This window comes from Microcaecilia unicolor, chromosome 13 (assembly GCF_901765095.1).
Source record: "Microcaecilia unicolor chromosome 13, aMicUni1.1, whole genome shotgun sequence".
Taxonomy (NCBI): Eukaryota; Metazoa; Chordata; class Amphibia; order Gymnophiona; family Siphonopidae; genus Microcaecilia; species Microcaecilia unicolor.
In genome coordinates this window covers 59143153-59282055 of record NC_044043.1, presented here as the reverse complement: position 1 = coordinate 59282055, position 138903 = coordinate 59143153, and the positions used below count along the sequence as shown (strand labels likewise).

Here is a 138903-nt window from a genome sequence, read left to right as displayed (position 1 = left end):
AAAGGTTACATTGATTCTAACTCTTTGCACATAGACTACTGTAATGTTGTGTCTTGCCCAAATCATTATTACGAAGACTACAGACTCTTCAGAATTCGGCAGCATAACTGCCATGCAGGGCACGCAGGTGTGATTGTGCCACTCTGCTTCTGATCAAATTTCATTTGCTCGCTATTTATTACCGATCAATTTTCAAAATTCTCTGCCTTGCTCATAAAGTTCTCCATTTTGGTTCATCTTTATATCTTTCATCTTTGGTTATTCCATACTCCCCCAGCCACGCACTTTAGATGCTAATCATTTGACCCTTCCTTCACCCCGTGCAGCCCACTATGAATCCACAAGACCCTTTGCTTTCTTCTTTCTTGCACCAAATTCCTGGAATGACCTTCCACCATCAATAAGAGCCGAGATCTCTTTTTTCCAGATTCAAAAACCTTTTTAAAACCCATTTTTTCCAACTAGCCTTAGGTCATACAACCCCATCACAATGAAAAGCCTGGCACACTATGCCTTATACTTGTAACCCTGGGTTCTGTCATTGTGTTCGGCATTATATGGACCCCTTCTTGAAGTTTATGTCCTCTCTCTGTATGAATGTTTGCTGTCCTATTAAATAATGGCATGCCTTTTCGCTTTTATTGTAGTTTTATCTTTTGTTAACCGCTTCTATATGTATCATGCACATTTCACATACCGATATATATGGATATAAGCAAAAGAAAGGGAAGGAATATGGATACACTCTCACAATACAAATTTAGGCACTAAGTGATGGACACGATTTATATCACCTTTTTTCCACATTTGGACATATATTTATAATACTTAACGGTATCACATATTTATTGATATATGTACTCACCATTATCACATATGCATGGTCCCTTTCTTCACATTCATGTTTTTATGAAAACATTTTGATCTTAGCATGTTGACACCAATATGCACTTATATATTTCATCATTATTACATGTACATGGTCATCTCCTTCACAATTATTTTGTGATTTAATATCCTAAAGTACATTTTCAACTTGAACATTTATTTATATTTCATACTTTAAATTTTAATTCACAAATATATGTCCTTTAGATTTTTTTTATGTTGAATTTATAATTGTTTTTTAATATGATTTTATCATGTTTGTCAAAATTGTTTTTTTGTATGTGTTCCAGAACCCTGAGGCAGGTGCAGTTGAGTGCTGAAACACAGCCCATGTCAGGTCATTTACAATAAAGACTGTACCATTGTTCCAGTTCTGGAGGCCCTTTTGTGCTTCTTTTCTTTGTATTTTGCGTACTATTGGCCCCTCTCTTCTTTGCTGCTCATAAAATGTGCATGCCATTAGCTTTCTGCATGACACAGTATTATGGAAGAAGCTACATGCTCAGACATTAACATGTGGCTCTACCGCAATCCTTTCTGCATCAGCCTCTAAGTGGTGACTTCTAATGTGGAACCATGCATCAGGGAGCAATAGCTTAGGTTCCTCTTTCCCACCCACATACATCACTTTTCACATTAAACATCATCTGCCATCTGGATGCTCAATCTCCCAGTCTTGTAAGGTCCTCTTGTAATTTTTCACAATCCACTTGTGATTTAACAACTTTATTCCAGACCAGGAGGCAATACAATGAGCTGAGCAGGCGCAGAGAGGGACTGGCAGTAGTCCCAGGCCAGCTGTAGAGGTCCAAGTTCTATGAGACTAACAGGGCCGAGAATAGCAGAACTTATAAACGCATCACCTTCCAATACTTTTTAAGACTCCTCGTTAACATTAATTACTCAACCCGCAATCAAAGACGACCACCACAGCCCCCGACTTTTGCGCAAATATCCTGCGACGGCGCACTATACACGTGTTTTTATGTCAGGCTGAAAGCTTTGCGCATGCGCACTCAGTCTTCTGCCAGCCTGGCGTCTTGCATCATGGGCGGGACCTGGAAGTGTTACCATGGAGACGGCGGGACGTTTGTGCTCCCCTAAAGAAAGATGGAGAAATACGAGCGGTTGCGTGTTGTGGGCAGAGGGGCTTTTGGGTAAGGGTGCAGATTGCAGAATAGAATTAGGAAGGATGGGAGAGATGAGGACGAGGAGGCATGGTGTTAATGGGATCGTAGGGCTAGGTAGATGGCGGTGTGGTGAATTGGACGGGAGTATTTTAGAAGAGAGAGCAGCGTTTATACAGTGTGTTTGGGGAGGGGTTGAGGAGTCTTTGGGTAGTAATGCAATGTTAGGAGAGGCACAGGAGACTTGAGGGGGAGCACCTTCCTAGGCTTCCTAACTGACTCCAGATTTCCTTCACAAGGTTGAACCCGTCTTGGGTTTACTTTATTGCGTACAGGGATTTGTGCTTTCTGATTTCTTAAAATAATTTCCCTAAGAAAATCAGACTGCAGGTCCTCTATGTAGTGGGGTAATTTAGTACTGGATCAACCTCATAAAGTGAATCTGGAGTCATTTGGCAACCCTAGGTGCTGAGCTAATAGGGGGCCTAATGGTTCTTGATTTGAAGTGCAGTGCCTTTGCCTGATTTCTTCTTTTCTTCCCCTTATTCATATGCCCTGCCCAACTGCTTGATAACACTCTCGCTGCTACCAGTATTTAGCTTACCCTGGGCTAGTGCTACCATGTTATTAAATATTACTACTACTACTACTACTTAACATTTCTAGAGCGCTACTGGGGTTACGCAGCGCTGTACAAATTGACATAAAGGACAGTCCCTGCTCCAAGGAGTTTACAATCTAAAGGGCGAAATGCCAAGTAGGGGCAGTCCAGGTTTTCTGAATAGAGGTATGATGGTTAGGTGCCGAAGGCGACATTGAAGAGGTGGGCTTTGAGCAAGGCTTTGAAGATGGGCAGGGAGGGGGCCTGGCGTATGGGCTCAGGGAGTTTATTCCAGGCATGGGGTGAGGTGAGGCAGAAAGGGCGGAGCCTGGAGTTGGTGGTGGTGGAGAAGGGTACTGAGAGGAGGGATTTGTCTTGATTATTAGTATTTGAATATTAGTATTTTAATGCCAGACTCTCCTTTGTTGGTTTGCAGAATTGTGCATCTGTGCTTACGCAAAAGTGACCAGAAGCTAATGATAATTAAACAGATCCCTGTGGAGCAGATGACTAAAGATGAAAGACAGGCAGCACAGAATGAGTGTCAGGTGTTGAAACTACTCAACCATCCCAACATCATTGAGTATTATGAAAACTTCTTGGAAGATAAGGCCCTCATGATTGTCATGGAATATGCTCCAGGTGTGACCTGAAGACCCAGTTGAATTTGTAAACTTTCACAAAGCTGCTGCACTCTTAAGCTATACACAGTTCCTTAGTCAAAAATGTGTAATTTGAAAATTAATATACAAACATTCTACAATAGTTCTTTCTGGGCATTTTATTTACAGTTCTTGTAATTTCACTGACTACTACTTACTACTACTACTTATTATTTCTATAGCGCTACTAGACGTACGCAGCATTGGATATACACCCCTCAAGGTGTCTGAAATGAATGTAGTGAATAAAATGGTTTAACACAAGTATCAGGGCTTTTGAGCCAAAGGAAGCTGCTCATGTAGTGTTCTGTGTTGCTGTTCATTCACTTTTTTTATTACATGGAATCTGGGAGCATGTATTGGAGAATGGGAAATGTTGTGCTCCAGGATCTCTTGTGCAGTAGCCTCTGACAGATGTTCCTTCTTGGTGTTCTGTCTATAGGGGGTACATTGGCACAGTATATTCAGAAGCGCTGTAACTCCCTGCTGGATGAGGACACTATCCTACACTTCTTTGTACAGATCCTGCTTGCCCTCCACCACGTCCACACAAAGCTTATTTTGCACCGTGATCTCAAGACTCAGAACATCTTGCTAGACAAACACCAAATGATTGTCAAGATTGGGGACTTTGGCATCTCCAAGATCCTTAGCAGTAAAAGCAAAGCCTATACGGTATGTATCTCTGCAGGATAGCTCAAGGGTTAGTAGAAGGTTTAGAAGGCAATGTCCTGTGATACATGACTTGACTCTTGGCCTTTGTTTATCATTTGTCATAATTAGAGTAATTTTGGAAAACATTCTCCAGATGTAAAGCGTGTTTTACTTGTGGAAAATATTTATTGGGATTTGTTAATCACTTTTATGAAGAGATTCATCCAAGGTGGTGTACAGTTTAATATGAAACTTACAATTTTGTTAACAGGATAACAATATTAAAATGACCAAGGATAAAAATAAATGAGGTAAATTTGAAAAGAGCAAATTGAAACCTAATAATAGGACTACTCATGAAACAGGATCAAAAATATACACACTTAACAGCACTGAAATTCAAATAACAGAGATTTAATTAGTAGTTTGCTGACATTGTATTATATCTAATAAGCATACATTAGAACATTCAAATAACATAGCTACGATATTAAAGTTTTTCTATAATACAGATTACCATATAACTGAGGGGCCAAATTCAGATATATAGATTGGGACAAGATGCATGGTACAGTCAGTTGGGATAAATAAATGGGTAGCTATACTAAAGGCAATTTCTTTATACAGTTAATCAAGATATAAGGAACTGGTGTAAGTTAAAATGTGTGTAGCAAGCTAGTCCAGGTGCAGAATGGGTGTATAGTCAGTCACCCTATGTATTAAAGGCTTAGGAGAAAAACCAGGCTTTTACCTGCTTCCTGAAGTAGAGGTAGTCTCAAGTTATTTGTAGCCTCTCTGGGTATATGTGTGTAAGTAGTAAGTAAATTTAAAGATGTGCATGTAGGCATTCCTGGGGATGTAGTTTGGGCAGGGTTGGGTGGAATTGCAATGTACAGATTTACATCTTCAAGTAGAGTGGCCTAGTGGTTAGAGCAATGGTCTGAAAATCTGGGGTTCAAATCCTGCGTTTTCCCTTGGCAAGTCCCTTTATCTCCCGTTACCTCAGATAGCCATGTAAATCTTTGGGGAAGGGACCTATTGTATGGTGAATATTTATTACCACTGCACATGTCCAGTAGTGTTATAAAACTGATAAATATTTGGAGCAGATGTAGATACACAAGAGAATTTGTGTGCTATTGGGGGTCATTGTGCAAGCCTATTTTATGAAAGCACATAGTCGCCTATGTTGACTTGATAGGCATCCTTTGGACATTTCACATGGGCATCCTGTGATGAAATGACCCCAATCAGGGTCATTTATAAACTTCTTCCTTGTGTGAAAAGAGCTTTTATAGAATTGTGCATTTACAGCTTTTGTCACCACAGGCTTGTAGCTTCATACTTAATACATTAGTCAATTTTATAATGGTTTGAGTTCATTTTACTCCCTTTATTATTTGTTCATTGGAATGGTACAATCCCTTTGTTCCTTAATGGGGAGGAGGGAAGGTAGAGGGTGGAGAGGGTTGGAAATTGGGGGGGGGGGGGGGGGATTTTAGTGGTTTAAGTGGGAGATTATAAGAAAGCAGACCTCTCACAGGATTTTTAGCTCTGATTCTGTATTGTTGAAAGGGGAGGGGGAAAAGGAGGGGGATTATAATATTGTTCTGTTTTGGTTGTTCAATTTGTGTTTTATTCTTAAGAAACAATTATGCGACTGTACACCTGGCATAAAAAGAGTGTGCCTAGTTTACGCAGGTATTGTGAGGGGGGTGGTGGTATTTTGAGCACAGAAGAGGTGAAGATAAGAAAGATGTACATAACATATTTTATAAAATATACATGTAGATCAGCAGCCAGGCTGGACGGCTAACTGAAGAGCTACATGCTGAAGACTAATAATAAGGTTGTAATTACCCACCCCTGAAAAAGAAAAAAATCACTCAAAGCAGCAGCAGCAGCAAACAGCAGCTGAAACAAATATAGAACTTACTCATGTAGTCCACGTGAAGTAGAGCAGCAGATTTAAAGGATTTTGTGTTTGGTGTAAACAGAGGAGTAATGCTTGTGGTTTCCACAATGCCATACTAGGAGATAAAAGCAAAAGAAGTGTCTGCCCGAGAGACAGGGACCAGTGGTAGTGCTGCTGTGAGCCTGGTGCCAAGAGCCAAAAGAAGAAATTTTGGTGGTCAGAGTGAACCTTAAGGAGTTGATGTACGAGTTAAGGTCTGATGTAGCAGTCTTTGGCCAGCAGGTGGAGGAAGTGGATGGGCACATGGAGGACATAAGAAAATTACTTCAAAAAGTGGCAGAGGTGGAAAATGCTGATAAGCTCAAGAATCTAGAAAACAGGATGAAGGAAAGGGAAATGGGACTTGATATACTGCCTTTCTGAGGTTTTTGCAGCTACATTCAAAGAGGTTTACATATATTCAGGTACTTATTTTGTACCAGGGGCAATGGAGGGTTAAATGACTTGCCCAGAGTCACAAGGAGCTGCAGTGGGAATTGAACTTAGTTCCCCAGGTTCAAAGTCCACTGCACTAACCACTAGGCTACTCCTCCACTTAAGATTTAGAGGATACTGAATTAACATAGTATATGAGGATTACATGTAGGTTGTGAGGAAGTGTGAGACTCTTCTGAGAGTGCATATAGAGCCCTGGGGAAGGTGAGAGGTAGCAGCCTGTAGAACATTATCCTCTGCCTGCACAGCTATACAGTCAAAGAAAAGATTACAAACAGAATGCGGGCTTTGAGAGTTTTTGCCTGGTAGGGTCATAAGGTTGTGATGTATTCTGATGTGGCCTCTATGATGCTGATCAAGCAAAGAGACTTTAAAGAAATAACGTTTGAAGCTGCAAAAGGAAGGAACCCGGTATTGGGTGTTTTCCTTCAGGTTGGCCTTCGCCATAAGTAGAATTACAATTAAGGCAGAGGCCTACTCTGAAGGAAGATCAGTTGGGGGGGGGGGGTGTTGGTGGGAAGGAGAAGAGAAAGGGTCGGTAACTGTTTTATGCTAGCTGTGAATTATTTGAAGAAATTATACAGACAAGGGAAAGGAGGGAGTGAGGACCAATCAAAGAAGGTTTTCAGTAAGTGGCACAAATGTAATAAAAAAGAGCACAGACAGAGCCAGAGGGGATAGGGGGTATTGCTTTTCTTCTTTAAATAATTGCAATTGAATGGGAGAGTTGTTGGATAATTATTAGTAGTAATCTGAATATACCACAATGAACAACAATTATAATCGTAACATATCGCTTCTGTACCTTATATTCTAAACTGATTTCTTCCAAGATTTGGTTGCATAACAGTTTAATTCTATTAAGTTTTTTTTCTATGTTCTCAATGTAACACCAAGTTGTATTCTTCTCACTCTGGAATGGCGAATGCCATAACGGAGCATTATAAGCCACATTGAGCCTGCAAATAGGTGGGAAAATGTGGGATACAAATGCAACAAATAAATAAATAGATTTAGGGGCCCTTTTACTAAACCTTAGTTCATGCTAAGTGCAATGTGATCCATAGGTATAAAATAGGACCCGCAGCATTTAGTACACACTAAACTTTAGTAAAAGGGACCCTTAGTATTTTGTTCAATTTGTTGACCTCATTGTTAAGAAAAAATAAATTACACTGTATACATGTAGAGCACATGCACACATTTTACACCTTTTTTTTAGTGCAGATGTAAATTTGTGCATGGGCTAGTGGGGTTGGTTCTGGGAGCCTGTTTTCTAAAGGCACATAGGCCCCATGCCTGTATAAACCAGTTGCCTTTTTGTACGTCATACTTAAGGTATTCTCTTATAAAATTACCTCCCATGTGTGCACAGTAAAAGCTTATGCTGATATCATATGGTTTAGTGTAAGCATCCCTTGCCTCAGTTCTTCTGATTGTTGATATGTTGGTTCACCCGCTTCTGTTCCTCAGGTTGTTGGCACTCCATGCTATATCTCCCCAGAACTGTGTGAAGGGAAGCCCTACAACCAGAAGAGTGATATATGGGCTTTGGGTTGTGTTCTTTATGAACTGGCTAGCCTCAAGAGGGCATTCGAAGCTGCAGTAAGGATCATCTGCTTATGTTTATTGCTGTTTGTAGCAGAATAATTAGGAAAAGCTTTAATTTGTACAGAAAGTAATGCATCAATTGAATAATTTGTCAGAAATCAATACAGTGCAACAATTCATACTGGGATAGAAAGGTTTGTGTAGAATGTGGCCTGTGATTCTGTATTTGTTGGGTAACATACCTGAGATGCCGAGATTACTATGTCTGAGATAACATGCCTGGAAGGGACAGGCTGCATGAAGTTCCTGTATCTTTGGGTTACTTACCTGGGAGAGACAGGCTGGTTGGGGCCTGAGTCTGTTTATCTGTTGGGTGTCTGATCAATAACATCTGGGAGGGTCAGTCTTGATAGGACCCAGGTCCCTGTTTGTATATTAGTATACCTGGGGAATAGGTCTTCTCTTCTCCAGATGACATTTGGGAGCAGGGTTCTGAAGAGAATTTAGCAGCACATCAATCTTTCTTTTTGCCCAGAACCTGCCTGCTTTGGTTTTGAAGATCATGAGTGGGACATTTGCACCAATCTCTGACCGTTACAGCCCTGATTTGCGCCTCCTTATCCTGAGCATGTTGAACCTGGATCCATCCAAACGACCGCAACTCAATGAGATCATGGCTCAACCAATCTGTATCCGAGCATTGTTGAACCTCTATACTGATGTGGGCAGTGTCAAAATGAGAAGGTGAGTTTGTTCTCCTCCCAGACCTTCTACACATTCACATCTCCTTACATCACCTCATACTACTCTCTTAGAATTATTGCACATGGACTTCAGGAATCTCCTTCTTCTGTCCCGCACCCACTTTCTCATATGCAATAGTTTAGATGCTGCAGGCTAAGAGAAGGATGTATGTCTTTCAGAATTTCTCTCTGCATCGAATAGGTATCATGATTAGTTCAGTTCTTGACTGTCTACCCCCAAGATTTCTGATGTGGCTGTGAATTTCTGCTTGGCAGAGTGGAGAAACCATTAGCTGCTATACCACCTGTTACCCATGGCAGAGTTGGAGGGAGAGTTCCCAGTGCCAGGTCAAGAGGTGAGTGCAAATGCAATTTCCATCACTTGTCACACCATCTAAGTTCATGTGTCATTTTGGGAACAAGGTATTTTTCTTCCTTTTGGGGGGGGGGGGAGGGGGGGAATTGTTTTTTGCTTATTCATTACACACACTCAGTTTCTTAAGTAACAGGGACATATCAGATGATTGTGTGTGTGTGTGTGTGCCTCCCCCCTTCTTTTTCTAAAAGGTTCGATCAGGTTAATCCATACTTTGCAGGTAGGCCCTGGGAGGCTACTTCTGTCTTTGTGCCTTTCAAAGTCAATGAGTGATTTGGGAAGGAGCACAGAAAGGGGGGGGGGGGGCAAAGCTGGCAATTTGCCCATAGGAAATGCATGAGATTCAACTTCAGTCCATTATATCTTGAGAATGAGTAGTCTGATTTTTCTCAAAATTTTGTATTTGGGTTTTGGTACAAAGTCTTTAATTGGGATGACTGGCAATTTCAATCACTTTAACTTCTATTGTGTAGCAAACATTGTTCTTTTATTTCATTGCACTTTTAGTTTGTAATTTTTACTATGCTAACCTCGATTAATATTGACCATGTGCAGTGAAAGGTCTTATAATTTGTATGAAATATGAAGGAATATGTTGTTGAGAATGATCAATGGTGATGTTTTGCTTTCTAGAATGTATTTCAAATTTGGATTCACATCAAAAGCTCCAATTATGTCTTGATAGCAATTAGCAATATTGCTTACAGATAGAATAATAGAAGCTGTCTAAATTGTCATACTTTCTACTGGTTTTCTCTCCTCTTTCCTTCTCTCTACATGATGTTTGCTGTGTGATGGATTGGAGTGGAGGAGTAGCCTAATGGTTAGTGCAGCGGCCTGAGAACCAGGGGAACCGAGTTCAATTCCCACTGCAGCTCCTTGTGGCTCTGGGCAAGTCACTTAACCCTCCATTGCCCCAGGTACATGTATGTACATCGCTTTGATTGTAACCACAGTTGCTTAGTTCTCAGACCTTTGGTCTCAATGTTGTAGGTGGTCGTAGTGGCTGTGCAGGGAAACCTGGAGTCCCTCCCTCCTTATCTTCTGTATATACCTGGGGGGGTGGAATCACTTCCCCATTGCGACTGCCCATGCTTAATACTGAGGTTGTGCAGGTGTCTGCTGGTAGGACCCAGAAAGCTGGCGTTACTAAATCCGGGAGGCTCATCATGTGGGAGGTGAGGAAGCATGTGCACAGCATGACTCTGTCGATTTGGAGATGGCAGTACGGTAGTCAATAAATAATATTTAACCTGTCCTCTTCTTGCATAGGCTTCTCCTGTTGGTGCTGGTTTCCCTTCGCTTCCAGGATCTGTAGACCAGCTGCAGCCTCAGTTTATCTCCCGTTTCCTGGAAGGTCAGTCTGGGGTGACGATCAAGCATGTGTCCTGTGGAGACCTCTTCACAGCATGCCTCACTGGTAAGGACAGGCACAGGAATGTTATACTCTTTGTCCTCTGCTTGACATCCTCTCCTGGAGTAGACTCAGTCAATTTTTTTGGTTGAGTGTAAGGAAAGTCTCAGCCGTTCTTGTATATGATGATTTCTAGCTTGTTACTGGCCCAAGGATTCTCACTTATGTTTGTAGATATCTTTACAGTATATATAATATGGCTATCTCCATATCTGTTTCTAATTGTACCATGGTATCATATCTGTACAGGTACAACATGTGTGTGTGTATTCAGTAACCTTGTTTTTCTTTCTTCTAGATAGGGGAATTATAATGACTTTTGGCAGTGGCAGTAATGGTTGCTTGGGACATGGCAATTTTAATGATGTCACACAGGTTTGTTCATTTAAAGGGTTTTGTAGGTTGAAACATAAAGTAATTATTATGTATTGCAAATAAGGTGCAACTCTGTTCGGTTCTCCACCAGGGGGAGAGGGGTAGAATAAAATCAGTGAGGTTAATATATCCAAAAGACAGACTGCTGAAGGTCTCTTATTCTACTATAAATTGCTCTGTTACGTGCATTGGAGCTGTAAAGCTTTGAATCATTTATAAACAGCAGGTGTAATGTTACTTGTGGGTCCTTAGTGTCTTTAGGGTTAAGGCTAAACCCATTGCCCAAAGAGTTCCTAAGAGTACCTAATGGCTTTATTGCTACACAAGAGCAGTGGCATGGACCCTTCCGAAAGCTGCTGAAGACTTACCTCTTCAAGCAAGCCTACCCAAACGACCCAATTTAATCCTCGAACCTAGACCACACCACCAATACTACCCACACTCCAATCCTTTCCCCACATCTTTTACTATTGTCCCACTCTATATAACTGTTATCTCTGTGATACATTGTAATATACTTTGTACTGTCTTTGTGATACTTTGTAACATATTTTGTATTGTATCTGTGATACTTTGTACCATACTCTGTAAGCCGCACTGAACCTGCTATCGAGCGGGAAAGAGCGGGGTATAAATGCTACAAATAAATCCTCTATCACCATGATCTTATTAGAGTTGATATGATCATATATTCTGTCGGCACCTAGTTGGTGAATATTTTGTAGATTATGAGCTGATAAGTGGTTGGGAGGATAATTTTTGGAAGGAGATGCTTTCTTCCTGTTACCAGCCATTGTGGTGTTAAGTCTGGCTGGATTGATTGAGCCAAAAATTGGGTAGCCCTTCAGGACCAGGCCTCTTCCAGTTAGAGGATCTTCTTAACCTGGTTTCTAATTCCTTTGTGGTTATTTCAGGCCATTGTATTGTTTTGAAGTTTACCCTTTGTCAGAATTGTCTAATCGTTTTGCTTTCCAGTTGTGTGCTATGGAATCTTCCTATACATTTCTCCCAAACTAGGTGGTATTTTAACTGTACTAATATTCTTCCCCAGATCCCTATAAAACTGCTTTGGGTTCTCTCTAAATGTATTATTTGGATGTCCCTTTCCTATTTTCATTGTATCATCGCAGTTTATGGACTTCTGCTGCCTCTGCGTTCAGATTGTTTTTTTCTTTTTTTTTGAATTGGAGTATATGAATTTAAGGTCCTCTTCTGTTAGCTCAACATGTTTTAACTTGATACTTTGAATCTTTCTCATTAGTATTAATGATTTTGATCCTTAGGCCATTTCTATTCTGCTTTTAACCTTGTAGTGCAAAGTAGATTACAAAGTAAATAAAAGAAAAAAACCCCAAACAGGTTGAAAAACATCAAAATAAATAATATATTGTCTTAATATTTCTAGTTTAAATTAACATAAATCAAAATCACTAAAATGTAAACAAATGTGTTTTAACAGTTTTGAGAAAAAGAATGCAAGGCGTAATTAAACAAAATTTCAACAGGTATACTATGCCATATTTTTGCTCCCTGGAATGTAAATGAATACTCCCATACAGTTTTTTAAAGTCACCTTCTTTACAGACAAAGTCAAAGTTTTTAAAATTTCTCAAATGGTTCGTACTAATCAAAAACAGAAGAAGTTTGCTGACCAGTTCAGGATTCAAACCATAAAAGCTTTGGTACACCAAACAAGCAACTTTAAAGTGAATTCTAGACTAGTCCTTCAACCAGTGCAAATTTCTTAAATGAAGACTATCTACACCACATTTTCCCACATTAAAAATTAATCTAGCTGATGTGTTTTGTAGCAATTGAAGTCTATCCTATATAATAAAACGCACCTCCAACATTCTGAAGCTGACTGCATGGCTGAGGAATTCCTGCTCTCTGTAGCCATCTCCTGAATTGACATCACGTACTTCCGGGTTCGTCACAAACAGAAGTGACCAACCACACAAGGTTTCTTGGCTTCAGAATGTTGGAGGTGCATTCTATTAAATAGGATTGGTCAGTTCCTTGAAGCACAGCCAGAGCTCAGCGTCCTGCACAGTAACACTCAGACACCAGAGAGAGAGGGGGGGGGGGGCTGACACCAGAGAGAGAGAGGGGGGCCTGACACCAGAGAGGGGGGGGGTATCTCTGTCACACACACACTTTCTCTCACACACACACTTTCTCTCTCACACACTCTCTCACAGTCAATGTCTTTCTCACACACTCTCTCTCTCACAGTCAATGTCTTTCTCTCTCTCTCACACACTCTATGTCTCACACTGTATCACATTCACTCTCAATGTGTCACACAGTAACTCACACACTCTCTTGGTCTCATACACTCAGTCTCACAGAGAGTCTGTGTCTCACACACACTCTCTCGCACACACTATCTGTGTGAAACACACTCTGTCACATATGCACTTGCACACACTCTCATTCTCACACACACACACTCTCTCTCTCTCACAGACACACTCGCACCCAGACTCATTCTCTCTCTCTCTCTCTCACACACACACACTCGCACATTCACTCTCTCTCTCACACACACACACTCGCACATTCACTCTCTCACATACAGTCACTCTCACGTACACTCTCTCAAACATACACACTCCAAGGAAAACCTTGCTAGCGCCCATTTCATTTGTGTCAGAAACGATGCTTTTTTTACTAGTATATATATAATTCTCACCTCCAACGTTCTGTCCTGCCTGGGACCGTGGCTCCTGTGGTCTGCTAGGCACCATCATGACGTGTGCCCCTCACGCTCACCCCACCGAGTTCCAGACTCCGCCCTCACTCTGATTTCAACCGCCCCCCCCCCCCCCCCCGCGTTACAGACCCCTGGACCTCCTGCCACGACCCCTGGACCCCCCCCCCTTCCAGACGAAAACACTCCCCCGCTGCCTTCACGTAACCGTGCTGACAGGGGACCACAACCCCCGACAGCCGAAGTTCTGTTCTCGGCTGCGCCGGGGCGTTGCTTCATGAATGATCAGCTGTTCAAGTTTCTGTGCGTGCGTCTGACACTCAGTCTGTTCAATAGTAATCCATGATCTGTAGCGTCAAAAGCCACTGAGATATCAAACTGCAAAAGAACCACTTCTCTTCCCATAGCTAAAAATCTTCTAATTTCAGTTACTGAACAAAAGCATTGTTTCTGTACTATTCATTGAACAGAATCTATGCTGTGAAGGATGTAAATACATGGATTCCTCTAAATATACTGAAAATTGTATATTAACAACAAACCTTAAGAGATTTGCCATCCATGGAAAACTAACTACGGGTCTGAAATTTTCAATTAGAGAAAGATCATCTCCTACAACTTTAGGAATTGGTGTCAATGCAATTGAAGCTATTTCCAACAATGTTGGTAAAATCTGTAAGCCAGCCTCAGATACTAATAGGTAAAGATGGACATGTATCCAAGGAACATCCTTTCTTTTCCACTCTCTCTTTAAAAGTTTTGAAATTATGGTTGAAGTAACAAGTGAGAAATCATTCCAAGGTCTATCAGCAAGTATTCCTAATGTCTGATCTGATATTTTTGCAATTAATCTTGTATCATTATTCATAGAAATAGATAAAATGAATTTTAGATTGAAAATATATAGCGAGTTTCTCAGCAGAGGGTTGCCCTGATTCAGGAATATGCATGGCCCTGTCTGTACAAGTCAATTCCTTAAAAATTCTAAAAAGTGTTTTGGAGGAATTATCTGCTTCTTATATCTTACTTTTGTTCAAGTGTTACACTGAAAATCTTTAACAAATTTTACATGGAAAAAACCCCCCAAAACTTTCCTGTCCTTTTTTATGCAAGGGTGCTAAACTATCCAACACTGATGATACAGCATGATTCCATACCTGTACCAGTGATTTGAGTATCAGAAGACTTCAAATCCAGTGTACTTGTAACCTCATTGCAAAAAAGATCACAATTTGGAAATTTCTGACCCAGAGCATCTATTCTTTGATTTAAATCATATTCAGATAAAACCAAATTTTCAGGAACCCTTACAAAAAAGTTAGGGGGTTGTTTACTAATACTTAGCTCGAGTTATCTGCAGGAGGGCCCATAGGAATAAAATGGGCCCTGCTGCAGATAACTTGAGCTAAGCTTTAGTAAACAGGGGGGCTAGAAAGATAATGGTCTGACCAAATTATTGGTTCCCAGGAAATATTACCTACCAATGAGTCAGTGCCATTTTCATCAGAAAATGGCGCTGAATCATCTAACATGTGGCCCTTAACATGTGTTTCACTTATTGGATATAATATCAGTTTTAATGACAATAAAAGCTTCTTAAAGTTACAAACATTTAAGTTAGAGTCATCCTCTAAATGAAGATTCAAGTCACCCAGTATTATCAATCTAGCAAAAAACAATGCATAATGACTAATAAGCTCAATCAATCTATCCTGAATAAAACTCCAAGCACCAGGTGGTCTATATAACAAAAGAAACCCAGTGGTATGCCTACGTCCATTATTTAAAAATTGACAAATCGTAAATTCCAAATTTGTTGCTTCTGCTTTTTCTATCAACTTAAAACTACAAAAATCTTTATAAATAAGAGCAAGGCCTGCTCCCTTTCTACCTGTCTTATTTACTTCTGTGTGTGAGGATTTTATATTTCATTCAATGTGTTTTTACCAAGGAGGAGTTGTTACATCTCCTTTTCTTCTGGCCTTATGTGCTTATTGATAGGATTCTCTTAATAATGATTCTTACTGCCCAATGCTGTACATGATTTATTTCTGTGATATGAAAAAATGATCCCCTTATACTGGTTATGGCTTTATTCATGATAGTTCTTCGTTATAGTGTTAAATTTAACTTGGGTAGTTTTACCTCCTGAATCCTAGAGTCTAGGAGATCAGTTTTCAACTTCTTCATTTCCTAGTCTTGCTATTCTTTCCTCGGCCTCCTGGCCTATCCTAAGTTACTCTTGTCTTCCTGTATTAGGAGCCTCTTACTTGATATGACCTCATAAAAACAGAATCGTAGAAAATGACGATAGATTAACCATTTGGCCTGTCCAGTCTGCTTGTCCATACTATCTGCTATGTCTTCCTTTCCCATAGAGATTCTATGTGCTTGTCTCGTGCTTTCTTGAAATCACATACAGTCTTTGTCTCCACAACCTCTATTGGGAGGCCGTTCTACGAACCCTTTCCATAAAAAAACATTTTCTTAGATTACTCCTGAGTCTTCTAGATTGCTTTGATTGTTCTGGCACCTTTTGATTTTATGCTCTTCAACCATTCTGGTACCTTTCTTCTGACTCCCCATTGCTTCCTCTTTCAGTTGTTTTAAGGTATCATCAGTCAAGTATTTCTTTGATTTGTTGCATCAGAGATCTTAAATTTCCATCAGTTGCCCTTTGTAGCTTTTTCATTGATATCTTTACTAACAGTTTTTGGCAAGCTCTCTTTGTATACCCTATCTTTGGAAAAATAGGAGTCCACTTTACTATAGTTAGTTGTCTCAATTTTTCCATTAGTCTTGTGCTGCAGCTGTGGATGGTAGTGTACGCTTTCCTGGGGGGAAGATGTAGAATAAAGTCAGTGAGGTTTATGAATCCAGAGGATGGACTTCTGAAGGTCTCTTTGTTCTTTGACAGCCTAAGATCGTGGAGGCTTTACTGGGTTATGAGATCATGCAGGTGTCCTGTGGTGCTTCACATGTTCTTGCCGTCACCAATGAACAGGAAGTATTTGCCTGGGGCAGAGGAGACAACGGTGAGAGGTTCTCTGCCTTTTTTCATCAAATCAGGTGCAACAAGTATTTGTTCTTTGCATTCTGTGCTGTTGATCTCCAGTTTCTTTAATGACCTCGCAGTTGGTATTCTGTACCATTCCCTAAAGCGCTTCTTTTGGGGAAAGCTAGAACTACAAGAATTGTGAACTACCCTGTATCCAATGCTCCTGAACCATACCTTAGAGCACCAGCTGCTGAAAGAGGCTTGGACTGCAAGAGCAGCAAGCTGGATTTCAAGAGGTGCCGAGTGCATATCCAGGAGATATTTATTCTTTCAAGTTTGATTTTCCTTCTTAATATTCTTGAACTCCATTTTGAGTTATAAGCAAAATAAAAGCGATAAATGAGCAGTTTAATCAGTCATTATAATAAAACTATTTAGAACACAATAAAAAGAAGAATACATTGGGGCTGATAGTCAGACTGCAGGAGCTAGCCTGGCTAACTCCGGTGGTCAACAATGATGCTGGATATTCAGTGCCGGGCTGTTTATGATGACCGGCATTGAATATCCGGTTTATTTTTAGCTAGTTTGAATATCACTGGCCAAGCCGATATTCTGCGCTAGCCGGTCAAGTTCAAACCAGTCAAAGATATACCAGGTATGCACATGGCCAAACATGGCTCCCAAACTCACTCTGAAAATTGTCAGATAGCCGGTTATATCTCGTGATATAACTGGCTAGCTGCTAACCGTGAATTTTCATTGCATCATGGCCGGCCATGTCCCACTGAAAATTCACAGATAGCCGGCCAAGTACCATTTAACTGGCCATGGTTTTGAATATCAGGGGGATTGACTTAGTGTGACGTAACTAGTGGACAAGCCTGTTTAACATATGTAAAGGGGGGAGGGGCATTGAATTGGGGTGGCTGCTGCAGATTGTACAGGGAGTTAATGCACTATATCAGCACCATGGCCTGCTATTGAAGAGCATGCTGACAAAGCTGGAACGTTTCACAGGTGTATTTATTCAGAGCTGAATGGGCAGATGTGACATATGGTAGCCAAGTTTGGTATTGGTGTGTAGCAGCACAGCGTATTGTTGGCCAGGCGAGGTGGTGGCCTTTGGCATTCAGGGAGAGGTAGATGTATAACAGTTCAATGCACACTTGAGTAGCAGTGATGGGAGCATTGTAGTGGCACAGTGCACGCTGTTAGGGCTTTGGTGATGGGTGGACGCACGCAGCACCATGTATTCTGTGCATCCAGCCTCGCATATGCACACAATGGCCTCGGTGACAAACATCAGCTGAATAAACAGAACTGGCTTTTTATATATGGCAGGACAACCAAATAGCAACAGAATCACTGATACCCCCTTCCAAATTTCCAAGCTAATTTCCATAGTTGGATGATCCTGGAGCAGCCAAAATTAAGCTACAAATTTCTAACGTTGTTTAACTTGCATATATGCATGAATAAATAACACTATTTGGGCATCCTAGAAACCAGACCTAGTGATTTGATTGTTTTCCTATTAACCACAGGCCCAATGTGCTTTGTTTTTGTTTCTACTACTACACCTTATTGTTTCTATAGCACTATGAGACTTATGCAGCACTGTACACAAATATGTAGGGTAGAGGCCCTGCTCAACAGATAATCAGGACAAATAAGGGATTAGAGAGTTTCATTTATTATGGGAATGATTAACAACATGGGTTTTAAACAGGCGAATAAGCAGAAGAATTAAAGCAGCCTCCAGAAGGTGAGCTTTTAGCTTGGATTGGAATAGGGACACAGAGCATGGTCTACTGACTCAGGAAGTCTATTCCAGGCATATGGCACAATAAAAAGGAAAGAATGGAGTTGGTGGTTGAAGAGAAGGGTACAGATAAGAGTGACTTATCTGATGAATGGAGTTGCTGGGGAGGAGTATAGGGAGAGATAAGAGTGGAGAGATACTGAGAGCTGCAGAATGGATGCATGAAGATCAGTAAGAGGAGCTTGAACCGTATATGGAAACGGATAGGAAGCCAATGAAATGACTTGAGGCGAAGGGTTTATGTTAGTGTAGTGACACTAGTGAAAGATAAGTTTGGCAGCAGAATTTTGAACAGATTGAAAGGGAGAGAATATGATTTAGTGGGAGATGTGTGAAGAGCAAGTTGCAGTAGTCTAAGCAGGAGGTGGTGAGTGTGAATACGAGAAAGGGATGAATTTTTGATATAGAGAAAGAAATGACCAGCTTTAGTGTCTGTTGGATATATGCAGAACAAAGAGTCAAAGATGACCCTAAGGTTATGAGCTGAGGAGACATGGAGAATGTTGTTCATAGAAGTAGAGAATGGGGAAAGATAAGAAACTCTTTGTCATGTTCAGTTTCAGATGGCAATGGGACATTCAGGTAGCAATGTCAAATAAACAGGCTGAGACTTGGGCCTGGATTCCTGGTGTAATTTCTGGTGTACAGAGGTAGATGTGTAAACATAGTACTGAAGTTATGAGAGAAGGTCAGAGCACCAGGGGAAAAAGTATAGAGAGAAAAGAAAAGAGGACCCAAGACCAGTGGCGTAGGAAGGGGTGGGGCGGTCCGCCCCGGGTGCACGCGCTGGGGGGGGGTGTCGGCTCGCTGGTTCCCTGCTCTTTCTGCCCCTGAACAGGTTACTTCCTGTTCCGGGGCAGAGAAAGCAGGGAAGCAGCAGAGCCGATGCAGCTCCCAGTGACGTGCACTGGGGGCGGATCGGCCCTCCCGCCTGCCCCCCGCTGAAAGGTAGGGTGCGTTCGGGGGGGGGGGGGCGCTCCGGAGGGGGGAGCGCCGTGCCCTGCACCCGGGGGGGGGGGGGGGTGCACAGCGGCGACCCGCCCCGGGTGTCAGGCACCCTCGCTACGGCACTGCCCAAGACAGAGCCCTGAGATATATTAATTGAGGAATAGGAATAAGATTGAAGAGGTTGTGGTTTGGCCTGCACAGATGGAGTGAGAGTTGATTTGGAGGGCCAGGATTAGGATTGACATCCCCATCAGAAAGGAGGAGGAGCAAGAGAGTACAGAGAAGAGTAGGGAGACGTGTCAAAGATTATATTTATGGCTGAATGGAAAGAAAAAAAGCATTGAAACTTAAGAGCTAAGGAGAAAGTAGAAGACAATTTAGCTGGTGAGGTGATGAAAGCAAAAAATGAGTAATGTGGTCTTGAGGTATGCAGGGGTTTATGAAGGAAATAAGATTCAGAAGAGAAAGTGTAGTGGAGTCATACGAAATAGAAGTAGGGAAAATATAAATCTGTTGCAATATCATGGAGGTACCTGGGAGTCTCCCCATAGGAGTGGAAAGAATATGCAGATGGACTGCAGAGCCTCCCCAGTACTGGCAGGAGGAGGAGCAGAGGATGCCTGAGCGATTCAGGGTGGACCTGGGAGTCACCCTGGAGGATGCTGGGAGGAATATACAGATGAGCTGCAAAACCTCCTCAGGATCTGGAAAGTAGCTGGAAGTAGCATGGTGTGCACAGAGGTATAAAGGGATGCAATATTTATACTGCAATCCAGTGCTGACCCTTCATACTGAGGGTTTCATCACAGCCTTCATACTGGCTTTTTCATACTTCTGTGTATTGCTCATTTATTTGGAGTTTTATTTCGTACTGTATGCTGGGGAGTTTGTTTTTGATGTCCACCCTTATTTCCTGTGGGATCCTTTACATATCAGTTCCTTTTCATTTTGTCTGTTTTGCTCTTCCAAGGTCGGCTTGGACTGGGGAATCAAGAATCCCATAATACACCCCAGCAAGTAGCCCTTTCAGCAGATCATGAGGCACAACGTGTTCTGTGTGGTATTGACAGTTCCATGATTCTGACGGGGAATCAAAACATCCTGGCCTGTGGCAGCAACAGGTGAGGACCCTCAGGATGCTTTGCCATTCACCGTTTGTTTTTTTAGAGTGTCATCCTGTTGTTAAAAAAGCTTGCAAACCATAACATAACCATGTTTTCTGTTTTTTTCACATGTGTGCGCATGAGCTGTGGAGTAAGGATCTATCTCCTTGTGCACTCTAAAGTCTGAGACAAGTTGGCTCCCCTCTCTTTGTAGGTTTAACAAGTTGGGCCTGGATAAAATTACTAGCAACTGTGAGCCTCCTCAAGAGAACCAAGTAGAAGAGGTCTATAGCTTCACTGCTGTCCAATCAGCCCCAATAAGTGAAGAAGTCATTTTGTGTACAGATGTTGGAACAGCCCATTCTGCTGTAGTCACAGGTACTGTTCTGTGAAGAGAAGCGATGTGTGTGACCATAACATGGGATGGCAGATTTCAGAATATGGATTAAGATTCTAAGGGTCTTCTCTATTGTCTTTATCAATTCTCTCCTCAGTGTCAGGGCACTGTTACACCTTTGGCAGTAACCAGCATGGACAACTGGGTGCCAACAGCCCCCACAGTAGTCGTGTACCTCACCTGGTGAGGGGACTGGAAAGAGTAAAGGTGGTCATGATAGCTTGTGGGGATGCCTTCACAGTAGCCATTGGAGCAGGTGAGATTTACCAGAGTCAGACGTGCTGTTAGCAAATGAAATTGAAACCTAGTCCCCAGTCTGGGTCCTGGCATCCTTCACACTGAAGGACAAGCAAACTGTTGGGCCAGTAATCTCATAATTAAGGAAGGGGTTGTAAAGATTAGAACGCTTAAGTATGAGTCAAGAGAACTAGGATTGACCTGTTTATAGATTGGGTGGTATGTCAAAATAAATGACAAATAATGTCTGGTTTCTAATCCTGGTCATAGATTTCACATGGCCTAGAGCAAGTCCCCTATTATCCTATGCTTCTTCCTTCTAGTCCAGACTCTGCTATTGTCCTTGAGTCAGTCACTGTATCTTTGTCTCTTCCTAGCTGTGTTATGGTAAGAAAATAAATAGTCTTATTTTTTCTCAATGTTTATTATGTCTAGACTAGAGACATTTGATTATAGAAATAAGGAAATATTTCTGTAAGATTAGAATGAGAACTTGCATCATGAGAGGAAGAGAGGATAAGCTTGTGTGTGTTCTTTTCAGAGGGTGAGGTATGCACTTGGGGAAAAGGGGCAAGAGGCCGCTTGGGAAGAAAGGACAAGGCTGCTGGGGTCCCTAAACTCGTGCAGCTTGAGGAGAGTCACCCTTACCTGGTGACGTCAGTAGCATGTTGCCATGGAAACACTCTACTGGCAGTCAAATGTAAGTACCTGTTGAGAAACACCGGCATGAGCACACATGAATATAAGCGTCTGTGAGCATGTGTTGTGTTGGTTACACCTTCCCTTATAGACCTTTCCTGTTGTTATGATGTCCACTTTAAGAGTGCACAGCACCTTGCCAAAACTCTCATCCAAACCTTTCACCTTATCAACTCTTCAGCATAGGATCCACGCTATTCTGTATACTGCATGTGGTGCTTTCATGGCCATCTCTTTTTAATTCATGTTGTTGGTTTGATGTTCTTTGCATTCCTGCTTAATGTCAGTTGTTCCACTTTCTGAGTGCCATGTAACTTGGGATCGCATGATACGTTTGGTTCACATTGCTGTGTAAACGTAGAGGGGCTGATGCAGTAACCTTGTGTTAGAGCCATGCACTATAGCTCAGCGTACAGTTTCCTAATACAAAAGTAATTCAAAAATGTCGATCTTCAGTGCAGTAAGCAGATAGCATGCAAGTAAGCTGAGCAGTTCATTGATACATGGGAGAGCATACTGGACTCTTGCATATACAGATCTGTGCTAGAGGCAGGGAGGTCTTGCTTACCTGACCTCCCAATTCCGTTATTCCTCCCTTCATTGATTCTCCAAACAGTCTCAGCTCTCAGTACCCACTCTGATCGCTACATATGCTCCTGATGGCCCATTTTCTGTGGCCCCTTGCAATCACTCCCACTCCCTCCCAAAAAAAATGTGATGAGGGCCCAAGTGAATAGCCCCCGCCATAATATCAGCCAGAACCACCCCCCCCACACACACACACACACACAAAAACACACAACTCCAACATTGGGAGGCAAGGGTGATGCCAACTCAATTCTGCCTCTGTGCCACCATCTTAGAAAATGATGGCATTTGATCATACATTGTTCAGCTGCCACAATTTTCTCATGGAGGCAGGAGTGATGAGGAGTGATGTCCAATACTCTAAGTGTGTGGGGGGGGGGGCAGGGGGTTCTGAATGAATCGGAGGGGTTCAGAGGGTATCTTGGGAAGGGGGTCCACTTGAGCCCTCAATATATTTATTGTGCGAGAGAGGGAAGAGGGTGTTGGGGGGGGGGGGATGTAAGGAGCCACTTGGGCCGTTAGGGAAATTTTTGGGGTGGTGAGTTAGGGGTCCAGGATTCATGAACCACCTGGGCATTGGAGGGATCAGGAAGTTGGGGGGAATGCAATAGGGAGTGTGGGGGCATCTGAAATGAAAATCTCACATCACCTTAGATGACTCTTTTGATTTTAGTTGCATATTTTACACCAGCTCTAAGCATAAACATGTAGCATTAAGGAAAGAGTAAAAACAAACACAAAGTAGATGAAAATTAAACCAAAACTGAAAGAAGAAACGAGTGCTGCTTCCATCTGCTGCTCCTGCCCAGTCTCCACCAAGCCTAGCTCAGGAACAGTCAGGGAATGGAGCTAGAGCCATTGCATCAAACATTCACTCTGTTGTGATACAGTAAGTAGTTCCCTTAGCAGTAGTAGCAGCATCTTCCAAAACTCAAGGGCCACAAAATAGAGACCTATGCTCTAACCCCACCCCCTGAGCACGGAGGCAAGTACTTTCCCCACCCAACTGGGGGGTCATATGAAGTGAGCCAGCCTCATCTTATTTAAAGACACAGTCACCATCACAAATAATTCAAATCAGAATTAGAGGGAAAGGGGGGATAAGTTATACCTGTATCATACCACAGCAAGTGAATATATAGTTGTTCAATATTTTGGGTATATTTCTCTGTTCTTGATTTGTCTTACTGAATTGTTGCTGGTTCAGTAAAGAGAATGTAAAAAAAAAATTTCCATGAGCCCTAATAGCTCTCTAATTCAGCTACTGAGATGCTTTATAAACAACAGCATAGATATCTAGACTCCCCTTAAGAGCCTGCTTCTCTGACAGTGGTAGCCCTGCCACAACCAACAGTTGGCCAGCATCTTCATTCCTCACAGTCACTATTGCCGTCCCATGTGAGTTGGTCCCTGGGCTCTGTGATCTGTCTGCTTCCATGAAGACACTCGGTTACTCCAGAGCTTCTCATGTCCCCATCAGTGCAAGCTGCTGCCAGCACAGATGACCACATCAGCTGACACCCCATGAAGATCATTTGGTCAAAGATCCAACACAGGGATATTCCTATCCTAAATTTTTGCAGAAGGTATCTAAAGCACTCTTTAACCTCCACTCACACACCAGGTAACAAGAAGGATTTTCAGTCAGTCCTTCGGTTCCTCTGGTGCACTAAAAGAAATTATAGCAATGCCAGTCCTCCAGGATCTCAAAATGACCATATGGAAGACTCTGCAATCTGTGCAACTAACTTCCAGATGTTTTTGAGCATAAGCAAGAGATATTTTAAGCTCCAGGACACAACCAGTAGCAACTTCCTCATCAATTGGTGGTGTTGGAAGCAGCCCTGAAGCATTCCAAGACATGCGTACATTTCTCCCATGAGGGAGCAAAAGACCATGGACACCATGAGAAAGATAGTGTGTCAAGGTGCCCTGTTAAACCTTGAGGAATCCACTTACCACCTCATATGATCTGCGTATGGTGCATATGATAACAGCCAGGGTTATGGAGTCGATTGGTAAAAATGTACCAACTCTGACCCCAGCTTCAAAATGTAAAAAACATTATAATATATGGTAAATGTATCATTTTTATATATAAAGCCTATTATCTGTTGGAATTGGACAGTAGAAAAATAGAGGATTCAGAGTCGATGGTTTGATGTACCAACTCCAACACCCTGGATATAACAGCTCGAGCAGCAGTGATTACCATTATTGCATACCAGATCATGTGACTCAGGGCATCAGGACTCTGAGAGGACCTGCATGATTATCTCACCAATGCTGTCTGCTTAGGAGATAGCCTATTGAGAAATAAAGTCAAGGATGTGGAATTGCAAATAAAAGACCATGTTCAACAGTTAGCTTGCTTCTCAACTTACTATCCATAGAGGCCAGCAGTCACAGTTTAAGAGACCCACAACCACCACCTATACCAATTTTACCTTTGAAGATGGTACCAAGGGTATCCCAGAGTCAAGCTAAACCTTAGATTTTGACTACCTGCCAGTGGGGGGTTGGGGGGGGGGCAGGCTATTGTAATTCAAAGAGGCATGGTAAGGTGTCATTAGGGATCAATGGGTTCTCAACACAATTTCCCGTGCCTACAGCAGATTTGTCTTTCTGGAAGTTCACCATAGCTGGTGCAGATGAACAAGGCCAGCATCCCTTACCAGCATGTGTCTATAACAACGAAAGAAATCAATGCACTTCTACATGACAAAACAATCAAAGAGACTTCATCTCACCACTGAGGACAAGGCTTTTATTTCAGATTCTTCTTCTTTCAAAAAAGTCAGGAGGCCTGAGACCTATCCTTGACCTACAGAACCTCAATCTCTACATTAAAAAAAAAGGAAAACTCAAGATGAATTCCCTAGCCATGATACTCCTTCTGCTAGACAAAAAACAGTTAGCTTGCTTCCCTAGATCTGAAGGATGCCTACACCCACAGTCCAATTTATTCGAGTCATTGGAAATTTTTGCACTTCTTTCTAAATCAGCATTTCCAATACAAAGTTCTCCCATTTGGACTCTTCTTGGCACCCAGAGTATTCAACAAGTGCCTTACAGTAGTTGCAGCCTATCTACAAAGAGGAAATTAGTATGTATACTCGTATATTGATGACTGGCTCATCTCCACTGCATCACTGCAAGGAATTCATTGGACTCTGCAGGAGATGTTTCACATCTGCAGTCCTAGGACACATAGCAGTGGCCATGCATGTAATCCTGTTGACCAGGATATACATACGTCTTAAAATGGCATCTCAATTCCATTGGGACCAACACTGACAGCTGCTCAGCGAAAGAATTCCTCTGAGGCTCTGACCCACAGTCCCTACAATGGGGGCTCAATCCAGCCAGTCTTATCAAAGAATGCCCATTTCAGATGCCACTGCCTCAAATCACTCTCACCACAGATTCCTCCACACATAACTAAGGAACTTTTCTCCTCCATCAGCACATGCAAGAAGTACGGGAATGCACAGGAAGGTATTCTTCACATCAGTGTCTTGGAACACGGAGCAATTTTCAATGCATTATAAACCTTCACACCCTCGATCCGAAGTGAGATGGTTCTAGTATGGACAGACAATCAAGTACCAGTGTTCTTTGTAAACAAGCAAGTGGTCTCGGGTCCTCTACACCTGTGTCAAAAGAGGCCTTGAAACTCTGGAACAGCACATGTTCCTTGCAAATATCCTACTGGTAATGCACCTATAGGACAGCACAATCAAATAACAGAATCTCTAAGTTAGAAGCTAAATCCCCATGAATGGTCTCTTCACCCACAATGCAGTCTCTTCAAACGTTGGGGCACTCCAGATATAGACTTGTTTGCATATGCAGAAAATGCAGAACATTCTCTCTCTTCTGTTCTGTACATCCAGGTTCATGACTGCTGAAAGACTTTGCTAATACTGCTTGGAACCAGCTGTCATAAATTGGGGAGGGCGAGAAAGTGCATTGCTTATTGTTCCAAAGTGTCAAACATTCAGCTACTAGGCAGTATGTAAGCCCATCAGCTGCAAGTTAAAACAGCTCTGTGACAATCCTCAGGACTGCTTCCTTTGAGGACATCTGCAAAGCAGCTACATGGGCATGTACGTATATCGTCAGTAAGCACTATTGCTTAGATCAGTCTTGTGCTCAGAATATGGCTTTTGGCCAAGCAGTTTTGCACAATCTCTTAGCTTATTAGCTTCTTCAGATGTTAACAGATCCTCTGCCCAGATTCTCTCTTGGGCTACTGATTACATCACACCACAGCAAGGTGGCCCTTAGCTTTCGGATCACTATGGAAGTATGCCTGCATTCCTCTGTCTGCAGAGAGAGTGGAGTTCCTTACCTGTAACAGTGGTTCTCTGTAGACATCAGGCAAATGCAGCCAAACTCCCTGTCCCTCCTGCCTTTCAAAAAAAAAAAAAGCCAAGAAATGTAACACCATAGTAACATAGTAAATGACGGCAGATAAAGACCTGAACGGTCCATCCAGTCTGCCCAACTCCATCCAGTCAACAACAAACCACTTAGCCTGAAAACTTGCTATGAAACAGACTGGAAGTGAGATGTGCTGTAGTACAGGAACCCTTACGCAGGCTGAGAAATAAAAAAAAAAGACTTTGAACTTAAGGAAGAACTCTGATGCACAGGCTCCGTCTGTGACATTACCACAGAGAGCGGATGCATTCCTCTGCTGTCTATGGAAGCTGTGTTACAGGTAAGCAAATTCACTTACCTAGAATGTGTTGCCATGAACTGGGAAATCCTTTCAGTTACTCACCCAAGGAAAGTAGAGAAGTGGGCTAGTAAGTAATGGAGTATGTAGGCCACGTGTGGGGCAGTAGTAGCCCCAGGGCTTTACTGATTTAGTAGCTGTCTTCCACTGGGTATAATAAAGTGGAGGAGTGGCCTAGTGGTTAGGGTGATGGACTTTGGTCCTGGGGAACTGAGTTCGATTCCCACTTCAGGCACAGGCAGCTCCTTGTGACTCTGGGCAAGTCACTTAACCCTCCATTGCCCTATGTAAGCCGTATTGAGCCTGCCATGAGTGGGAAAGTGCAAAGTACAAATGTAACAAAAATAAAATAGATACTATTGGAGATTCTACATGGAATGTTGCTATTCCACTAACAACATTCCATGTAGAAGGCTGCGCAGGCTTCTGTTTCTGTGAATCTGACGTCCTGCACATATGTGCAGGACGTCAGACTCACAGAAGCAGAAGCCTGCGCGGCCACATTGGTGATCTGCAAGGGCCGACTCCTACATGGAATGTTGCTAGTGGAATAGCAACATTCCATGTAGAATCGCAAATAGTAGCAACAGTGGAGGAGTGGCCTAGTGGTTAGGATGGTGGACTTTGGTCCTGAGGAACTGAGTTGGATTCCCACTTCAGGCACAGGCAGCTCCTTCTGACTCTGGGCAAGTCACTTAACCCTCCATTGCCCTATGTAAGCCGCATTGAGCCTGCCATGAGTGGGAAAGTGCAAAGTACAAATGTAACAAAAATAAAATAGATACTATTGGAGATTCTACATGGAATGTTGCTATTCCACTAGCAACATTCCATGTAGAAGGCTGCGCAGGCTTCTGTTTCTGTGAATCTGACGTCCTGCACATATGTGCAGGACGTCAGACTCACAGAAGCAGAAGCCTGCGGGGCCACATTGGTGATCTGCAAGGGCCGACTCCTACATGGAATGTTGCTAGTGGAATAGCAACATTCCATGTAGAATCGCAAATAGTAGCAACAGTGGAGGAGTGGCCTAGTGGTTAGGATGGTGGACTTTGGTCCTGAGGAACTGAGTTGGATTCCCACTTCAGGCACAGGCAGCTCCTTGTGACTCTGGGCACATCACTTAACCCTCCATTGCCCCATGTAAGCCGCATTGAGCCTGCAATGAGTGGGAAAGCGCGGGTACAAATGTAACAAAAAAAAAAAAAAAAAAAAAGATTGAGGACAATAAGAAACCCCTGCTGCCCCACTTTTATGATGTGATTGATTGGAATCTTTTGTTTTTCTTGTTTTCCTTCCAGCTGTAGGAGAAGAAACAGCGCTACAGTAATGGAATATGACGGACCCTACCACAGGCTCTCTGTCTCTCTTCCAACCTCCCTCCCATCCCTCTGTCATCTTTCCTTCCTCCCTGTCTATCTGTCTCCATCTCTGCCTTTTTACAAAAAAATCTTCATCTCTGGTGCTGACGCAGAAAAATTACGCAGTCTGGGTGAGGGGTTAGTATGATGTCTCCATGCAGTTTTATGGGCATACAATGCAGGGAAGTGTTTCATGCAAAATATAACTCTGCTTGAATCTGCAAACGGGACACCGATGTATAGCATATCAAGATGAATGTTAATGAAGTTGTTAGTTATTTGGCCCCCAATACAGAGAAGTGCATGGAAGACTTTAAGGCTGGGTAGAAGAGTCAATTTGATCTTCTGCAGTACCATCTGTTTCATTTATTAGTTCTTATATCCCACTATTATCCAAACAATGTTCAGTTCAGTGTGGCTTAAAATGTATTGTAAGATCTTCCACTTACATAGCAATAAAAATAATTTCGAGAGACAGTAGATTTCCAAATACAGTAAAGGATGAAAAGAATAGATCATGTACACAGATACATGTTACAATGATCCCCTATCGGTTCCTAAGCCCAGATCATAGTAATGTATTTTCAGCTACTAGAAATTTCTTTAAGCATTTTGAAGCAGCAAATAATTAGTTAGCCAGCTTCTCTCTTTGGACAATGAATTCCACAGGATTTAATGCCTGTTTTTTTTCTTTTTGCTGCAAGCATAAAAGTACCCACAACTTAAGACGGAATGGGAGGTAACTTTCTGTGCAAAGGTTAAAACAGAAAAAGTTTTATCTGTGTGTGTGCTGGAATGTTGTCCTGCATATAAATAGTGGCATTGCAAGAATTTTATGTGCACAAAATATTTATGATGCCACTATTTACCCTCATAATAACATTCCAGTACCGACGCAGATGTGTGCTGGCACTTTTCCATTTTGATCAGACACGTGCACAGTACCGGCTGCTCCTGGTGCAGAAGATTGTGTGCATGTGTCTAGTGTATTCACCATGATTAGCGAAAAGTTCTGTGCATATGATTGGCTTACTCCATCTGTGTCTAAAACGTTTTCATTAGAAGCCATATGCTTAGCAGTTGGCATATGAGTCTAATGTGTGGTTTTCGGCAACAGTCTCTGTGGCTGTTTTTCACCCAGTTCCTTCACCCTCTGGCTCTCTGCTATGTGGCAGACACCTTGTGTAAAGTAAATTGTTTTGCTGGCTGCTAGTGACAGTACTCTTTGAGTGCCATACTTCCACAGGGTGGAGTGTGATTATTTTCTGCAGGAATGCAGGGGTGAGACCCAGCTCCAATAGCTCTTTTGTTTTCTTAGTGAAACTGTCTCTTGTGGAATGCATCCTGTTAAACAGAGGAAGATTCTTTCCAAAAGTTCAAGAAAGGTCTTCTTGCACCTTTAAATTGGGGGATGGGAGGGTGTTTTGTTCTTTATATATTCTGTCTTATGCCTTTCTACTCCTTGTGTATTGGAAGGGGATAGTCAACTCCTTCATGTCTTTTTCCTGCCTAGACAAGTGCCGACATGTCTCTTCTTGACTTGGAGAGGTGGTTCTTCTCTTTATTTACAAGAGAGGGAGGAAGCCCAGCACTCAGGGGATAGCGAGTAGAATCTGGATAATAAAAATTAATAAATACAAATAGAACAAGGGACATAAAGGCAGAGAAGAGACTAAAAACTGCCTCAGTCCATTTCTAACCTATTGTGTGCTCACCCAGTGACACATGCTTTGGATCAGTACATAATGTACAAGACTTTTATTGCTCATTTAACATCCAAGCCTCAGAACAAGCAGAATACAGTGGACAGAGATGGTGTAAACTTCCTACACAGCCTCACCGGAGGAGAGGTATGATATGAAGTATTGTAAAAATATTCCTATAACTGGAATTTATTCAGAAGTTTTTGGCTGGTATGGACAGTAATTGATTTTCTGTAAATCCATTGTAAAATAAATGAATTAAAAAAAAATCAAGACTCATGGGAATGTGAGGTCATAAGAATACGTAACACAATGGAGGTGTGGGAGTTCATTGGGCAGGGGAAGATTTGGGGAGTCAGTCTCTAGCCTTGATTCTTTCCATAATCATCTTTGATATAAGGTTATTATGTAAGGGACAGTTTCAGTATTCACTGTCAGTCATCCTCCCTGGTTTTATTATGGTCCTAACTGAAATCACATCTTAATTGATAGGTTTCCAGTACTGAAGCAACTTATTTTATTTATAACAGGTTAACAAATCCTGTAGGGAAGACAGAGCTTGGAGGAGAGGTCTAGTAGTTAGAGCATTGGTCTTAACATCCAGAGGTGGCTGGTTCAAATCCCACTGCTGCTCCTTGTGATCTTGGGCGAGTCACTTAACCCTCCATTGCCCCAGGTACAAACCTAGCTTGTGAACACTACAGGGACAGGGAAATACCCAGTGCACCTGAATGTAACTCACCTTGAGCTACTACTGAAAAAAGTGCGAACAAATCCAAATAAATATGATCCTTTCAAAAATAAGCAAACCAGGGGCGTAGCCAGACAACAGATTTTGGGTGGGCCTAGGCAAGAAGTGGGTGGGCACCAAGTGTTCTCCACTCCCCCCAACCACCACCCAAAAAAATCTCAGCTGGTGGGAAACACTTCTTTCCACCTTGGCAGTCCACAGCAAGCATGTGCTGAAAAATGAGCATGCTCCGGTGCCAGTATTGTGGAGAGTAGTGTTTTCGTTACCATCAGGGAGAAGTCTTCAGCTGGCTGAGCTTGGGATCCCCACCAGCTACCACTAAACGTGTGCTACTGTTGGGTGGGCCCGAGACCTAAATGGCCCACCCAGGCCCACCTGTGGCTACGCCACTGAAGCAAACAGACTTTAAACTTTAATAGGCTGAAAAATGAGAGTCAATGCAGTACATAAAAAGCTTGGGAAATATGTTCCTGTAATCTGCATCCCACTAGCATCCTAGCTGTGCCATTTTATACCAATTGCAACTCATGAAGTAACCAGAAGGCCTACATAGATGGCGTTACAATAATCACGATGGTGCAGTAAGACCAAACAAAAATCACTTGATGGAATAACTAGATGCTATGTAAATGAAGGTTAAAAAAAAAAAGCTACACGCGCTGCTTTTTTGATATGCACTTGACATGTTCAATCCTCATCTAACTGCACATCCAAGTTGTAGGTCTGCAACGTAAACCCTGACTTGATTTCAGCAACTGATATAAAGTGATAAAAAGCAAGCTAGTGGGTAGGTCTGATCCAAAAGCTCTTAATCTTCTTCAAGATTAAAAGCCAATTTGCTTACTGCCAACCAATTTGAAATCTCATTCATAATAGATTCAGACTTAATTGGAAGCACTGCAGAAATATTAGCTGTGATCATCACTTGTATAATGTGCCCATATAAAATCTATATGAAAACTTCTCAGACTGCAGCAGATTTATGCAAGCAAATAGGACCTAAACCATGCCAACACCAGATGATCAGCACCAACCAAGCAAGCACAGATGCTACAGTAAACTTCCATGATCTATCAAATATAGCCAGTAGAGCTAGTGCAAGTAATATTACTTCCTGCTCACTATGCAAATGACAGTGCAAAACGCCCATCAACAAGACTGTGACCCTTGCAAAAGCCAAATATATTTATCTAACAACAATATGATTAAATTGCCATTTAAGTTGTCACAGTACATATGTTTCCAGAGTTTTACCTTGAACAGGAAAATTAGAGATTGGCTGATAGTTTTCAGATAGCATTGGATCCAAGGAACTTCCCTACATTGTTTTGGGAGCATTGGGGCAGCACCCAGCTTACAGAGAATTGTTAATAGAAAGCAATGCCAGGTCAACCACAGTATTAGTTGCCACTAACTGTGAGGGTGGACACAGGTTGAGACCATATGACATAAAGCTAGAGAAATTTCATCTAGTTGAACCATTCTAAAAGTGTACCCCCTAAGCCAGGACCATCAGTCAAATTCAACACCAAAAGTTTTGCTGCGATCCCAGCCACTTTCTGTTCAAAAAAAGGTCTGCTAATATATCGGCTGAGGGCATAGAATTGTCATCAATATCAATTGCACCTACCAGGGACACAAAAGACCTAACTAGAAAAGGATCCCCTTAGCTGATTCATTACAGTATGCAGTTTAGTGATTAAAAACCCCTTTTGGCATACTGCACAGCCAATTGGTATTGTCTGATTTGAGATCTGACTTATAAATAGTGCTGAAAAATTGGTGCCGAAAAAATAACATGCCAAGTGCTATTCTATAAACAGCGCTGAAAGAAGGCACTGTTTCTAGAATACACATAGGACAAGATATTCTATATAATCACACCTAAAAATTTGGTGCTGAAATGAATTTTACCTAAGCACATTCTATAAAGAACGCCTTAATTTAGGCGTACTTTATAGAATAAGCCTAAATTACTGTGCGATTTATAGACTATGCCAAGCACTGGTCAGTGCAACTAAATGTAATTGCAGGCAGCTACGCCAAGTAAAACCTGGTGGAAATGCTGATGCCTAAATTATGCACAGACCAGGTGTATTCTATATTCGTGCATAGATTATAGAAATGCCTCTGACCTGCCCATTCCACGCCCATGGCTACGCCACCCTCTTTTCAGCTATGTAACTTAGAATTTATGTGCAGCACGTTATAGAATATGCTTAGTTCTGTGCATAAATTCTAGTTAATGACAGTCAACAATTGCGTGTTAATTGGCAATTATCACTGCTGATTGGCTTGTTAACCAATTTGGTTATGCACATTGTTATGGAATATGCTTCAATTTCAGCATGGAAATATTCTATATGCATCTCGGTGTGATATATATAGAAGCTGGGGTTTGGTGCCTAACTTTAGACACAAGGATTTACACCAAGTAAACCTTGGTGTAAATCCTCACATCTAAATTAGGGTCAGATCCCCCTTATTCTATAACAGCATAAATTCTAGAAATGCCCCTCATCTGCCCATGACCCTCCTATGGCAGTGCATCTAACAATGTGCATGTAAATTTCAGTTAAGGCCAATTAGTACTGATTTGATTATTAGCACCCAATTGGTGCTAATTGGTTTAATTAAATTGTTAGTGCACCTAAATTTTCACATGTGATTGTAAGCACTATTTATAGAATTTTGAGGAATATGTAATAGTGTTTTGGTTGTACCACAGAAAGGCGGCGTATCAGATGTATTATCCTTGTCCACCATCTTATTTCAATAGCTTGGAAAGTATACTAGCTCGTTTAGACAAAAGTACGGCATTGTTAGCAAGGTAACATTATGGCAATACTGGATTTCCCCCAAAACAAAAGCATCAAGTCCCACTTGAGAGGAATCAGCAGCAATGGGTACAACCCCAAGCATAGACATACTATCAAGAAAATTCAACCTGTCTGCAAGATCTAAGTGTAAGTTAACAACTCCAGTAACAATAAGGAATTCACTTCATAGGGGCTATGACTATAACCTGTGTCATTAGGAAAAGAACAACAAGCAATACCATTCATTGGCCACTAAAATAGGAGATTGCAAACATTGATCACTGCGTCAAAATCCCTTCCTAGATATCTTCTACCCATTGAGCTACACAAAAAAAAACAAAAAACAGTAAACTACATTTTATAAAGTACTATAGCACCAGGGTCGAACTTACCCACACTAGTATGATGTACACTATGATAGTCCATAGCACATAATTGATTTAAAAAAAAAAATGCCACAGAGTTCTAAGATTTAGTGGTACATCATATTACAGGGTCATTAGATACAGTGAAATAGATCTATTACATAGATCACCTTCAGATCAAATGCAGGTGATGGAGAAGGAAAAGGGATCTCAACTACTTGACAGTGCATGAATGCTCACCCACCTTTCAATACCCAAGGCCCTATGCATTTCCAGGGCATATTGTCCATAGCCCACCACCACTGAAATGGTGGCACAGGGTAGTCAGACAACACGCTCTTGGTGGTATCTTGCAACTAAACAAATATAAATAAGGGAACAAGAACTAACAAAGCAAACATCCAAAATAAAAGAACTGTTACATGCAAACTATCATACACATGGGTATGGAAAGGGCATGTAGAAGGGCACCATCCTTTGACGTGCCTGTGGCAAGGTGCTGCACAGGCACTGCATTTAAGTAAGTAGACAGGTGCTCAATGATGACTTTAGCAAAGTGGTGGCGCTCACTGTCTCCACTCACAAACGCTCAGTATAAATAGCTGAAACAACTCAGGCAGCTTGGATTCACTCACTCAAGGGAAGAGTAGCAGAGTAAAGCCCGAACCAAAAGCACCACACAGGCACTCTGTTTAAGCAAGCAAGCAAGCAATGCTGTTTGAAGTTAACTGCCATACCCCCTCCCCAAACTTGCTCATTCACAGTACCACTCATTCCCTTTCTTCTAAGCTATCCCTCACCATATTCTTCCCCCTTTCCAAAGCCAAACTCCATTTCACATTCTCTCTTTCTCTCTCAAGCCAGACTCCCACTGTCTTCCCTCTACTGAACCCTAGCAAATGTAGAGATGAATATCTGGTATTGATAACAGTAGGATTTAGCGGACCCAATGTGAAATGTCCAAGTAAATGGGCCCAATCAGGCTACAGTAGCATCATGCTGTGAGGCCTCAGTACAGAGATCCAGATCAGTACAGCAAAACCAGGAAATGGTGGTGGAGAAACTCAGGGCAAGTGCCACCTCCTGCCTGTATCACTTTTTGTGGAGAGGAGAGGGAGAATGAGGTACCAGTTGTGGGGCAGCAAAAGGGTGAGGTGGGAAGTTAGGGCCCCAGAGAATAGGCTGCATTAATGGCAGTACCATTGTTAAGGCTGTCACTTTAGATTGTAAGCTCTCTTGAGCAGGGACTGTCCTTCCCCATGTTTCTTTAGATTGTAAGCTCTCTTGAGCAGGGACTGTCCTTCCCCATGTTTAAACTTGTACAGCGCTGCGTAACCCTGGCAGCGCTATAGAAATGCTAAGTAGTAGTAGTAGTAGTAAGTTTTGGCCTTTTCATGCTTAGTAACCCAACCCATCTGCTTCTAGTTGAGGTCTACTGGCAACTTCCAATGCATTCTCATAAGCTGCAGCAAATAGTCAACATTGTCCAATGTCCAGCAGTTCAACCCCAATTATGGCATGTTACATGTATGATGCTGTGGTCAGGAGTTCACAGAGTGGCTCCCCCACCCAGTGACTCGAGAAGTAAGGTGCTGTATTCCTTTTATGGGAGTATGCTTGCAAAGTAGAAAATGACTTTATAGTAAAAGATACTACGTTATTTTGATGAAGACTTTGCTTGACAATTCTGTGGGGAGGGAAGGATGATATATTAGTCATTTCTAAAGGTGTGTTGTTGGTATGGGAAGTCTCAAAACTCCTGGCTGAATACACTAGTGAGTTTGTACTTTGTACCCCTTTCTATGCTGCTTGCGGAAGAGAAGAATACAGGAAGCAGATGGCAAGCTTGTCCTCCTCCCTTTTACCTTGCCCTGTAAGGTGTCTTGCTGCAAGTGTGGCTGTCACTTCTTTCAGCCAATTCCCAGGCACTAATTTAGAATCATATGGTCACTTCTATACCTGAGACAGAGAAAATCCTCTGAAGGGAATAGCTGGGTGTGGCTAAAATACCTCAAAGGAAGGCAAGAGCCTGCGGCTTGAAGGGAAGAGTCCTGCCCGGAGGAATCCCTGGAAAAATGACCTGAAGACAAGGTGTGGACTATTTATTTATTTATTTGATTTTTTAAAGACAAACACATCTGGAAAGCAAGTCACACATGGTTTTGAAAATTCATGTACAAGAACCTTATATAAACTACGTTTACCCACTTAGAGGTGTTGCAATAAGAGTAAAACAAAGCAAGTGTGTCAGGAGCAGGTGTTGCTACTGCAGCTCCTGTAAGGGAGATGGTGAAATGTAGCCAGATCTTGTCTCCTGATAGTAAATGGCTTCAAGGTTTATCATCTTCACTATTGCACAGTTAATACTTCTCTGGCTCCAATGCTCAGAAGCAAATGAGGGCGCTAGAGGCCATTAGCGCCAGACTAGCGCCTGCATTTGCTAATGCAGAATGCTGAGAGCCGGCAAGCGCGTGAACCTGTGAGCTTGCCGGCTCCCAGCACAATGAGCATGCAAATGCTTGCCAAGGAGCCCATCTCTATTCTTCCCTAATGCTCAGAGGACAGCACGCCAAACAAGGGCATGTCTTCTGCTGAAAACCCCTATGCCAGCTTGGAGCTGGTGTTAGGGTTGTGCCGAGCCATGAGGGATAAGGGGCTGGAGGGATGGAGGAAGAAAGGAGCCCTGTCTCCCAGAAAAATACCCCCAGAACTCCTTAGCTTTCTTGTAGGTAGTGACATGGTGGGGGAGGTGGATGTGTTAGAGCAGAGGCCGGAGAAAAGCGCAAAGTTAGCACAGAGGATCTGGGGCCTGGGCACTATTTAAGGTACAGTGCTTCACGTTAGCTCAGATTAAATGTGGAGAAAACAGCAACAAGGTACCTAATAAAGGCGGTGTTCCCAGTAGGCTTGTTCGCAAAATCGGCACCTCTTCCTCCCCCTGCCTCCCCCCTCCCGACAGGCGTTCTGGACATGAACAGGGTTGCCAGGTTGAAAAAATTTTCCCCGCCCAAAACCTGCACAAAGTTAAACCCTGCCCCCAACGTACCCTCAATGTCATCAACCCCTCCTCCGACATCTTTAACCCCGCCCCCGACATAGCCGCCGACGTCACTCACCCTGCTCCCGACATAGTCACCGACGTCACTAACCCCGCTCCCGACATCATTAACCCAGCCTCTGCGGGGCTTCTATTGGACCAAATTGGACCAATAGAAGCCCCAGAAAACTGCCCAAATCCACAACGTGGCTTTTTAAAAGCCGCCCAATTTCCCACAGCCGACAAAAATTGCCCACAACGGGTCGCGGAAAGCCGCAGACCTGGCAACCCTGTGTGCTTAACGCACAACTCTTCAGCGCATGCACCTAATACTGTCCTCCTGCTGAACTCCCTGATGCTCAGCACTATGAGCGTGCCTATATTTGCATCTCATTAGCGCTGAGCATTAGAGTTGCTCTTCTGCGCTGATCCGGCAGTATTGCTGGAGTTTTGAGCATCTGGGCCTCTGTCTTCATCTAGCTCCCCTCCCCATCTTCTCTAATAACTGAGGCATTAGAAACTTACACAGCATGTTGGCAGCTACTAAATATTGCCCTTAAGACACAATGAGGTACTTTAGTTCAAGAAGGGCATTCAAGCACTTAATACCTGTCTGTGGTCAGGATTCACAGAGGCAAAACAGCCAGAGGGCTCCAGCACACAATGGCCCTTTGACAAATGAGTGAAACTGCAAGTCAGAGCCTGTTTTCTCCTCAGGCCACCAACAGAAACCTGGCAGCCTCCCAGGCTGGGGGTGCCCTGCTGTAACCTAGGCTGAGAGCATCCTGTTGCACTGGAGACTTCCTGTTTTATTGTGACCTCCCTGGGCTTGGGGTGTCCCATTACCTTGTAACTTCCCTTGTATCTTCTGTAGGCAGGGGCGTCCACCTACACTTCAGTTTCCCTGGGCCAGAGCAGCTAGCTGCTCTGCATTAGCACTGCATTATCTCCAAGCTGGGTGTGCCCCCACCATCAATAAAAACTCAGAACTGTTTCTTTCACATCCATTTTTATTACCACACAAGTGAACTAAAGAGACCACAGCTTTAAAAACCATATTAAACACACCTACAGCAATAAAATTAAGTGTTAATTTAAAAGTCTTGGCCTGAATGCTTTATGGGAATTGGAGATACATACTTGGATTTACGGTATTGTAAAGAAAGTTGTTTTATATAGTTTAACTAACTTTCTGCTTTTCAGGTGTTCAAGGTCCCTTTAAACTGCAAATCTAGGTGGGCTGGGTGTATGGAAATACTGGATGAGGCAAACCTTTTACAGTGTACTTGTGTTTGACTTTGAAAAGCTATTGTTGTCTCTGCTCTCTGCCTAGCTTCTCTCCCTTCTGTACAAGAAGCTTTTAGAGTTCTCCCAGGCCACTCCCTGCCCCCTCCCCCATCTACATGTTTTCCTCTTACACATGGAGGAACAGAGTCCTGCAGTTTTACAGAATTAGTTAAAATGGTCCTTGTTCCGAGTAAACCCTCAGCTAATCATACTGGGGTTGATATTCAAAAACACATATATGGTTAACTTTGAGAAGTTGCCAGAGAATGTGGTAAAGGCGGTTAGCTTAGCAGAGTTTTAAAAAGGTTTGGATGGCTTCCTAAAGGAAAAGTCCACTTGGGGGAAATCCACTATTTCTGAGATAAGCAGTATAAAATGTTTTGTACTTTTTTGGGATCTTGCCAGGTATTTGTGACCTGGATTGGCCACTGTTGGAAACAGGATGCTAGGCTTGATGGACCTTTGGTCTTTCCCAGTATGGCAATACTTATGTACTTATATAAGTTAACCAGATATGAAGTTAAATTTCCTGGGCCCTTCAATGGATAACTGTTGGCTGGAGAAATTAAAGGTAGGAGGAGTAAGAGGTACGGGAGGGGTGGGTTTAAACTTTAGTAACATAGTAAATGACGGCAGATAAAGACCTGTACGGTCCATCCAGTCTGCCAAACAAGATAAACTCATTTTACATGTGATACTTTATATGTATACCCGAGTTTGATTTTCCATGCCTTTCTCAGGGCACAGACCATATTAGTCTGCCCAGCACTGTTCTTGTACTAACTAAGTTCTGAAGCTAACATCAAAGCCCCTTAAAATTTACACTCCAGCCCATCCCTATCTATTCAGTCACGATCAGGGTGTAGACCGTAGAAGTCTGCCCAGCTCCTGTTTTGTTTCCCAATTACCGACATCGCCACCCAATCTCCGCTAAGATTCCACAGAACCATAGTGGGCAGATAGTGGAATATTCAGCCACTATGAGGATAATTCTGTAAAGCAGGCACAAACCTCAACATGCCAGTCACTTTTGTAAGCGATTAGAATAATGGCATATACGGAGATATGTGTGTGTACATATATGATGGACTAGAAAAAAACACAGTGCTATTCTCTCAACTGCGCCTAATATGTGCGGTTTGTAGAATATGTGTGGTGCCCAAATCCGCAACTAAATTTAGGTGCAACCATTTACGCCCATGCCTCACTTTTGCCCTCATGATCAAAAGCCCTGCGCTGTTCCAAACAGCACCCTAAAAATAGTGCCGGGACAGCGCAGGGCTTTTCTGCATCGATGATCAAAGATAATGCATGCAAATCTAAGCAGCACTATTATCTTTATTATGTTTAAAGTGCGGGAGAATTGCGCCTGAGCATGCGCTCAGCACAATCCTCCCGCACTTGTTTGACAGGTCTGGGCTGTCAAAAGCCCAAATCTGTCAAACAGCCTGCCGAGGCCCGAACAACGAGGGCTGGAGGACCGAACGTTGTCTCCAGCCACCCCCCAAACCCCCAGAAAACGTTGAGGCCGCCGCCAGCAGCCAAACCCTCTCCCACCCAGCGACGGGGGGGGGGGGGCTGGAGGTCCCCCCAACGATTCGACCCCCTCCATGCCCAGGGAGGTCTGGAGATCCGGTGGGTCTCCAGCCTCCCTGAACCCTCATAAATCGTGGTGGCCGCCTCCGGCCAAACGCTATCCCACCCTCCCTCCCACTCAGCGACGGGGGGGGGGGCTGGAGGTTCAGTGGGTCTCCAGCCCCCCAAACCCCCAGAAATCGTTGTGTCTGCCACCCTGTTATCCATCGACGGGGGGGGGGAGCTGGAGGTCCGGTGGACCTCCAGCCCACCCCAACTCCTCCCCCCCCAGCATTCTGAATCCCTGGTGGTCCGTGGTCACCCACCCTCCCTGCCGGCCCCCCCGGCTGGCCCCCCTACCTTTTGTTGGAGGACGGACGCAGCCTGCCTTGCCTCCCTCCTCTTCTTGTTGACGCCGCTGCAAAATGGCAGCGCCCAGCCCTGTCTATTGCATCCTGGGATGCGCTGGGCGGGGCTACAGACCATGTAAGGGAGCGATTCCCTTACATGGTCTGTATCCCCGCCCAGCACATCCCAGGATGCAATAGGCGGGGCTGGGCACCGCCATTTTGCAGCGGCATCGACAAGAAGAGGAGGGAGGCAGGCAGGCTGTGTCCCTCCTCCAACAAAGGTAGGGGGGCCAGCCAAGGGGGCCGGCAGGGAGGGTGGGTGACCACGGACCACCAGGGATTCAGAACGCTGGGGGGGAGGAGTTGGTGTGGGCTGGAGGTCCACCGGACCTCCAGCCCCCACCCCCCCCCCTCCATCGATGGATAACAGGGCGGCGGCCACAACGATTTCTGGGGGTTTGGGGGGCTGGAGACCCACCGAACTTCCAGCACCCCCTCCGTCGCTGAGTGGGAGGGAGGGTGGGATAGCGTTTGACCGGAGGCGGCCACCACGATTTATGGGGGTTCGGGTGGGGCTAGAGACCCACCGGATCTCCAGACCTCCATGGGCATGGAGGGGGTTGGATCGTCAGGGGGGACCGGAGGTCCACCGGACCTCCAGTCCCCTGTTTGCATTTGCTTTGGGGGGGGGAACAGGGGCCTGCCAGCATGTAACTGCATGCTGGACAGGACTCACCATTCCTCCCCAATGATCCGCAAAGTCTAACGCCAGCTCAGAGCTGACGTTGCTTTTGCCGCGGCCAGCGACCCAATCTTTGGCGCGCTGGCCGCTGATCATTGGGGATGAATACGTTAAGCGCCAATTAGCATGCATTTGCAAGCTAATTGCACTAGAAGCCCTGTTTAGCATGCATTTGCATACTACTTGCGCAGAGAGCCCTCGAGTGCGCTGTTTCAGGCGCTCGAGGGCTCTGATCATGGGTCGGCTGCAAACTCTGGCGCCGGAGTTTGCTTTTGATCATGACCCCCGTTAGGCATGGATCAGGCATATTCTATAACAATGCGCATAATTTCTAGAAATGCCCACGACCCGCCCATGCCCCTCCCATGGCCACACCCTCTTTTGAGATCTATGTATTAGAATTTATGTGCACCACATTACAGAATATGCTTAGAAAGCTGGGTGTGTAAATTCTAATTAGTGCCAATAATTGCTTGTTATTGGCCAATTATTGGCACCGATTAGCTTGTCAAACAATTAAGTTGTGAGCACAATTTGGTTTCACTGTCAAATTTGCATGCGCAGCTTTAGTCACCATATATAGAATCTGGGGGGGGGGGGGGGGAATGCCTAAGCACTATTATTTATATAGTGTGTATTTTACAGGTAGACTTACACTTGGGCAGAGCCTGGGCAGGATTCTTTGTGTGAGCAGCTTATGGAATACTCTAAGTTACCCACATATCTCTGGCACATACTGAAGGTGGAAACATACCATGGCTTGTGTAAATGTTACTGCCTAAATTATAAGCACTTATCTAACCTCTTACACTACCATATTCCAATCAGGTGTCCTCCAGGTGCCTCTATATAGATGTAGTGTTAAAAAAAATGCCACCTATTCAGATTTCCATGATGGATATAGCATGCCTAAGATCTCCAGCTAAAAATGTCCACATATCTTTATCCTGTTGGATTCCTCTCATCAAGTGGGACTTGTACTAGATCAGATGCTGTTGTCTCGGGGGAAATCCAGTATTGCCATAATATTACCTGGCTAATAATGCTATACTTTTGTCTAAGGATGTAAAAAGAATTGAAGCGGTGCAAAGAAAAGCTACGAGGATGGTATGGGATTTGCATTACAAGACGTATGAGGAGAGACTTGTGGACCTGAACATGTATACCCTGGAGGAAAGGAGGAACAGGGGTGATATGATACAGACGTTCAAATATTTGAAAGGTATTAATCCGCAAACGAACCTTTTCCGGAGATGGGAAGGCGGTAGAACGAGAGGGCATGAAATGAGATTGAAGGGGGGCAGACTCAAGAAGAATGTCAGGAAGTATTTTTTCATGGAGAGGGTGGTGGATGCTTGGAATGCCCTCCCGCGGGAGGTGGTGGAGATGAAAACGGTAACAGAATTCAAACATGCGTGGGATAAACATAAAGGAATCCTGTGCAGAAGGAAGGGATCCTCAGGAGCTTAGCCTAGAATGGGTGGCAGAGCTGGTGGTTGGGAGGCGTGGCTAGTGCTGGGCAGACTTATACGGTCTGTGCTAGGGCTGGTGGTTGGGAGGCGGGGATAGTGCTGGGCAGACTTATACGGTCTGTGCCAGAGCTGGTAGTGGGAGGTGGGACTGGTAGTTGGGAGGCGGGCATAGTGCTGGGCAGACTTATACGGTCTGTGCCAGAGCTGGTGGTTGGGAGGCGGGGATAGGGCTGGCCAGACTTATACTGTCTGTGCCAGAGCTGGTGGTGAGAGGTGGGACTGGTAGTTGGGAGGCAGGGATAGTGCTGGGCAGACTTATACAGTCTGTGCCAGAGCTGGTGGTTGGGAGGCGGGGATAGGGCTGGCCAGACTTATACGGTCTGTGCACTGAAGAGGACAGTACAAATAAAAAAGTAGCACATATGAATTTATCTTCTTGGGCAGACTGGATGGACCGTGCAGGTCTTTTTCTGCTGTCATCTACTATGTTTACTATGTCTAACCCACTAGTTTTCTGGTTATCTATCTGGATATTGTTTGGTTGAAGTTGGGCTCTGTCATTTATGGTGGATTGTTTACATTTCAGAGAACTGTATTAAGCTTAGTAGCTGTCAGTTTAAAGTGTCAAAATTATAGTATTACAGGTATTCAAACTCTAGTGTGGGGCTTCTCAACTCTCCTCTGGAGGCACTCCTAGCCAAGTGAGTTTTCAGAATTACCACATCGACTTGGTATGAGATAGGTGTGTATACAATGGATTGCCAAATGGAAATATTTTATTTATTTATTAGGATTTATTTACTGCCTTTTTGAAGGAATTCACTCAAGTCAGTGTACACTAAGAATAAATCAAACATGAGCAATAGACAATTACAGCAGTAAAAATATTCAAATAACAATACAAAGTATGGCATAGTATACTACTTACAGTACCTGTAAAAACTATGTAAACCACTTTGTTGTTGCAAAACCCATAGAAAGGCAGTATATCAAGTCCCATTCCCTTTCCCTTTCCATTAGTGCTTAGTAAAAATGTAGACAGAGCTGGCTATAGTATAGTGCTTTTGTACGCACTATAAAAGTGGGAAGGGCAAATTGTGTAATAGTAGCTATTATCAAAAGTTCTAAAACCCCTTCCAACAAATTATATGAATCCAAGTTCTGTTGCTCTGAGAAGTGACAAGCAAGGAAACAAGCCAATTATTATAAAAAATAAAGGCAATTTATTTACATATAAGTGAAACAACCATAAGTAAAAGCACGAGTGACTAAGAAGGTGTACAAGAGAAGTAGCTCAGAAAAATAAAAACAAAGGTTCTTATCAGAGAATTAGTCAGAGTTAATGTACATGAAACCCAAGGTCAGGCCAGAAATCTTAACAGAGCTGGCATACAACCTGGATGTGCGCTCCGATCCATGGATAAATCCTTCTTATCTGTTCCCTTCTCCACTACTGCCAACTCCAGACTTTGCTCCTTCTGTCTCGCTGCACCCTACGCCTGGAAGAAACTTCCTGAGCCCCTACGTCTTGCCCCATCCTTGACCATCTTTAAATTTAGATTGAAAGCCCACCTCTGCAACATTGCTTTTGACTTGTAACCACTTATACCTCTCGCTTCTACCTACCCTCCTCTCCTCTTTCCTCTACACATTAATTGATTTGCTTGCTTTATTATTATTGTCTATTAGATTGTAAGCTCTTTGAGCAGGGACTGTCTTTCTTCTATGTTTGTGCAGCGCTGCGTATGCTTTGTAGCGCTATATAAATGCTAAATAGTAGTAGTAGTAGATAAAGAGCTGAATGCAGACCGTCCTAGGCAGGTCCCAAGGAAGTCACAACAAGGAGGATATGGCTGGTAGAAATAGTGGTATTTCAGGCCGAATGGAAAAACCAACTAACTGCTCCTTGGTGCTCAGTGCTTCTTTATACAGTTCTGGTGGAGTCATTATCAAGCAAGTTTCTCCCTATGTTCTGGTCCTTCTGGCATGCCCAGCAGCAGCAGCAGTGCTGCACACAGCAACATGGGTTTGCATCATTGAGGGTGAAATTCCAAGAGGCCAGACTCCAAACAGTCTAGTGATGTGTGTGTTGTGGCCTTCCCATGCCCTGGCTTTGCATGGCTGGGTCAGCCTGACCTGAGTTCTCGGTACAATCCATGTCAGGTGATCAGAGCAGACCTTGAACAAACTCATGGGAAAAGCAGCCTTCTTTGGGACTGTAAACCTTAAGAAAACGGGGACAGAACTCATTTATTTATAGCATTTGTATCCCACATTTTCCCACCTATTTGCAGGCTCAATGTGGCTTACATTTGCCGTAATAGCGGGTGCCATTTCCGGGTAACAGAATTACAAAGGCATTGCATTAAGGTGCATACATACATGGAAAAGGAGAATACGTTATAATATTGTATATTGTTCACGAGTAATAGATTGGATTGTAACATATATTAGGTCATCTACTATAGAAAGATCATATTCGACTTAAGGATTAGATTGGTGGCGCTTTTCGTTAATATCAAAGAGGTTAATCAGTCAATTGATAGGAGTTCGGTTTTCTGGTTCATGTGCAGTCTTATTATTTATTCTTGAGGGCGAATGTTATTGGTATGCCTTCTTGAACAAATCAGTTTTTAGTAGCCTTCTGAAGATGGTTAGATCTTGCGTTGTTTTTATGGCTTTCGGTAATGCACTCCATAGTTGCGTCCAGATGTAGGAGAAACTGGTTGCGTATGTGGATTTGTATTTTAGTCCTTTACAGTTGCACTGGTACATGGTGCACTGATACATGGCTTGAAGCTTCTACTGCTCAGGTTGTTAAACCAAGCTCTTGCTGTAGTTATACAGGCAGGGGCCTTGCCCGTACAAAAGGACCCCTTAGTTTTTCCCAATCAAACTCTTACTGTTGTGACCCAAAGCCTCATAGTTGTTTTGTATCAAGCCTCATCAGCTGAAGACTCCTACCATCTCTCCCTGCCCTCCCCTCCCCTGCAGGCAATCCAGCATCTCTGAACATCCCCCCCCCCCCCCCCCATGTACCTTTTAAACACATGTGCTCTTCCTGGCAGCAATCAGTGACTTATACACGCTGTTGACTAGCCCAAGCTGTTGAGCACATGCTCAGGCACAATTCTCTCACAGAACTTGAAACAGCTCCCTAATGCTCAGCGCTGACACGCTTACATTTGCATTAGGAAGCTGTGTTGCATCACTGTTGTGGTGGTATTTTTCTGGTGCTGTTTAGGACAGCGGCAGACTTTTGAGCATCTGCACCTGAGCTCTTTCCAGATTCTGCCATGACCACAAAAGATCTTTGATGCTATTTGCCCTTGGAATTTTTTTTTTGTTACCTTTGTAACCTGCGCTTTCCCACTCATGGCAGACTCAATGTGGCTTACATGGGGCAATGGAGGGTTAAGTGACTTGCCCAGAGTCGCAAGGAGCTGCCTGTGCCTGAAGTGGGAATGGAACTCAATTCCTCAGGACCAAAGACCACCACCCTAACCACTAGGCCACTCCTCCACACCATTCCCTTAAGAACAATAAAAATTGTTGTGTATGACTCATTATCACTGATCTCTATGTATGAACTTCTACCCCCATTGCAATGGCCCATTTATCTCTTGTCTGGCAGATGAGCAACTGTTTATGCTGCCTATTATCTTGTAGAAAAGTGAAACTAGATACTTAGTCTATGGGTCTTTCTTTTGACTATGAATTGTTTTAAGCCCTGAGCCCAGTTCGACTTCATTTGTGACATTTTTTGGCAGTATGTAGATAGCATCTCATTTAAGATTTAGGTTTCTATTCTGTCAGTTGTGTGAAACTTTGAATAATGATCCCTTTGTTAAACGTGATCCCCGTTAACTCTTTTTGAGGTACTTCAGGTTTAATTCCTCAGTAAACTGTGAGTGTGTCATGGTTTATTCCAGGATTATTTGCAAAGATGTTAACTAGTGGGGTGTGGTGAAGAGGGAGGGGAGTTGAATTGATGACTGTTGTAAATTGGTTTAAACCATTATGGTTGTTTAATAAATGGTTGGATATCTGCTATTGTTTATTGTTACTTTATTGAAGACTAAATAAACATGAAAAACTGTAAAATCTAGATGCCAGGTTCTATGAAAGCTGCAGTATTTTGATTTTGACTGTGGATTTTTCTGTTCCCTACACAAATTGTGAAATTTCCTTCTGTGTTTAAACACTTTCTTGGGGCTATGATGTGGCCGACATTAGAACATATGGAGGAGAATGGCAGGATAATTGTCCTCCATTCTGCCCGTTAATGGTAGGTAATGTTATAGCTTAAACAGCACAATTATCATAGCCATTTCCATAAGTAGAAGGCATCCTACCTGCATAAATTGACTGTCTGAAAATTGCCCACCCTGACATATTCCACAACGTGTTTGAGCAGAAATGTAGGAGTAGCCTAGGGGTTAGTGTAGTTGCCTGTGACCCAGGGGAACTGGGTTTGATCCCACTTCAGATCCTTATGATTCTGGGTGAGTCACTTAACCCTCCACTGCTCCTGATACAAAATAAGCACCTGTATATAATATGTAAACTACTTTGATTGTAAACACAGAAAGGCAATATATCAAATCTCATATCCTTTCCTGGGGTGGAGTTAGGTTGGGGAGAAAGCAATACATATAATTTGTGAGTTTTAAAACTATATATGTTTTGTTGGGGAATAAGGAGATGCAAGTCTCTACAGTATGGTTTCCTTTTGCCACTCTCAAAGTATGTGTGTACTTTCACTTTTGAAAATTGGTGCAAAAAAAAATAAAAGTTTGAAAATTGCCCTCAAACCCCCAGATTCTACATAGTGCGACTTGAGTTGAGCAGGTAGTTCAGGCCGTATTTTGTATTGCATGTGCAACTTACTTATCTTAACAAGCGAATCAGTGCCAATAATTGTCAATTTACAGACACAACTTGCTAAGCGTATTCTGTAAAATGATACTTGTAAATTCTAATGTGTGCTGCCAAATTCTAATGTGTGCTGTGGAGGAGTGGCCTTTGGCCTTAGGGTGGTGGACTTTGGTCCTGGGGAACTGAGTTTGATTCCCACTTCAGGCACAGGCAGCTCCTTGTGACTCTGGGCAAGTCACTTAACCCTCCATTGCCCCATGTAAGCCGCATTGAGCCTGCCATGAGTGGGAAAGCGCAGGGTACAAATGTAACAAAAACAAAACAAAAGGGGGGGGGAGTGGCCATGGTCATTACTAACAATTTTGCATGCTGTTATAGAACACAACCACTATGTGCCTTAGTCGCTAGCATTTACAAACAGTTTTACTTGGCGCAAATTCCCATGACTAGATTTAGTCACATGGATGGGCCCTAGGCGTATTCTATAAACCACGCCTAAGTTAGGCATGGTTCATCATAGAATAAGCCTAGGTGTATTTGTTTTGTGCCGATTTTTATGGTGCCATATATAGAATCTAGCTCAAAATGTCTCATCTCTCCCTAGAAGGAACGTTTGCTATTTCTTTCCTCTGAATTTGCAAGATTTGTTCTGGTCAATCCCTGTAGAGTATGGGGCTGCTATGCTGTTGTCTTGTTACCTCCCATTGGGCTGGGGTAATTTGTGAGGTGGTGGGGCAGAGTTGGGGACAGTTTATCAGGTGTTGTGTTAGTTGCAGGTACAGTAGTCATTGGGAATGGGTAGTTTGCAGGATAATGGGGCAGTTACGGGGGTTTATGATTTTGGATTTTGTGATTTGGACGTCTTTGATTTTTGGCCATTTTCGAAAACAAAAATGTCCGAGTCTAAAACGTCCAAATTCAAGCCATTTGGACGTGGGAGAAGCCAGTATTTTTAGTAGACTGGTTCCCCAGGACAGCAATCGGGCACCCTAGGGGGCACTGCAGTAGACTTCATAAAATGCTCCCAGGTACACAGCTCCTTTACTTTGTGTGCTGAGCCCCCTCAACTCCCCCCCCCCCCAAAACCCACTACCCCCAACTGTACACCACTACCATAGACCTTACAGGTGAAGGGGGGCACCTAGATGAGGGTACAATGGGTTTCTGGTGGGTTTTGAAGAGCTTCCTGTTTCCTCCACAAGTGTAACAGGTGGGAGGGGGGGCGGGTATGGGCCTGGGTCCACCTGTCTGAAGTGCACTGCACCTACTACTAAACTACTCCAGGGACCTGCATGTGCTATAATGGACCTGAGTATGACATCTGAGGCTAGCATAGAGGCTGGCAAGTAATGTTCTTCATTGGGAGGGGATTAGTGACCACTGGGGGAGTAAGGGGAGGTCATCTCTGATTCCCTCCAGTGGTCATCTGGTCATTTCGGGCACTTTTTTTGTGCCTTATTCATAATAAAAACAGGTCTAGCTGAAAACATCCAAGTTTTAGTCCTGGATGTCTTTGCTTTGTTCCATTACGGCTCAAAGACGTCCAAGTCTTGGGAACGCTTAAGTCCCACCTCGAACACACCTCCGATATGCCCCCTTGAGATTTGGACGTCCTTGCGATGGACTTCTGAGAAAGACGTCCAAAATGCGGTTTCAGTTATACTGATTTGGTTGTCTCTGTGAGATGGTCATCCAAATGCCGATTTATGTCACTTTTTGGTCATCCATCTCTTTCGAAAATGAGCCTGATAGTAACATAGTAAATGATGGCAGATAAAGACCTGTACAGTCCATCCAGTCTGCCCAACAAGATAAACTCATTTTACATGGTATGTGATACTTTATACCCGAGTTTGATTGTATGTGATGGTGGGGCAGTTTGCGAGGGCAGTTGTGGAGCGTTGTTTTTGGGCTGTGGGGGACAATTTGGGGTGGGGCAGTTGTGAGAGGAGTTGTTTTAGGAAGGGGACAGTTTGTGTGGTGGTGTAGCAGTTGGGGGCAGTGGGGACAGTTATGGAGGGTTGGTTTTGGGCTGTAGGGACAATTTGGGAGAACAGTTATGAGAGGGGTTGTTGTGGGGGTAGGGTAGGGGCAATTTGGGGGGCTGGAAAACAGGAATTTCTCCCTTTTAAATGACCTTTCCCCTGTCCTAACTGCTACATTTCACTCTAAGTTTCTTTGCTACAGAAGCTGGAACATCTTTTCCTATAGAAAAGCATTGGGTCACATTTTTTTTTTTTTTTTGGGGGGGGGGGGCTTATTTCTGTAGAATCTCTGGTCTAATTTGGCCCATTTTCAAATTCATGTTGTTTTACTGGTTTTCCCTTCATGCCAAATTTCATTCCATTTTGTTAAATATTCAGAGTTATTTTGCCCCCAGACAGACTCAACCCCTCATGTATAATTCTTTCCAACTTTCTTTGGGTTGGAAAGAAAAACAATTCATAATTCAATTACCTTCAAAAAATACTAAACAATCTAATGAAGTTCAAAGCTAATTTTTCATACCCTCACCTCCTATTTGGATCCATAAAACGAGCCAATTGTACTGACTCAGCAACTTGAGGATTTCATTATTTATTTGTTGGCATTTAATAAACCACCATTCAAACTATAAAAATGACACAATGGCAGTTTACAATTCCAGTACTTCTACCTACAGCTGAAGAATAGAAGAGGGGAATGAACAACAGAGTAAGTCAAACGTCAACAAGTCCTTTATAACTGGAATCCAAAAGGCAGAAGGGGGAAAAACCAAGGCACCTGTCCCCAAATGCAGGAAAAAATCAGAAAGGGGTGGATTAGGTATTGGCAAAAGCAATACGGAACAATCATTCATTTACCCCTTTTTTTAAATTTCTGGACCCAGTTTTCTCCACAGAAAGCGAGTTCCACAATGTAGGGGCCAAAAAACTAAATGGAAATGAGCGGGTAGCTTCAAGCTTATACTAGGATGTCAGGAGAATAACCAAATTGAGCTGAGATAATCCTACTAAGAAAAGCAAATATCACAAGGAAAAAGAGAGTGGAGAGGTTAGTGCGGGGGAACAGGGCTTGATTCCCACTGTGGCTCTTTGTGACCCTAGGCAAGTCATTTAACCCTCTCTTGCCCCAGATAAAAAAGCTTGTGAGCCCACTAGGGAAAGAGAAAGTACCTGTATGTAATATGTAAAGGTGGTATATTTACTGGAGAAAGTGATTGTCTAGGAAGGGGAATGAGGGCTTGAGGAATAGCCCAATTCTTTAATTATGAAATAGGAAGCTAAGGTATGGAATTAAGCCAAATTCACAAACATTTATGAAGCATTATATACTGGCACAGATTCTGCCAGGGATCATAGGTGCCAGCTCTGTGGGTGCTCTGGGTGCTTGAGCATCCTCAATATTGAGAAAACTCTGACTATGTCCAGGAAGGGTTCATTTCCATTAGGTTTAGCACCTCCAATCATTTGAAACGAGGTGGAGGGCCGAAGTGCATGGAGCTAACATTAACATGGCACTGTATACCCATGAACCCACACCCCGGTGGTGGTGGTGGGGGGGGGGGGGGTTGCTGCAAAGCATCAGGGAAGTCTGGTGGCTCGAAAGCAGCTTTTGCGGCGCTAGGCTCCCTTGTGGGAAAGAAGGGACTTGAAGCAGGGGCTTAAAAGCCCGTGAGCTTAGTAGAAGATCCCTCTTTTGCCCACCAGGGCATGAAGGAGAGCTGCCTACCCTCCCAGCCACCCATCACTTTGCTTAAAATTTGCTATTTTGTGCAAGTCGCAGCTTGGAGGGGGGGAGGGAATACCCGAGCCTGGGTGAATGGAATAGCACTAATTCATCAAGCTATGACTGGTGCAGATGGGTTAACTGCACCTGGGTTGGGCGCACTGCATGGTGGGAGCACCCTGGGTACAGTGTTTAGCACATTGATCAGTCTTGCCAATGGGAGCGGACTGGCTGCATTACTTGTAGCTCCTAGGAGCTTACAGTGGCTCGGGTATCCTGTTTGGTTGTTGTGTTTGACTACAGCCAAGTTTTTATAATAAAGCTGCAGCCAAATTGTTGCCAACTAATCTACAAAGTGTCTGTGTTGTTATTTATTATATGGGTTGAGGGGAATGAGGGGCTGGGTTAGGGTGTCACAGTTGCCTATGTTATAAAAAAAGTTGGCTCCTGTGCCAGGGATCATGCCTTGTTACATAATCTAAAGGAAGAGGGAAGGGATACCTCACTGATCAAAGGATGAGGATCACCTTGTGTGCCACCACCAAATCCCACATATATAGACATTTTCTAAAATAAACTAGAATTTACACAACAAGGGAAGAGAAACACGTGGAGTGGAGGAGTAGCCTAGTGGTTAGTGCAGCGGACTTTGATCCTGGGCAAGTCACTTAACCCTCCATTGCCCCTGGTACAAAATAAGTACCTGAATATATGTAAACCTCTTTGAATGTAGTTGCAAAAACCTCAGAAAGGTGGTATATCGTCCCATTTCCCTATTTGAGATTTTACATGGAATGTTGAAACTATTTGTAGATTCTACATGGAATGTTGCTACTATTTGAGATTCTACATAGAATGTAGCAACATTCCATGTAGAAGCCTGCCCTTGCAGATCAGCAACGCGGCTGCGCAGGCTTCTGTTTCTGTGAGTCTGACGTCCTGCACGTACGTCAGACTCACAGAAACAGAAGCCTGCGCAGCCACGTTGCTGATCTGCAAGGGCAGGCTTCTACATGGAATGTTGCTAGTGGAGGAGTAGCCTAGTGGTTAGTGCAGCGGACTTTGATCCTGGGGAACTGGGTTCTATTCCCACTGCAGCTCCTTGTGACTCTGGGCAAGTCACTTAACCCTCCATTGCCCCAGGTACAAAATAAGTACCTGTATATATGTAAACCGCTTTGAAGGTAGTTGCAAAATACCACAGAAAGGCGGTATATCAAGACCCATTTCCCTTTCCCTATTTGAGATTCTACATGGAATGTTGCTACTATTGGAGATTTTAGATGGAATGTTGCTACTATTGAGATTCTGTTGCTACTATTTGAGATTCTACATGGAATGTTGCTATTCCGCTAGCAACATTCCATGTAGAAGCTGCCCTTGCAGATCAGCAACGCAGCCGCACAGGCTTCTGTTTCTGTGAGTCTGACGTCCTGCACATATGTGCAGGACGTCAGACTCACAGAAACAGAAGCCTGCGCGGCCGCATTGGCGATCTGCAAGGGCAGGCTTCTACATGGAATGTTGCTAGTGGAGGAGTAGCCTAGTGGTTAGTGCAGTGGACTTTGATCCTGGGGAACTGAGTTCGATTCCCACTGCAGTTCCTTGTGACTCTGGGCAAGTCACTTAACCCTCCATTGCCCCAGGTACAAAATAAGTACCTGAATATATGTAAACCTCTTTGAATGTAGTTGCAAAATACCACAGAAAGGCGGTATGTCAAGTCCCAGTTCCCTTTCCTCTCTGTCCCTTTGCTTTCTCTGCAGTTTGTTTGCTCCAGCAACAGCAGATTTGAGTACTGCTGGCAGCCTGGCACTATTAGTCTCTTGAAGGAAAAAGAACTTGTTCCGTTTGTGAACTTGTTTGCGTTTCTCAGTGCTACAAGAACAGGCCTGGGAACTGGACAAAGAATGTGTCTCAGAAACATTAACTGGAGTTGTCCTCATGGACACTTGGAGGAAGAAGCAGTTTCCGGACAGATGTTCCAGCTCTCAGGATTGGCAGCAGATGTAACAAGATCTCCCCTTTCCAGGCAGCACACAACGCTAACTTTTTGCTTTGTTTTCTTTCGAAGGCTGATGATCAAAGTCACTGAGCAAAACTGAGACTTTTGGGTGTTGCGTGAAACTACTGATGTCTAGTATTTTTCTGTACGGGCCACGGATTAAAACTTTGTTTTACTCACACAGTTACTTCAGTGCGAAAATAAAATGCAGAGTTCAGGATGTATTCTGGCCACAATTTCTTTACATCTGGTGCCAATTCTGTCTTGAAGGAGTGGCTTTAGGATTACAGCAAGGCATCAAGAAACAGGGAAACTGGAGTTCAAAACCTGATTCTCTCTTGGACTCCTGTGGACTTTTCTTCTTGTTAGAATATCAATGATATGCTTTGATGTCCCCATGCATACCTCCTACCCACCCCCACCCTCCCACCCTTTCAGACTGTCAAAGTAATGCTTGGATGTTTCACTTATATATACTATCTGCTACCACATTTGCTTATTTCCGATCTGACGAAGAAGGTCAACCTTCGAAAGCTAATCAAGAAATGTATTAAGTTACGTCCAATAAAAAAGGTATCATCTTATTTTCTTTTCCATGTTTTATTTTGTTTGATCTCTATTGATAACCTTTAAGAGTGGACTAACATGGCTACCACACCTCTCTTCTTGGGGGAAAATGCAATAAATGGAGCCCAGATTTCAGCACCAGGATGATCCATGCTAAGCTGGTATTCTGTAAAGGGCGCTCTGCATGGAATGACCTTTACAGAACACTAGCATAATGCGCATTTCACACCTAACTTTGAGCGCAAGCGTTTATACCTGTCAAAGGCTGATATAAATGTTTGTGCCCAACCAATGGCAATTAAGTGTGCAAATGCTGGTATTCTATAACACTACGCCTAATTTTGGGGATTGCCCCTGACCCATCTATTCCCCTCCCATGGCCACACCCCCTTTGGAGTTCTGTGCTATGAAATTTAGGTGCATATGGAACTCCTAATTACTGCCAATGAAGTGCTTGTTAATGCCAGTAATTGATTATCTCCTAATTAACAAATTAGTTTGCGTGCAGATCTGTCATCTGTGCCCAAAATTGCGTGGCCCAACTTTGGGTGACCTATACAGAATCTGGGAGCTTATGTAAATATACCTCATGCATATTCATTGTGGTTATCCTGAAAACCAGACTGGCTAAGGAGTGCTTCAGGACGCAGTGTTCCACTCAATCGGAAGCAAGAACCCATACCTGAGCAAGGCCAGCTTAATCATTGGGTAGACTAGGCACTTGCCTAGGGTTGCTACTTCAAGGAGCTGCAATCAACATAAAACAATAAGTCTTGACAGCTACACAACGAACCATCAGCACATACTTTTTTATAGCAGTGTTTCTTATGTTGGTCCTGGGCTACCTCCTAGTCAGTCTGGTTTTCAGGATATCCCCAATGAATATGCATTAACCTAAAATCTAAATCCTTACTGAGTTCCCAGATGTCAATCTGATTACAAATATTTATCTACTTACTAAAGTAATCACTCTTGCCAATATATATAGTATCCAACTGCTTTATTAAACATATATTTTAGAAAAATTAAGCTTTATACATTGTTAACATTTCTCTAAAACTCTCTGATCCTAACCTCACCTCATTCATTCAATACTCACATTCCTTCTTACCAACTAGTTGTACTTGGTTGTCTCACTTGATACTCTTGCCTCAATGACCAATTTACATCATCATCATCTGTTATCTGATAATATGCATGAGATTTGCATGCTCTGTCTCCATTTCATGAAAATCTATCTTGTGCATTTTCATTACAGATATCCTGAAAACCAGACCAGCTGGGAAGGTTCTCCAGGAATAACTTAAGAAACATTGATCTATAGGGTAAAGGGTTCTTAAGCCAGTCCTCGGGGCACACCTGGCCATTCAGGTTTTCAGGATATTCACAATGAATATGCATGATGTAGATTTACATGCACTGCCTCTTTTGTATACAAATGTATCTCATGTATATTCATGGCGAATATCCTGAAAATCTGACTGGCTAGGTGTGCCCCAAAGGCTGGGTTGAGAACCACTGCTATAGGGAGTGAAAGCAATTTTGAAGTAGCCCATTTATTTGGTAAATGATTTTAGAAACTGCCCTGGGGGGGGGGATAATTTCATAGCAGGGCACCTATGTAAAATTTCAAGAAAAGCAACTATTTTACAAAGGCCACACAGGCACTTATATGCCTTTGTAAAGTAGTCCAGGGCATCCCAAGCCTGCTCTGGGAACCCCCACAGCCACTCAGGTTTTCAGGATATCCATAATGACTATGCATGAGATAAATTTGCATATGCTGGTTCAGATTGCATACAAATTGCTCTCATGCACATTCACTGTGGATATGCTAAACCTGATGGGCTGTGGGGCCCCAGGATAGGTTTGGGAAGCCCTGAAATAGGCTCTCAGAAATTATCTTGTGCAAATTTATAGCTGCTTCAAAAATGTAAATATTTGCACAGTATAATCCCCCAAATTCTCTAAACTTAGATGCACAATTTTGTGACTAGCAGGCAGTTAATTGTTTAAGTGGGCACTAATTGGCTTTAACTGCCAATAATGACCTTTCAGTAGCATTAATTGGAACCAATTTGCACAGAACTGTAAAGGGGGCATTAAGATGGGAGAGGCAAGGGTGGGTGAAGGGTGTGTCAGGAACTTATGAACTTATAGAATGCTGTCAGTTACAGGCCCCAGCCCAACTACCAACTTATGCTAGGCTTCTATAATGGCTTCAGGGCCAAACATTGCCATTGCAGAATACTTGCTTTGCGCTCAGTTTTTTTCACCTAACCTTTGGTGTCCTCTTTTGAATCTACCCTTTTGTGTGTATACAAATGTGTTTTATCAAATATGTGTGTACATTATGACTCTGTCCCAGCTCCACTGAAACTGTACCCTGGGAATACCTATGCCCACTGCTGTACATGTGATCTCTTGAGAGTACATGCTCAGCTGCGCAATTTTTTTTTGTTACATTTGTACCCCGCGCTATCCCACTCATGGCAGGCTCAATGCGGCTTACATGGGGCAATGAAGGGTTAAGTGACTTGCCCAGAGTCACAAGGAGCTGCCTGTGCCCGGAATCGAACTCAGTTCCTCAGGACCAAAGTCCACCACCCTAACCACTAGGCCACTCCTCCAGCCACAAAATTACCCCCTATATTTATACAAAAACGTTCAATACTGAAGACCCATCTCTTTAACAAGGCATACCACAAAGATCAGCAAATGTGAACTCCTCCATATATATCCAGAATTGTCTTACAACATTTGCTTGTTATACTACTATTATGCTTTATCATTACCATGTTACCCAAGATTCTTCTGTAACACTAAATGTCTATTTTCTTATACATTTCCACCATTCATGATGTATTGTAAGCCACATTGAGCCTGCAAAGAGGTGGGAAAATGTGGGATACAAATGCAATAAATAAATAAATAAATAAATAAAGTGTTTTCATGGTATTGTTCTTGGAAGATCGAACTTAGGGTAATCATGATTGTTGAGTTTAATTATCAAAATCTCAGGGGTTGGTGGCCTAGAACCTGAAAAAAAAAAAAAAGTGAAGGAGAGACACAAGGCTGAATATTTGTCTAGGAAACCTTATACTCTTGCACCAGCACTGTAGCCTAGGCTGGCAACCAGTAGCTTGTTTATACAAGAAAAACTGGTAAGATCAGCAGAAAACAAAGGCTATTCAGCAGAACCATGTGAAAATACACGTGATGTTAAGCTTTCAGTTTCACTGGGTTTAAGAGAGATGTTGTCCCTCTTCCATCCCTGCTACTTTGTTTCTTCACTTTTCAGAATCCTTTCAAGATGCTGAGTTTCTGCTGTTTACACATAACAGAAAGCAGCATGCCAGTTCTCTTCCTCAGGTTTAACATCTGACCTTGTATGTACTAGCCATGCAGTAATGTTTTTTTTTTGTTACATTTGTACCCCGTGCTTTCCCACTCATGGCAGGCTCAATGCAGCTTACAAGGGGCAATGGAGGGTTAAGTGACTTGCCCAGAGTCACAAGGAGCTGCCTGTGCCTGAAGTGGGAATTTAACTCAGTTCCTCAGGACCAAAGTCCACCACCCTAACCACTAGGCCACTCCTCTACTCCACAGGTACCAACTTCCCTCCCTTTTACCAAGACCCTATTTAACACAGTTAGATAGGGTAACATAGTAAATGTTGACAGATAAAGACAGGCATGGTCTAGCCAGCCTAACCAACAAGATGTCCAGAGTTGTATCTGGTTCCACTTCTTCATAATTAAACACTGGCATCATAAACAGGAAAGTCGGCAGCTTGCCTTGCCAACCTCATATGGGCAGTTGTAGCTTTTGCACACTGGTAACAGCCAACCTTCTTGAATACCCTGGCTTACCAGTGAAGTTAATTCTTATCATGGTATGTGGAAAACTAACTTATTTCAAGAGATGACCCTCAGCTCCACGTTAGGGAATATTACCACACTGTCCCCATTGTAGCGAGGAGTAGACACACACTGAAGTTGGCTCTGAGTCCAGATGCGTCTTGCAAAGTTAGAAAAAAAAAGGGGAGCAGATATTACCAAGCTGTGAGCTACGGATCAGATGTTTGAAAATAAAGGAGACCTGCATTTTCTGCCATTTGGTATATGTTTGGAAACAAAGAAGACCTGAATTTTAAGATCTTCACTAGATGTGAGAATAAAATTACCATACTGCCCCTCTCCTCAAGTCGCTTCACTGGCTCCCTATCCGTTTTCACATCCTGTTCAAACTTCTTCTACTAACCTATAAATGTACTCACTCTGCTGCTCCCCAGTATCTCTCCACACTCGTCCTTCCCTACACCCCTTCCCGTGCACTCCGTTCCATAGATAAATCCTTCTTATCTGTTCCCTTCTCCACTACTGCCAACTCCAGACTTCGTGCCTTCTGTCTCGCTGCACCCTACGCCTGGAATAGACTTCCTGAGCCCCTACGTCTTGCCCCATCCTTGACCATCTTTAAATCTTTAACATTGCTTTTGACTTGTAACCACTCCCCCACATTAGTTGATTTGCTTGCTTTATTTTTGTCTATTAGATTGTAAGCTCTTTGAGCAGGGACTGTCTTTCTTTTATGTTTGTGCAGCGCTGCGTACGCTTTGTAGCGTTATAGAAATGCTAAATAGTAGTAGTAGTAGTAGCAGCATTATTAAGCAAACTCCTCTTTTTCCAGGGAGAGGCATGTTTTGTTGAGTTTAGCACCTCCAATCATTTTGAAATTTTGGCTCTTATGGCCTTTTGTGACTGCTGTGACTAAGAAGAGGAACTTTTCAGATGCCTAACCACCTTCCCTACATAGCTTATAACCTTTAGACTGTAAGCTACCTACATTGACTACATAAGTTGTAAGTCACCTACACTGACTACATAGTTTGTAACCTTTAGATTGTAAGCTCTCTTGAGCAGGGACTGTCCTTCCCCATGCTAAAATTGTACAGTGTTGCGTAACCCTGGCAGCGCTATAGAAATGCTAAGTAGTAGTAGTAGTAGTAGTATTACAAAAAGCAGTTTATGATCTCACTGTTTTATTCTTCCTTCAGTTTCCAAACTCATTGAATTCTGTTACAGTTTATCCTGTGTTAGTTGGGGCTCTGTACACTAGACTGCACATACCTGTAGAAAATAGTGTTTACAGAAGCTTGGAGTGCCAGGAAACAGGAAAGCTGCTGAAGAACTGTCAGGCTACTGAATCCCAAGCTTTTCTATTTGGAACTTACTTCTGAGCTATAACGAAATTCAAGCACTTCATAAAGCAAATTATTTCAGAAAATGTCAAATACTTAATGCATACAGGTTGCTGTCCTGCAATTCTGATGTTTATGCTGGAATTTCCTCTTGAGGCTGACCTGCAGGTCCTCCAAGATCCCCAGCTCACAGTTCCGGACCTCTGTCTTAGGTTTCACTGTATATAAATACCAGATTTCTCCACTAGGTGTCTCTCTTTCAGTTACAATCAGCTTGCCCAGCGTCTTTTTATAGCAAGAATGATGCTCAACCAAATAAGTGAGCCCATCTTTAGGCAGGGTTGAAGCTTTGATGATTAGCACAACTACTGGTGAGTTTCAAACATGAGCCAATTCATCCCCCTTTGTGTCTTTTCTCTTCAGTCTACAAAGTATGAGCAGGTAGAAGGAATCACAAAACAGGAGAAATAATGTTTGTATCTGTCTCCACCGGCCTTGTACCTTGGTCTATGACTGTGTTAGTGTACAGAAAACCTTATCTCAAAGCAATGGAACTTCTGAAATAGCATTCAGGTCTAAAATCTCAGCAGGGTAAGATTAACCATTAGGCAGACTAGGTTCACCTAGGGTGGGGCTTCTTGTGTGTGTGTAGGGGGGGGGGGGGGGAGCGGAAGCTGCAGCCAAAACAAAGCAATAGGTTCTGACAGTCACATTAACTACAAGAACCTTTAGCATGCACTTTTTCCATGGGCGGTGAGGGCCCGGAGAGGCACAGGCTCCTCCACTTTTGGCTCAGGCCACTCCAACATTCCCGAACAGAATCCTTGTGCCAACAAAGCCCATTCACTTTGAATGGGCTCCGTCAGCACTGTCGCGTGGCATGAGAATCACTAGTGTGGCTTGATAAAGAGGCTCTAAGGGCCTCTTTTATGAAACCATGCTAGCGATTCCCATGCAGCAAATGCGACACAGCCCGGTCAAATTGAATGGGCTGTGATGCATTTGCTGTACCGGGAATCACTAGTGCGGTTTAGTAAAAGAGGCCTTAAGTTTAATGTTTAAAATTATAATGGCCACTTAAACATTCTTACAGGATCATTCTGAAAGGGGAGATGTTGGCGTGATTATGATGTTAAATTCAGGGGACTGGAAGTTAATTGAGAAGGGCACAAGGCTGAAGTTTGCTTACTGTACCTAATACCCTTGATGGCTGGGCCCAAGTCTTTTGTTTTTAGAGTTCACATATATATTTTGTATGATTCATCACAGAAGTGTTCATCTATCTGTTATATGAATATTCTGCTGTGCTGTATTAAGGACACTATCATAGTATTGCTATTATTATATTTTAATTTGCCTATTTCCAGGTTATCTCACTGTTCTTCTAGTAGTATATTATGCTGGAATTTGATTACTTTACTATAATATATAATATGTCAACCACTTTGTTTGTACCACAGAAAGATAATACATCAAATGCATTGCCCTTACCCTTATCTCTATCTATCTATCTATCTATCTATCTATCTATCTATCTATCTATCTATCTATCTATCCCTATGTATATATATCTCTTTCTTCCATCTCTCTAGTTGGTTGTAGTTCTGGATCTTAGCCTACAGACATTGCTGTGCTGGGCCACCTTAACCATTTGGAAAATCAGGTGATTGCCTAGGGCAGCACCTTCTTAGAGGAAGCAGCAAAAAGCAGCTGAATCAAAGCAAACTAGACCCTGACACCCATATAAACTCAGAGAGAGAGAGAGAGAGAGAGAAAACCATTAACTTGAGCTTTGAACTGGAGCCTGAATGATAATTGAGAGGGACCTGTGGCTGAAGGAATGAATGGAGATCTGTTGGTACCAAAAGGGAAGGAAGCAAGAGAATTTGTGAAGGATCGGATGAGAAAAAAAAAACCTCTTTAAGGAATTAGATCATCAAATGCATAAGTACAGTGCGAAATACAAAGTGTTACTCCAGGAAACATTCTTTGATGAAAACCAGATATGTGAATGTTTAAAGGAGAAGTGAATTGAAATCCATGGATGAGCGATTAATAGTTGTAGCCCAGCATAGTGGATTAGAAATTAGATGGTTCACAACAAGCATACAAAAAGCTGGTAGAACAGACAGTTGTACATTCTGTAAGAAAGAGCTGGAAACGATCATTTGTCTCATAGCTGGCTATAAACTTCTGATAGCAGAAAATGTCTGTACAGAAAGGTACAACAAAGTGCTATACCTCATCCATTGGAAACTCTGAAAACATGACAGCATCACTGTACTGGAAAAGCACTGGGATCATGACCCTAAGAGATATGTGGAGATTGAAGGGGTTATGATCACCTGGGATATTGCCATTCCGACTGATAAAAAGCAAGATGCGAGGACGCTAGACACAGAGGTAAAAGAGAAAAACACCAGAACAGTATTAAACATAGAGGTGTTAATCCCAAACAAGATAAGTAGTCTAAGACCAAAGCAAATGTGGCAGAAGGATACAGAAATATTTCCCATTGTTTTATTTATTTATTGCATTCGTATCCCACATTCCCCCACCTATTTGCAGGCTCAATGTGGCTTATATAGATTTGTTAACATTGTCTATCAGAATATCAGATACAGTTAGTAATGTGTAGCGATTAAGGAGGGTGAAGGGAAGAAGGAAGAGAGTTGTTAGGGTAGTTATAGAAGGCGGGCATTCATAATTGCGTGGGTTGGTGAGGTGGCTTAGTGAGGTTATAGGTTCTCATTGTAGGCCTTGTTAAAGAAGAATGTTTTCAGAGATTTTCGAAAGATAGTTGTTTCTTTGATTGCTTTCAAGTCTGTAGGTAATGCATTCCATATCTGCGTGCTCTTGTAAGAGAAGGTAGTGGCGTGCATCAGCTTGTATTTAAGTCCTTTGCAGCTGGGGTAGTGCAGGTTGAGAAATTTACGGGATGATCTTGTGGCGTTTCTGGGAGGTAGGTCCACGAGGTCTAGCATGTAGATTGGGGCGTCTGCATTAATGATTTTGTGTACAATCGTGCAGATCTTGAACGCAATGCGTTCCTTAAGTGGAAGCCAGTGAAGCTTCTCTCTTAGGGGTTTTGCGCTTTCATTTTTAGTTTTTCCAAATATGAGTCTGGCGGCTGTATTCTGGGCCGTTTGGAGTTTTTTGATTGTCTGTTCTTTGCACCCGGCGTATAGTCATTGCAGTAGTCCAGATGACTTATTACCATTGACTGTACCAGGGTACGGAAGATGTATCTCGGGAAGAAAGGTTTTACTCTTTTAAGTTTCCACATGGTGTAGAACATCTTTTTCATTGTGTTTTTCACGTGGGTTTTGGGTGCTATATGCCTGATTAAAAGAAAGTTTTAAGTACACCTGGATAAGTTGGCTATATATATATATATATATATATATATATATATATATATATAACAACTTATGAACTCAGAGGGAAGCCCTCTTTAGCACAATGCAAGTATCAGGGTGAGCATTAGCAGTAAATGAGAAACTGAGGCCCCGATGTTCAAAAGTAAATAAGGGTGCTAGAGGCCATTAGCGGTGGACTAGCACTCAAATTTAGCTCAGAGGCCTGGAGCGCGGGAACAAACAAGCATGCAGATGAAGAGCACAAGTAGCATGCTGATGTCATCAACCTCATGAAAATTAGGCCATTTTGTATTCCTCCCCAATGCTCAGAAAAGAGTGCCCAAAACAAAACTGCTGCAAAAAAATAACACCAGGTTGGAAGAGAGGATTTCTCATGATTCTTTGTTCAAAATCTGCTGCTTTTGATTTTTCTTTATTTTGGGATTTTTGCTCTCACCTTTTTCAGTAGTAGCTCAAGGTGAGTTACATTCAGGTACTCTGGATATTTCTCAGTCCCAGGAGGGCTCACAATCTAAGTTTGTAGCTGAGGCTGTGGAGGGTTAAGTGACTTGCCCAAGATCACAAGGAGCAGCAGTGGGATTTGAACCAGCCACCTCTGGATGTCAAGCCTGGTGCTCTAACCACTAGGTCACTCCTTCACTGCTTTTGAAGGCAGAAGGAAGCCCTTAAGCGCTGGTCATGAGAAATAAATATGCACAAGTCACAGCAGACCCAAAAAGTGAAAGCACACATTGCTGTCTGTTTCCTGTGTTTAAATATAAACGTCCAAGTAAAAAAAAAAACCTAAATTAAAAATGCTTATATTTAGGCTGCAGAAAGCAGAAGCCAATATGTGCTTCATGTTCGTGTTTTGCCAGGTGCATGCAAACAGGAACCAAGCTTACCGCGGAACTCCCCTGCGCATGCGCCAAACACAATCCTCCCATCAAACTCCCTAATGCTCAATGCTATGAGTGTGCCTATATTTGCATCTCATTAGCGTTGAGCATTAAGGAGTTGCTTTTCTGCGCTGTTCCAGTGGTATTTTTACAGCGCCGTTTGGAATAGTGTTGGAGTTTTGAGCATCTGGGCCTGAGTTCATACCATATACCCTGGTTTAGGAGTGAGGTTCATTACTGTCAAAGTATGCAGTAAAACTAACTTATTTGGAGATATCACCTCCCTGAAGGCATATCTAGGGCTCTGAGGTCTATGTAATTGAAAATGAGTACCTTTAATCCTCTAGTATCAACCCTGTTAACATGTGCTCTTTACATATCGCTCTTGTCAGTAAAGCTTTCCTCAACTGCTTCACAAGAGGAAAGAAATGCACTGTTGGACTAAAAGACCAGACACCAACAGCCATCGTATTAATCCAAGAATTGCCTAACAGGGCTTAAATGTGGAGGACGAGGTGAACCACCAAGCACCAGTCCTGCAGCTGTAGTTATGTGTCAATTCGGAAATCACCTTCTGGAAAGTCAAGATTTCCTTCACACCTTCCTACTTTACCAGACGTAGGTTGGTGACTGACTACCTACGTGTCTGGCAGCACGGACAGAGGCCCGGGCCAGTGCAAGCTGAGAAATCCCAGTGTGCTGAAATGTATTACATTTTTTTTCTTTTAAAAAAGGGGAAAATAGAGATATAGAAACAGTTGAGGTAGATTTGTTTATTTATTTATGTGTGCAATAATGTTGTGTTCAGTGTGTAAAATACATAAAGCAAGGATGCTCCTTTTTTACGTGAGTCCCGAGCCAAATGGCCCTATCTACCCCCCCCCCCAGGTAGAAATTCATACATTTCAAGCAGGATCTGCCCCCTCGGTTTGTCTCATCATAAGTGGGGGAGCAGAGGTGAATCAGACTGTCCTGCTTCCAGCTTCAAAGCAGGAGGAGGCCGCCTGTGATTAAGCAATCAAAACGAATAAAGGAGCCGGTCGTGATTTCCCCTTCTGTGCATCGGAGGAAGGTGCAGTTAGTGCTGTAGCCAGCGGCAGTTTCTTCCCGTTTAGCCGCTTTTCTCCCGGGAGGTGTATAAGCCTAACGATTTCCGGCGGGTGCTAGGACCGGCCGGGAGGCGGCTCTTCTCCTGGGATCGGGGAGGGGCCGGGGCTGGCAGTGCTTGGAGCTGCGAGCGGAAGAAAAGAGCATTCACGCAGGGAAGGAAGGACGGAAAAAGAGAAGCGGACTGTGGCGGGGAAGGGAGAGAAGTTCTGAGTGCTGGGATAGAGAAAAGACCCGGCCAAAGGAAGACAACAGAGCCGGATAAAACCCAGATCCAGCTCCTGGGACACGGGCACTGGCCGAAGTCAAAGCCGCTCCTGCCGGGTCCGGGTAAAACCCAGACCTTCCCGAAGCAAGTTCTCGGGGCTCCCGATCCGTCGCCTGGTGTCTGGCAAGATGCCGGGCTTCGACTACAAGTTTCTGGACAAACCCAAGCGCCGATTCCTGTGCCCGCTCTGCAAGAAGACAATGCGGGATCCGGTGCAGGTGTCCACCTGCGGCCACCGTTTCTGTGATACCTGCCTTCAGGAGTTTCTCAGGTAAGTGACCGTAGCCCCCCCACCCAGACTGGCAGGGGTGGCACAGCTGGAAAGAGTCTGTTGCATGGGGGGGGGGGGGTGATAACACGGGTCAGAGAGGGTCTGTCTATGGGGATGATAGTAGAAGTGGTACTGGAGAAGGGTGGCACTGATGTGGTAGAGATTTGTGGGGGGGGGGGGATCTGGTGCTGGACGTGGGAATGTGGCACTGAAAGAACTCGGGAGGCGAGTCTTGGGGTGGGGGAGAGAGGGGGGCGCCCTTTTAGGCTACGACACCTGACTTTTTGCTCAGCTTCTGCCTGCTCAGGTGGGAGTATAGGAGGTACCAGCCGAGCACCCCCAGTATTGAGCAGGCTCTTTACTGTGTCCAGGGAGGAGTAATTTTTGTATTGATTTAGCACCTCAATCGCTTTGAAAAGTTGGTTCTCATAGAGGTCGGGAGTTCCCTTTGTTAGGTTGTGCAGAAAGTTGAGTAGAGCCTCCCCCCCCCGAAGCCCGATAAATAGTGAGTGGCATCGACTGGGCTGTACCGGTGGCAAGGTGCACAATGGATCGCAATCGCGGTTGATGGTTTATTCGACTCGCTATACCGCTCTCCCTTCGATTTCTGGGTGCTGCTGATTGTTCCGCGTTTCCGGTTCGGGCCATTGTTGCTCGTGTTACTTTGTTGCCCCCTGGCATTAATGGCTCAGCTGATGAACACGTCCTGACTCTATTTGCTGTTCATTAACTTTCAAATGCCTGAAGGACAAAGGCTCTGTCTGGGGCCTGATAGGATGTGATGGGGGCTGGGGAGCAGCTGCTGCCCCTTGGGGGGCCCGATCTGCCTTGGCACATTGAAAGTGAGAAATACGACGCGCCCGTGGCTTTAGAGCAGCATTGGTAGAAAATCTCCAGTTTTTGGTTCGTGGGTAGCATTGAGAGAACAGTTGTCTATTTCTGCATAAGACCATACGAGGTGACCACTGTCCAATGCTCAAGCAGAGTAACAGAGGGTAGAAATCCCCACCCCTCACGCCTGGTCTTGAATATGGATTAAATGCCCCCTCTTGAACGGTTAAAACCAATGTTGAATACAAATTCTGATAAAGTGCACCAGGTTTTGCATAACGGTTAGTTCGTCTTTTGCTCACATTGCTGTGGATGCCCAAAGCGGAATCAGGTTTTCCATACAAAACTTCACATAAGACCAACAACTGTTTTTTTTTTTTGTTTTTTTCTGGCTTCCATGAAGAGCATTGGTTTAAGAAAAAGGCAGAACTAAGGAGGGAACAAAGAGCCAAAGTGCTGGATTGTTGAGAGTTGCATGTGCAAACAGCTGAGCTTGAATATTGGTTGTAAATTCCAGCATAGGCAACTGTGGGTGTTGATAGTCTTTATGTGTACAAGGTATAATTGTTGCTAGCACAAACTTGTGTGTGTGCATGCTTTGGATTCACTCTCCCGTGTTAAAACACATTTTCTGCCTTGGGTCTCTGCAGATTATTTGGTTCCTCTGCTGTATTGGAGAGCAAAATTTGTGTGGAAGCCCTGCCGTAAGCATTAGTGCACAGGTCATATGAGGTTTCTGCATTGGCCCCTCTGCTGTAGGCTGCAAAGATTTTTACTACTGTAGGGAGGGGGGGGGGGTCAGGCATTCAAATGGAAGTTGAATTCGGAGGCGCAGGTACAATATAGGAAGACAGAACTAGTTAATGTGTGTCTCTGTCCAGTCTGTACAAAGGTTAGAGTCTCTCCCCCCCCCCCCCCCCCCACCTCCAAATGGCCCAGTAAAGCTTGGTGTACAGTCTGCTCTGCAGTGAGGTTCTTCTTCCCCTACCCTTCCTGCCTGCCTGGTCTTGTCAGAACAGGAAAATTCTTTTTACTTTCTCTGTTTAGTATTCTTCCTACTGCCAGGGTTTGTTAGAAGGCAGTTTACCATACTGACTTTTATTTTTTTTTGCAAAACAGAGCAGGGTGGACACAGCATGGGAATAGTGCAAGTTGAAACTTGCAGGCTAACAAAAGTTATATTTAAACTTCCAAAGCCACAAGGAGAGAAACATATGTACATTCACATAGAGGTCGGTCCCAAGTAAAGTGAAGCCATTGTGCAAATGGAATTTAGAAAACATACCTGAGGTTCCCAGCTCTTAAAGCACAGGCACTAGTGAAAAATCCAAACTGCTAACTTGAGTCATTCAGATCTCCTGAGGTGATAGGGCTTTAGAAATCTCCACCTCCTTAGCAACACCCAAGGTTATGAAATAAAGTATATTAAGGTGTTGCTGTGCTGATGGTCATCAGAATCCCTCTCCTCTCCTGAAAGGAGGTAGAGGAAAAAGATCACTAATGCCTCTAAATCCAGGCTCCAAGCACATATCCATTCCTAAGTTTCTAAACTGTAGTTTTAGACTGGTAATGTTCAGCTTTTCGTGGGCTGAGGTTGATCTGTGGCATACACTCACAGCTGAGCACAGGACAGGTGACAGCGGGGTGTGATGCTGTTCTCTGGGCTCTGCAAATGTTGTCCTAAGTGTCCAATCAGAATAGAATGTAGGATTATAACCGTCTGATTTTGCCACTGTGCATTTCATTAAAAATTATATGTATTCCTAACTTTGGGGTCCTTGTACTAAGTTGCATTAGGTGCGAAAGTGTTTTGTGTTAGTTTTGCCATCTGCTTACACTAAGCGTGTGGTATTTATTTTTATGGCGGGTCATGTCCGAATTGGAGAATAGCCATGGATGTGCTGACTGGCTAGTGTGCTGACATTAATGCTGTGCTAAATAGGAGGTGGTTAAGTTCCTTGTGACTGTGGGCAAGTCACTTAACCCTCCATTGCTGCTGGTACAAAATAAGTACCTGAATATATGTAAACCACTTTGAATGTAGTTGCAAAATACCACAGAAAGGCGGTATATTGAGTCCCATTTCCCTTTCCCCTTTCCCCTCCTGCGTTAATTTTTTTAATGGCCACCCACTAGTTGTAGCAGCGCAGGCCATGTATTCAAGAAGTAGAAAAAAAAGTCTTTTTTTTTTTTGATGGACTGAGCGCACAGGAAAAGTCCGCATAATGATGCATCAAGCCCATTTCTTAGTGCAGCTTAGTATTGTTGAAAAACAGAACCTTCCAATTTCAACTATTGAATGAGTCTGAGCTGAGGAACTTCCTCAGCCTTCTGTTGCTCTCATGTCTGTGGTGTTTGAAGCACTAGATACTTGGCCTTTTACACACAGCCAGTTAGTCGTTGCCCCCCCCCCTCCCCACACACACATGTAGGAAATCTGTACTGACCCCTGAAACCAATATTGACTAAATCCCTCCAGAGGTCTCTGCACCTTCTCTCTTCACTCATAGCATGACACTTGCTAATTATGTAACTTCTGCTCTGTTGACCTCATCTTTTTGTTTTATTGCTGCTAAATATTTCTATAGTGCTACAGGGTGTACGCAGCACTGTACAAACACATTGAAGAGCCGGTCCTTTTCTGTGTGGAGCTTACAGTTTAGTTGGCAGACATGGAGGAACAAATGTGGCCCTTGAAGTGTAGTCAGGATGTTAGATCACAATTTTTTTTCTCCTTACATTTGTACCCCGCGCTTTCCCACTCATAGCAGGTTCAATGCAGCTTACATATTATATACAGGTACTTATTTGTACCTGGGGCAATGGAGGGTTAAGTGACTTGCCCAGAGTCACAAGGAGCTGCCTGTGCCTGCAATGGGAATCGAACCCAGTTCCCCGGGACCAAAGTCCACCCACTCTAAGCACTAGGCCACTCCTCCACTCTCTCTTCTTCATTCATTAGCAAATGGCTAGTCACTGTGCAGTCTTTAATAGTGTCTGTATTGGGACTTTACAGGGCCACAGTCATTCTTCTTGAGGTTTAGGCAAAACATGTGACTCTTTAGGGCCTTTTGGTGTAGCTCAAGATTGAGCAGAATGTGGGGGAGGGTAAGGTGTGACTGACCCAGCCTTTTTGAAGAGGGACAGATTATAGCTCTGCTGCAGGCTAGATTTTATTTGCTTGACTGCCATTCCTACAATAAAACCAAGAGTCTTAACTACTGGCCAAACATGTAACCAGCCATCATATTCTAACATGGTTAAAAAAAAAAAGATTAGAATACAGCAGAATAAAATGGTTTTCTCCGTCTATTTGCAAACAGAAATGTCTATATTTCCTACATTTATGATTTTGTGTACCTATGGTAAAATCCAGTTTTTGGGTCAGATGTTAATGGGGGGGGGGGGGGGTTGGCTTTTTCTTTGCTGTAGGAGTTTATGGAACCTGACAGACAATCAGAATCTCAGTCTTGTATTCCTGACAGATCAGCTGTTGAAACACAATAGTATTCCCAGCTCTGTCCATGTGGCTGTTCCCTCTTTGCTTCTTGTCACCGCTGTTGTAACATACTGAGGCTCTCTCCGCTTCCCCAACCCCCAGCACCATCAGTCTAGCAGTGTGACCTTCAGCATACTCCAGCCCACTCTGGAAGGTCAAATCCATAGACTTCGCAGGGTAAAAGCTGCTCACTCAGCAAATTCCCTGACTAGTCAAGCAGGCATAATTGTGTAAGCATTGCCAGGGGCTGTAGTGGGAATGTGGCATCCCCTCCCCCATACATTTTTGTCCCTCCTTTCTTCACCATCCACTCTAGAAGCTTAAAACAATTTATTAACTCCTCTTTTAATAATTACTGACTATTAATTCTGTATATAATCTTTTACACTTAAATAGATACATCTCTTTGCAAGCTGCCTAAGGAGTCCAAGCAAAATGATTGGTTTTAATATGGTCACTTGACCACGTGAGGATTAGTACTTCATGTAAGATTGAAAACAAATTTTGCAGGTTTTTGTCGAGCACTAGCTAAGGACAAAGCAGCTTGAGAAGCATCAGTTTGAGTGCAGCTTCATGGTGTTATCACAACTTTGTTCTAAAGTGGAAGAAAAGGTTTGTCACATGAAGAAAAGCAGAATGAAATTCTAGGAGGTAGTAGTAGCAGGTAAGGACCACAAAGCCTATCCAGTCTGCCCATCTGATCCCAGATTCCACTCCAATATCCTCCCTGCTTATCCGTGGTTTTGCCCTGATATCCTACCTAAGGATCCCCTTGGCCTGTGGCAGGCCTTCTTGAATTTTGTTACTGTGTTCACCTCCATCCCGTCCACCGAGGACTCAGTCCACACGTCCGCCACCATTTGTGCAATGACATAATTGCTTTTATGTTACTTCCTTTTGGGGCCTCACACTGTAATGTCTTTGTACTAGAACTTCCTTTCTGCTGAAAACTGCCTTTCTGCTTGAACCATTGGGATATTGGAGCATCTTGCTCATATAATCCTCCTCTCCTGTAAGTTATACATATTTAGGGAACATACTCTGCAGTATTTTAGCAGGCCTTTCTCGAGACTACTTCTCCTCTGTTTAACTCTATAATATCCTTTTGAAAGTAAAGCCTCCAGAATAGCTTAGCCTTTGTTTGCAGGCTTTTCTGAATGTTTGCTGTAAACAGCTTTGAACAAACAGTATATTGGCATTTGCAGTATAAGTAGCTTTAAAGGTCAAGAATAGGACACAGTACTTCAGATGAGGTTTCTCTAATTACCTGCACAGAGACATTGGTGCTTATTTTCAAAGCACTTAGACTTACAAAGGTACATTGTAACCCATGGAACTTTGTAAGTCTATGTGCTTTGAAAATGAGTCTCATTGCCTCCTCCCCCCCTCCCCCCAGTGGAAAGCCTGTGTTTTAAAATTACAAAACTTCCTGCATAACTTTTATGCAAAACAGAACTTGGGGTGGGTGTTAAAGGGGGTACACTAGGTTAACAACTGGTTGAGTGACAGAGAACAGAAGACAGTAGTTCACGCTAAAGAATATGGACCATTAGTCATTGGATAAATCCTATGTTCTGCTGAGAATAGAAGGGTGTTAGGTGGTAGTTGCTTGATATTTTTCAATTTATTCAGAAAGTCTGTGTTCAGAAATGTCTCTTCCAGCTCAGCCATAAAAAGGTTGGCATATTGGGGTGCTGTCCTGGTGCCCATCGCAGTGCCCATTATTTGCAGATAGATATCATTATTAAAGTGGAAGTAGTTGTGAGTTAAAATGAATTTGATTAATTTTGTAATAGTTTCTGGTGAGTATTGATGGTCCAGTGTGGATTTTTTTAGGAGTCTTCCACATGCAGCTATTCAGAAATGTCTCTTCCAGCTCAGATGGGCACTGCAATGGGCACCAGGACAGCACCCCAATATGCCAACCTTTTTATGGCTGAGCTGGAAGAGACATTTCTGAACACAGACTTTCTGAATAAATATGCTGAGAATAGCAAACCCAAGAGTGACTCAAGGTGGTCTGAGAAGCAATCACGTTTGTTTGTTTTTTTTTTAATTGCAAAACAGTGGCATAGCCACAGGTGGGTAGGCCAGGGTCCACGCACTTAGGGCTCAGGCCCACCCAACAGTAGCACACATTTAGTGGTAGCTGGTGGGGATCCTAACCAAGCTCCACCAGCTGATGACTTCCCCCTGATGGTAACGAAAACGCTACTCTCCACGATACCGGCACATGATCAGTTTTCAGCGCTTGCCTGCTACAGACTGCCAAGGTGGAAAGAAGCGTTTTTCTGCTAGCTGACATTTTTTTTGATGGTGTGGGGGGGGGGGGGACGACACTTGGTACCCACCCGCTTCTTGCCTAGGCCCACCCAAAATCTGTTGTCTGGCTACGCCCCTGTTGCAAAAGTCTGTAGATTCAAGCATTTGGAGTAGAAAACTTCAAGGGGGGTGTACATGATAGAGCATGGGGTACAGATGTGCACCAATCAGAGGACAGACTTCAGGGTAACCTACAGGTATCAGCTCAAGGTTGTAAAACTGCTAGTACAGAGCAAGACAGTGGTGACAGCTAGATGAAAGTTGGGCTGCAGACAGGAAGATTCCACATGGAAGCTTTTTCCACTTGTCAGTTTCGACTAATTCCGAACAGAACTGAGTTTTGTAGGGATTGTATATGTCCTTACAGAGTACGTTGTTAAAAATCTTGGAACAGGCTATGTTCTGTATACCCTAACATTTGAACACACATCACACTGTCTTCCGGTAGTCCCTATGGAAATGCACTGCAGGCAGAAATATTTAGGTGGGAGAGAGGGAAGGCAATAATTTTTTGCTCAAATGTAAAGCCAGCCTACGTCAGAGAATGTTCTAGAACAAGAGGCCACAATATAAAGCTTACATGAGAGGAGGGGAGGGAATGGTAGATTCAGGAGCAGCATCTGAAAATACCGCTTTGTGGAATGAGATCTAATGTAAGTGACAGAGACAGATGCTTAAAGAATTAATTAAAATAAAACGAAGTCTGGCATATAAGCTCAGAATATCACAGTGATAGAGGTAAGAGTGGGCTATATGATGTTGTGCCAGTGATGATGTCTGACAATGGTCTTGGCAAGTTGCAATAATGAAAACAACCCAGAATCCTTCACACCCTCAAGAGCAGACAGAAAGGGTTGAGGACTCGAGGTGATGACAAATACAGGACAGAAAATGGAAATACACAGTCCATTGTACCAGCAGGCTGTGCATCTCAGAACCCAGCCAGGTCAGTTGGCAAATCCTTGGTGGCTGGTTATTATTCCTGCAAGGCGGTAAAATCCAAGGTGCCCAAGTATTAGGACAGCAGTCTCATTTGATAGGTGTTTGAATTAGTAGATAGTGCATGGTATTTTGGGATGGTAGGGAAGTGCTGGGATAACGTGTATGAAGCAGGGGTTGTAATCCCAAACACTGTATTACAGTTACATTGGGCTTTAAGGAAGACTGGGCTGTCCTGTGTGAAGTGACAGCGTGGAAAAGTCAGATATATAGAACCAGTAGCTCAGTAATTTTGGTGGCTGTGTGAATTATTACAAAATTTGATAATAAGACATGGAAGGGGGTCTGAGTGTTAGATAAAGTGTTGGTCTTGTAAGAATGAAAGAGGAAGAGGACAAAGGCCTGAAAGGGCCTATCAGCAGAGTTGGTAGAAGTCAGAAATGTGACAGATTTTTTAAATGGTTGGGATATACACAAAGAGCAGTGCTGGGAATGAGGTTGAACAGTTGGGAAACAGATATAGGGGGAGGGAGCTCACATTGGTTTCCATATGGGTATTGTATGCTTATGTACTCAAAGTAAGATTGCAACGGAGCAGGCTAGATGGGCCGATTGGTGTTTATTCATTTTACACCCACAGGGACACACACGTGGACTTTGATTACATCTAGCACCTCTCGTCTTCAGTCTGCTTCCCAGTTCTATAAACAAAGCTCTTGTGATGTCATTGTTATGATGTCGCACACTTTTACCTTGGTCTCTTTTTTTTTTTTTTCCCAATACATTGAAAGTTGACTTATCGGAGAGCTCCTAGGGTTGAAAGTGGAGTTAAGGCTTTTGTTCTGGACTTCTATTTATGGCAAAGTGGAAGGTTTGGTATCTGTTTATGAGAATAGGGTGAAACTCCATCTCATGTTTGCATTAGAATTGAGCAAAGGGCTGCTTTGTGAGCATCTGGAGAGGTTACTAGGTCTGTCAAATGCACAGCTAATGCTGTGTAGCCCTGCCCCTGCCTTCCTGTCAGCTGGATGAGAAGCTCTATCCATTTCTCCCTCTTTCCATGTGTGTAAAAAGCAGGAAAACATGCTGAAATACCTTTTTTTATATTTTTCTCTAGCAAAACAGCCTGGTGCTTGTGTCTGGAGATTGGGGACTGGCCTGAAGGATTTGTCTAGGCAACCATCCAAGGGGTGCATAAGTACATAAGTATTGCCATACTGGGAAAGACCAAAGGTCCATTGAGCCCAGCATCCTGTTTCCAACAGTGGCCAATCCAGGTCACAGATACCCGGCAAGATCCCAAAAATGTACAAAACATTTTATACTGCTTATCCCAGAAATAGTGGATTTTCCCCAAGTCCATTTAATAACGGTCTATGGACTTTTCCTTTAGGAAGCCGTCCAAACCTTTTTTAAACTCCGCTAAGCTAACTGTCTTTACCACATTCTCTGGCAACGAATTCCAGAGTTTAATTATACGTTGAGTGAAGAAGAATTTTCTCTGATTCGTTTTAAATTTACTACATTGTAGCTTCATTGCATGCCCCCTAGTCCTAGTATTTTTGGAAAGCATGAACAGACGCTTCACATCTACCCGTTCAACTCCACTCAATATTTTATAGACCTCTATCATATCTCTCCTCAGCCACCTTTTCTCCAAGCTGAAGAGCCTTAGTCACTTTAGCCTTTCCTAATGGGGAAGTCGTCCCATCCCCTTGATCATTTTCGTCGCCCTTCTCTGCACATTTTCTAATTCCACTGTATCTTTTTTTGAGATGCGGCGACCAGAACTTAACACACTATTCGAGGTGCGGTTGCACCATGGAGCGATACAAAGGCATTATAACATCCTCATTTTTGTTTTCCATTCCTTTCCTAATAATGCTCAACATTCTATTTGCTTTCTTAGCCGCAGCAGCACACTGAGCAGAAGGTTTCAACGTATCATCAACGAGTACACGTAGATCCCTTTCTTGGTTCGTGACTCCTAACTTGGAACCTTGCATGACGTAGCTATAATTCGAGTTCCTCTTTCCCACATGCATCACTTTGCACTTGCTCACATTAAACATCATCTGTCATTTAGACGCCCAGTCGCCCAGTCTCGTAAGGTCCTCTTGTAATTTTTCACAATCCTCCCGCGATTTAACGACTTTGAATAACTTTGTGTCATCAGCAAATTTAATTACCTCACTAGTTACTCCCATCTCTAGGTCATTTATAAATATGTTAAGCAGCAGTCCCAGCACAGAGCCCTGGGGAACCCCACTAACTACCCTTCTCCATTGAGAATACTGACCATTTAACCCTACTCTCTGTTTTCTATCTTTTAACCAGTTTTTAATCCACAATAGAACCCTACCTCCTATCCCATGACTCTCCAATTTCCTCTGGAGTCTTTCATGAGGTACTTTGTCAAAAGCCTTCTGAAAATCGAGATACACAATATCAACCAGCTCCCCTTTATCCACATGTTTGTTCATCCCGTCAAAGAAATGTAGTAGATTGGTGAGGCAAGATTTCCCTTCACTAAATCCATGTTGACTTTGTCTCATTAATCCATGCTTTTGGATATGCTCTGTAATTTTGTTCTTAATAATAGTCTCTACCATTTTGCCCGGCACCAACGTCAGACTCACCGGTCTATAATTTCCCGGATCTCCTCTGGAACCTTTTTAAAAAATCGGTGTTACATTGGCCACCCTCCAATCTTCCGGTACCATGCTCGATTTTAAGGATAAATTACATATTTCTAACAATAGCTCCGCAAGCGCATTTTTCAGTTCTATCAGTACTCTAGGAAGAATACCATCCGGTCCAGGAGATTTGCTACTCTTCAGTTTGCTGAACTGCCCCATTACGTCCTCCTCCAGGTTTACCATGAAGTCAGTAAGTTTCTCCAACTCGCCAGCTTCGAATACCATTTCCGGCACTGGTATCCCACCCAAATCTTCCTCAGTGGAGGGATAGTTAAATGCAATTGTCTATCATCTACCATTCCGTATAAACCAGGACTTCCCAAATTTGTCCAGGGGACCCCATAAACAGTATGGCCTTCAGGATATCTATAATGAATATGCATTAAATAAATTTGCATGTGCCAAAGGTTCAGTAAATGTGACCTAGACAAGTCACATAACCCTCCATTGCCCAGGTACAAAAACTTAGATTGTGAGCCCACTAGGGATAAAGTACCTGTATGTAATATGTAAATTTTGGCGATTGCCTCTACGGTACTATGTAAGCCACATTGAGCCTGCAAATAGGTGGGAAAATGTGGGGTACAAATGCAATAAATAAATAAATAAATTGCTTTGGCTATGGTAGAATATCAAAAATCTATAAACATCTCATGCATAATTGTTGCAGGCACTCTAAAACTGGCTTTTGTGTCTCCCAGATCAATGGTGATAGGAAAAAGCAGGAATGAGGAAGAACCAGTTAAAATAAAAGGAACTTATTGGCCACAATATTTGTTCCCTAAATAAATAGTGCTGTAAAGCTAGACAGTGATGCAGCCCCTGCCCAAAGAGGCCATAATAAATTGACTGACTTGCAGTAAAGAGGGAGATTGTGACCAACCTTGGGTCACAATAGGGTTTTGCATGCAGCAGGCAATGGTGGCTGGGGGTGGGGGGATTGTGACCTTCCATGCAGGTTTGATATGCCAGCATCCCCTGGAGCTGAAGCCTTCTGTACTTTACAAGAGAATTCCTTTAGAATGGAGCAGGCTTCCCCCACCCCTCCAGGGACAGGAGGGTCACATGATCCCATTCAGTCTGACAGCTTTTTAATTCTCCCTGTGAAGTCAACAGTGAGCAGAACCTTAACTGTTCCATAGCCAGAAGAGAGAAATCTGGGCTGAAAGAAAGCAAGGTTTAGGGACTTCTCTGGCCCATCTTTGTTAACCTTTTACCTATTACAATTGTTTTTTCTTTTTGATTTAATATGGAAAATATTCCAGACAGGGTCTGAGACTAGATAGGAATTCTCGGTCACCAGAGCCTGTCTGTGGAGAACAGCTGGAATGGGGGAGTCACTCCTGCCGGTGTAACTAGAGGATCACTAGGTGGCTGCTCCACTCACAGGTCTGCTTTTTGGCATTTGCCCCAGTGCACTTATGGACTTGTAGTCCTGCATAAATGTATACTTTGGATTTATGGAAGGGTAAACAAGGACTAGCTTAGCCTGCCCCCCCATTCTGGAATCTTCTGGTGGCCCTTGTGCAGTGTAGAATGAACTATTTATTTACCCAGTTCAGCTATTTGGTCTCTTAGAAATCACAAAATAATTTCAAGAGCTGCCAAGAAACTGGGGACTGCAGCAGTCCCGTCACCTACCACCAAAACCTGACTGTTACAGAGAAATCAATTGCTCTTTGTTCCTTTTTTAAAACTGGACCTTGTAGAGAGATTAGTCAGCAGCTGTGGGAGGGTTAACAAGAGCCCATTTGCAGCCCAGAGGCATGAGGGAGGGAGAGGACCTGCAGGTGCAGCTCAGAGACCAAAATCTTAGTTTCTAGCCTGCATTTTTCACTTCTTCTGTTTTTGCTGAAAGTTTCCAGACAGGTCCCTGAGGACTCCCTCTCCTCTCTACTCGGGGGGGGGGGGGTGTAGTGGGGAGGGGGAGCAAAGAGGCCCTTTCATTTGCTGTGCCTGTATGTTGTATCTGTAAACTGTCTAGATATGCAACAATAGGTGCTTTATACCAATTTTGATAAATGAAAAATTGCATGCCCTTTATCAGATCAACCATTTTTTGCTTCACAACCTTGTATAAGAGCAGTGGGCTGAAAATCTAGCTTCTCCTACTGGGGTGCCTTGTGACCTTGGGCAAGTAACTTCACCCCCCCCCCCCCTTTACCTCGTATATAAACTTAAGCCCTTATTTACTAACGTGGTTAAATAACATATTTTTGTTGTGCTCTTTTTGTGTTGCTGTAGCTGAGAATATCGTGCAATCCCAGGTGCAGCAACATAAAGATAGCAGGCCTCAAATCAAGCCTGATATCTTTTTAATGGGGGCTGGATTGGAGATTTAAAAAAAGCCCCCCCTATCCTTAAAACAAAAGCACTAATCTCCAATCCATTACAAATTTGCAAAGTCTTACCCCCCCCCCCCCCCCCCAGCACCTATCAAGACATCTCTGGTGGATAGTGTGTGGGGGGCAAAAGTGTTCCCTGGTTGCTGCAAATTGGCACTAATCACAAAACAGTAGAGGAGACAAAAAGAACCTCTCTCAGACAGTGTCCAAATTTTCTTTATTGAATCTTCCAAATGGTTCTGGGCCTTGTTGGATGTCAGGAAAGTCTAGTTTTCAAGGCCCTACCTCTGTGGGTTCTTCTCACAACTTCCCACTCGCTTTCACAATCAGCCTGTCTCTATCAAAAGAATAAAGGCCCAGTCTGGGTGGCTATTCCAATATAAAGATTTTACAGAGAGAATTCTTCAGGAAATGCATGCGCAGAACAGTAGCTCAGAATGTCTCCTCACCGAAGCAGGATGGAGCTGATTGCCAGAAATTTGTTCTGCCTTTTTGCTTATTTAAGCATGATGTAAGTTTTCTTGAATTTAATTCTAAATTCTATCGGAAGCAAATGAAAATGAAGCAGTAAAGGAGTGATATGATCCCTATGTTTCATATAACAGAATACATGGGCTATTGTGTTCTATAATGTCTATAATCTTTTCAATTTATACATTGAGATTCCTGCATATACAATATTACAGTAACTATGAGAGTCAATGAAAGCATGAAAAAGAGTAAGTAAAGTAGTATCATTCAGATAAGAACCGACTGACCTTAGTTGACAGTGCAAGAAAAGCTATGTTGTATTACTACAGAAATCTATAGTATTATAATACTATATATAATAATAATATATATACATTATAATATGATGTTTGTGCCATCCTAAAGCAGGAGAAACTGCCAACACCAAAAAAATAACACCACCAGATCATACAGAAGGACAGCTTGGGTCTAGTCCCCACTAACACAGTTAGGATGAACATCTGGAACCCTGCTTGGGTGGTTGTAGCAAGACAGGTAAGGCTACATGGGAGGTGGTAGGGGAGGACTAACCCATCCAAAAGTTGTTTGGATAATTCCCTAAGCGTCGATGGTATGATATGAGCTTAATTGTCTGAATTATTGAAATATGTAGCATATTTTGCTGGATCAGGCACATATGAGTTTATTTTGTTGGGCAGACTGGATGGACCGTGCAGGTCTTTTTCTGCCGTCATCTACTATGTTACTATGTTCTGACACGACTCGTGTTTTGGCCGTACTGGCCTGCCTCAGAATGTTCTCAGAGAATAGCTATCCCAGATCGACTGTTTTGTGGGTTTCCCAGAGATACAAAGGACATGACAACTTCTTTAGACCCCTGTAGAACCATTTGGAAGATTCAATAAAGAAAATTTGGACACCATCTGAGAGAGGTTCTTTTTGTCTCCTCTACTGTTTTGTGTTTGGTGTGCTTCATCCGTGGAGATCGTTTCTTCTGTTTGTGACAGCCATAAGCTCCTAGCACTAGTATGGTACTACCACTAGGGGTCAGGCTGCTATATAATTGAATGCCCCCCATGTTTTGCTAGAGATCTGCAGCTGCCACTGGAGCAGGAACAATGTACTAGTAGGGCAGATGCAGGGGGAGGGAGGCAGTGGAACTTTTGAGAATTTTTAATGGATTGGGGATGGGTAGGTGTGTTACTGGGCAAATGGGAGAAGTTAACACTTGTTAAAGTGGTGGTAATTTTCCGTAACACAGCTTGTGGACTTTTTAATGCAAGTTGTGTTATTTTACATGATGATGATCTATCTTGCATGCATTTTATGGTTTTGTAGCTCATTTATTTAGAGTTCTGATGAAAATTCTTGTGTTAAGCTGTGTTATTGTCAATTAATGCATGCCACTGGCCTAGAGCAGTTTAGTAAATAGGCCCTTTAGATTGTAAATACCTCCTTTACTACTACTACTTAACATTTCTAAAGCGCTACTAGGGTTACACAGCGCTGTACAGTTTAACAAAGAAGGACAGTCCCTGCTCAAAGGAGCTTACAATCTAAAGGACGAAATGTCAGGTTGGGGCAGTCCAGATTTCCTGAACAGAGGTAAAGTGGTTAGGTGCTGAAGGCGACATTGAAGAGGTGGGCCTTGAGCAAGGATTTGAAGATGGGCAGGGAGGGGGCCTGGCGAATGGGCTCAGGGAGTTTATTCCAAGCATGGGGTATCTCTAAATACCTCCTTTACCTGAATGCTGAATTCAGATTTGGAAAGGTGAGTGGTCTAAATCTAGATTCAACTACATTCATTGCTGAGCGCCTATGTTTACACAGATGTTGTGCATTGGTGGTGATATTATATGGAAGCAAATATTTATCCCTTCAGGTGTATCAGTATAGAGGGGGCATGTATGATCTTTTGCTATAAAAGTACAGAGAAGCCACTTTTCTGATCCTCCTCTGTGTGTGTGAGGTCCATCTGGTTTGCCAAGTTTCCTCCTTGGTGCTGTGCTATGCTGTAGGTACCTCAGTTGGTCTCTGGTTTACTCCTTGCTGCTTTGCCACAAGGGACCCTTTAGTCTTACCCCAGACTTTCTTGCATTCTGCTATTGTTTTTCTCTCCCCATCACCTCCACTGGGAAACTATTCCAGCTGCTATGCCTCTACCACCCTTTCAGAAAATAATTATTTTCTGATGCTGCTCCACTCTCATGCTCTCCCCCCATGCAGAGCCTCATACCATGGCCTCATGTTCTAGAAAAGAAGTATTCACGCCCAGTCCTCAAGTGCAGAGCTAGCAAGGGTATCTGATGCCCTAAGTTAAGGGTCCACAACCCAGCCTAGTTTTCAGGATTTACACAGTGGATATGTATGAGATCTTTCTGCATGCAAATGGATGCATTCAGTGCTTCTAGTTGCATGCAGAAAGATCTCATACATATCCAGTGTGTAAATCCTGAAAGCCAGGCTGGGTTGTAGACCTCAAGAAACCTAGTGGTTAGTGCAGCAGATTTTGATTCTGGGGAACTGGGTTTGATTCCCACTGCAACTCCTTGTGACTCTGCGTAAGTCACTTAACTCTCCATTGCCCCAGGTACAAAATAAGTACCTGTAATGTATTGTATGTAAACCGCTTTGATTGTAACCACATAAAGGCAGTATATCAAGTCCCACCCCATCCCCTTTCCATTTCCATCATGTGTGGTTCCCTTGCACCTCATATGGTTGACTATGCTTTCATGCACTGAGGTTAACTACCAAGCATTCAGCCAGCCACTCCTTGGGTTCCTTAGATCACATCTCATTCTGTTTACTCCCTCAGGGAAGTCTATTCTTTTACAGATCTTGTTATTAGCTGCCAAAAAATCAATCTTTTCCTAGTAACCACTTCACAATATTTCTGTCCGAAATATTGAGCAAAATGCTTCCTGAGGCCTGCCATTAATCACCTTTTTGTTCTCTGAGTGCATTTTTGTATCACCACCCTCTCCTCTCCTTCAGCCTGTTTCTAATCTAATTCACCAGTGATTTTCTTTAATAATAAAAAGAAGGAAAAAAGCCAGATCGGTGTTAGCCGCACTCACTGCTTTATTCTGGCTGCAGTGGGGTGGGGGTGGGGGGGGGGGGGAGGAAGCAATTTGCCACAGTTAGAAGATTTCCGGTCAGGGACCTGACAGAAAATAAACACAGAGTCTAAGACCATGGGGCCCACTCCCTGGCTGTTCAGTTCATTAATGAGCCTCCTGTGCACCACAGTGTCCTAAGCTTTGTTAAAATCAAAGTATACCACATCCGTTTCCCATTCCTGATTTAATTTTCTGAGCCACTCAAAGAAAGTTTGTTTGTTTTATTTATTTATTGGGATTTATTTAACTGCCTTTAAGAAGAGATTTAGCCAAGGCAGTTGTACAGCAGGTACAGTTTTTAACATAAAACTTACAATTTTGTTAACAGCATAACAATAGTAAAATAACCAAAAATAAACAAATACAATAAATGAGGTAAACTTGAAAACAGTAAATTGAAACCTAATAATAGAAGTATCAAAAAATATACACATTTAACAGCACTGGAATTCAAATACCAGAGATATAATACAATGTTAGTATAATACTAACACGCATTAGAACATTCAACTAACAGATACAATGCTAAAGATTTTCTACAATACAGCTTACCATATAGCTGAGGGACCAAGAGCAGATATATGATGGGAACAAGATGCATGGTACAGAGTCAGTTGGGATAATTCGATGGTTAGCTAAACTCAAGGCAAGTTTGTTGTATAGTTAAGCAAGAGATGAGGAACCGATATAAGTTACAGTGTGTATAGCAAGCTAGTCCAAGTGCAGAATGAGTGTATAGTCAGTCACCCTATGTATTAAAGGCTTGTTCAGATTTATTTGACATGATCTCTGTTTGGTAAACCATGCTTCCTCTGAACCTGCAACCCAATGACTTCTAGATACTTCACTATCCTTTATACATGCCCATTAATTTTCCCATCACTGATATAAGTAACTGCCTTTAGTTTCCGTGCTCTTCTTTGTTACCTCTTTTATGAAGCCAGACCCTCACTGACATCCTACCCAGTTCCATCACTTTGTTCCCTCTGCTAGTTCTCTACAGACAAACATGATGCTTGCAGCCACATGTCATTGTGACAGAACCTGCCCAGATTGGTTTTCCAAAGCCCAGAAAGACACAGGGCTTCCCATGCTCAAGGAACCTTATCCTATCCTTTAGCTGTAACAATCCACAACTATAAGGGGTGGCAGGATCCCTCTCTCTACAGGCAAAAACTTTGCTTTATGTGCAGTCTTCTGTTCAGTAAATAGTATGGCATCTACAGTGGTGTGCTGGAGCAGGCTCTCACAGGCTCGCAAGAGCCGGTTGTTAATTTTTTAAGAATTAAGAATTTTGGGAGCCGGTTGTTAAAGTAGGGCCCTCCATGGCTACTTTAACAACTGGCTCCCAAAATGTGGGCTTGGGCCCCTTGCTGAATTCTCTTTTACTTTGCTGGTGGGGATGCTGAGCCCTGCCAGCCAAGTAAATAGACTGCTGCTGCTCCCCACTCCTTATTTCCAGCTCTGAGCAGCAGGCTGGGACTTCTCCAGCATGTGTGAGAAGTTTCAGCATGCTGCTCAGAGCAAGACATTGGGAGCGGTGGCAGTCCATTTATTGTCTGCCAGCAAAGGTATGCCTAGGGTGCCTGCACGAAGGGAGGGAGGGAGGAGAGAGAGGCAAGTGTTGCCCCCCCACCCCAGCCACCCATGGCCCTTCCAACTGCAGAGCTGGCTACCTCCGGAGAAAGAGCCTGTTGTTAAAAATTTACCAGCACACCCCTGGGCATCTACTTCATTACCAAATGTAATGGGATCTTGCCAGGTATATTGTGACCTGGATTGGCCACTGTTGGAAACAGGATGCTGGGCTTGATGGACCGTTGGTCTTTCCCAGTATGGCAATACTTATGTACTTATGTACCCCTGCCAATAATAGGTGGTGGTTTTCCAATTCTTCTCAAGCGCCAATGAACAAAAACATTTGTTTAGTGTTTTCTCCTTTATCTTCCACACATTCCCCATTTTCTCTTGTGTCTTATAATCCCTCCTTTCACTGAAAGTCTAGTCATTTGCTTTGCTGTCCTAGCTGGCTTTTAAGTTCAGTTCCCTGTTTTTCAGCTTGACCCCTACTCCTCTTTCCAAGATCCTTTGTATTTCTGAAATGTTAATCTCATATCTTTGGAAAACAAAACCGATCTTATTTCCTCTTTCTTTTGTTTATTTCTCTAATATGAAGTAAATTTGACTCTTCTACTTTACAAACAACTTCCTCATTTTATCCTGAGTATAGACATAGAAACCAATACCCAGGACCACACTGGATCTAGGCTAGCTACAGCCAGCCTCAATTTGTGCATTTGCTTCCACCTAGGGTTACGATACGGCTCCAGAAAAAGGAGAAATAAACTAACAAAAGGGACCAATATTCTAACTATTCCACCAAATTTAGTAGCACAAAACCTTATAAGAATAGGTATTTTTTTAAGTTTCAACAATTTTTATTGATGATATAACAGACTGAACATTTCGCAATCTTAAACATGTAGATTATATATTCCAACTAGATACAAGTTAATGCTTTATCATCAATTATTTTGTATTATACCCTCCTCTCTCCCACTGGTCCTTGATTAATAAATATTCTTGCATGTTGAGGGCTGTGTCTGGAATTGTTTAATCAGCAAAGTCCACATTTTCAGTCCATGCTTGTAAATCCTCGCATTCAAGAGCTAGGAGATAGAGCCTGTTTTCTTATAGCTCTCCCCCTTTACTCCCCTCGGCAATGGATATTACTATTGTCCTTTACAATATCCGATCGTTGAATATATTTTCCCCAATTCACAGCCCAACAACAGTTCCCATACACCAACCCGTAACATAGCTTAGTAAACGAATTCTGTACCATTAACAGTTGGAATCATCCTCGTAAATAAGCATCTAAAAGGGCTAATACTAATCAAACCCCTTCCCATCCCCCCACCCCCCCCCACCTATCCACGATACTGACCCATTATCCAATTATCCTCTCATACCCTTCTACCCGAGAACCATCCAATTTTTTATAGTTGGGAGTCTCAAATTCTTCTAATTGGAGCCAGCTATTGAAGGAGAACTAGTCAAAGCAGTGAGTTTGTTAAGAACATAGCTTCTTGCTTTAGGAGATATCACCTGAAGGTATCTCCTCCAGGTCAGGTAAAAATTATTTTGGGTTTTAAAGTTAAGCAAGGAGTCCTGGAGTTCCATCAAAAGCAAAGCATGAAAACGATTTCGCCATTGCCAATAAGAGGGACCGTGATCTAAGATCCAGTTCACTAAGATACATTTCATACCCACCAAGAAAGCCTTATGGACGAGTGCACTCTGGTGATTCGTGTTTCCCTCAATCGGGGGAAGACAACCCAGCAAAATACATTGAGGTAACATTCGGACCCGATGTCCCCCGATACTACCCATAAACCTAGTTATCCTGACCCAAAACGCTCTAATAGCCCCGCACTTCCAAAAGGCGTGGAAAAAGTCATTTTGGGACCCTCCACATCGCCTGCAAGCTGCCGACTCTAAATATCCCATGTGATATAGTCTAGATTGGGAGGTGTAAGCACGGTAAGTAACTCTGATCTGACATTCCCGCAGCTCTACACTTCGTGTCCATTTCAAAACTCCCCTCAACCCCTTCAGTAGGTCCCGAGACGAAATTGGTGCTTGTATATCTCCCGCCCACCTGGTTGCCAACAAGCCCAGGTCTCTTTGCGGTCTGGTCATAATCAGTCTCTTATATAACATGGAGATGGAAACAGGATCTCCCGACGGCATCTCTAACAGGGCATCCAATTTGGTGGTCAACTCAACACCCAATGCCCTGCGCGTAAGAGAAGTCACATAGTGTCGTATCTGTTCATATGCGAAACGGTTACCCCAGTCTAATGAATTTAACCCAAGGTCTTCCATGGACTTCATCTCGCCATTTGGTCCCAACACATGGTGCAGGAACAGTATCCCCCCCTCACCCCAGGACCTCACCACTTGGTTATCCATGCCCGGACGAAATGCCTCATTGCCCTGCAGGGGGAGCAAGCTACTACATCTGCAGTCGAAAGACCAGATCTTCGCCAAATCTTTCCATACTCTTCTTATGGGCTCTATCAAGACACTAGACCGTATGTATGTGGGCAGATCTTTCCGCAGTGCCTGCAGTACATAAAAAATATGTAGGGGACCACACAGCTCCACTTCCATAGCCAGGGGAGTGAAACTCTCCGTCTGCTGATACCAGTCCCCCAAGTGACGCAAGAGACAAGCCATATTATAAAGTTTAATATCTGGGACTCCAAATCCTCCCTCCCCGCTTTTCCCTTTGAGAAATTCAAACTTGACCTGAGGCCTTTTCCTAGCCCAAAAGAATCTGGAAAGCATATTTTGAAGTGCTCTTAAGTCCCGTTGTTTGAGGTAAAGTGGGATCGTCTGCATGCAATAAAGCCACTTGGGAAACAACACCATATTAAACAGAGCAATCCGCCCCATCAACGACAACGGCAATCCATCCCATCTCTCCAATATTTCCCTGGTACTCTTCAGCAGCTGCGATATATTATATTCGCCTAGTTGTCTAGGATCCTTAGTAAGTAATATTCCCAAATATTTAAACGCCTCAGCCTGCCTCCTAAAGGGGCAATGTAAGCTCTCCCATTGGTGATCCCTCATAAATAGAGACATTACCTCTGTTTTATCTAGATTAAGACTAAACCCAGAAAAATCTCTGAACTCGGCAAATATTTCCATGAGAGCTGGCAAGGACACCTGTGGATTTTCGATTATCACCAATAGGTCATCCGCAAACGCAGAAATCTTAAAGGATTCCTCCCCTATCTGTACCCCCTTCACCTCCTCCATTCCTTTAATATCCCTAATCAGGGGGTCTATCACCATTACAAAAAGGAGGGGTGAAAGAGGACAGCCCTGTCTAGTTCCCCGAGATATTTCAAATGGTTCTGACATCTGGTCATTAACTAGAACTTCAGCAGTATTATCTTGGTATAGGGCTTTTATTGCTGCATGGAAAAATCCCATCACCCCATAGGCCCTCAATATAGCGAACATAAAATCCCAGTTGACATGGTCAAAAGCCTTTTCGGCGTCAAAACTTATTATTAAAGCTGGGGTTGAGTATCGGTGCAATGTCTCCAAAGCCCCCAAGATTTTTCTCATATTTCGTATCACTGTTCTCCCCCGCACAAAACCCACTTGTGATTCCTCTACTATGCTTGGGAGAATTCTTCCTAATCTGTTTGCCAAGATCTTGGCAAACAGTTTGGTCTCAAACGGCAGAAGGGAAATAGGTCTGTACGAACCAGCTTGTAGAGGATCTTTACCTGCTTTTAACAGCACCACGATTTGTGCCTTTCGCAAGGACTCGGGCAGAATTCCTGTCTGTACGTATCGGTTAAACACTTCCGTTAGGCAAGGCACAACCTCTTGGCTGAGAAGTTTGTAAAATTCAGCCGTAAGTCCGTCCCCTCCCGGTGATTTATGCAATGGGCTGTTTCGTATACCCCAGCTTACCTCCTCTTCCGAAATGTCTGCATTAAGACTTTCTTGCTGCTGGTCAGTAATCTGGGGCAACTGTTGACCCTCTATATACCCTTCCGCCTGCAAACCCTGTTCCTCAGGGACTGAGTACAGTTGTTCATAAAATTGTTTAAAGACTTCATTCACCTCTGCAGAAGTGTGATGGAGCCCTCCCTCTGTATCTTTTATTTGAGATATAAATCGCGAGCCCCCTATTTGTTTCACTAAACGGCCCAACATTTTCCCCTGCTTATTGGCATATTTATATAACTGGAAGCGATAGAATTGATTTGATTTTTGTGCCTTGGCATGTATTAATTGGTTCAGGGAAGCCCGAGCCTCCAACAGTTGTGTCTTGTGTAAGCTGGAAGGCATGGCCCCAAACCTCTGTCTAGCATATCTTACTGTTTTCTCCATACGGAGGATCTCTGCGTCCCTAGACCTTCTCTTATGTACATGATATGATATAATGGAGCCTCTCAGTACCGCCTTGGCTGCTTCCCAAAACAGCACCGGGTCGCTCAGATATGTGTCCTCATTAAATTCAGTATATTCCTTCCATTGGGCCTGTATGTAGGGCAAAAATTGTCTATCATAGTAAAGTTCCCTGGGGAAGCGCCATCCAGGTCTCCGACTCCCCCCTCCCCCAAGGGACAGGAGCACCCACACCATGGCATGATCTGACACCTGGGTCGCTCCTATCTCCGCCTGAAGCAATGAGCTAACTTCACTAGCTGATATCAGAATATAATCAATACGCGATAGTGTACCATGCGCCCTAGAAAGGTGAGTGTAATCCCTCTCCCCCGGGTGGAACAAACGCCACGTGTCCACCAAATCCATTGAAGAACACAGCCTCGGGATCCCCCTTGAAAGGTCTATAGGTCCCACCCTCGAGGTACCTGTGCTATCAATCAGAGGATCAACAACTGAGTTGAAGTCACCACACATAATAATGGGCATGTGATCAAAAGAGTGCACCCGCCTCATCAACTCTCGGTAAAATCGCTTGTCATATTGATTCGGTGCATATACATTTACCAAAAGTACATTCCGATTGTGCACCCGTACTTCTGCCATAACAAATCTACCCTTAGGGTCCACAACCACCTTTTTCTTTACTAATGTAAGCCCTTTACGGAACAAAATAATCACCCCCGCTTTCCTGTTTGGGGAGGGGCTGTCCACATAATCTCCCACCCACCACCTACATAGTTTTTTGTGTTCCTTGGCAGTTAGATGCGTTTCCTGCAGCATGGCTATATGGACCCGTTTCCTATTTAAGGTCTGTAATATCTTACTGCGTTTTACCGGAGATGTCACTCCCCCAACATTCCAAGAAACCACTTTAACCATGGTCATTGAGCATTACTCCAATTAGGCTGATACCACTTATATCAAGGGAAAGGTGACCCAGCCTCCACCTCTCCCTTCTTTCCTCCTCCTCTTCCCGTGTTCTCCCATTCCTACTTCTGAGTTCTAGGTCTAAAGCACTTTGGTATATCATCCCCCCTCCCCCCACCCTCGCCCACCCTCTCTTTCCCTTCCCCTCCAATCCCCTTCTTCTCCAAAGCTCTTTCTCTACCCTCCCTCCCCCCCTCCCAACTCCCTCCCCCATCCCTGAGTTCACCTTTGAACTCGTCACGTAAAGGTGCTTGATCCCCTTTGCATGATCCTTTAACCCCTTTCCGGGGATCCCCTATCAAGATCTAAACCAAGGCCTTCCAGGAGACCTTCCACATCCATGTGTCTACCTTCTATATTAATACAATGTAGAAACAACATACTGTATAAACCCATTAAAGAGAAGGAAAGAGAAAAAGAAAAACATTTTCATTTTCATACAGTTAACAGTTTTACCCCCAAACTCCAACAAGGGTAGCCAGTTCTCTTGCATGTCTGCCTCAGGCATGTACATACAAATGTACGTCAAACCTCAGTAATTTATGTTCTGTCCTTTCAGTCTCCGTCAGTCTGTTGTCACCGGTGTTAGGTTTCGAATAAAATCCTTAGCTGTTGGTACATCCACAAAATACTTCTCGGTACCTCCATGCTGCACCCTCAGTTTCGCCGGGTAAATTAGAGCAAATCTAATCTTTTTTCCATGAAGTGCCGCACAAACCGGCGCGAATTCTTTCCTTGCCGCTGCCACTCTCGCCGAGTAATCTTGGAAGCACAGGACACGTTGACCATCATGCTTAAGTTCCGCTCCTGTACGCAGGGCCTGTAAAATAGCTTGTTTATGCCCATAATTAAGAAGCTTCATAATCACCGCCCTTGGTCGGTTCTGGCCTTGATTTTTCGGTCCCAATCGGTGTGCGCGTTCAATTCGCATAGGTCCTGACTGATTATTCATTTTCAACACCGTTGGGATCCAGGACTCAAGGAAGCTGCCCAGCTCCGATTCTTTAATCTGTTCTGATAGCCCAATCAATCGCAAATTGTTGCGTCTAGATCTGTTCTCCAAGTCGTCAATTTTATTTTCCAGGTCTGTTATTTTTTTTTGTAAGGCTTCAGTAGGTTGTGCGGTGTTCACCATGCGGTCTTCGATATCGCTGACCCTTTGTTGAACATGATCTAAGTCCAGGTGAAATCCATCTAGGCGTTCATGAGCCGAGTCTGCTCTGTCAAAGATCGCCTGTAGTTTTTTATCCAATGCCGCCTCCACAGCCGCCGTTACTTCTGCTGTAATTTCGGCAGTCCACACTGAGCAGACGCTCGTGTTCGGCGACTGCGGAGCGGGCGCCATCTTGGGCTCCGCTACTTTGTTTTTGTCCTTTTTTTGGAGTTTCGCCGCCATCTCCCAGTTGCGATTCGTTTCCACTCGACAACTCTTTTCGCTCCAACCAGCACTTCAATCCAGGTACTCCCTAAGAGTTTAGGATCCCGGGGAGGTCAGATAATTGACAAAGTTAAGGGGAAAACGCAGGAGCTCCGCTCAGACGCGACTTCCCTCCTGCATAGCACCACGTGACCCCCCAAGAATAGGTATTTTTTTAAATCAAAATTCACTATTTATTATTATTATCACACTATCATTCCTCTAGTACATATGAGATTATAAACAAACACATATAACATGATTTTTCTTCAATACAATATTTCTCATATGCTATTCCACTCTCAAAGTTATATGTGTTTGTTTATAATCTCATATGTACTAGAGGAATGATAGTGTGATAATAATAATAAATAGTGAATTTTGATTAAAAAAAAAATATACCTATTCTTATAAGGTCCAGATTGAGCCAGTCTGGGCTTTACTTCCATTGCTTTCAATGGAAGCAAAACCTGGACTGGATCAATGTGTCCTCCTTTTTCTGGAGCCATATGGTAACCCTACATGGTTTTGCAGATCTAGGATTTAATTTATTCCCTAGCTTATGGTGATTTGTGCTTAGAGGCTTCCTGCTATTTCTCCTTCCTTTGTCTTCTTTACATATGCTCATGGCTACCTCATTTGTTGTCCTTGTATTGAAAGGTGGCTCTGTGAGACACTCCTTTTGAGTTTTTCACCACTAGCTTTTTGTTTCTTGAGGGTGACCACCTGATGTAATCAGTTTCCATCTGTCAATGTATCATATGATCTGCTCTGATAGGATCCTGGTTCTTCTCTTGACATATGGAATCCATCCTTCTGGTACAATCCTGTATTCTTTCATATATAACCTCCCCCCCCCTTTGATACCCCAAACCCCCGTTACATCAGTTTTTCATACATTAAGCTATGTTTTGGAGTTTTTACTCTTCTCCTTATCACGCATAATATATCTGAAAATGCTGCTGTCTTTTCCTTGTTCCTATCCGTTAACTTCTTAATTTCCTCCTTTTAATACACTTGGCTCTTAGCCAGATCATTTGTTCCCAAATAGACTGACATCAACCTCCCTTTCTCTTCCTTTTTTTTTTTTTTTTTACCAGCAGTCCTAACAATGCTACTAATAATCCCAGTAGGTATTTGATTTTTTTGTCTAAATCTGACCCCAAATCCAGTTCCTATGCCAGCCTGCTTGAGTCTCCCACTAGAAGGACTCTGCTCCCACTGTAGGGTATTGTACTAGCTCACCCTCCTTTTACCGTCTCTCTGCTGGTTCACCTTTCTCTTCCTCCTCCTCCTCCCCCCCCAAAAAAAAACAAAACATTGTTCATTAACAGAAGGAATGAGGACACAGGATGGGACACAGGATGCCTTCTCTTGCAGTTTTGGATTAGGGCTGGCTTCTTTATGGTGGGTTTCCTCCAATTCTGAGTGTGCCCGAGATGCTTTTATGGAGATACCTTCTACCATCAAGGCATTTTAGAGTTGCACGTTATGGGGGACAGGTCTCTGATTCTGAGAGGGGCACCTCCCATCCCTTTGTGGTTTGTGAGTGTAGAAAGGTCTGTGGAGGAAGTGGGGGGGCCTGCCCCTTTCTTGGGCTGGGTCACACAGAATAGGGTATGGTGAGGAGCAGCTTGATTGTTGTACCTAGGCCCAAATCCTTGTAGCTGGATGTCTCGCCTTTCTTGTTGGAATGTAATTGTATTTTGCATGCATTGCCTGTCACCTATTATTTCTCTGTGATTACTCTGTGACCTCTGATGTGAATTACTTACAGAGGTCACACAGCTATGCAACTTCCTGTGGGGGTTAGATGCAGCAGACACAGCACATGGAGCACATGGAGCTCATGATCTCTCCTAACCTGAGAGGATCTATGGTGGTGTGAGCATCCATTACCATCTAAGCACATGGAAGGAGCTGATAATACAAATGTATAGTAATATGTATATATAAGCCTGTCTGATTATAATCTAACTGCAAACTGTGAGTAAACAGATGTTTTGTTACTTCAACTTTAAAGTGACTCAGCAGTGAATTATTTAGGGGTGAATGAGAGAGAGATGAAGAAAGAAATTAACATTTCTAAAGCTGAAGCTGTGTGTACTAAAATCTGCTAATTATTTACTACAAATAATCCAACAAAAGGGTTATGGGCCCAGGGTCCAGGAATTGAAAAAGAAGAGAAATATTACCAGGCAGAAAAAAAGGCCACATTTTTCTCTTAAGTTTTAAAGGAAAGATTCAGTCTGTCTCTCTCTCCCCCCCACACAGCAGACAGAAGGCTAAGAAAATGGCTGAGGGAAGAAATTCACCATTGTTCTATTCTCTCAAGGTGCCTAAATTAACTGAGTTTAATTATCGGCAGTGGGAATTAAGATTCATATGTCTCCTTCGAGCAAAAAGATTAAATATATGCTTAGATCAAGACAGAACAGCTGAAAATATGGCTGAATGGGACAATGCAAACTATTATGTGAAGTGCATGCTTTTGGAAGCTCTCTCAGAGAAACAAGCCATATTAGTGGAGGGAAAAGATACACCAAAGGACATTTTATGTAAGCTGAGAACTATGTATGCAACTACATATGCAAAGCAGCAACCAATTTGGCTGGCAGAGTTGAATGAAACCAAATTAAGGGATAAAAGTAAATGTAATGATCACATTATGCATCTTATGTCTTCATTTCAAAAGTTAGAACTTTCTGGAATTCCCATGTGTGATGCATTGAAAAGAGCATTTCTTTTTACCTCACTATCAAAGAAGTTTGATGTTTTTAGGTCTGTAAATGAGGCCATTGAAGGGCAATCTTTTGAACAGGCAACATCAAAACTAAGGCAGGAATGCATAATAAATGATTCTGAGGAGATGTGTTCTCAAAACAAGTCAGAGAGAAATGAAACAAATTTCTTGGCAAAGAACAGAGGAAGGCGGAGCTATGGGAAAACTCCACCCAAGGGCAAGCTGATTTGCTACTCATGTGGAAAGGAGGGACATGTATCTAAATGGTGTAAGGAAACACAAAACACTCCCTCTAGCTCACCTAAGCCAATGGAACTAAAGAATTTTCAAACCAGGAAATGTATGAAGGACAAAGATAAACACAAGGGCTTTCTAATGGCAGAAAAATCTTTGACTATGGTAAATAATAATTCAAATGAAAGTACTTGGATTTTGGATTCAGGGAGCACATGCCATTTAACCAATTGTAAGAATTTCTTTCAGGAAATGTGTCCAGAGGAAGGTATTCTTAAAACTGCAAACGCAGGGACTGCTAAGATCCAAGCAAAAGGTATTGGATTCTTAAAATGCAAAGTGTCTAATGAAGTTAAAGAAATTCCTGTAAGTGATGTCTTGTATATTCCCCAAGCAGTTTGCAATATGCTTAGTGTATCTACATTAGATAAGAAGGGATTTGTGATTCATTTTGAAAACAGTAAGTGCACAATCTCTAAAAATGATGAAGTGTATGCTGAAGCTTTTATGCATAATGATGTTTATAAGCTGAACATTTCAGGTGAAGCCTCACATATGGCGCAAGTAAGGAAGAATGATGGTAAATGTAGTCTGGAAATCTGGCACCGCCGCCTGGGACATCGTGATTCTAAGGTGATCCAGGATCTTTACAGTAAGCAACTGGCCACCGGCATTCAGATAAGTGCAGATGCTGGTAAAATGGAGAAATGCATAGACTGTGTTACTCAAAAAGGTGTGAGACCCTCATTTCCTGCATACACAGGAAATAGGAGTAATAAAGTACTGGACTTAATACACAGTGACTTATGTGGACCGTTTAATATCCCATCATTGGGAAATAACAGATTTGTGCTAATATTCTTGGATGATTTCTCTAGATATTGTGTGGCCTATTTGCTGAAAGAAAAAAGTCAAGTCACAGACATGCTGAAGAAATACGTAGCCATGGTGAGCAATAAATTTGAAAGAAAACCAAAGGTTCTTCAGACCGACAATGGTGGTGAGTTCACTTCACAAAGCATGCGCACATTTCTAGAACAAGAAGGCATTCAGCATATCACAACAGTAGCTTATACACCAGAGCAAAATTCTGTTGCAGAGAGAAAATTTAGGTCACTTGTGGAAATGACCAGATGTATGCTGTCAGATAGCAATCTCCCTAAAAGACTATGGGGGGAAGCCATTCTCACAGCAGTGTACCTACAAAACAGAATGCCAACTAAAGGCGCTGAGCGCACACCACATGAGACATGGCATGGTAGGAAGCCAAACCTGTCACACATAAGAACATTTGGAAGTACAGCATATGCTCATGTACCAAAGCAAAGAAGGCATAAGCTGGATTCCACAACAGAAAGGGGCATTTTAGTTGGCTATACTCCAGGACACAAAGGATATAGAATTTTGAATCTGAAAACTGGCATTGTTGGCATAAGACATGTTACATATTTTGATGAAAACAAAAGGGTTGATAAAGGCTGGATTATCCCAGATGAGCCTTATCATCCAGAATATGAAACTAGAACCATAATAGACATGCCAGTGTATATAAATGCCATACCAAGGCAGATGTCTGAAAGCAACTCATCTGTATCTAACGAGGAACAGGCAGAGGAAGCAGACACAGAAAGGATCATTGAAGAAGACAGTACAGTTGGAGAAGGGGAATCAATTGGAGAAGGACTCTCAGATTTAGAGGATGCGGAAAGGTCAGACCAACCTGTAGTCAGACGCTCATCCAGGGAAAACAAAGGTGTTCCACCCCCAAGACTGTCTTACCTAACAAAGTCAGCAGAAGCTCAAGAGCCCTTAACATGGGATGAGATTGAGAAAATGCCAGCAGAAGAAGCTGCTGAATGGCGTAAAGCTGCACAAGAAGAAATTGATGCATTGGATAAAAAAAAATACTTGGATTCTTACAAAATTACCTCCTGGCAAGAAAGCTATAGGATGCAAATGGGTATTCAAGTTAAAAAGGAATGCACAAGGAAAAGTGGAAAGGTATAAAGCCAGACTAGTGGCAAAGGGATATCTTCAAAAATATGGAGAAGATTTTGATGAAGTGTTTGCACCTGTAGTGAAACACACGACAATAAGAACACTTCTGAGCATTGCAGTCTCAAAAGGCATGCAAGTCAAACACATTGATGTGAAAACAGCGTTTCTTCACGGAGATATAACTGAAGACTTGTATATGGAACAGCCAACAGGTTTCATAAATACAAAACAAAGACAGCTAGTGTGTAAATTAAACAAAGGTCTTTATGGATTAAAGCAAAGTGCAAAATGTTGGAATGATAAATTGCATGAAATATTGACAAATTTAGAATTTAAGCAAGGTGAAGCAGATAAATGTTTGTACACTAGGTGCACAAATGGACAATATGCATACATTTTAGCTTTTGTTGATGATCTGCTCATTGCAAGCAAAAGTGAGCAAGAGTACAAGGACATTGTAAAGTGTTTAAACCTCAATGTTGAGATAAAAGAACTGGGTAATGTGTCATACTATCTTGGTATAGAAATTGAGAAACAAAATGATGGTTCTTATCTTCTAAGCCAGAAGCAGAAAATAAATGAGCTTATTGAAAGTTTAGGTATGCAAGATGCCCAAGTTGTAAGCACTCCCATGATCACTGATTTTCTGAAGGATGAAACAGTAAGAGAACCTTTACCAGATAACATCCAATATAGATCAGCCATAGGTAAGCTTTTATATCTAGCTACCACATACAGGGCTGATATAGCAAATGCAGTAGGAATTTTGAGCAGAAGGGTCAGCTCACCTACCAAATCAGATTGGACTGCAGTTAAAAGGATGGTAAGGTATTTAAAGGGTACCATTGATTGTAAATTAAAGATTTCAGCCAATAGTAATCCAAAACTAATATGTTACTGTGATTCAGATTGGGCAGGGGATCATTCTAATTATAAATCCACAAGTGGATATGTGTTTATGTATGGAAATGTACAAATTTCATGGGCCAGTCATAAACAAAGTATTGTGAGTTTGTCTTCTACAGAAGCTGAATATGTGGCTGTATCGGAAGCGTGCAGAGAACTGATGTGGATTGAAAAACTTTTGCTGGATTTTGGAATAGCTGAAAAGAGACCAATCCAGATAATGGAAGATAATCAGAGCTGCATCCGACTGTCACAGAATGACAAGGTTCAGTCACGCACCAAGCACATCGCAACGAAATACCACAACGTGCGAGAGTTGGTGAAAGAAGGGGTCATCAGTCTACACTATTGTCACACCAGTGAGATGACAGCTGACATCATGACCAAACCGTTACCCAGAGAACATTTTGTGAATCTGCGTATAAAGCTTGGACTTTGTATGAATAAATAATTGCATGACAGTTATGCATGAGAAGGGGTTTGTTGGAATGTAATTGTATTTTGCATGCATTGCCTGTCACCTATTATTTCTCTGTGATTACTCTGTGACCTCTGATGTGAATTACTTACAGAGGTCACACAGCTATGCAACTTCCTGTGGGGGTTAGATGCAGCAGACACAGCACATGGAGCACATGGAGCTCATGATCTCTCCTAACCTGAGAGGATCTATGGTGGTGTGAGCATCCATTACCATCTAAGCACATGGAAGGAGCTGATAATACAAATGTATAGTAATATGTATATATAAGCCTGTCTGATTATAATCTAACTGCAAACTGTGAGTAAACAGATGTTTTGTTACTTCAACTTTAAAGTGACTCAGCAGTGAATTATTTAGGGGTGAATGAGAGAGAGATGAAGAAAGAAATTAACATTTCTAAAGCTGAAGCTGTGTGTACTAAAATCTGCTAATTATTTACTACAAATAATCCAACATTTCTCACTTCCCCTGGTTAAAAATTGTGGGTTACAGCACAAGCTGTGTGGTCTAGATTGGCCTCCAAGCATGATGAGCCTTCAAAATTGGGTAGCGTCAAAAGTTTATTGAAAGACCTGACATGGGCCGTATTTGGCTAACACCTGCATCAGGGGTTATGAATGTAATAAATCAGATCCTGGTCCTTGTTTCCTCAATAATCAACAGAATGATACAGACAGATTACAGTAATCCTATAGTGGGATACTGCATCCAATCAAAGGGATCATACAGAGTAACATACTAGATGACGGCAGAAAAAAGACCTGCACGGTCCATCTAGTCTGCCCAACAAGATAAACTCATATGTGCTGCTACTTGTGTATACCTTACCTTGATTTGTATCTGCCATTTTCAGGACACAGACCGTAGAAGTCTTGCCCAGAACTAGCCCCACCACCCAAACACCAGCCCAGCCTCCCAATCTTGGCTAAGCTTCTGAGGATCAACCAACATTTAACCACCGAGACAGTGTTCAAGGTTTTTTTAGCTACTTGAGCACTGTCTCAGTGGTTAAATGTTGGTTGATCCCTTTGATTGGATGCAGTATTCCACCATAGGATTACTGTAATCGTGTCTGATCATTTTGTTGCTTTATTGAAGAAACAAGGACCAGGATCCTGATTTATTACATTCATGACCCCTGATGCAGGTGTTTGCTGAAACACAGCCCATGTCAGGTTCTTCAATAAACTTTTGACGCTACCCGATTTTGAAGGCTTATCGTGCTTCTTGTTTGTATCTATGGTTTCTGTACTTTGGATTTCCCTCTCCTTTGCTTGCTAGATTTGCTACTGGAGTGGAGGAGTAGCCTAGTGGTTAGTGCAGTGGACTTTGATCCTGGGGAACTGAGTTCGATTCCCACTGCAGCTCCTTGTGACTCTGGGCAAGTCACTTAACCCTCCATTGCCCCTGGTACAAAATAAGTACCTGAATATATGTAAACCACTTTGAATGTAGTTGCAAAAACCTCAGAAAGGCGGTATGTCAAGTCCCATTTCCCTTTCCCTACTGCCAGTCCCTATCTATACATGAGAGTTTCTGGTCCAGTGGGGGTGTAATGCCCTTAATTCTGCCTGTCCACCTACCCCTGGTTCCATAGGGGTGTGAGGAGATCACCTGGGCTTCATGGAGAGGAAGGAAGGAGGGTGATAATAGTACTGACAGTTTCTGGTATTGGTGCAGCTTAAAACTTTAATACTCAACCTATGACTCACCTTCAGACCCAACCCAGACCAATGACGCAGCTCAGCCAACCTTTGCACTTCAAACAAAATGTTTCATACCCCACCTGGCAGGATCTTGTGCCTCCTGCCTTGGCTCGGTTCCAGCCAGATCAGCACCTACTTTCATATATCTAAATCCTAACTTACCCTCCCCTGTGCTTAAAGAAGTCAGCTTGTCCCCCATCCTATGTACTACTGAGAGCTCTGACATTTAATTACAACCTACAGCTGCTTAATTTCCCTCATGAGGTCTAAGTGACAAAAGCTTTCTTACCCTAGAGAAGGAATAACTGTCTAATCTCCGAGAGGCCAATGTAATAGTGTGGGAGGCTTTGCACAGGTTCTGTACACAGTTTTCTGTACTGTTATGACCATCCTATCCACAGAGGAGTTAGTGCAAAAGAAGATTGTGGGCAAAGAATTGTGCAGACATTATTATTTATTATAATTTATTACATTTATAACCCACATTTTCCCACCTATTTGCAGGCTCAATGTGGCTTACATAGTTTTGTTATGACATTGTCATTTCAGGATATCAGATACAATTAGTGATGTGCAGGGATTAAGTAAGGGTAGAAAGAAGGCAGTTAGTATGGTAAGTGTAGAAGGTGGACTTTCATAACTGGGTAGGTTGGTGAGGTGGATTATTCTTCAGAGATTTGCGAAAGTTAGTTAGTTCGTCATCCACACACTGCTCATTTAAAACCACTAGTATGAAGGTATTAGTTATTAAACCAGGATGCAAAGAAGTATGCAGAAGACCGTAAAGCCCAGGGCACAGTTTTCTAATGTTGGGGCTTTAGGATAGTCTGAGGAGGAGTAAGTAAAGTGTTAGCTTGTTCTTCTGAGGATAACATTATTGAGGGTTTTATGCCAGCCTGAACTACCCACAACCTTTTGGTTTTATAGAAGGGGATGGGTGAGCAATCTATGACTAAAATGGGGGAGGAGGAGCTGAGGTGATTGTGGAAGTGCGAGGTGCCACTGCTATGGAAGGATAGGCAATGCATGCAACTGCAGAAATTCGCATGGTATCATTCCAGTCACAGTGGAGTTCAGGAGTAGAGGCCAACCAAAACCTTTTTCTGTTTTGTTTTTTTTAAATTTCAGTTTCTGTCAAAAGTGAGACTGCAGCCGAAATTTTGCCACTGGGTTTCAGCTGAAACATGGTCTCTCCCCCAAACCCTGCAACCCCCATTCCTTCTCCCTCTCTTCCTCCGCCCCTGAACCAAAAGTAAGCCCCCCCCCCCTCCAGGCCTAAATTAGAGTCCCTGGTGGTCTAGTGGCTAGTTTGGGAAGGAGCAACTGGGGATCCCTGCTGCCCTGATGAGCCCCTAGACCACCAGGGAGTCTAAGGTAGGCCCGGGGGAGGGGAACAAGTCGAGATCACTTTGTTCAGGGAAGGTGGTGGTGGGGGTGCACTTTGGGTACAGAGTATCAAGTTTTGGTTTCAGCAAAAAATGTACCAACATTTTTGGCTGAAACCAAAACAAGATCAAACACAAATTTCAGGCTGGCTTCAGTATCAAAATTGAAATTCAGTTGGCTTTTATTCAGGAATGGCCTAGTGATTTAGAGCTGTGCGCTGAGAACCAGGAAAGCCAGGGCTCAAAGTCCTCTGACCTCCTTGTGATATTGAGCAGGTCCATTGTTGCAGGTAGTAAGTCCTCTGGGGCCTACTGTACTTGAATCTAACTTGCCTTGAGCTACTACTAAAAAGGCAGGATCCAAATCTAAGTAATATGCACGGAATATGCATTTAGAATATCAGATATGCACTAATATTCATAATCTGATATTTTCATATTGTGATATATGCACATACAATGTTGGAGGTACAATCTGAGCAAAATGTTAATTCTGCTATTAACGCATACGTGATGAATTAGAAGGAATCCTGTGCAGAAGGAATGGATCCTCAGAAGCTTAGCCGAAATTGGGTGGTGGAGCAGGTGGGGGGAAGAGGGGTTGGTGGTTGGGAGGCGAGGATAGTGGAGGGCAGACTTATACGGTCTGTGCCAGAGCCGGTGATGGGAGGCGGGACTGGGGGTTGGGAGGTGGGAAATACTGCTGGGCAGACTTGTACAGTCTGTGCCCTGAATAAGGCAGGTACAAATCAAGGTAAGGTATACACATATGAGTTTGTCTTGTTGGGCAGACTGGATGGACCATGCAGGTCTTTTTCTGCTGTCATCTACTATGTTACTTTGTAATGTATGCACATTTTCCATGAAGATGGGTATGTTCTTCCATGTGTGTGCATATTTTTTTTTGCATTTGATTTAACTGCATTGTGCATAATTTTTTTTTTTTTTTACAAATGAGTTAGTAAATAGTGCTGAAGTTCAGCACACAGCTCTAATGCATAGCTTATTACATCGGCCCCAGAATGTGGGGTTGCAGGGTTGTGGAGCCTGTTTGTTGTTGGTTTTTTTTTTTTTTGTATGGAGCCCACCCTGTCCTGGAGATCTCTGGACAGAGGAAATAAGATGTTCTGTTAGGTGTATGGGAGCAATGCAGAGGTTTTAGGAGGAACGCATGGAAAATTTTGCACTGATTGGTCATGGGGGGTGTCCACAACTTTGGGTATGCTCTGGGGGACTTTCAGTGCTGGAATTGTTCTGAGGGTATTGTGGAGGGGGAAAGAGGGAATTTTACATATAGAACTTGAAATTAATCTGAGGATATGCAGGATTTGATGACATAGTTAAGTGGTCACATTGAAATTAACTATGATTTTTAGATTTTTAGCATGTTGATGGACTGTTTACAAATTGCCCTATGCGATGGGGAGGAGAGTAACCATTGGTGTATGTTTTTACTTATTAACCTTTAATTTCTATATGCATCTGTCTCTTCTTTAGGCAGTGGTTACAGCTGAATTTCACCTTGGATTGATACTATGTGTGCTTGTAGGGAGGCAGTGTTTACTTTGCTTTTAAAGGTTTAGAACTGCTCAGTTTTTTTTTGTTTTTTTAAGCTGTGTGCTTGGTTTGGTGTTTACTCTTTCATGGGGCTGGGAGATACATGTACTCAGTGTCAGGAGGTCCCTGGTCTCTAGTATACACAGGACCTCAGTAAATACTTGTGCAAAGGTGCTCCCCCAAAACACACACATGACCTCAATAACTGCCCATATAAAGCTGATTCCTCCGCCTCCCCTCCATGCCCTGCCCACTTTATTCCTCTGCCTGTAATGCAGGGTTCTCAATCCCAGTCCTTGGGATACATCCAGCTAGTCAGGATATGCATGAGATAAATTTGCATGCGCTACCTCCATTTTAACTCAGGCATATTCATTGTGAGCATTCTGAAAACCTGACTGGTGTGTCCTGAGGACTGACTGCCTTAATGTGATTGAGAACTTACAAGGGCTTATTTCCAGAGACAATGGGACCATTCTTGTCTGGGCTTTTGCCTATATGAAGAGACTTGTGCTGGTTCTCTGTAGTAGATAAGTGCAAGAATAGAGGGGGAAGATTTGTGGGGGGGGGGGGGGGGGGGGGGAATGAAGTTGAGGAAAGGGGGCTGTGTCCTGTACCACAAGTTTAAAGCTCCTTTTGGTTAAGACTGTCAGGCTCATTTTCAAAAGAGATAGACGCCCAAAAAATGACATGTCAGCATTTGGATGTTTATCTCACAGAAACGTCCAAATCTGTATTATCAAAACCTCTTTTGGACATCTTTCTCTGAAGTCCGTCAGAAGGATGTTCGAGGCAGGACTTGTGCGTTCCTAAGACATGGACGTCTTTCAGCAATAATGGATAAAACAAAGACGTCCAAGACTAAAACTTAGACATTTTAAGCTAGACCTGTTTTTGTAACGAATAGCTGCAGTGGGAATTGAAGCCACTTCCCCAGGATCAAAGTCTGTTGCACTAACCACTAGGCTACTCCTCATAAGAGGTGCCCTAAATGAGAAGATGACCACTGGAGAGACTCAGGCATTACCTCCCCTTCCTCCCCCAAATCACAAAACATTTTTCCAAACAGCACTTTCAAAAGGAAAAGATAGACTTTTTTTTTGTAGAAAATGACCTTTCCTGTTCTGATTTTGGACATTTTACAAAAAACGTCCAAATTCAGACTTAGATGTCATATCCAAAAATGCCCTTTGTGCATTTGATTTGCCCAAAGTCTCAAGGAGCAGCAGTGGGAATTGAACCCATGTTGCCAGGATCAAAGCCCACTACACTAACCATTAAACCACCGCTTTTGGACGTCTTTGTGTTTGAAAATGGTCGAAAATCAAAGACGTCCAATTCCAAGGACGTCCATGGTATTTTCAGAAACAAAGATGGACGTCCATCTTTTTTCGAAAATGACCTTTTCCCCGCCTCCAAATTTGGACGTTTTACAAAGATGTCCAAATTCCAACTTAAGACGTTTCGTTCGAAAATAGCCCTCCAAGTGTAAGGTCTAAACCATGAGCTAAAAAGAGATCCTTCTATGTAACCCCTCTGCTGTCCATCCAACACTGGCTTCCATTAGCTATATAATTCACGTCAAGATTATTCTCACTCCTAGAGCTCTCTGCCTTAGCCAACCATCCTCTCTACTCCTTCCATGTACACTGACTCGTATGTTACCTTCCACAAACTCTAATCTTCTGATCGTTCCGTCAGTCTCCAGAGGCTTGATTCCTCTCGCACTACCTCTTTTTCTTGCATCATTACTTGTAACCTGAATTGGCTACTGTTAGAAACAGGATGCTGGGTTTGATGGACCTTTGGTCTATCCCAGTATGGCAACATTTATGTTCTTATGTTCTCTCTGGAACCCTTTGCCACTTGAGTCTTCTGAGAAGACATCCAGTATTGCCTTAAAGACTTGTTTTTTCATGCAAGCCTTTCCCCAATTCTGTTACTTCTTTTAGGTGTTCTGGAGTCTCAACTGTTCTCCCCTTTTTGTATCTCAGGCTTTACAAGGTTTTGTCATGGGTAGAATTGTCCTATTTAGCTCCCCTTCCTCTTGTTTCTGTCTTTGTTTTAAAAGTTGCCTACACATACTAACATTGTTCTTTGCGCAACCTTTTGAATTTTGTAAACCATCATGATGGCTACGAACAGCGTTATACCAAATGATAGTAAAGAACGAGGGAGGGGTGCATTGTTGCTGGCAGGTGTGCAAGTGCAGTAGGGATGGTTTTTTGTTAGTGTGAGTGGGTTTGTTTGGTATTTTATGTTTTTGTTTTTTTTAATTAGTGAGAAGGATGCATGATGTGTGCAGTGAGGGGAGGAGGAGTTGAGGCGCTTACTGTTTGTGATACATATGGTGACAGAAAGAGGCAGCCTGTGCTGAGTGTGAGTGAGGCATATGAAGGGGGATGGGGAAGGTAGCTAAATGCTGTGTGTATTGCATGGTCAGGGATGGAATTGGGAAAGGAGGGACTATGCTGGGGATATGTCATGTGGAAGAGGAGCATCCATGTTGCTATTAGTGAGGGGAAGGATGGAGACCTGCATTAGAAACGTAGAAACATAGAATCGTAACGGCAGATAAGGGCCAAATGACCCATCCAGTCTGCCCTTCCTCAATAACCACTAGCTCCTCCTTTTTCCTAAGGGATCCCACATGCCTGTCCCAGGCTTTCTTAAATTCCAGTAGTCTTTGTTTCCACTAGAAGGGCACTCCCCGCATCTAGAAACAGTATTTTCTTAGATTCTTCCTAAGCCTATTTCCTCTTAACTTCATCCTATGCCCTCTCATTCCAGAGTTTTTCTTTATTTGAAAAAGTCTCACCTCCTCTGTATTAATTCCACTGAGGTATTTAAACGTCTCTATCATATCCCCTCTCTCCCACCTCTCTTCCAGCATATACATGTTGAGGTCTATGAGCCTGTCCCCACATGTTTTACAACAGAGACCGTTTACCAATTTGGTAGCCACCCTCTGGACCATCATGTTTATATCTTTCCGTAGGTGTGGTCTCCAGAATTGTATGCAGTACTAAAATGGGGCCTCACTGTACAAGGACACTATTGCCTCTTTTATTTTTTTCCTGCTGGTCATCCCTCTCCTTATAACACCTAAGCATCCTTCTGGCTTTGACTGTTGCCTTTTCTACCTGCTTGGCCACCTTTAAGGTCTTCGGACACAATCACCACCAAGTCCTGCTCTTCTTCTGTACACAGAAGCACTTCACCCCCTATACTGTATCGATCCCTTGGATTATAGTAACCCAAGTACATAACCCTGCATTAAATCTTAGTTGTCAGTTTTCAGACCAGTCTTCAAGCTGTGCTAGATCCTTCCTCATGGCATCCACACCCTCCGGGGTGTCCACCCTACTATAGAGTTTGGTATCATCCGCAAAGAGACAAACCTTCCCAGACAGCTCTTCCGCCACTTCATTCACAAAAGATGTTAAAAAGAGCCATCCCGAGGACCGATCCCTGTGGCACATCACTGATAACATCCCTTTCCTCAGAGCAAGCTCCATTTACCACTACTCTCCCATTTAACCAGTTTTTAACCCAGTCACTTTAGGTCCCATACCAAGGGCACTCAGTTTGTCAGTCGCCTGTGTGGAACCATGTCAAATGCTTTGCTAAAATCCAAGTATACCATATCTAGCATCCCTCCCCACGTCCAACTGTTTGGTCACCCAGTCAAAGAAATCAATCGGATTCATCTGACATGATCTGCCTCTAGTGAAGCCATGCTGCCTCGGATCCTGCAGTCCATTCGATTTGAGAAACCTTACGATCCTTCGCTTTAGAAGTGTTTCTGTTAGTTTACTCACCACAGAGGTCAGACCGACAGGTCTGTAATTCCCAACCTCTTCCTTTTACTTCCGCTCTCGTACAGAGGGACCATATCCACCCTTCTTCAATCCTCCGGGACCACTCCAGACTCTGAGGCATTGAAGAGGTCAGACAGCGGAGCCGCCTGAACATCTCAGAGTTCCTCGAGTACCCTCGGATGTATCCCATCAGGCCCCATCGCTTTGTCTACTTTTAGTTTAGCTAGCTCCTCACAAACAGTCTTCTGAGAATCAGCCCTAGTCTACCACACATCCAACCCCTTTAGCATTTGTTTTCTGTGGTCCTACCCCTGGCCTTTCATCCGTGAACACAGAACAGAAATAATTGTTAAGCAGTTTGGCTTTATCCTTATCGGCTTCTACACATTTCTCCTCCTTAGCTTTGAACCTCACAATGCTATTTTGGCACTTCCTGCTGTCACTTATATATCTGAAAAATGTCTTGTCCCCCAGTTTTACCATATCTGCTATCTTTTCTTCCATATGTCTCTTCGCTTTCTTGTGAGATGTAGCGTGAAGGGTGGGCCACACTTTTTTGTGTGTGTGTGTGCGAGAGATGTGTTCAGGAATAGAGTTGGGGGATGAGGATCCATATGCGTGTGGGGGGGGGGGGTACGTGACACATGGTGAGGGACAGGGGTTCTTCACTAGCACTGGTGTGGAATCCACACTGGGGGACAAAAGAGGGTATCCAAGCCTCTGAACTGGGCTGTGGGGTGGTCCTCTGAGGTGCAGCCCCAGACTGATGGTGCATCTCTTGATGCTGAGCCATTGATTGTGTCACAATCTGTCTGATTTAAAGGTTAACAAATAAATGCAAAAAACACAAGATGATTCTTTATACCGATTCTTATACATAATGTTTACAGATCAGCTTTTAGGAGCTAATATGCCTTTCTTTAGAACAATGAGCAAAAGATGATATTTACCAGAAAATATAAGTGAAATCATAAAAAGCATTCCAAAGATAGACTAAGGAGTAAATCCAAGGGGAAAGGTTGATGGATGATAAAAAGGTGAAAGCCAGAATTTTATGGCTTGTAATGGGTTAAAAAGCCTAGATCTTTGTTCAGTCCTTTATCAGTTCCAAAATGTCTGATCAGCCTAACTTCAAAGGCCTTATGCTCAGGGATTGTGTTGAATTTTCCTTTAAGTATTCTAATGAGGCTATTGATCTAGTGGTCTGGTCCCACAGAGTGCCTCCGACCCCTACCCCTCCATGGAGTTATCTCCCTGGCCTGTTTTATGACCTGTGGTCTTGAGTTTTCTCTTTAACATCTGGCTTGTCTTGCTGATGTGGCATGGTCACATTTTTGCATTGAGCAGCTAGTGCAGATGGAAGTGAGTGGTTAGCATGACATCTGCACACAACTTCCTGGATGCATGATACAGAAAAGGGTTTTGTGAAGAAGCTAACCCAGTTCAAAACCTCATCTTACACATCAGTGTGCAGCTTATTCAAATCAATGGTAAGGAAGCTATTAGGTATTCCGCCCTGATGTGGAGAAGTGTACAGAAGGCTTTAAGGCACTCAAATGCTAGGTCTGAGGAGACATAGAAGGGTTCACTCATTCTGCTGCAATAGTGTCTGTGAGGATTTAATACCTGCTTTTTCTTTTTTTACTTTTAGTATAACAGCACCCATAACTTTTTTTTTAAGACAGGCCAGATGATAATTCTGCACTCAGGCCTTGAGCATAACCCCCCCCCACCCCCCCCCCCCCCCCCCCCCCGCATAACTTTTGGCATCGTAATTTTCATGCACAGAAACTTTTGTGAAGCCAGTATTTTATGTGTTGCTGAGACATGCACACAGTACCATTTACTCCGAGCACAGAACTTTGTGTGCATGTGTCTGGTGTACACGTCCTGATGAGCACACACGTTCTGCAGACATCTGATTTGCATATCATTAGTTTACGGCATCGGTGAGCAAACCTTTGACATTACGTTGGTGGTAGAGACTTGGCTATTGATGCAGGGCTCTTCCAGCTTTTCTGCATTGGTCCCTGACTAAGCATGAGTAGGATCCCCTTATGCTGAATGTCTTTTCCTTGTGGAGGCCTGTGGTATGTACTGGTACAGTTTGCAGATGGTATATTGCAGAGACTTGTGCCTTTCTCTTTTGTCTGAGTTTCTGTCAGAAACTTGCGTTTTTACTAGATTTTTGGTTCAGGTTAGGTGGGTGTTGTAGCAGGGAATATTTCTTCCAGGAGCAGTAGTTTTAGGGATTGCTTTTTCTCAGTTTTTATAGTTCAGGTTTGTATGACAAGGGGTACTAGGACTGGAGAAAGGCAGATATGGTTCCTCTCCACAGAAGGAGGTTCGGAATACAGGTTGGTTGGTCTGACCTCTGTGTTGAGTAGACTGGATGAAAATGCTACTAAAAGAGGAGAGTACAGTTTCTGGAACCCAATAGATGCAAGATCTGAGGCAATATGGTTTTACTAGAGCTAGGTTGTTTTCAAGCAAATCTGATTGATTTTTTTTTTTGACCAGGTGACCAGAGAGTTGGATTGAGGGGGGGGGGGTGCATTATGTTTGATGTACTTACTTTACATTTTTATTTTAGTAAAACCTTTCATGTGGTTCCCTATAGGCAATTTACAAATAAACTGACTACCCTTACTATGGGATCTTGCCAGGTATTTGTGACCTGGATTGGCCACTGTTGGAAACAGGATGCTGGACTTGGTGGACCTTTGATCTGTCCCAGTATGGCAATACTTATGAGCAAAAAACTCTCTCTAAAACTGTACAGAGTAGACATTGGGAGCATACACATTACAGAGTACCAAAGACTGGCATTCTATGGTGATATGAGCGATGATGTACTGTCCCCCCCCCCCTCCCCAGGTCTTAATAATTTTATATTGTTCCACCATTAGTCCTTTCTGGAACAATATCGCTACCCCCCTGCCTTCTTAGTGACTGCAGGAGCCTCTAGGTAATTGCCCACCCAACTTTAGTTAAGTTTCCCATGCTCTGCAGAGATCAAATGAGTCTCTCTTGCAGGAGTGCTATTGAAGCTGTTTTACGATTTAGTGCTTGGAGGATTTCATAATGTATCAGCGGAGAAGAAATGCCTCCAACATTCCAAGAAATAATTCTTAGTGGGGCTATGTTATCCCATCACACAGATCAGTTATCCAGTCACGATACCCCCATAACTAGTGGGAAGGTCGTCCCAGCCTCCAACCACTCCCATCCCTTCCTCCCCTAATCTCCAGAGTTATCCCCATTGCCTGATCACCCTATTATCCAGCTACCCCATATGCCTCCCCATTACCCCCCCCTCAAAAAGAAATAAAACCCCATCCCACCCAACCCTGTTCTTACTATTCACCAAAATGTCTTAGTCATATTATGATCCTCCCACCACCTTCTAACTAACAAAAAAGGAAAGGTACCAACATTATCTCCCCTAGATTTCAGTATCCTTCCCACAATATCTAACAACCTGAAACTATGGTTCTAATGAATAATCATTAAAGAACTTGAATCTCTGAACAATACAATACATAGGTTTCATACCAGAACTCACCACCTGCATTTAAAATGCTGTGTAGCCCTTCAATATATCACATAGAGCTAGAAGAAAGGGGGCAAAAAAAAGGAAGGGGGGGAATAACAAGAACTGTAACTTAAAATATTCAAATCAAAGGGCCCCAATTCAGATGATACCAGAGTCTGGTGTCAGCAAAATAAAATAAGGCCCCAGTGTGAACAGTCAGTATACTTGAGGGGGGAGCATTCATCACCACCACCCTTGCTCTTTTAACAGTAGCTACTCGGTCATCTCATAAAACCGAGGGAGAACGCTCCCCAAGAAGTCTATGGTACTTTGCTCTGAGATAATTTACTGAATATCTCTCCACTACAAGGAGCTTATGTACAGCTCTTTAAAACATAAAAGGAAATAGAAGAAATCATAAGAGGGTCATTATTAATACAACCTGTGTCTGTCTAATATTTTGCCCTCTCACTGGGGTGATTGGCATGCAGTTTAAACCAGAGTATAGAATATCACTATGAGAAGACTCGGAACTCTTGAACCAAAATCTTCTTTAATGCAGTAATCAAACAAAGAAAGATAACTTACGATTCAGATAAGCTGGACAAGAGTGTTTGCCTTGTAAACTGGGAGTCTGTTCTCCACCAGCTCTCTCTATGCATGAGAGAAGCTGGGTGTAATTCAACAACATGCTGAGAGTAATGCTGTCTATACTTTTACACCGCTAAAATCTTGATATCATCACGATAGCTTGAAAGGGGACATAACAACATAGGCAGATTCAGTTCAAAGAGGAGACATGCTGCAGACTAACTCTTACAGACCTGATGGAGAAAGAGGGGGGGGGGGGGATAACTTGCCCAGCATGCACACAGAACAAGGCAAACCAATAAAAAGAGTCCCATAAGGCACAGGGAACCAGACATGTGCTCTGAAAGAGCCTATTACAGGAAACTACAGGATTACAGGGATTTTTAGTCGTCTTACATATCCTATCATCTTCCTCCATGAAAATGGAGGGCAGAACAGCAGATCAAAACACTGCAATGCTCAATACAAAAAAGAAACAACAAACATGGCAGAACTTAAGTGCTTACTCAGATCCTCTGCAGGTTCAAACGTTTGTATATACAAGAATAAATTAAGGGGTCTGAAGCCACCAAATAATAGCAGATGGAAGTCCACAGAACTCCCTTCAATAACCCTTTTTGTTCAGCAATTAGCTGTGCATTTATAATTGCCCAGAGCAATCGGAGCTGCCCAAGTGGTTAGAATCCAAAGCAGATTGCATCTTTCTTCCACAGAGTCCAAAGTCTTCATATCAGTCACTGCAGTGTTTACCTACAAATGAACATATATATATGTATAGTCCAACAGTAGGACCCAAAGACCACTTGCATGAAAGAGTCATTACTGGAGTCATACAGAAGTGAAGTATACAGACGTTGTCTTTCAGATGAGACTCCCCGAGAATTCCACTCCACTGATTTAGAGGGGCCCCAGAGGCCATTGTGCCTCCTGAACTGATGTGTAATAGTGCGCCTCTCCTTTATACTATATTTTAAGCTTGATTGGGTATGAGTGCAAACCGAATTTTAGCTTTCACCAATCTTGTGCATATCAGGGTGAAGTCATGATGTAATCCGGAGACCCTGTTAGGGTAATCTCAGAAGCACAAGATTTTCTTCTCTTGATACACCAACATGTTGCCTTGCAAAGTTTTATAATATCTTCCTTTTTGGGCATAATTAAGGAGATGGATAATAACCACTTGCTTCTTCAGGTCTCGCCTTGGGCCAAATCTGAGTGCCTGCTTGATCTTATGGGACCCACTGAACTCTGGAACTAAGACACTGCATCAACCAGGATTATAAAAAGTTTCTCGGCTCCACATCTGCATTCGCTTCAGGCAAACGCACCAGTCTTAAATTATTCCTACGACTCCTGTTCTCTGTCATCCAATTTTTCCTCCAAGGACTGCACTTGAGATTTAAGCTATTTATTTTCTTGTGACTTCGCTCCACCTCCATCTTTAGGAGTCCATGTGGCGTGCCACCAATTGCAACTCCTGACTCATGCCCTCCTTCCTCTTACTGTGTGTCACGTCTGTGGTCGTGACCCCTCTCAGGCTTACCTTATTTCTGGCGGTCAGCTTCTAAGCTGGCTTTTGTCTTCTTCCTGAGTTAGCTTTGTCTCTCTGTGTGCTGGCTTCTTCCAGCATGGCTCTGATTTCTCCACTGTGCTGCACCTGTGTATGTTGAGCCACTCTTTGCTTCAGTATGCTTTCTGCCTGCTTCTTGGTTTGTGCTCCCCTTGCCCTCTGGTGGCCAGAACCAGTGGCTGCCATAGACTGCCTTGCTGTCCCTACCCGTTCCAGGCTTCAGTCCAGTCCGGATCTTCCAGGCTGCCATACTTGTCTTTCTTGTTTGTGCCTTAACAGCACCCGTAGTTGCCTTGAGATTGCTGCTGATGGGCTTTATTAATCACCTAGAAACTTCTGTGTTTGCCTTTGCATCGTCTAAGGTCCCTGGTATGTGGGTGTGCTCTGTGCACTTCCGCCTAGTCCAGTTTTATTCTGAATTCTTGCCTGGTTCTTGTTTGTTTGTGTGTAGTTAGCTTTGGTTTTATTGTTTTAGTTCCTAGTCTTGTTTCTGGTCTGCATTTCCTTGTCTTGTCTATGTTCTTTATTAGTGGCTGCTTGGCAGCTTTTAGTCTTGACTCTGTTGTGTGTTTCCTGCTGGTATCCAGTTCCTGGCCAGTCCGGTAAGTCCTGCTGGCCGCCTGCACCCAGGGGCTCCACTCCTGGGGAATAGTGGTGAAGTGCAGGTGAAGCCTTGTTCCAGTCCAAGTGTTCTTGTCCAGTGTGTTCCTGCTTTGCTTATCCCTGTCTGCAGTCCCTGCTTTGTGTGTATGTTAGCCCAGTGCTGGTTGGGGTGGTTTTGCCTGCCACTGCCGCTCCTTGGCAGCGGCCCAAGGGCTCACTAACCTAGTTGCTGCTTTGAGACCTGACACTATGCTATTCAGTTTGTCCATAATTTGTTGGAACTGGCCCTGGAAAGAAGCTGTAACTTCTGCGGTCCAGGCAGCATCTGCTGAGGATGGGCCCGCCAAATCTGCCATCTTGTTGTCACCCGTATGGGACTGTTCTTGTGTGGTTTAGCCAACATCCTCACTTTTGAGAAGTACTTCTGCCTCCAAAAACTGAGTCTGCTTACCTTCCCACAGCGTAAAAAAAAACAAAACTCCGGGATAGGGTCAAAGAGAAGAGTAAAGAGTGGGTTTGGGAGCAAAGAGCCCTCGTGTCCTCTCAACCCCACAGCATCGCGTGACCACTGGACAGAGAGATTTTAAATATCTCTGTGGCATAAATGTGGATCTCTTTCAAATGAAAAGAAGCTCTGGAATGAGGAGGCATAGGATGAAGTTGAAAGCTGATAGACTCAGGAGAAATCTAAAGAAATATTTCTGTACAGAAAGGGTAGTGGATGCATGGAATGGAATCCCAGTGGAGATGGGGACAACAAGGACCATATCCGAGTTCAAGAAAGCGTGAGGCAAGCATATAGGACCTCTAAGGGAGAGGAAGATATGGTAGAGATTGATAATTAGTATGGATAGGCAGTATGGGCTTTATCTTTTTCTTAGCACTGTAGTAGATTTACCCTGGATGTGTTAAAGAAACAAATCTTCCTGGAGATGATTTTGGGGGCTCTTTTTTTGTTTGTTTGTTTGTTTGAAGGAGCCAGTTAAGACTTTGAGATTTGTCCCTGTCTCGTCAGAGTGTATCAGTGGTATCTTGTGTTTCAGTTGTATATAATAACATAACAACACAATGTCTTATAGTCTGCTATCTACCTTATGGTTCTATGCAGATTATAAAAGATAAATCTGGATATTATCAGAGAATAACAACCTTATATTATTAACATAGAAATAAAATTCCTTTCAAGGAAAACAATAAACTCAAATAACAAAATAGTGAATGACCAATAATCATTATTCTATAGAGCTTAAAACTGATTTCCTTAACAGATATGTCTTGTTCATGTGCCTAAAATGCCTGTAGTCTAGAGCAGAAAGCATGAAATTCAAGATAGTTTTATCCAATCTAGTCGCTGCTTGAAAAGGTAAGATGGACTTTCTGTGCATTCAAGCAGACAAACACTGCAGCTGCATCACTATATCCAGCAAGATTTTGGGGACAGTGTAGCTCTTTATATAGAGCCAAGATTGGCTTTTTTTTTCTTTTTTTCTGCAAACTCTGCAAGCAGGAAGACAGAAGGTCCTATGATCTTATTACTTTATAGAGAATGATTATCGGCTATGTATACGTGGGGAACTAAGGATTTTAGTGAGTGAGGCATAAAAATATTGGTGACAAAGAGGTTGTAGGTGCATTTTGTTTAAATATTAAGGTGCCAAGAGCTGTGCTGCAGACACACAGGAACCCCCTTTCCTTTCTCCTTGTTGGGGGGGGGGGAGGGGCGCTGCACAGTTAGATGCGTTCTATTCTGGACTGAAAAGATGGACCTTGTTTGGGGGATGGAAGCCCAGTGCAGGTGGTAATTTCTCACCTCTCAAGGGAGTGACTTGAGTTTCAGTACTTCCCTTTCGCCTGTTCTGAGACAGCTGGAGTGTATGTGTGTGTACACTAGTTACAGCTGCCCTGAGGAATCGTTACACCCAGGTGCACCCAGCTCTGCCAACATCTCAGTGCTATTTTCTGTACCTGTTTGATAATCAGAGCATGATTCTTTGCATATGAAGATTTCACTACTGTAATAGTAAAGTGCAGACAGCTGAATGGGGCAGAGTGTCATATTCCAGCCCTACTGCCTTGTGACAAATTGTCATTCTGTGCTTTCAATTACCTACGTGTAGAGGCTTTAGTCTGAATTTTGTTTTATTGTTTTTAATCCTGTAACAGGACTTGATTTACAGAGTAATAAGTACCTCAAAATGCTTCCTTAAGCAGAAGAGATTTTAGTACAAAGGGTCATGGTAGGAGCTTGGAAGGTGCAGACGGGTAACAATAAGAAACGTTTCTGCACAAAGATCTCTGGCTGGTTGTGGAAATGTGATGCGAGAACCAGAGAGGATCTGTGGTCTGTGGCGTTGTACCTGGAAGTAAATTGGGCCAAGACTAAATGGGCATAGTGGTCCTCGTCTTGCATTATAATATATTTCTATGTAAAACAGCAGCTCCTCTCCTGAGACAGAACTCCAGCTGCAGCTGTACACAGTGGTTTGAAATGCAGTAATTACATAAAGATTTCTTGGGATCTTGTTAGATGTGCAGTCAGAAATACAGAATCAAACTAGTTATCGAACCAAAATTACTGTATTGATTCCTTGAAAGAAAGATTAGGAGGAAAAAAGACTTCACTAGTTAATCACTTGGAATACATCATTCTAAACTGTGACAGTGTACATCAGTGGTCTAAATAAAACCTATATAGATTTGTATTTTTTAATAAATTTTTTTTATTTATGTTCAGTAATTTTTATTGTTGATTCATACTTCCACATTACATGGTCATAGTGCAGATATTCAACATCATTACTGTTAGAGCTGAAATATGTTAGTTATCAAACCTTTTATCCCACACAGCTTCCCCGCCCCTTCCTTCCCCTCCTAATTTTTTTTTTATTTAAATTTATCAAACTTATCTTAATATGTCTTCAGTATTAATGACTGCACCTTATTCTCTTCCCTTCCATTTACTACTTCACCTTCATCCACAATGGCCACGGTTTTTGCCTTTATGGCTTCTTCAGGATGTTGAATGTACTGATGTCACTTCACTTTGTTGCAAGCAGGGAAGTAGTAGTTGAAGTGAGGTCAGTATGTCCAACACTATTCATCAAAAGAGGAAAGAAGAGAACTCTTCAATGAACTCACAAACACTCTTCAAACTTAAAATGTATTTGATGACTAAACGGTGAAGTCATTGCTACATAATTCTTTAATCGCCAGCAGAACCCAGCCTGCTGATAAATTTCAAGTCTTCTAGCAGGACCTTACAGGGTGGTTCCAGTCATCTGCATAAAAAAATCCCTTTTCTTCTTAAGACATTAAATTTATCTGATGTGCTAAACACTTGCTGAATATACCTTCTTAACAAGACTATATGTAAAAGAGTGCAAAAACTTAGCTTTTCAAAATGAATCGTACGTTGAACTTGTACTGCAAACCACACCGACTGTGGCTGTAGTTTCGCCCTTAGCATTCAATTTTTTTAGCTTCACTAGGTAAGGGGTTTATTTTTATGCCAATGATTGGAAACACCCTGTAAGGTCCTGCTAGAGGATGAAATGTATCAGCAGGCTGGGTTCTGAGGCTTTTTCCCCCTCTGTTGTTTGACATACTAAACTAATGTACAAGAAGCTTTATTTGAATTTTGAGTGATTTGGAATTGTCGGCTTAATTGAAGAGTTTTTGTGAGATCAACGCTCTGAAAAAGCCATAATGGTAATTTGTTAGGTGAAGGTGAAGAAGTAAATGGAAGGGTGATGACTTAAGAATTATATAGCCATGACTGCACCTTTTAGTCACCGAATACATATTAAGAACCCTGTTTACTAAGGTGCGCTAGCGTTTTTAGCGAGCGCTGTGTAGGTGCCCATAGGAATATTGTGGGCACCTACATAGTTAACACGTGCTAATGGTTAGAGAGGTGGCTTAGTAAACAAGGCCCTAAGTTTGATCTTTCTTTTTTTTTTTTTTTATACATTTTTATAATCATTTACAAGCTTAAATCTTGTATACAGAAATTCAGAGACCAACAATGAAAAAGAAGAGTAAAAAAAAAAAACTTTTTCAACTAAGCAAACATTTCAGCTCTTTCTTAGACCACCAATATTGTGTTACTTGGGGGACGAACATTATAAAGGAGAATATTTTATATAGGTAAATTAAACTAGCAAAAGGCCTGGTGATTCCATGCTTATTCCTATATATTGATTAATCACAGATCTTCTTCATAGTCTAAATCAAGAAAAGTTCTAAGTTGTTCAGGTTAAGAAAAAAAAGTATTTATCCATATAGCGTGTTACACATTTACATGGGTATGTAAGTAAAAATCTTGCTCCCAAGGCTTTTGTTTCTTCTCTTTTAATACCAAAAAGGCTCTCCTTCTCTGTTTACTACGTTGGGGTATCCAAATTCTATCCCCATAAAAAATTTTTAATGAATTTTTAAAGTATAATTTCAAAATGGGAAACTAATAGAGTCTGACAAAAGTTTGATCATTTTAATTAAAAAAAATTATAAAAAGCATAAAAAATACAATTTTGGAGGCTTTTTAGACAAGTGATGTACAAATAGTCCTAGTTTAGAACAGTGTTTCTGACCTAATTTTGACTTTTGGGGAATACAATAATTTTGTATTAGAAATGCCATGTCATCCCACTGCTTACCTGGGCATTCTAGAATCTGTATGGCATCAGCGACTAGGAGTCCTTTTTACTGCTTACCACAGCTTAGAAAAAGGACTCCTAGTTGCCGCAGCTTAAAAGAGCTTACTGAGGAACGTGGTAAGTTTCAAATGTGAACATGCTGCCCACGCACTAAAAAATATTTAAAATTTTTGGCCGAGGGGGTGTGTCTGAGGGGGCAGAGAGTGGGAGTTTCTGTGCTAATCAGCACATTGCAGTGCTTACTCAGCACCGGATTAGCGCATAAGCCCTTACTGCTTGCAGAATAGGTGGTAGTAAAGGCTTAACTGCTAATTTATGTTAATGGCTGTGTGCTAATGGTAATATTAGCACATGGTCATTAATTTGGAAATTGGAAAATTGGCCATTTTTCAGCTGCAGTAGAAATGGCCTTAGTGCACAGAAAAGACATGCATTTCTACCACAGATTTGTAAAAAGCCCCCCTAGTCTGGTAAGGATAAGTGTGTGTGGTGAATACAGAGTACCTCCTGCTGGTCAGGAACTCATGTATCTTTCTCTCTTGCAGTGAAGGTGTCTTTAAGTGCCCAGAGGATCAGCTTCCACTTGACTATGCAAAGGTAAGAGATTTTCTTGAAACTCTTCATCAAGGGTCTTCTGGAGGAGTAGCCTAGTGGTTAGTGCAGTGGACTTTGATCCTGGGGAACTGAGTTCGATTCCCACTGCAGCTTCTTGTGACTCTGGGCAAGTCACTTAACCCTCCATTGCCCCTGGTACAAAATAAGTACCTGAATATATGTAAACCGCTTTGAATGTAGTTGCAAAAACCTCAGGCAGTATATCAAGTCCCATTTCCCTTTCCCTTCTCTGAGGTTCTTGCCTGCCATAACAGTAGAGAGAGAGAGAGAGGCTTATTAGGCATTGTGTGTGTGTGTGTGTGTGTGTTTGATAGAGGGCTCTGTCTTTTGCTGATCAGAACTAGCATTTCAGACTGGATGTGAGGGAGATTCAGTATATACAGGATTACAGGCTCATTTTCTAGCCTTTTTTTCCTCTCTGGTTTCATATGGTGGATTTTGCTGAACTTGCCCCAGTTCCCTTCGCTCCTCCAAAGGGATTTTTCCATGATCACTGGTGATCCTCACTTCCAAGGGTTTCTGCCTTATTTTATTCCCCAGTTTGTGCCCTGAGGCTGGGTGAAGGATGTTGGGCAGATTACTGTCTCTGGCAGACTAATAGAGCACTGTTCATTTCGTCTAATTGATTAAACTTATAACCCACTTCATTAAAAGATGCTCAGAGCAAGGATCAACAATGTAAAATACAATAAGCGTGCAATATGTACACAGATGTTGCTCACACCTAAGAGCAAGAACTGACAGCACTTACACATGCATAGCTGGCGACTGAATAAACTGAAGTAAAGCCAGTTGCAGTACAAGTTGTAACCCTAAGTGCAGACTGTGAAGAAGAAACTACCCTTTGTGCTTGGTGAGGTTGCCAGATGTAGAGGGAATGGGCCAGCTAATCTGAGAAGACCTGGAATGCTGAGTGAATGACTTCTGATGGAACTATTCATCAGAAGTCATACACTCAGCAGCTAGCGCTTAACATTCACTGCACACAAGTAACTGTGGTAGGGCTTCAATTCTTCTGTGCAGAAGAGAATATTCACGTTCAGGTGGGACATGGCCTTGTATCCAGGTCTCTTCTCTCCAAGGTAGCAGCAAACCAGTAAGAGTTTAATAGTGAAAGCAGCTAGATCACTAGCAGACAACACTGTGTTTGCTATGAGTGACCTGGTCAGTTTTTTTTTTTTCTGTCTATCTGTGCCCCTTTAAGGCTCCTTCTCACCTCCCTGCTCTTGAGTGTGACAGGAAAGGGTTACAGGAGGCTGTGGGGTTCCTGCCTCTCCCTTTCCTGCTCCTGAGTGGCTGTACAGGTGTGACAGATGCTTACTGAAAGTCCCAGAACTTTGCCAAAAGGAGCATTGCGTGACTTCTAGATGCCCCTCTTCCCCCCCCCCCCCCCCCCACCAGGCAGAGAGCAAGCAGTGTCAAATTCTCCCAGGCCAATAATTTCTTATTTCACCAGATCTACCCTGACCCCGACTTGGAGTCTCAGGTACTGAGTCTGAGCATTCGCTGTATCCACAGTGAGGAGGGCTGTCGCTGGAGTGGACAAGTGAAACAGCTGCAGGTAAGAACATGAGCAGCTAGATAGGAACATGTATGAACACACGTGCACAGAGAGAGGTGCTACCTTACAGTTTGCTGCTACTTTACAATTCCTAGGTTCATCTCAATACCTGTGGCTTCAACGTGGTCCCTTGCCCCAATCGCTGTAATGTGAAACTGAGCCGACGAGACCTTCCTGAACACCTCCAGCATGACTGCCTCAAACGTCGGGTGAAATGTGAATTCTGTGGGAGCGACTTCAGTGGCGAGGCCTACGAGGTGACAAGGAGCTGTGGGGGTGTGCAGGGTGGAGATGTGTCAAGATGCTGGTGGGGTTCAAAAGCTGGGGGATGCACAGGGTTACTGGATAATGGAGTGTAGAGAGTGGAGATGTGCATGGTAGAATCACTTTGAACTGCTGTTGACACTTTTGGTCCTGAGATTTAGTTTTTGATCTCCTACCGGTATTTGCAAAGCCTTGGTAACACACAGAGAATTTAATTAAAATGTGGGGGGAAAAAAAGTTTGACTAGTCACAGTTTGAAGCATTTAAAGGGAACTGGCTTATTTGGACTGGATCCATTTGTGGAAATAAGAACTAGAAAACCCAAAGGAAAAGGACAGCAGGTCAGAACTGGCATCTGCCTACTTGGGTCAAAGGCTTCAGTGTGCATATACTACTGTAGTTGTCTCTGCCTGAATTATGCAATCCTTATTCTCCCTCCCCTCCTTAGGGAAGAAGCAAAGTATAGGCCATGGGTGGGCTCACAATAAAGTCATTAACCAGAACAATTTTGGGCAAGAGGGCTTGATGTAGCTCCTTTTGACTCTACACAAGGGGCGTATCTGCGTGGGGCCTCAGGGGCCTGGGCCCCCGCAGTTTTCGCCCTGGACCCCCCTACCAACCCTCCCCCTCCGTTGCTGTCGCCTACCTTCGCTGGCGGGAGACCCCAACCCCCGCCAGCCGAGGTCCGCGTCCTCCTGCCGCTGCCGGCTGCCTTTAAAAGAATTCCGTCAGCTGGCAGGGGACCCCCAACCCCCGCCAGCCAAGCCGAGGTCCTTTCATTTCTTCCACTAAAGCTGGCGCCGAAAGTTTCTTCTGAGTCTGACGTTGCTGCACGTTGTACGTGCAGGACGTCAGACTCAGAAACAGAATGAAGCTCATTCTGTTTCTGAGTCCGACGTCCTGCACGTACGACGTGCAGCGACGTCAGACTCAGAAGAAACTTTCGGCGCCAGCTTTAGTGGAAGAAATGAAAGGACCTCGGCTTGGCTGGCGGGGGTTGGGGGTCCCCCACCAGCTGACGGAATTCTTTTACAGGCAGCCGGCAGCGGCAGGAGGACGCGGACCTCGGCTGGCGGGGGTTGGAGTCCCCCGCCAGCGAAGGTAGGCGACAGCAACGGCGGGGGGAGATTGGCAATGGCAGCGGCTGGGGGGAGGGGGATCGGCAATGGCGGCGGGGGGGGGGCTATAATGTGCCCCCTCACTCTCGCCCTGGCCCCCCCTACCGCCGCAGTTCAGATACGTCCCTGCTCTACAGCATGGAGCCCCTTTCACACCCTCTTCCCAGCTTTCCCTCATAGGGAGGGAACATGGTGCAGGACCCCTCCCCTCCCTCCTTACTTTTTCCATAAGCAAGGGTATGCTGGAGCTCTTTCTTACAACTTCCTCTCCCCAGCTTTTTCCAATGGGGACAGGGCACAATTCAACCCTACCACTCTGCCAAAGGCCCCTATCTAATTAATCATTTTTCTCTCTCCCTGTTAGAATCACCAGGGAATCTGTCCTCAGGAGAGTGTGTACTGTGAGAATAAGTGTGGCGCTCGAATGATGCGGCGCCTCCTGTCTTCACATTCCCTAACTGAGTGTCCCAAGCGCACCCAGCCATGCAGCTACTGCGGGAAGGAGTTTGTGTATGACACCATCCAGGTGAGATGTTTTCCTAGTCTATCTGACCCTCTTCCCTCACCAGGCTATGCTATTCCTGCTTGTGCCTCAAATCTGTACCAGTCCGTCTCTCTGCAGTGCCATGAGAGAGTTGCAAGAGTCTCACTTGCTGTGAATGGTCATTTTGCAGAATCACCAGTATCAGTGCCCACGTTACCCTGTCACGTGCCCTAACCAGTGTGGAACTTCTAGCGTCGCCAGGGAAGATCTCACAGGGCATCTGAAGGAGAACTGCAGCACGGCCTTGGTCCTGTGCCCCTTCAAGGAAGCTGGCTGCAAACACAGGGTAAGTGCTACCCACTGGGTATCCTGCATGAGCTTTGCCCTCTGTCCACTGTTGCAGTTGAAAATTAGAACTGATAATTTCTAATGGAAATATTGTCAATAAAATTAAGTGATGTCTTTTACTGAGATACAGACCCATTTGGGGAGCAAAACTGAAGACTGAGAAGCTATTTGGGAACCTTTCCTGAGAATTGTTCCTGCTGAAGGGGGTGGTAGTTGAGGGTCCCTTTTTTGGGGGGGGGAGGGGAACTATCAGGCACTGTAGTTTGGTCATTTGGTTGAGTTGTGGGTTTTGGGTGGGGGATTTCACGTTCTAAGGGAGGGAATTTTAGTTTAAAAATCTTTTACAAATGTTGGAAGTGTACATTTGAATTTGTGTACCTTTAATTGATAACTTTCTTATGGTTGCTCTTTGTTAGGGGGGTTTCTCCATCATTTATTTGTGCCTGATCGAGCTTCCTCCTATATGTATGTTTGCTCTTTGTTATGTTTCTCAATATTTAATAAAAACTTCTAAAAATTAAAAAAAGAAACAAAAACCTGAAGACTGAGAGAGGAAGCGGTGACCACACTGTTTGAAAGCAATAGTCTACTTGCAACAATGTTCTAACCAATTTCAGAAAACAGAGAAGGAAACTTTTGTATCAATAACAAGACCAAGAAAGATAAAGCAGAATATAAAGAAAGAGCCAACAAAATCTGTCTGAATTAAGACTGAATTCCAAAAATATACTGACAAGTGAAATACACTGGAAGAAAATCTCAAACGGTCTAGCTATGAATAAGTGTTGAATAACTGGCTGACTCTTCTCCAGGAAACAACCCATGTGTAGGAGGAAAACCTCAAGAAGCACCTTTTCCCACTCACAAGGCAGGCAAAAAGGGCTAGGGCTTCTTCATCATTGGAAAAACCTCCTGGGGTTCAAAGTATCTAACATTTCAAAAAATCTTAGCTCGCACTTTCTTTGAGCTTATTCAGATATTAAGAACACTGCTGCATCAGAACCTCTGGTCCAGTATTATTCCATTCAGGCTGGTTCTGATGCAGCAGTGGCGAAACGTTAACCATGGTCTGAGTAACGAAGGAGCCCTAGAACAGACCGAGGGCTTTTCAGTTAAGCTAAGTACCTCTGTTCTTAATATCTGAATAAGCTCAAAGAAAGTGCGAGCTAAGATTTTTTGAAATGTTAGATACTTTGAACCCCAGGAGGTTTTTCCAATGATGAAGAAGCCCTTTTTGCCTGCCTTGTGAGTGGGAAAAGGTGCTTCTTGAGGTTTTCCTCCTACACACGGGTTGTTTACACTTACAATATTATCAGTTTCCAACTGTCTATGTTTATAGGGTATACCTTTATAGGAAACTGTTTTCCCTATTTGTACTATAGTTTGTCTTCTCCAGGAAAACCAACAGGAAAGAACCTATGTTTTTTGTTTTTTACTTGGGTTTTACCAACCATAGAGGTGGCCAAGGGAATGGTGGAACAGCAGCCAAGTCAATCATCAAAAGTGCTTTATTGTGAAGAAGACCCAACATGGCCGGGTTTCGGCAGAATTGCCTGCATCAAGGGTCTAAGAATACAAGTACAGACAAATGTAATTACATACTGAAATATAAAATATAGCTGCCTTGTCCACCATAGGTCATACAAAATATTGCAGTTTTTTTTTTAAGTTAAAAAAAAAAAATACCAAATCAAAATTGTCAATTTTTCAAAAATAATACTTCAATTAGAAACTTTTTTTTTTTTTAATTTAGACACGATGATGCTGTTATTCTAAAATAACTGGAACAACTGAGAGAGGCCTCATGTCTAGCTGCTTAAGGGATGATAAATATCTGTAATCTCATAAGGAAATGAACTAATTGCCATAATAACTCTTAACATCAAAAAAATAATTGAAAATACAGTAATATGTCACTCTGATACGCTGAAGATGAGCTTCTAATGGCATTACATCATGGCAGTGACATTTAAAATGGAGAAGCCAGCAAGTCATTCAGTGGTTATTCATGTGTAGACCTTCTCTGAGGTCTTTTTGCTCCGATGCATTTAGGTTGTCAGTATATTTTTCAAATTCATTCGTAATTCAGATGGCAGATTATTATTATTTTTTTATTTTTTTGTGAGAAGGAAACTGCCATGTGCTTCTGTCTCCAGTACAAAGGAGAATGTTGCAGAAAGGAGAGCTTCTGTCTTTCAGTTTTGTCACCAGTGCTGATGTATTGAACATAGTTTTCTCATTACCTTGTGGAGAGTTATAAGGGCCCAGGCTCTCCATACTCAGTGGTTTTTGTACTTTGTGCGATCTATCTATAATTTCTTTATATATATATTTTTTTGCTTTGCTATGCTGGTTTTCCATCTTTAACATTATTACAACATTGACATTATTCATTACTAGTAAAAAGAGGCCCGTTTCTGAAGCCAAGGAAACGGGCCCTAGGCAGGCAATTCCTCCCCCCCCCCCCCCGCGCTACGGCCCCTTCGCCCCCCCCCCCATCGGCGAACCTGTCGCCCCCCCCTTACCGCTGAAAACCGCCCCCCCCCGCCGCAGTTGTGTACTACCTGTGCTGACGGGGGACCCAAACTCCCGTCAGCCGAAGTGTTGTTGTGCCCTTCGCGTTCCTTCCTCATCTTCTCTGGAAGTTCCTCTGCGTGTGTCTGACGTCAGACGCACGCAGAGGAACTTCCAGAGAAGATGAGGAAGGAACACGAAGGGCACAACAACACTTCGGCTGTCGGGGGTTTGGGTCCCTCCGTCAACACAGGTAGTCCACAACGGCGGCGGGGGGGGGGCGGTTTTCGGTGGTCTGGGGGGGGGTCGAGGGGGCCGTAGCGCAGGGGGGGTGACAGATGATTCCGAGGCAGGGGGAGGAGTAGGGAAACACGCTGCGCATGTTTCCCTACTCCTCCTCTTGCCTTGGAATCAGCTGTCATGACGTCAGTGCATGTCTGCCTAGCAGACCACCTCCAGCCTAGGGAGCTACGGTCCCAGGCACAGAACATTGGAGGTGAGAATTATATAGGATTTGTTATAGTGGAAGAGACTTAGGGAATGTCTTGAACTTGTTAAAAATTGAACAACAGACGTTTTCTGCTTGAATGATCAAAACTGTTTGAACGTAGTTTTTTCAATTGCTTATCTATTTGATGCTTCTATTGGAGTAGCTTTAAGAGTCAGCCTGAAGTTCATTATCCTACTGTTGAAGGGAGGTGATTCTTGGCTCTTGTATGACTCTGCTGTTTGGATGGGTCCTGCTTTGTGCCTGATGGTTCTTCTCTCTGTCCAGCCGTAATTCTGAGACTGGATGAACGCTGGAATCTGTAGTGCCACCAGCTGGTCCTGTTGGTAGGCTTCAGTGACTTCTGGGACTTGTTAGCTAGATTTTTTTAGCAGATCATCACTACAAGTCCCATAATGCATTCTGAGTATGGTGTGAAACATTAAAAACCTGATGATTGGCTGCCTGTTGTTATTGTGTGGTGCAGTATCAGATGTCACTTAGCAGGCTAATTTTGTAACGGCTGTTTTTATTCTTACTCAGTGTCCTAAAATTGGAATGAGCAGACATCTGGATGAGAGTGCAAAAATACACCTCAGCATGATGTGCGCACTGGTGAGCCGTCAGCGACAGGAAATCCTAGAGCTTCACCGAGCAGTGGAGGAGCTGTCGATCAGCAATGATGGGGTCCTCATTTGGAAGATTTCTGACTATTCCCGTAAACTGCAAGAGGCCAAGACCCGCAGTAATCATGAGTTCTTCAGCCCAGCCTTTTATACACACAAGTATGGCTACAAGCTGCAGGTGTCGGCATTTCTCAATGGCAATGGAAGCGGTGAAGGAAGCCACCTCTCTGTCTATATCCGCGTCCTACCTGGTGAGTTTGACAACCTGCTTGAGTGGCCCTTTTCCTATCGTGTTACTTTTTCCCTGCTGGATCAGAGTGACCCATCACTGTCTAAACCTCAGCATATCACTGAAACCTTCAGTCCTGATCCCAACTGGAAGAATTTCCAGAAACCTGGCAATTCCCGCAATTCCCTGGATGAGAGCAGCCTGGGGTTTGGCTACCCCAAATTCATCTCTCATGAGGACATCAAGAGAAGGAATTACGTGAAGGACAACACAGTCTTCCTGAAAGCTTCCGTGGAGATCCCACAGAAAATAATTGCATGAACAGTGACATAAGATGTGTCTGCCCTGTTAGTGAAGGGGACAAATGCTTTTATTGTCCTTTTTTGGGCCCCTGGATGCTCTTGCCTGGCCATAGCAGGATCATTTATCACATTCTTATGATTCTGTTCTAATGGAATCTCTCAGAAGCTTCAGCCTGAGTCCAGAAAGTCAGGAAATCTTTCTATGAGATTTGATGGTCACACCTTCCACAGGAATTTGCATAGATCTCGTTTTGCAGTAATACTTTGAAGCCAAGATTTGACCAACCACATACAAAGACTAGTACAATGAGAGAGAGAAGCTAGCAGGGCCTGAGAGCCTCAGCAAACTTAACACACAAGCTCCTCCTGTTTCCTTTGCTAGTAAAAAAATAAATGAAGCAGTCTGAGGGTGCATTTGTCCTAATGCATCTTGGGAACACTGGCCTTGATTGTCTTACGGAGGGAACAGAGCTCACAGTGCCTGAATGAATGGGACAGATGAGCTTCCTTGTTCCACAGGACTCTAGGATCTTTCTGCCTATGATGAAGTGCTTCAACAGAGCTTAGACTGTACTGCTGAACTCAGGCTGGAGCCAAACGCAACTGCTGTTGAACTCTCTCCAGGATTGGTCTTGGTTTATTAATACTTAGATGATTCTGTCTAATTGAAGGGAAGAAACTGAAACCTATAATTCTTTGCTGAAATTGAATAGTAAAGGAGTTCCGGGGTATTATGAAGGATGCTGGTGTAAAGGGGCACCGACTGCAAAGAGCCATACTGCTACTGACATAAATGTGAACAGGTGCTAAAGGACCTAAATAACTCACACCTCAGGGCTGGCCATGTATGTGCCAGAACAAACAAAAATGTTGAATAGCTGACGAGAATCACAAAAACTAGGTGCTGAAATCAAACAAGTGCTCTTTCTATTGGGTCTTCAATGAATGAGAATGGTGCAGGTTGGGGGAAAAGGATAGGTCCCTTCAGTCTGACTGGCTGCATTACCAGTGGACAGGGGAGGGAGACAGGAGAGTTTCAGAGCAGTGCCAGTCGATCCATGGGTTTGGTACTTTCTTGTTCTCTCCTTACCAACCCATTCTGCTTCTTGAACATTCAGGTTTTACTAATATGCAAACTACAGCTTCCAGGATGCAGTGGGGCACAGTTAAAGGGGAAGTGGCTAAAAATACTAGGGTTGAACTCCTACATGGACCTGCAACCATCAAAATTTTCACTGTAGCCACATAAACTAGATCCAGACCATCCCTAAGACCAAGTGCATGGTCGGCATTCTCCCCCAGCCCTGTGGATCCTTAACTTTTTCTCTGGGTGTATGTTACTCTCTTTCAGGATAGAAATCAATAGCAATAGATTTCAGGTGCACACACCCAGACTTTTTAAAGCAAATTTCTTTAAAGAAAATAAATGTTAAAAAACTGGTAGCAAAAAATAAAACCCAGCGGTCTAGAAAGAGATTAAGATATAATAGAGATGTAGATGGAAGAGACAGCATAGCAGGAGAGAAATGCAGACAATGAGGGGGGGTGTATAGGGGAAGGGGAGGAGTGAAGCAGCAGAGCAGTGTGGTGAAAGAAGAGGGTAGGAAAAGAAAAGGACCAAATGTAAAGTGCGATAACCAGAGTACACGTGTGACTGGTGAGCAGTGTCTAGCCTTCTGACTATGAAGGGAGACCTTCCTCTCAGTCCCTAGGGATGGGGGATACCGCAGTTAGAAAACACCTTGGTGTCATCTTAAACTTGATCTTGAGAGCTCTTTGCTGTAGGAGAGCCCACATGTGGGAACAATATGAGCCATTCCTGGTCTTCAGGACCTGCTGCCTTTGGGCATCTCAGGGAGGGGTCACAATCTCCCTAGGCATTAATCTTAGCTCCCTACAGATAGGGCAGGGCCCGTGCCTGCCTTGGGACACAGCCATATCTTGAAAATGTCATCTGTTAGTTTTTCTAGGTAGAGGTTTTCAACTTGATTGTTTTCATATATTCAGATGCAATGAAGTAGGCTTCCACATGCCTGCATTCCACTTTAAGCCGCATTAGCGGCTGCCGTGCGCTAATGCCGCTAATGCTAATGGGCTGTGTCTGCATTGCCACGTGGCAGTCACTAGCGCAGCTTAGTAAACAGGGGGTAAGTCTACAAAACATACTTCTTATTCAGAAAACAAATTTCTTTGCTATTGTCCATTAAAATGTATTTATTGAGTTTTCTGTTGGATGAAACAATGTACAACTGGACACTTGGGATCAAATCAGGTGATTTGACTTTTCACTTTTATATAAAATAAAATATTCCTTATATTTATTAAATAACTCGAGTCTTGCTCTCCTTCACTGTCTGCCTTATGTATGGGCAGAAATCCTATACCAGTATTTCTCAAGTTGACCCTGGAGTACCCCTTAGCCAGTATGGTTTTCAGGATGGCCACAATGAATATGCAGATTTGCATACATGTCCTTCATTTATGTGCAAATTTATCTTGCATATTCATTGCGGATATCCCAAAAGCTAGGCAGGCTTAAGGGGTAGTCCAGGACTGCCGCTACCACAATGGTTTGAATCATTGTATGTAGTACTCGGACAGTCCTGGTTTCTAACCCCCATCCCGGTACATTCTGGCATCTACAGTACTGAAGGGGAGATGCACAAAACTCCAGCACTGTGGGAAACAGCAAATCTAAATTACCGACCAAGCTCAACCCTAGCAGCACGCAAATTATATACATGCTGTTAGTGTTGAGCATTGGACATTAAAGGGTGAGAAATGTTCCTGGTTCATGCCCACGAGAGCTGTGTGGTAGATACAGCTCTTGAGCGCATGACCAGTCAACAAAGAGAGAGGGAATGGAGGGCAGTGCTTGGAGGATAGAACAGCTGTAGCTTACTTCATGGAGCTTATCTTGTTTAAGGTTGACGCGGATCTATTTTTATGGAGTGTAGAACAAGAAAACGACTGTACTTGGGATATGATGTGCGTAGAACATGACATCAGAAGGGGGGAGGGTAAGAGACTGGATTTGATTTGTGACTGTGCAGTGTGCATACGGTGGCATATGTCTGTCTCGGCCAAAATCTGAAATGCCATTTTTGATTATTTATTGCCCCGAGCAGAGCTAGCCAAACAGTCCTTTAATTGGCAGAGGCTCGCTAACAGCAGTTCAGGAGCTGTCGGTAGTTTTTAATTGTTATGGCAGGGGGTTTCCATGCACCCGTTTCTCTGAGCATTGCACGGAATTGTTAATGGCCTTATTTTAAATACCGGTGAGCTCATTTGCATAGGCCTTTTGGTGGCTGCTTCCATGCACAGTAAAAGCAACCCCAAAAGCCTCTGTGCATTAGCCACACAATAACCTTTTATTTAGACTAGAGAGTGGCTCAGGGCAAAGTTTGTCCCCATCCCCGCCCCCATGGGCTATGTACTCATCTGCAGAAGCCTTGAACACGTATGGTTTTATAGTTAAATCTTTTTATTAAAGTAGAAAAAGGAACTGTTTATAAATCTTAAATACAAAACAACAATAATGATGAGCAAATATAATAACCCCTCCCTCACACACATAAAAACCCTCTACCCTTCCAACCTCAGCAACAGCTAACTTCTACTACCCCAAGGAACTCTAATCCACCCTGTTAAAATGTCCAGGGGTACAACATACAACCTGTTCTGTATGCCCTACCAGGGGGAGAAATATGGCCTACGAAGCACTGCTAAGATTTTTAAAATCTGTGGATGAATAAGAAGTCATTAACAATCTCAGGATTCAGTCTAGCTCTCCTGTCTTCCACAGTCCTTACTGCAGTAGAAAATGTCTTCTCAGAAGATGTGCTGGTAGCAAGAATGCACAGGACACCGCCCCCCCCCCCCCCCCCCCCCCCCCCCCCGTGCAAATTTTGCCAGTTGTGGCCAGCACTTTCGCATGTTTTTCCCAAAAAATGAAAACGTCATCGTCTGCATCACTCAAACATAAATAACTGTCCAATTCATTAACAGCCTTCAAAGTAGAGAATGACATGGGGACAAAGTTTGTCCCCGTCCCCATGTCCAATACCACTTGATTTCTGACCCCGGAAGAAACTTTAACACTTGACTACTTAATTTACTTTGTCATGTACGAACTTTACTACAATACCACTATGTATTTCTTGATCCGGAATTGGCGATCGCCATTACGATACAATGTAAGACACATTGAGCCTGCAAATAGGTGGGAAAAAGTGGGATACAAATGCAACAAATAAATGTCATTCTGTAATTTAGACTGGCTAAAACCAGTCTAAATGAAATGCTGCAAACCTGGCTTGCTTTGAGCATCTCCCCCCTGTGTTCAAATCATAGCCTCAGAGATTGCAGATTTGAGATTGTGGTTCAAAAGCAGACATGGCCTAAAGTTTCCTTCCTAAATCTAGGTCACTGGGCAGCTCCTCTGTAGTTTGATCCTTATCCTCATGTCAGGTGGGTCCCCTTGCTACTTGTCTTCTCCTTAAAGCACTTCATAATCAGCTGAGTTCATGTCCCTTTGTGCTAGGTAGGTGACAGCTACGCCTTTGTTTTTGCCTGTACAGACTCCCTGTTTAGTAAATACTTTCTCTTTGTCTTTTGAATAGGCCTAATCCTCTCTCTACTGTGCAAACAGCCCAGACATAGGAGCAAAGGGTGCAGGTCAGTGAGCCTGGCAGCTGGAACACAATGTTTGAAAACTCCTGTTATGTCAGTCTCACTTCTACAGAAACTCCAGTTTTCACTAAAACCCATATAGTTCTTAGACAACAGAAATGCTTGCAAAGGAATCTGAGTGGGTATAAAAGCAAACACCATCTTGGTGAAGTTCTTAATGCTGGTCCTGCACAATGGTTCATTTAGCATAGGATTCGGTAATGGAAGCAATTGAACAGTTGAAATTTTTATTTTGAGCTTACTTAAGACACCTGGATTTCTTACTAGGGCTTTGTAGCTCTTTTGGTGTGGTTACATTTGAGTCCTGCCATAGTTTATACTTCTGTGCCTGAGCCAAGGGTATTAGGTGTCCTAGGCAAACCTTCACTTGTGTTCCTCAATTAACTTTCAGGCCCCTAGCCCTCCTCCCTACAATTTAATATTAAACTGAACCATCATGATCACTGTACCACAGGGTCTCTCAACCTAGTCCTCAGGACACACCTAGCTAGTCAGGTTTTAAGACTATCCATGAGAGATTTGCAGAGAAATGCAAGGCGCAGTGCCCTGTAGGGTGCACGGAGCCAAAAATAACGTGGCGCCGTGCCCCGACGGGCATGCGCACCAAGCCCCGCGGGGGGGGGGGGGGTGAGCGAGGGAAGGGACAAGCCCCCATCCCCAGAGGCTCCCCCGCTGGGCAACAGGAGGAGCCACGGAGGGGCTTAAAAGCCCATGCAGAGAGCCAGGTCGACCTCTTCCGGTCACCACGGCCAGCTATGTGCACCCATCCCCCCCCTCCCCAGTAAAGCATAATGTACACAAGTAGAAATTGTCGCAGCTTGGGCGGGGTACCCAAGTTGGTTAACATTTTGCTAGGCAGCTAGCAGCTGCGGTTACCATACGGCTCCCTTGCTGTGCAGTGGGGAGCCCTGTTCAAGATTAGCCAGTCTTGCTAGTGTGGCGGACTTGGCTTGGGGGTTATTGAGCCTGAGGCTGAAAGCAGCTTGGGTATGCCCAGGGTTAAGATATGTTGTTGTATTTAAATAAAGCTGCAGCCAAGTTGTGCCAAATCAACAAATAATATGTGTGAAGTCTTTATTCAGTGAAGGGTACATGCAGTAAACAAGCCCCCCCCCCCCCAGGGGTCTCGGCTGCCTATGTTATGGAGGTAGTGCATGCAAATTTATCTCAAGCACATTCAATGTGGATCTCCTGAAAACCTGACTGACTAGGTGTGTCCCAAAGACGGGTTGAGAACCCCTGCTTATTTAACACCATCCCTCCCAGAGCAAACTTCTAAAACTTCACAACTGGACATCACATTTTTAAATGTTGAACTGTTTGGTATATACAACATATAAATATTTAGAGCAATTTCCACAAACCATTTACCCAGGTAAAGAGGCTGTTTGAAAACTGACCACCCTCCCTAGAGGTAGAAGTTATTTAAGTTGGCCTGGCTAATGGGACCTATTGGCTTTGACTGCAGCTGCTCTTTAGAGTCCCCAAAAGCACCCAAGGAGGCCACCTCATCTGCCTAATGGTTAAGCCAGTCCTGACTGGATCAGGCTTAGAATGCTTTCCGTCTGACTGAGGAATTTTCATGGTTAAACCTATGGATATTTGTTTTCCCCTGTATAGCTCCACCTCTAAGTATCACATGTTCATTTCTGCTAGCAGCTCAGAGCAACAGCAGTGATGGACTGATCCAGTAATGAGCAGTAGTGAAACTTTGGGTACACACTTCTTTCTTATGTTCTGGACTGGGGTGGAGACTACTGTTTTGAAAGCCCTACAGAGAACAGCCTGTCCCCTCTCTTCCCCAATTTGTCCTAATTCTGGATTTATTTGTTTAACGATATTTGGTAAACTACTGATGATAAAATAATAATGCTATGTGGTTTACAATTAAAAGTAAATTAATTGTTTTCAGACTCCTGGACTCTGGGCCACTGCAGGACTTGGAATCAGAACTCCTGGGTTCTAATCCTGACTCTGCCCTAGTTTCTATGTATTTAGTGTACGCTCTATTCTATCCTGTCCTACAAAGTTTCAGCTTTCTGTGGGGGTGATGTAGAAAGCTTCTTGCAGGTTTACCACTGTTTACTGCTGGATAGCAATGCAGAAAGTTTCAGCAAGGGTGTTAACGTGCATGGAAACCCCGACAGCACAATGTAGCTACCATAGGAAATATTTTTCTAGGTCTGGGGCAATGTAGAAAGGTTGAGAGAAGTGAGTGGAGGAGTAGCCTAGTGGTTAGTGCAGTGGACTTTGATCCTGGGGGACTGCAGTTCGATTCCCACTGCAGCTCCTTGTGACTGTGGGCAAGTCACTTAACCCTCCATTGCCCCAGGTACAAAATGAGTACCTGAATAAATGTAAACCACTTTGAATATAGTTGCAAAGTCCCATTTTCCTTCCCTATCACCACCCCCTCTCTCCTGCAGTGCTGACTAACAAATACTAATAATAATAATTATTGTTGTTGTTGTTATTGTTATTATTTCTCGGCACTCACCCAGGTACCCCCAATCCCTCCCCTCATTTTACCTTAAGAAGCAAGAACTATGCCCACTCCCTCCTACTTCCAGCACCACCATCTTGAAAAAGGGCAGCTCCCCTGCCCTGTGTGGTACACCAGGTGGGGCTAGTTTGCCATATAAGGGAATTTTTCCTTTATATGGCTTTGATGGAGAGGGGGTTGCCACTAGACACCAGAGATGATGATTATCATTATTATTATTTTTTTAACTTGGGAAGAGGGAAGGGTTGCTGCTAAACACCATGGAGTTGGGAGGGGGAATGCCGCTAGGTACCAGGGATTATATTTGGTGGTTGGATGGGGGGAATGAAAGGTGTCGCTAGAGTCCAGGGTATGAGGGTTATTTTGAGTCAGGGGAAAGTTAGAGGTACCTACAGGAAGGGTCTGGTGAGTGGATGGGGGGATGCCAGTAGACACCAGAGATTTTGTTTTTCTTCAAGGAAGGGGGGGAGGGTTAAATGGTCAAGTCGGGAGCCAATGCAGATGTTGAGGGCTTAGTACTTGTTTGTTTTTAAAATGTCACCCTAACTGTCAATGCCTGAGCCAATCACTGCTCAGGTACAGACAGGAAGGGTGACATTTTGCAATGAGATGTGGATTACTGCTGTGATTTTAACAGGGCAGTAAATTTGCATGCTCATTCATTATAGCATGCCAGTGCCATTTTACTGTGGTAATTTTGCTGTACAGCCCCTGTTTGTCCACTGTCCTTAAGCACTGACTCATCATTCCTCCATACCTGCATCAGAGTCCTTGTAATTCATTGACACAGGGTGAGTGCAGTGGGATGCTAGGTGCCAAAAAAAAAATACACATCCTCCAGATCTGGCTCCCAATTAAGCTGCCATAAATGTGGACTGTGCACCCCCCCCCCCCCCCACCTCACCGAGGGATCCTTTTACCAAGCTGTGGTGAAAAGGGCCCTGCATTAGAGGTGGGGGCCGTTTTTGTCGCATACTTCAGCCCTTTATACTGCAGCGGGTAAAAAGGCCAAAAAATGGTATGGCCATGTGGTAAGATTTCACTTACTGCAGGGCTGTTGGGGGGGGGGAGCACTTAAAGCCACCCATTGAGGTGGCGTTAAGGGCTCCTGTGCTAACCCGGTATTAACCAGGTTGCACAAGGCACTGCATGATTACCGCCACACTGGGAAATAGCTAACTATTTTCCCTAGTGTGTCAAATGGTGCACGTTGGGCCGTTGGTAGTTCCAAATTAGCGTGCGGTAAGCCCGCGTTGCGCTTACCACTGCTCTGTGAAAGGGCCCCTGCATGCCCTGAGGTAACTTCCCCGTGCATCTGCAACGTAAAATCCAATGCCAGAATTCCTGTGGTGAGGAAGGGATTCTAAATCCCTCAGCTCCTGGATCAGTAACTGTCAGTCTAGTTGCTATTCCGTTCACTATGCTAATGGCAGGACAGCTCAGGGTTAATTGATGGAATTAGTTGTTTTTTAAGATATCTGAAAGCCACCTGGTGCAGATGAGGCATTTAGCATGAGGAATTCTAGGGCAGGCTATGAAGTTTCTGGGTCTATTCAGCCAGGGATATACATCTTACTAGGAGCACAGTGAAACTGCCCTTGGGGATGACTGACTCAATTTAAGGTGGGGAGAGAAAAGTGACAAGACTACAAATCATAATTTACTGTCAGACACCACCTGTGCCTTAGGGAGAGAAAAAAAAGATCATGATGTGCAACCTACAATGTTGACTCCCCAGCAATCATCACCCGGCTAAGCTGAGCCAGCCGTTTTGTAATCTTAAATTCATTCATACTTTCATTACCGCAAAGAAAAACAGGAAGTACCAGCCCGTAGCTCCAATCATCTGAAACCAGGGCAGGCTTTTTTTTTTTTTTTTTTTTTTTTGTATCCCGCGCTTTCCCACTTGTGGCAGGCTCAATGCGGTTTAGGTACTTATTTGTACCTGGGGCAATGGAGGGTTAAGTGACTTGCCCAGAGTCACAAGGAGCTGCCTGTGCCTGCAGTGGGAATCGAACCCAGTTCCCTAGGACCAAAGTCCAACACTCTAACCACTAGGCCACTCCTCCATGAATCTCATGAAGTGCCCTGGATGGCTGGCTTTAAACCATCACCACCACACTGAGTGGCTATTGCCCACATTGGCTCATACCAGCATTGCCACCTTTCAGTGGAATGATGAGAGCAGGGAAGAGGGTGACAGCTGGACTTTTTGTCTTTTAACTGCTCCTGAATTTCACAGCACCCATAATCATAGGCAGAAAGACCCCCTTCCTCTTCCTTTCCCCCATTGTCTACTTGGAGTCCTTTGTTTTCAGACACTCTCCTGGAGGGCACATCTGGACAGTCAGGTTTTCAGGATTACCCTTATAGCATAGGTTGAGGACCCTGTGTATGCAAATCCATCTCATGCATATTCATTGGAAACCTGATAAACTGACTGGCCAGGTGTTCCTCCAGGAGAAGGATGGCAAACTCTGCTCTATCTTATCCCATTCCCCCTTTCTACTCTTACTCCTTAGATATGATTTAGTTGTGTCCCCTCTTTGCTTCTCTCTCTGCCTAACAGATTGATCCTTAAAGCCAAGCTAATTAATGGGAGTGGAGGTGGGGAAGCATTAATGCATAGCCCAGACAGAAACAGCCTGGGCATTATTAAACCTTCTTTTGTCATTTGTAGCACAAGATCCAGTGCAAACTTGTTTGAGTTTGAAATTTGCTAATATGCCTATTTCTGGATGAATTGCAAGGGAGTGGATTACAGATCACTTCTTCAGTAATCATGTACTTAATAGACATTGACCACCAGATTTCTATATAGGTCACCCAAATTTGGGGGTGGAGCCCAGATGTGTGTAAACTAATTAGTCAATTGGGTGCTAACCAATTACTGGCATTAATTGGAGTTAATTGATAGTAATTTGGATTTACATGCACATCTGCGTACTTCCTATTCCATAACGCTGTGTGCCCAAAGTGTCTCACAAAAGGAAGTGTGGCCATGGGAGGGGCAATCCAAATATTTAGGTGCAGTGTTATAGGTACTAGGGGCTAGGTGCCCATCTTGCATGCCAAGATCTACATCAAGTTTCAGCTGGCATAAATCCTTGTGCCCAAAGTTGGGCCCAGGAACCCACTGTGCTATTGTATAAAGGATACTCCACCCAGAGCAACTTTTAGAGAATAGTGCTTAGCGTGGGATTTTCCTGGTGCCTAATCTAATCCAGGGAATGGAACCAAATAATCTTTGGTTCCATTCTTTGGATAGCCTGGCTTATTTTCCCACCTTTTTATTTTTATTTTTCGTTTACGCCTCGTGGGATCTATTGAGTTCTCCACCTTTTGTGGATTCTCTTTAGCCTAATCTAATCACCATTTACTAATCTGGCCCTGTCACACTGCACCAATGAAAGCCAGTGAACCTGCACATCTCCAGAATCCAAAAAAAAAACAACAAAACAAGCGGAAGAAATCCAGAAAGGCCAGACTAAAACCACAGATGGTAAGAGCATCAAAAAGGTTTTGCTGGGCACGGCACTGCTTTCCCAGTTTGAGCCTGTTTTCTTATGTGTCTGAGGGCTAGAAGGCAAGTCCTTCTCCCCTTCCCCATCCACACAGTTCTGGGACTAGATCATTCCATCCCTAAATAGTCCTTTTTAAAGCCTAGTTTGAGATAAGTGAATTCATTTAGGAGTAAAATACAACCCAGCTGCATCCAAATGGCTGGAAGGGGGTCATAAGTGTTGCTTTTCCCTTCCTAACAGCCCAGTCTGATATACTGTGTATTTAAAAATGTATTCTACAAACCAGCAGTTTCTTAATTCACGCCGAAACAAATCCTTTTACTTTTGATGCAGTAAACCTATAGCATGCACATTATTACAGTGGTGTTAAAAAGAGTGAAAACTGTGGTAAAGTGTGTAGCTTTATGTACTGGATGCTAAAGGCACAAATTTAATTTTTTGTGTGCAAGACGTCGTTCTGTTCCATTCCGTTTATTCATCTGATATACCATAGCATTGCAAAAGTGTTTTATGGGCATAAAATCATTTTGATCTGTGTGCACAACTATTGATTTTTAAATGCATAAAACATTTGCTGCAATACGCGCCTTTTTTCTACCTACACGTAGCGAGGTGTGGTAGCCGTGTTAGTCCACTCTTAAAGGTTATCAATAGAAATCAAACAAAATAAAACATGGAAAAGAAAATAAGATGATACCTTTTTTTATTGGACATAACTTAATACATTTCTTGATTAGCTTTCGAAGGTTGCCCTTCTTCGTCAGATCAACCTTCGAAAGCTAATCAATAAATGTATTAAGTTATATCCAATAAAAAAAGGTTTCATCTTATTTTCTTTTCCATGTTTTATTTTGTTTGATTTCTACCTACACAAATTCCATTTATCTGTATGACTTTATACTGTATACGTATTGCTATAAGTATTCAGTGGCACTAAAACTTACTGTAAATGCCTGATCCTCCTCCTTTCTCCTTCACTGCTCCTCTCAGGAGTAAGAAGCATCAGCACTGGTAAATTCATTCTAAGTGATGCTAAGGCTGGTTTTAATTCTACCTCAGACCAAGAGTTAAATTACTAAGGTTACAAAAGTATGTGTTAAGCCTGCCAGCCCTGGTTACAGTAACAGATTAGTTCTTTCATTAACAAAGAATTTAAATGGGAATGAGCTAAAGGTGTGTGTGTAATTTTTATTTTGCTTGCAAAGCCCTTCCGACAGTGAGTGCTGCACTTTGCCTACAACCATGCATTATGCTCTATACATTACATGGGACTTAAGGGAGTGGTATTGATGGCATGTGAAGCTCCCACTGTCAGAACAGGCTCCAAAAGAGCAAAGAGCTGCTTCTCCAGCCCTGTCTGAAAGCATCTCCCATTGCAGGTGCCAGTAAGTATAAATACTTGGACCATTTTTAAAGGGGCAGTAGGAAAGCACCGGTGTTCGTGTGTAAAATGTTTGAAAACCAAGAGATTGTGACTGACAGGGCAAGCGATGTGGCTCGATCACAGAGGTTTCTGTCTGCTGCTGAGGGAAAGCTTAGGGAACATATACTTTGTGGGCAAATCTAATCACACACGTGAAAACTGTAAATAACACCATAACCTTAAAATAGCAAATCTAAGGAAAGGCAGGGTGAAAGTAGAAAAGAAGCAGGTATGTGTGGGAATGTTAATGTATGACTGTGTGGAGGGCTTTTTCCAAGGTTTTATTTACAGAATGGGCAATGGCCTAACCACGGGTGGGCAGGGGTCACACCCAGCAGCAGTACACATTAGTGTAGCTGGGAGGGGGGATCCTCAAGCCCCACTAGCTGAAGAGACCTCTCTATAGAATCCCCTAAGCTGCTGCAACCCTGGGGCAGTTGCTGGCATATTTCTAGCTGCTGATGCTGGCACGCCCACCCCCACCCACATGCTCAATTTAACCAGTACCTCTGTGCATGGGTGGGGGGGGGGGGGGGCTGCCAGTTGAACTGAGCATGCAGAGAGGGTTACCAGTGTTGATGGCTGGAAACATGCTGCTGACTGCCTCAGGGTCCAGACAGCTCTGAGGGGTAGGTTACCTACTGGATCCAGCTTCACCTGACAGGGTTGATCCAGTGCTCGGCTTACCCCAATGCATGCTTTTCTGGATCAACCCTGCCAGGCGAATCTGGTTTTAGTTGGTAAGCCTACTGAGGGGGGGGGAGCGAGGGCTTCAGGAGAGCACTATTCAGCCAGCTTCACTAATGTGCACTGTTGCTGGGTGTGCCTATTAATTTTTATTCATTTTTACTGCTTTGGAGAGGAGTAGTGAGTGAAAAGGAAAGGTGTGGGCCGTGCCCACCCAGAAATTGATGCCTGACTATGCCGCTGATAATAGGTTTGATACTCAAAGAGATTTATCCGGGCAGGAGAGGCTCCTGCCCAGTTAAATTTTGTGGGGCCATCTGGGGATGTTTAGCAGACTTAACTGAATAGTGTGGCTGAATGTCTCCTCTAACCACCTAAGCTGAAACCGGCTATGCTGTGGGCGGACCAGGGGTAGAATCGGCACTTACCCAGTTAAATGCACCAAACACAGTCCTATCTTGATCTGGTTTAACTTACCCACTTAAGGGTCCTGTGCAAACCCCTTTGATGTCCCTCCCCCACCCAGCGCTTGAGGCATCAGGGATTTATTTATCTATTTATTTAAACAGAATTTCTTTATCACCAATTACTATTGCAATCTTAGGGCCTTGTTTTCTAAGGTGCACTAGCGTTTTTAGTGCACGCTAAGCGCTAGAGCTGCTCATATAGTCCCATGGGCGGCTCTAGCGTTAGCATGTGCTAAAAACGCTAGTGTACCTCTAGTGTGGTGTAGTAACCAGGACCCTTCGTGTAGAGGAGTAGTATTTTATTTTTATTTATTTGCTGCATTTGTATCCCACATTTTCCCACCTATTTGCAGGCTCAATGTGGCTTACATTGTTCCGTCATGGCGATTGCCATTCCAGAGTGAGAGATACAAGTGGTATTACATAAAGATCATGAGTGGCATTAATAGATTAAGCAATCAAGTATAAAGAGATCATATTGGGAACAAGAGATAAAGTGGTATTGCGTTAAAGTATTGCAAAGTTATTGTGTTAAAGTATGACAAAGTAGAATGGGGAAAGGGAAAAAAAAGCTTTAACTTTTGATCAACCCCCCCGTTGAGAAGCTTGAGGCCCTGTGCAGCCACCCCTCTCTAAGGCCTGCCCTGCAACAAAGTTTTCAAAACACTTGGCGGTGCTAAGCACAACCCAAAGTTACCTCTGGCTGGACATAGTGAAGGAGTTTTAACAAAATTGTGGGCGACAAAGCTGGCATGTACGTCTGTTTAATACAGTTTATTTTTATTTACCCTCGTCTTGGATTGGATGGGTCTTCCCCCACTTTTTCTTTCTCCGTTGTGTTTATTTTGCCTTCGGGGGAATATTTTCTTTTTTTTGTATGTGTTTCTGTCTGCCTCCATCTGTCTGTGTCTCCTCCTGTGGCAGTGGCAGGATGGTTCTCATTAGGCAGAATAAAGCAGTGAGCAGCTGTCACCTTAAGCAGCAATTTTTGAACCTGGAAGCAAGAGCTTCCAAAAATGTCCCCTCCCCCCATGATGGTTACCTCCCTTCGCTGCTGAGCAGAAGGAAGCTACTTTCTCTTTCCTTCACCCTGTGGGAATGTAGTGGGGATTAGGGTGTGGCTGCTGGAAGAGTTTGAGCATAGTAAAAATCATGGCAGTACTAAAATAAAAAATAAAAAATCAGCACAGGGCCATTGAGCCCATGTACCTGAGCTTGAACCCTCTGAAACAAGGAAGTTTATGTTAGAAGGGTGGGATGCGCAGGCCTTAAATGTGCATGTGAGCTCAAAGACCCTGCACTGACGTTTTATTTCAGTGTGGTGGTAGGCTTGGGGAGATTCACCATGGCAAGTGGCTGTGGTAGCATCAAGGAAAAGAGAGGAGACACTGTATGGGGGTGGGGGAAGTTAATGAAAGACTGGGACTCAAAGACTGGATCAAGAGATGGAACACCATGGGTAAATGCTATAAAAGATTAGGACAAGATGATGAGAAGAAGGGAGTGGTAAGAGAGGAAGAAAAATAAATGGAAGAAATCTGAAAGTGAATGATCATATCCTTCTCTAAGTCAATTTCTGATATTGAAGAAAACAGGAACAGAGAAAAGGCAAATGGACAGGAGACCCTGGAACCAGTGTGTTCCTTGGTTTAGGAGTAAAGTTCACTTCTGTCATGGCAGTGCCGGTCCTAGGGTCTCTGGTGCCCCCCTGCAGACTATCAGTTGGCGCCCCCCCCATCTCCTTTCTCTCTTCTCCCACCCTGCCCTGTCCAGCGACTTCTACTTCGCCCCCATCCCCCTCCCATTTATGGCCACCTGCCCACCCTCTTCTCCCCCCAACATCCCCCTTTTTCTTCTTGCCACCCTGCGTGGTTTAAGTCTTTTTTTAAATTTACCTCCGTCCCAGCGGCCGCATCATTTCAAAGCCCTGCCCATCT

At 43.3% G+C, this 138903-nt stretch overlaps 2 protein-coding genes across 3 annotated transcripts; both read left to right on the top strand.

The window, feature by feature from the left end:
* Positions 1-1970: 1970 nt before the first annotated feature.
* On the top strand, positions 1971-30329 carry NEK8 (NIMA related kinase 8). 2 transcript variants are annotated; one of them, XM_030186028.1, is made up of 15 exons: positions 1971-2045; positions 3053-3258; positions 3721-3953; positions 7816-7947; positions 8429-8637; positions 8913-8992; positions 10006-10190; positions 10285-10432; positions 10725-10801; positions 16432-16549; positions 20256-20406; positions 20603-20766; positions 20883-21041; positions 21564-21722; positions 28355-30329. In XM_030186028.1, the coding sequence occupies exons 1-15, from the start codon at positions 1999-2001 to the stop codon at positions 28381-28383; spliced, it is 2097 nt and encodes a 698-aa protein (XP_030041888.1). In that variant the 5' UTR covers positions 1971-1998; the 3' UTR covers positions 28384-30329. The 2 variants fall into 2 exon arrangements, with proteins under 2 accessions (XP_030041888.1, XP_030041889.1); XM_030186029.1 differs by lacking the exon at positions 7816-7947.
* Positions 30330-64409: 34080 nt separating this feature from the next.
* Positions 64410-125999, top strand: TRAF4 (TNF receptor associated factor 4). Its single transcript, XM_030185754.1, has 7 exons — positions 64410-64780; positions 115668-115719; positions 117194-117298; positions 117394-117555; positions 119045-119206; positions 119355-119510; positions 123057-125999. The coding sequence occupies exons 1-7, from the start codon at positions 64638-64640 to the stop codon at positions 123687-123689; spliced, it is 1413 nt and encodes a 470-aa protein (XP_030041614.1). The 5' UTR covers positions 64410-64637; the 3' UTR covers positions 123690-125999.
* Positions 126000-138903: the final 12904 nt, after the last annotated feature.

Coding starts and splice junctions, on each gene's coding strand:
- NEK8 (XM_030186028.1), top strand. CDS start 1,999: ATGGAGAAATACGAGCGGTTGCGTGTTGTGGGCAGAGGGGCTTTTGG. Junction 3,954..7,815: donor GTAAAAGCAAAGCCTATACG/GTATGTATCTCT, acceptor TCTGTTCCTCAG/GTTGTTGGCACTCCATGCTA. Junction 8,638..8,912: donor GGCAGTGTCAAAATGAGAAG/GTGAGTTTGTTC, acceptor TCTGCTTGGCAG/AGTGGAGAAACCATTAGCTG.
- TRAF4 (XM_030185754.1), top strand. CDS start 64,638: ATGCCGGGCTTCGACTACAAGTTTCTGGACAAACCCAAGCGCCGATTC. Junction 64,781..115,667: donor TGCCTTCAGGAGTTTCTCAG/GTAAGTGACCGT, acceptor TCTCTCTTGCAG/TGAAGGTGTCTTTAAGTGCC. Junction 117,556..119,044: donor TCAGTGGCGAGGCCTACGAG/GTGACAAGGAGC, acceptor TCTCCCTGTTAG/AATCACCAGGGAATCTGTCC.